The 144,179-nt window shown below is 37.3% G+C and overlaps 3 protein-coding genes across 8 annotated transcripts; 1 reads left to right on the top strand and 2 right to left on the bottom strand.

Moving 5' to 3' along the window:
• The first annotated feature begins 4,041 nt into the window (after positions 1-4,041).
• LOC149787396 (uncharacterized) lies at positions 4,042-23,711 on the top strand. 3 transcript variants are annotated; one of them, XM_089977989.1, is made up of 7 exons: positions 4,042-4,331; positions 7,373-7,512; positions 11,297-11,399; positions 16,429-16,604; positions 18,421-18,620; positions 19,446-19,565; positions 22,803-22,939. In XM_089977989.1, exons 1-4 carry the CDS (start codon positions 4,193-4,195, stop codon positions 16,581-16,583), a joined length of 537 nt encoding a protein of 178 aa, XP_089834115.1. In that variant the 5' UTR covers positions 4,042-4,192; the 3' UTR covers positions 16,584-16,604; positions 18,421-18,620; positions 19,446-19,565; positions 22,803-22,939. The 3 variants fall into 3 exon arrangements, with proteins under 3 accessions (XP_089834115.1, XP_089834116.1, XP_089834114.1); XM_089977990.1 differs by having other exon boundaries at positions 18,416-18,620; XM_089977988.1 differs by lacking the exons at positions 16,429-16,604; positions 18,421-18,620; positions 19,446-19,565 and having other exon boundaries at positions 22,803-23,711.
• A 20,040-nt stretch (positions 23,712-43,751) lies between these two features.
• LOC149787395 (uncharacterized) lies at positions 43,752-84,628 on the bottom strand. Of its 4 annotated transcripts, none has more exons than XM_089977985.1 (4): positions 84,555-84,628; positions 78,357-78,441; positions 76,720-76,836; positions 43,752-49,369 (listed from the first exon to the last, which is right to left on the bottom strand). In XM_089977985.1, exon 4 carries the CDS (start codon positions 49,354-49,356, stop codon positions 47,275-47,277), a length of 2,082 nt encoding a protein of 693 aa, XP_089834111.1. In that variant the 5' UTR covers positions 49,357-49,369; positions 76,720-76,836; positions 78,357-78,441; positions 84,555-84,628; the 3' UTR covers positions 43,752-47,274. The 4 variants fall into 4 exon arrangements, with proteins under 4 accessions (XP_089834111.1, XP_089834112.1, XP_089834109.1 ...); XM_089977986.1 differs by lacking the exon at positions 76,720-76,836 and adding an exon at positions 49,966-50,049; XM_089977983.1 differs by lacking the exon at positions 76,720-76,836.
• Positions 84,629-110,509: 25,881 nt separating this feature from the next.
• Positions 110,510-142,437, bottom strand: LOC149787394 (sperm microtubule inner protein 8-like). Its single transcript, XM_089977982.1, has 7 exons — positions 142,054-142,437; positions 123,243-123,304; positions 120,803-120,861; positions 116,543-116,628; positions 112,903-112,964; positions 112,089-112,153; positions 110,510-111,506 (listed from the first exon to the last, which is right to left on the bottom strand). The coding sequence occupies exons 1-7, from the start codon at positions 142,274-142,276 to the stop codon at positions 111,443-111,445; spliced, it is 621 nt and encodes a 206-aa protein (XP_089834108.1). The 5' UTR covers positions 142,277-142,437; the 3' UTR covers positions 110,510-111,442.
• Positions 142,438-144,179: the final 1,742 nt, after the last annotated feature.

The raw sequence follows: 144,179 nt of genomic DNA, 5'->3' as shown, positions 1-144,179 counted from the left end.
TTTTACACCATTTCGTTAATATTCTCTTTATATATAACAATTCCCAAAAATAGATGTAATAGTAATATAACTAGAGTCACTAACCAGTCGGTGTAATTGGTACATCTGTCTTAGCAATCCATAGAGATCCATAGAGATAGCAATCCATCCGTCACCAACGTCTGGTATATATGAAGTAGGCAGGAACGTCGAGTTGGTAGTAGTGTGCTATCTAAGTGTTGCTCATTTTCCTCAAAGTTCTGAATGTTTGTAGAAAGTAAGAAAGATGTGTGGAGTAAAATCTCTAGTCAGTAATTATTATCTGTACTGTTATGTATTTCTGAGTATTCTAGCATTTCTAAATCGTAAACGATTGTAATAAATTTGGGGTATGTACCATTTGTATATACATCTCCATTTGAAGTATTTATTATATTTTTGTGATTACTTGTTTGATTATGGGAAGTCAGTGTTGGGGAAATATTCCTCAACCGTATTAATTAGCCATTTCCTACGAGAACTTCACCGAGTACAGTGTTGATGAGATTTCATGATGGCATTGTTTAGTTTCGTAGACAGTTCATGTCGGTGCCACATAAGTGGGCCTTTAGCCAAGTAGTTCTTACTAAAATCTAATTGTGTTGATTGATTGTGTATCCCCATTTGAAGCTTTTTAGATAGAGGCTGATAATTTGTACAATGGAATAATTGAGAGGGGATTGTTCCATTATGCGGAAACGCCTTTTATTGTTGCTATGATAGTACATATGGTGTAGAGTTACAGGCGAAACTAGTTTTAAAATCATGATTTGATTGACCTAGGGGTAGAGTAGGATAAATAGCTCCCAGTATTTAGTATTGGAGTTGTATTTATTTTTCCACGGCGTGAAGTACTGGCGCTACATTACGGAAATTTAATTAGGAGAAACCACGCTATATGAGGTTCGCATTCAATTATGAAGCTGTGAATTAAATATGTAGTTGTGATATTTGTGGCCATTCATTGATTAGAGCAAAAAACAATTATGGTCTTAATCCGTTTCAAAATTCGCAGAGTACGAATATTTCTTATAAAATAAGTCGAACATGAGTGCGAATGGTCTCTCTGGTATATATCCTAGTATACGAGTATCCAGGTATTTTAAACGTACTGAATAGAGAACATTGGTCAGATATTGAATAGATTATTGTATAGTATGGATAAGATGTAGAATAATGTATATTACCTTTTCTATTCTATTGAATAGACTATTGTATAGTATGGATAAGATGTAGAATAATGTATATTACCTTTTCTATTATATTGAATAGACTATTGTATAGTATGGATAAGATGTAGAATAATGTATATTACCTTTTCTATTATATTGAATAGATTATTGTATAGTATGGATAAGATGTAGAATAATGTATATTACCTTTTCTATTATATTGAATAGATTATTGTATAGTATGGATAAGATGTAGAATAATGTATATTACCTTTTCTATTATATTGAATAGATTATTGTATAGTATGGATAAGATGTAGAATAATGTATATTACCTTTTCTATTATATTGAATAGATTATTGTATAGTATGGATAAGATGTAGAATAATGTATATTACCTTTTCTATTATATTGAATAGATTATTGTATAGTATGGATAAGATGTAGAATAATGTATATTACCTTTTCTATTATATTGAATAGATTATTGTATAGTATGGATAAGATGTAGAATAATGTATATTACCTTTTCTATTATATTGAATAGATTATTGTATAGTATGGATAAGATGTCGAATAATGTATATTACCTTTTCTATTATATTGAAAAAAGTTGACTGTTACTTCTAATCTGTAGAATGGTGTAGATTGCGTATAAAAAAAATTGTGAAGGTATATAAAAGTACCCTGCTCAAAACTTGGTTTAATTCTAAATTTGTATTGTCCAAGTTGTGTCGAAATCAATGTGGATTCCATTTGGTTTTATTTGATAATAAAAATTCTCTACTCAGCAGCTCATAAATACTACCAACTTACATAACAGTTACTAAGTATAGTTTTCTTCACACATCTTTTCATTCTTACATCATTAGTACTTTTAGTACTTTCAGAATTTTCGAACAAAGTAACATAACGATTACAATAGCACAGTTACCAGCTTGTAAAACTAATTCACACTAGACAAACTCGACTGCCCAGATTATTATATTCAGCGCTTAGAAACACAAAACAATTTGATAACAATTACCAGACTGAGACCTTTCTTTGAACGTAATTATTTCCTTATTCATACATTTCCTACTGTTTGTACTTATGATTGTTTTACAGAGTAACATACCCATGTTGTTGACGTACGAATGGAATATACAGTGACTCAAAGTGAGCACAGTTTCGTAAAATAACATATTAAGTCGCAAGTGCGAGATGACAATTTCTTCCAAATAAGATTCCTCTGAATTCTAATCCTGTGAATTTCACACTAATTATATAGATATACCACTCAGATATACGGTGAAGTCTTACTGAAGATCCGTATGTTTGGGGGAATTCTTAATTTCGGTAGAAGATCATTATTTCTATCCACTTAGACAAGATGATCAACGTATAACCCTGATGTATTTCAAGTATCAAAGAACACGGTTTCGCTATGGTAACATTTACCATATTTATGCCAGACCAATACCGGTACACTTTCGGGTAAAATCTGTTCATGTTGTCTAAATATGGTAGCCAACACATCTTTGTTTAAAAATATACGTTTTATTAGAGCTCTCTCTCTCTCTCTCTCTCTCTCTGGAGATCTCAGCCCATTCCGGAGTCGGCCCATTACGGATTTGGTCCAAACAAATATTTTTATAGAAATAAAGGATGTCAAGATCGACATACTATGGAGTCGACCTATAACAGAGTCGTCCGTTTACAGATTCGGTCCATACAGATTTAATTGTTATTTTAATTTTCTGTCACGATCGGCCCATACTTTCCAATAATGGTTAAGGCAAAATTTTTTAATTTTTTGTTATCCTTATCTTTCATTTTCTTGTAAAAGTTGAGTTTCGATTTTAGTGAAGATACTAAATGCAACTTCCTGAATAAGATGTTTATTCATAATGTGATCGAACGATGAATGAATCTGATACCTAACTCGTGCGATTATTTATTTTCACTTATTTGGTGTCTTTCGACTCTATTGTCTTAAACTATGCAACAGAAAATATACATGTTTTGTAAAACTCAACATATAATTTATTTCCATAGAAAATGAAGAGAAAATGTTTAAAGAATTTAAAGTATTGTAAATTAAATCCCAAACAGTCCTAAAAGTTCTAACACAATTCCAGAAGAATGCAGTTCCAAATTAATGCCGGTGATGATGGTGATACGAATGTATTAAAATGTTGAATGCGTTGATGTACCAAGAGGCCGAATGATGCGATGTGTTAACAGTCCTGATGTATCTGAATGATATAATCCAAAATGTCTTTGAATCAATTCGCAATAAACCCAAAATAGTGATAGTCCAAAAGGTATTATTGAGCACTTTGTAATTCCAGTGAATATTTTTTAAAAACTAATTCCTCTGAAATAAAACTGAGCACAACGATAAGACAGACTGCACATAGGATGTCGAGTTCGGAATGAGTAATTCCATTATAATCATCCATAATATAGAAACCCAAAACACAATTTGAGAACCAGGATGATGAGCAAAATGTAATTTCTAAGTCTTATACAGATCCTCATTGCCTTGTCTTTTTAATGGATATTTTGATCAAACTGTGTTTGTAGAAGGTTCTAAAGTGAGAATCAAGGTTGTACCAACAACTCAAACTTAGTAAACATATTTATCCTTAATGACATTAGACATGTAGGCACAGCTCCTACCCTCAATTAGCGATCAAGGTCAATCACACAATAATACATATATATATATATATATATATATATATATATATATATATATATATATATATATATATATATATATATATATATATATATATGTGTGTGTGTGTGTGTGTGTGTGTGTGTGTGCGTGTGTGTTCTGTAGAGAGTGGGGTCTTTATTTAACACTCTCCCCCTTAACTGGGGTCTCATCACGCAAAGACCCCAGTTACAAAAGACCCCAGTTCTGAAAACCATAAAAATAAAATCTACTATCCCTTTTTTATTATAAAAAATAGTTATTAAAACTGACCCCAATTTCACCTTTTACTTCGCTATGATCTCACACCGAAAAAAAAGCGTACCGTCTTCGGACCACAAAATTGGAAATCCCGTCTTCGCGCATGCGTGTCTTTTGTTTCCGGCACCATGCTATGGGACCTGGCGAGAAGAAAATCTCGGAAAATTTGGTGCAGGTAGGTGCTTCTAAAGACTTTTGTTAATACGCCTTCATTTAAAATGTAATCTAACTATGTCTGCGTTATTTTGTAATCAGGCTGATGCTCATTCAAGCGGAAAAAATTATATTTTGATATTGATTTTGAACGGTTCATACTTTTACCGGCTAAAAACATTTGCAGGGCGCAATATTATTTGAATTTGAATAGATTTCGTCGTTTTCGATCTGAAGAATAATAAAACAATTTTAAAAAATGGTGGGTCAAATATTTATTACTATTGCTTTTGCAGCAAAAGAAATGCCATATTATATGCTGTTCATACAAAGAGAACAGTCATAAATAAATTGTGTTAAACTTTAACTTAAAGTGTGTCTGTTATGTGTTATACTGGTTAGAGACCAATTCTCGCCGCACACCAATTGTTGCCATAGTGATAATAACTCGTAACAGTATGGGAAGTTTTCGTTCCTGTTAAGAAAATAAGAAGATTGATTTAAGCCGACATGTCCGAGAAAAAATAAGCATTCGGTAAAACCATTTAGTAAAGAAAATAACCAAAATCCCCACTTTAGCCCCTTACGCCTCCATTTACTGACGTGGGGAGTTACGTGGTACAATTAGCATACATAGGTCGACAATAACTATATCATAAAGCAATACCTTAATGTAGGCTCCCGCTTTTATAGCAGACGCTGTAAAGGAGAATTACATCATTTCCAAAATAAAGCATCCTCAATTAAGAAGTAGACACTAATGTAACCTTACATGTTACATAATGTGTTAAAAAATCCCAGTTTGTTCAACCGGTGATTAAGTAAAATTTGCTCCATGGCAACCAGTGAAAATTGGAATTGAATCGGGCTTGCGTCAATTCTCCCAAATCTGAGTTTCTTTTGACCCATCCTAGCTACGATACCCTCGGTGAGGCTAAAGGTTATATGTTAGTTCCGCACAGCATAGCGAATGATATCTGCGTCTGTTTCTGATTGAATCTTCACGTCATTGTCCGGCTCGTCTTATTACTCAAATCACTCCAGTATATCCTCCGGTATGTTTCTGAGCCCTAAACAAATCGCGGAATACTTCATAAACGATGTGTGATTAAAAGTTCATTTACACTTTGAAGAATCATTATACCTGTACCAACAGGGCTGAGCACATTTTTTTTTTTACTTCTAGTCCAGGACAAGTGGTTCCAGAAAATTCACTAGTCCCACCTTATTTTTCACTGGTCCCAAAATGGTAATCACTTGCCGAAATTTGATGAGACGTATGTGCTTAATCCATAGAAAAACAAAAATAAAACGATATACAACATAATTATTTCTTAAAAGAATTTAATTTTTCAAAAACATTGGTTGTTATACATTTGGCTTCTTCAGGTTCATGTATATATGTTTTAGCTGATGGATTTGAAAATATGTCCATGTATATGTCTGCCACCTGCACCAGTACTAAGCCAGCAGTTGATAGCTGTGTCTGGGTTAAAGTCCCCAAGCTCTGGTCCATTTGCAGAAATGTTCATTAGCATTTGTAAACTCTTTTGGTTTAAGGAATTTCTTAAAGAAGTCTTGGTTAAGTTCATTGAACTAAATCCTCGTTCACACTCAGAAATAGCTACTGCACATCCGTCTTACGTTTTATCCCTCCATTTTCAAACAAATTTACCTTCGCCGAATCGTCGTTGTTACCTTACTTGTGAAAATAATTTAGCAAACTCATTTTATCCACAGAGTAACTATCAGCATGCTTGACAACTACATGTACTTCTAAAGTGATTATAACATCAATTTTCTCTTTTAAATACGAACTGAAACAGCTCATTAATTAGCGTAATTGTTTTGCTTCAAACACAATATCGCACATAGAAGTTAATCATCTGTATAATCGGTTTTAATTAAAGAATCATTACTGTCATTTAATCAGTTCATAAAGGAAACAAACACTGATGTCGTTAAAGTACCTTTCATTAATTTAATTACACGGACTCGCTGGATTAAAATCATAGTGAGGCATACGTTATGATCTAGACTGAGTAAACTCATTGCAACAAAACCGCTTACAACATTGCTAATTGATCATACTTGCTTTTTTTGTTTGACGTGTTTTGATTTGCCGATAATTTGGTTGCTTAACCCAATATGCAGTCAAGCGGTAATAGGATGTAAATGTATACACGAAGAGGGGTAGAATCAAGTATTTAGGATGTCCAGAGGGCATGATTGGCCAAATAAAGGCATATAGTGATTAAAGCACGAACATAAGGACTAGCTCGACTTTTTTAAAAAGCACTCGTCCCGGACTTGCGACTTGGAAAATTTTACTTGTCCGACTTCAAAAATGACATGTCTGGGACGTCGGGCTATGGGATTTGCTCAGCCCTGTTGGTATATCTAAATTTTAAACTTTTCATTGCTGCAGACATTGTTCTGTGAGTTTATTTATGGGTACCGCATTTTGCTTTCCTTGTTTATAACATCATCTGTTTCTGAGTGGTTGATCACAGCACCACTTGTGGTCATTATTGATATAAGAAATGTACGACCACATGAAATGGCAACAATGGCGATTATTACAATAAATAATCTTAATATGTATCAGTATTTTCTTCTCCTGAACATCGTTGTATTTTTTTTGGCATTTGATACAGATTTGTTTCTAATATTACGTAAATATTAATTTACCAAAATTGAAATAGTTATCTTTTTGAAAATATATTGATTTCAATATATTATATTTATTCAGTACTGGAAATTAGGAAAGAACAAAACAGTGTCATTAAATTCAACAGTGAATTTGATATTTCATTAATGGGCTTCTATAGGATAAACAAAATGTGAAGTCGGCGGAGATAAGAAGTCCCCTTCTTTTATTCATTAGACAGCAACAAACAAGTTGCATCAAGGGTTTCAATTCACTGACATTATAAAAAAGTAAAGATATTTTGAATGGGTATAAAAGTGTAATAGGCAATTTGATTTGTTTTGGTCATTGTTATGCATAATGTATATATTTATGGGATTTAGACAAGCTCAAAGCATTTTCTATACTTGCAGCAAAGTGTGACATAACTGTCAAGGAAACTTACGAAAACTGCATTATCAGCTTAGTGATATCAATGAAATACAATGGCTGCTCCGAAACTGATGTCATGATGATACTCAAAGACACTCATCAAATAAGTCTATCTTTAGAGGTATATTGATACATGTAGACTAGATTTGAATCAGTAATTGTTGGATGTTAACACCTTAAGTCTCCATTTTCTCAGTTGTTGACTGCTCACATAATTTGCATACACTATTAATAACTAAATGCATGAGACATATCTAATTAACAATTCCAATGAACTGGACATGAATTACTCTTAAGTTAATTAAAGTGCATGTCAGCATGGTCATGTAAGCTCATTTACTCTTATTAAATTAAATATTACTTATAATGCTACATATTTAGTACTACTATATTGTAACCAGCTAGGTCTTCTGGGTTGGCTCGAACCAGCCTGAGAATTATGAAATCTTTTTTTGCCTTTATTTAATTTCATGTTGGAGAAATCAGAAAATACATACATTCCAAATAATAACAAAAAGAATCATAGCAGTTTATAACAGTTTATTGATGTGGTTATTGAAAGATCTGGTCACTGCTGTTTGACCTGTGTCAATCATGACAATTTTGTCATGACATTTTTTGTGTCTACAAGTGTTGGGACACTAAAAGTGTTGTTTTTATTTTGGACATGCATGTAAATCTTGGGATGCAGAAAAAATACTTATCTTTTCATGTCTGAAGATTTACAGCCATTATGGTAACCAACCAAAAAAAGTAACATTTTCAGATATATACTTTGGCCCATGTATGAGCTGCCCAACCCTCTCCAGGCTTTTATTTTTTTCCAAAAATTATTCTGCTTATGCACAAGTATATACAGTAGTTTAAATGAACTTTGCACATTATACAGAGTGCTTGTCGTGAGTCATGCTGCCAGTAGAAGTCTTGTGGTTCTTGTCATGACGCTTCATTGTTCTTGACATAAATGGTTCTTAACTAATTTTGATTGACCTTGGAACAATCAATCTCTCATAGTTTGACCTTGCATTCATCAAGGAAGTTTTACAAATGCATGTTTAAATAAAGGCTACCTAGAAAACTGCAAATGGTTCATCTTTATTGGGGAAAAACTGGCTATTGACTGATTTTTCAAGTTTTGAAGTACTTCAGATTATTGGAGAAGTGTTCATGAATGTACCATTTGAGCCTGAAAATGATATTGAATTTGAGTTTAATGTACAAAAAACAGACGGAATACTGGTCAGTCCCCGATTCAGGGTGTCTTGAAATTTACATGTACATGTAATGTTATCAGGTTATGTATATTTGTTTGCTTGCTTTTCTTAATGATTATATATCATTGTATATCTGTATTTTGTACTTGTCCAAAATCAAGTTAATGCTGTACCTGACCAATGACATTTATTTTTTAAACAACATGATACATAGATAATATTTCTCTAAGATCATAGATTAAAATGTTCAGATCATTATCGATGAAGTAGACGTTTTCTTGATTCAGAGTGAAAGACAATAGTTTTTCACTGGGAAATTCCTAAACTTGTGCACAACTTTAAATGTTTTTCTTAAAGGAAACTGGCCTACATCCTGGCTGTATTATTGTCTTAGCTTTTATATATTTTGTTTACTTGAAAAATTGTGCATATTTGCATTAACATCTGAAGCAAAATCGGTCTTATTGCTGTGTTCAGGTTTTAATTTGGTTGGATTTATTTCAAATTATTATTCACTGAAATTAATGCTCAGTAATAATCTTGAACTTCAAAATTAATTTGGAATTGTAGTGAATTCAGAGAACATTTTGGATTATATTACTGTGAAACATCAAAAGACTATTAGCACATCACCACACTCCAAGCCATAATCCAAGTTTTCTCTGACTTGGCACATCAACACATTCAGTATTGGAATTTATTTGGAATACCACTGGAATTGAATTGGAACATCATACATTTGGATTTGTTTTAGATACTGTTTGAGATTTAATTCACAATATTGTAAATTTTAAATTTTTTGTTTAAATTTCACTTTGCATTCTAGGAAAATGAACTATTTGTTGAATTTGACACAACTTGTTGCTATTCACCTCGCTAGGTGCTCAGCATTAAGAAATCAGTGTTAGGACTGGTTGGCTCGATATAATTATGTGACTGGGTAGAACTGAAAAACTGTTAACCCTTTCATCACTAAGTTACTTTGCAGGCATAGAGCCCTAAACATATTAAGAAACTTTGGACCTTTAAAGCAAAATGACCTGTGGATTTTGAAATAACATAACTTTGCCAATTTTAAAGATATCTGGATGGATTAAGTATCAAAATAAAGGTTAAAAGTCAAATTGTATAACTAATTCAATAAAATATGTAGATCTATTGTAACTTAAAATACAGTTGCAAACAGGTAACACAACAGGTAAAATGCAGAAGCAATTTTTTATTTGCCTCATTACATGAACATTATTTTCAAAAACTTCATCTAAATCAAGGATTTGAAAGTATTCAAGAGCTTTTCTGGAGCCATCTAACACTCTGATGGGTCCAACTCTCCCAGAAAGCTGAAATAAATCCAGTTGTTTCGTCCAGAACAAATACGTGGAGTTCACACTTCCTCTGGTTCAAAACCTTCAAAGTCCTCTTCATCGTCATCACTGTCACCCACAAGCACAGTCAAATGCCTGTCCAGATGGTTTCTCTCATTTTCAATCAACTGTATTAGGTCACAACAGCAAAATATTTTGATAATTCATAATTTGACACTTCATTCTCATCTTGCATCGAATTCCACCATTTTGAATATAAATTCACCATTCGGAAAACATGCTCAAAAAGTGTCCTCTTGCCTAAAGATTTCTAGTTGTATTCAACACGAGATAATCCAAATATAATATCTCCATTACAGGAAGGAAGTTATTAGAGGTATCCCAAAATATATATAGTCGTGTACCATAGGGTTTATGGACTTGCTTCCCCATGACCAGAAAACCGGTCTACAGTGATGAAAGGGTTAAAGCTACATTGAAAAACCAAATCACACACACACACACACACTTGTTGCTTTTCACTCTTTTTTTATTGCTTAAAGACAATAGAGCCATAAGGGGCCATCCATTTAGTACGTACGCAAAAATCTGGCAAAGCTTGACCCCTCCCTGTACACATGCATACTTTTTTACCTACCCACCCCTGCGTACATACACTTGATGCAACTGTGACCCCCCCCCCCCCCCCCCCCGATCTATAGAATGGCCTATATTTAGTCCATGCAAAAACAATCAAGGATTAATAATATTAACGTGTTTAATAAATCAGTCCACAGAATATCTGGCTGCATCAAAGAAATAAATGCGTAACTTTAAAACGTTTGTTTAGTGTCGGCTAAAATTCAAACACCGAGTGAACCCTGTCAAACAGGTTACATATTAGACAAATCATTGTTGAGGTTTCAAAACTATCCCACCCCGTTTCCTATGCGTACGTACATTATCAGTGACACCCCCCCCCCCATATGCAGGCATACACATTTGGGTTAACACCCCACCCCCACCATGCGTACGTACTAAATGGACGACCCTAACAGTAGAAAAAGCAGAATACCATGCATAATTAACCCTTTACCTCATATATATGGCTTTGTAGGCAGATAATACACCTTTAGCAAAGTTATACAGTGAAGTATGCTATACATAGAACACCTATTATTTTGTAACCTACTTGACTTCATACACATTTAAAGGGGCTGGGGGCACGTGATTTAAAATAAGTTATAGCCCAATAAGTGCTATAGCCACCAGTTATGAAATCTTTTAGAAATATAGACTAGTCTATTATGCAGATAATTCTGGATTCTGACCGTTAGAAGATTTTAAGTTCAGTTTGACACTTTATTGGACCTTTATTTTGTTTTAGTCTGGCATGAGAAACCTTTCACCCAAAGAATGGGTCCAGTACTGGTGTGAAACGGGGCTGGATCAAGATGGGTTCGAAAAAAGATACATATCCAGTTATGTTGGTGAGTAAGTTTAAATTTACTTTGTATGTGACTAAAGGCAAAATAATATAAAACTCCATGGATCATTTAAGGCCGTGTGTGCTTTCAACACTAATAATGTGTCTTATCCATGTTCATGGTGATTGGGGTTTTGTGCAACTGAGTCACTATTCTGGGGACCCCAGTTTTAAGCATGTGCATACACTATAGGCATTTGGGACCCCAATTTTAAGTGTGTTATGGGACCCCATTTTCAACTTGGTGTGTCTGGGATGATGGGACCCCAGTTTCCAGTTTTAACACTTTTTTTTATACATTTGGATTTGTGATTGAACTTTTAGCACTATTCAGGATTTAAATCACAATATTGTACTTCTTTTTCAATTTTCATTTTGTATTGATGGGAAATAAACTATTTGTGCATACAGTAGTCCCCCTCTTGAACGTACCCCCCTGACCAGTGGCCACCCGCTCCTTTCGGCCAGAATACATTGGAACCTTGCAGAAAACTAATGTCAGAAAGACTCAGATAAACAATATCGTGAAAGATAAGGAAACAATTCTGCAGAAGTTGGAAGGTGAAATGGACGGAGAAGGGAAGATTGTTTCAGCCAGGAGATGTTTGTATCCTGATTTGAATGACAAGAAAAGACAACAATTTTGTCAGTTGATTGGGATATGAGGACTTTACTGCAAGTAACTGATGGTTGCACGGATTTTAAGTGCGACACAATATTACGTGTTCTGTCCTTAGTGGAGAATCAGCAGATCTTAATAATGAAGTTTTCAAAGATTGGAACAAAAGACTAAATGATATATGCAGGGGATATGACAGCAAGGATATTTTTAATTGTGACGAGACTGTTTTTTTTTTTTAGACTGTTACCAACAGAGTGACAGATGATGTGATCTGTAACATAATGAAGACAGTTTTAAAACTATAATAATGGTTATTCATAACATTCTTTTGAAAATGATGAAACAGTTTGTTTTTCATTTATTTCACAACCTGCATGTGATATTTTAATGAAATTATTAAATGTTTTAAAATTAAATGTACTTGTGACTTTCTTCATATGTATTTACTATTCACATTTATCATCCCCCTCTAGAAAGGCCACCCTCATTATAAGGCCACTTCCCTGCTGCAGTAGGGGTGGCCTTATAAGAGGGGGACTACTGTACACGATATGCGTTTGGGACCCCAATTTTAACTGGCATTTATGGGACCCCAGTTTCAGCTTTGATGATGGGACCCCAGTTTCCAGTTTTAACACTTTTTTATACATTTGGATTTGTGATCGAACTTTTAGCACTATTCAGGATTTAAATCACAATATTGTACCATTTTTTCAATTTTCATTTTGTATTCTAGGGAAATAAACTATTTGTGCATACAGTAGTCCCCCTCTTGAACGTCCCCCCTGACCAGCGGGCACCCACTCCTTACAGCCAGAATCCGTTGGCACTGACGAGTTTGTGTTCAAAAGTAAAAAGTACCCCTCATGAAAGGCCACCTGCCTAACGCGACAAGCGGCCAGCATATTAGTGCAATAATATAAAATTTACCCCTCACAAGTGTATGCATTTTATTTGATATGTATCCAGAACCAGTATTTTATTCATAACGTGTGTTAAGTAATCCGATTTCTGTTTCCCGATGTCAGGTTTTCGTTACTGAAAGAAGTGTTGACTAAAGTACATGTACCACTAAGGTTAATATTATATCATTTACGCCTCACAAGGAGCCACATTTATTCCATAAAGCTGAGAAAGACTAAAATTTTAATCCATATGAAAGGGTTAGTACATGCAATCCAAATAGCCTTACAGCTGTGTTATCATAAGATGTCTGGTTTAGTCACTTCGATAATTGTTAAGATTGCAATTATTGAACAGTAATAACAGCTGAGAAGTGGCAGCATTGATGTACAATACACAAGTCAGCAGGAAAATGGTTTGATAGTCTTTATGGCTTCTCTTAGTAAGATGTTCACTTTGATAATTAGTTGCTAATACTACTGACAATAATTGTCAAAATTACATCCTAACGGCCGCGAGGTCAAATCTGCGTGATGTTAAATGGTACATATCGAAGCCATTTTGGCTTCACTCACTTAGTGTGAAGAAATGTATAAAAACAGTAGGGTACCGAACTGCGACTAACAAATCACGTGACAAGATCACTTACTTTAAAAACAAGTGGCAATTTGTTTAAATGCATAAAAAATTGTTTTATCAGTTTTGTAGTTGGCAACATGAATAACTTACTGCAAAAAGATCAACATGTCATCGAGGAAAGAAAAATCAGTTTAAAAGAGAAAGTAATTCAACTGACCAAGAGGTTCGGGGGGGTGTCGAGGAACCTTGCAGAAAACTAACGTTGGAAAGACTCAGATAAACAATATCGTGAAAGATAAGGAAACGATTCTGCAGAAGTTGGAAGGTGAAATGGACGGAGAAGGGAAGATTGTTTCAGCCAGGAGATGTTTGTATCCTGATTTGAATGACAAGAAAAGACAACAATTTTGTCAGTTGAATTGGGATATGAGGACTTTACTGCAAGTAACTGATGGTTGCACGGATTTTAAGTGCGACACAATATTACGTGTTCTGTCCTTAGTGGAGAATCAGCAGATCTTAATAATGAAGTTTTCGAAGATTGGAACAAAAGACTAAATGATATATGCAGGGGATATGACAGCAAGGATATTTTTAATTGTGACGAAACTGTTTTTTTTTTTTTTTAGACTGTTACCAACAGAGTGACAGATGATGTGATCTGTAACATAATTATAAAGACAGTTTTAAAACTATAATAATGGTTATTCATAACATTCTTTTGAAAATGATGAAACAGTTTTTCATTTATTTCACAACCTGCATGTGATATTTTAATGAAATTATTAAATGTTTTAAAATTAAATGTATTTGTGACTTTCTTCATATGTATTTACTATTCACATTTATCATCACCCTCATTATAAGGCCACTACCCTGCTGCAGTAGGGGTGGCCTTATAAGAGGGGGACTACTGTACAGAATATACATTTGGGACTGGCGTTTATGGGACCCCAGTTTCAGCTTTGTGTGTCTGGGATGATGGGACCCCAATTTCCAGTTTTAACACTTTCTTGTACATTTGGATTTGTGATCAGACTTTTAGCACTATTTGGGATTTAAATCACAATATTGTACTTTTTTTTCAATTTTCATTTTGTATTCATGGGAATTAAACTATTTGTGCATACACGATATGCATTTGGGACCCCAATTTTAACTGGCATTTATGGGACCCCGGTTTCAGCTTTGTGTGTCTGGGATGATGGGACCCCAATTTCCAGTTTGAACACTTTTTGTTTTTTCTTTCTTAAATTATTGCTTGTGTTAAAGCAGATACCTATTAAAAATTTCAACAAATGCCCAGGGATGGTGGCTATAAAATAATCACAAGCCCTGACTAAAATTCCACAAGCCTGGATTACAATTAAATGCCTGTCGAGTACAGATAGTTAATCTTTTAAACAATACAAAGCAACTGTTCAAAAAACAAGCATGTGTGTATTATTGTCTGTCAGCCAATCTATTCCACTGATAAAATCATAATGAAAAGAATAGGTCAATTAACTAATTGGAAGGTTGAATTCAATGTGTCGAATATCTTAACATAAAGATGGTCTCCTATTTGATGGTACACACAGAAATGACATCATGAGCCAATAAATTGTTTGCCATACGTGTCCAGAATCAAATCCTCCACCCCCCACCCCTTTTGCTGGCATGCTTCACAAAGAAAACTGTCAAAGAAAGAGTTCTGAAATTTAGTTTTGCTTGCTTTGCTTCCTAAATCACCTTCGAAATTTGAACACTATTCAAGCAACTTTAGTAATCAAGCTTTTCATTTTATGTATATGGGGTAAAATCTGACTTCAAAAGAAAAGTTGTTGCCATTCACGAACTTGTCAGTAATCTATAATACATTGCTTAAGCACCTGTTACCCAAAAATCAGACCCAGCATTGATGTGAAACTGGGTTCGACCAAGATGTGTTCAAAACAAATATATATCTGGTTATGTTGGTGAATAATTTGAATTTATCTTGTAAGTGGTTGAGACAAAACAAAATAATATAAAACTCCAGGAATCATTTAAGGCCTTGTGTTCTTTCAGCACTAGTCATGTGCTTTATCCATTTTCATGGTGATCACGTTTTGTTGCACTTGAGGCATTGCATTCTGGGGACCCCCGTTCTAACTATATATGCATTTGGGACCCCGATTTTAAGTGTTGATGGGACCTCATTTTCAACCTTGTGTGGCTGGGATGATGGGACCCCATTTTCCAGTTGGAACACTTTTTACATGCATCTAGCATCTGTTTGATTTACCTTTTTTAGGTTGTTCCATTTTGTGACCTTTTTTGCCTGTGCAAATTAGCACAGTGGGATCACCCACTAGTCTTCAAATGCACCACATTAGCTATTGTGAGCCAGTTAATCATGCAATAGTGGTTTATACCTGACATTTTTGCCATTTAATTGCCTTATTTAAACTGCCAGAAGGAGCTTTACATCAAATTTAGACATGACTGCTTACCATTTATACATGTTACATGTAATGGGCGTATGCTGAAGTATTTATTTTTGTTCTATTTTCGAAACTTACTTAAAATCATATTTTTTTTAAACATAAAGTGTCAGGGGTTTTGGGAATAGAAATCCTGGTTTTAGCATGACATGCTATGTTATGGCAGGTCAACATCTTAAAAATAAATTTCTACATTTCATCAGCATAATTGGAGCTTTGTCAGGTAAAATTAGATTTTTTCAATAAGCTGGATGAGCTCCTCACTCATCTGAAATTAGAGACGTCCCGGGTGTCAGGTTATCGGATCTTTGAACTATGTATAACATCCTTACAAAATAATGCTTCATTTTATTACACAAGATATATCCTCATAAAATTCTAGTTTTAAGCTTTGGTTATTAGGAACACCTTTGCATGCTTATTTTAATTTTTAATTTATTGCTTTTGCCTTTTGCCCATTATAGGTTATGGTGTCTTTGCAAATGTGGCATTCAACAGAGGTGATTTTCTACTTGAGTATGTAGGGGAAAGGATTGACACAGAGGCTGAGAGAAGGGAGAAAAGATATAGCAGGGAACAACGAAATCATAAATATAACAGATGTTATCTCTGGCTTTAAATATCATCAGAAGACACATTAGTAAGTTTCAGCTAATATAATTATTATATATCTGAGATTTAATACAGTTATCAGGGCTGAAACTGCAAGGATTTGTGGGCTAAAAAGTATACAATTAAAACCTCATGCAGTGAGTACAGAGAGAAATTCAAATAGAAGAAAATTGCTGATAACACCAAAAAATTCTCCATGTGAGAGTAAATTGTTCCTTGAATCAGAACATAGCTTCAACCTTAAAATTGCATGATAATATGAGTGCTATATGTGGGAATATCTTTTTTTATGTATTATTTAGTGTTTAGCATAAAACAGGCCTTTTTTATCTGTTTTAATCTGTTTTATGTTGCAAATGAGAAATGACTCAATGTACAAATTCCAATTTCTGCAATTAGTTTAGTGAAAGTTGTATTGCTAGCTGGAAATTTGAATGGAAACGGAAACTATAATCAGGAATTAAGCTTTGATTCATTAATGTTTGCTATAAACTGCCACAAGCAGACATTGTAGCGATATGACTGAAAAATTGTTAAAGCTACGTTAAAAATCGTCATTAGTGTTTGCTTGCAATGAATACACGTTTTCACCAGCAGAGTTGCTCCATTAACCTGTGCAACCAATCAGGTGAAAGTGGCTTCTTCCCTGCATGCCATTCAAAACATGGTATAGAGTAGAGGTCATATCAGAGACAAAAAACAAATCCTTTCAGCCAAGTAAATTGTTTGGGAATTGTGTACTATTTGTTGTATATAATAGTTGCAATCCTTTAATACAGTCTAAATTAGATTTTTGGGGGCATGTTTAAATTAACTGGCTGTGTGCATGATGTTGAAACACCTTTCAAGTTACACTGAAAGTCTCTTTGTGCAATTTTCTTTTAGCTAAACTTTTATACAATTTATTTATACATAATCCCCAAATTTAGCTGAATAAGAGTTAGTCCTTTTTCACTCCTAGTAGATCTTCAGCACTTAACATTTGGTCATACTGAGTTTGAAAATAAACGGAGAATAGCATCTAGTGGTACATTCATTTGATTTTTAGTCAGAATTCAAAAGAACACTTTTTCAGGATGGCTTTAAATAAGATGACTGAGATCACAGACTGATTTCAGTTTACCAGGGTTGTGGGTGTTGGCAATAATAGACCCCCTTTTCCACCAAATATTAAACTTGGAAGAAGAGATCATGGGCATATTATCGCTGATTGATATTCAGATTTTCTCTAGATACATGCCATAGACTAAGAAAATTTTGTATTCATTCTGCGGTGTAGAAAATTGCCTATTAACACTGGAAAGTATGATAGTGAAGTATTTTTACAGCCCATTCTGCATATATTAGGATTATTTAGGCAAATGCAGATGAAAGTGATTTAAGACTAAATTATAAGGACCATTCAGATGTTCTGAATTCAGTAAACAAACTCACCACCTTGCAGTGGTCCATAGCATCATTGAGGTGTAAAGCCCAACACTCTAAGACTTGCATTGTAAAGACATCTGCACTGAGACATAATTATGCATGTACAAAATTGAACTATTTCAATGCATTAAAGATCAGGCAAAAGGCCACTGGTGTCTTGCAAATCTGTCCCTTAAAATTTGATGTAGACAAGTGGGCATTGTAATTATAATTTAAGAACTTGTTATATGTCATGGGGTGGCTGGTATTCCCATCATCTCCTATTCAGTTCTAGGATCTAGGTTAATGTGACTTGACAGTTTTGTTTTAGGTTTTAGTAGATAGCATGGACAGATCTTTGCTACGATTGTTGATCTATTTAAAGGATTGGAAGATGTAACTTTTTGTAAGTTGCATTTTATTTTACTTAAGTATAGATGCAACATCTACAAGAGGACACATGTGCCAATTTGTGAATGATGCTGCAGACCACACAAAATCGTGCAATGCACAAATGAAATTGGAGGTGTTCAATTCTTACCCAAGGCTTTGTCTCTTTGCAACCAGAAATATTGACAGTGGTGAGGAGTTTAGATATGACTATGGAGATGGAAAGAACTTGTACTGGCGGAATAAGGTAGCGCATTCATATTCATTTTATCCCCATCCCGCAAATCTTTGAGTGATATATATTAGGAAACTTCTTCAAAAGTTCATCATGTCTCTCTATAATTTCTTGATACAATTATGGCATTCCAATGCTGATCTCTTCAGTTATGACCCATGTCCCTGTGGATGAGTTGAGGCAAAGAAATTTAATGGCCTTTGGTGGCAGATAAGTCTTAAAGTTATACTGGATGCCATGTATAGCCTATCTTATGCAGAGAAATAGCATTAAACCCCAAAGCAACAACGCACCTTTACTGATTGACTGACCTAAGTTTTAATTTTGTGTTTGCATGAAACAGGAAACATTTTTTTAGTCTTATGAACATCACAAAAATGAAACCAGATGTTTATAAATTAACATAGCTTCTCGGTGAGTGTTGCAGGTAGAATTCAAATTACAATGATTCCCCAGGGGGCTGAGTGGTCTAAAGTGCTCTCCTTTACTGATCCCAGCCACCACACCTCTGTCTACATGGGATCAAGTATCGACCTTGGCCAATGAGAGTCAGTGAGAAAGCTTTTCATTAGCTTCTCATGGGGTATGTGGTTCTTACAGGGATTTTCCCAAGCTCCTCTTCCACCAATTATACTGGCCGCCATGTATAGTCTATCATGTGCTGAAAATGGCACTCAACCCCCCCAAAAAAACCTCCCAATATCAAGAATGATCCATATTTTTAAGGTCACCGTGGGATATTTTAATTCATATCAATCATAATTTAATAGTAGCAAGAAGAATTAAATAATACAAGTCTGTCATTTGTATCTTATCACATGAAAACTATTTTGTCAGATATTATTGTGCCAGAAGAAGAAAATGGAGATATTGCAAAAGAAGAAATTAAAACAGGAAATGGGCCAACGGAGCAAGGGGAGATCTCAGATGAACTTAAAGAGAATGCAGAAATTCCAGGTAAAATGTGATGATAATATAAAAATATTAAATTGATAATTTTTTAACTCATTGATAAGGATAGAACTTTGTGATGTCATGGTTAAGGGTTTGGCGATAGACTATACTTGAAGATTGATCGGTAAAATCATATGAGCAAATCATGGATTGCAATTTTCATAATCTGTTATAAATGATTGTGGTAATATTGTTCCTTGGGATATACTGTTCAGATTTGCCATTATTTTTCAATGTGTACACGGCACAGAAGTGAAATTCATGTTAATTTTTTGCATTAAAAATGTAATTAAAAATATGTAGCTTCTGTCACTAGAATCAACCAATAGATTTGTTAGATACTGTTGACTGGATAAACTTCAAATATCATTAAAAGCTGATGACTTTAATAATGTGTATAATGTGTTTCTATTTTTGTACACTATTATTTAATGAAATTTCTCCAGGGTATATATGTAGATAAATACTTTCTCCATTTATCAATTTATGTTTATGTATAGTTCAAAGTTACAAAAAGCGGAACAGATTACATATCCAAGAAAACAGCTAGTTTACACTTTATCAGCCCTAATTTCACAATCTGTTTTTAAATAAATATGAACTTATAAAATTATTAGGATTTTTGTAATGTACAGCCATTAACAAAGTCTCTGTACTGAGAAGACGTTTTGTGAAATGTCACATGCCTCTAATGCATGTATTGTTTTGGTAATGAGGATTGTTTTGCTTCCATTCTATTGTACAGTTGTTGTTTTGGGTCTGATGCCAATTTTCAATGCATGATATTCTATACATGGCAGTCATTATAACTGCTTGAGGAAGATCCCCAAAAACCCCTGGTAAGAACCACCAACTCACTGGAAGCAACTAACATTGGCTGGACTCAAACCCACTCAGAGGTGAGATGGCAGTGATTGGTAAATTTGAGTGCTTTAGACCCCAGGCCCCACTTTCATCCTGCATTTTGTTACTTAAAATAGAGAAGCTGCCAGGGTGCATGAGTGTGCAAATTGTGCAAAAAGTTTTGTGAATTTGAGCCCTTAGAAAGCAGTGAAGCGCAAGAACTCCCACAAATTAGCTCAAGGATCATGTGTATACTCAGCATAGTATAGAATTTTATTCATCTTTTAACCCTTGAGGCATTCCACAAAACATAAGTTGTGCTGCTGGTCAAGATCTTGTATGCTTACTGCAATGTTGTTTTTCAGGTAGGGAACTATTACATCTGGGTACTTCAGCTTGACATGAAGGGTGTTAAGCTTAATTGAATAGGTACATTGGGCTTTGGAACAAGCATTTTGCTATAGTTTTAACTTTGCATTCATCAAGGCAGTTATACAAATTCTTGTTTAAAATATGTGCCACCTAGACAACCCCACATGGCGGACTATCAACATGGTTCATCATTAGGTGATGATTTCCTTTTTGCAAATAGTGGCTGAAGTTGGTGATGATGACAATAATTTGAAAGTTTGAAGTATTTCATTACAGAGAATGTGTTACTGGAAATGATGTTGAATACAAGACAAATGTACATTTGGTTTGGTGTTGTTGGTTTTAACACCATTTCTAGCATATGATACATGGCAGTCAGTATATTTGGTGGAAGAAGAACCACCAACCCATGGAAAGCTACTGCCAAGCTTTGTTACACACTCATGTTGGTCAAGCCAAAAGTTGAACCCATGCGGACAGATGTGGGAGAGCTGTAAAGAGGAGCATTTAGGTCACTGAGCCATCTGGAGCTCCCAAGTCCATTGTACATGCTGGATGGTCAAAAACAGGTTGAATAATGGCCATTCCCACCTATACCACAGTAATTGAAATTAAATATAGAAATGAATAATACCAAGCCTAGTTAAAATAAGGCAATTTAAAAGTAATGCACAATTTTCATTTCTTTTCTCAAGCAATTCAGCACTAAGTGATCTTGTGCTACATAAATATATAACACTTTAACCTTTTACCTCATATAATGTATGGCTTTGTAGGCAGTTGATACCTGATTTATACAGTGCAGTTTACTATAAATAGAACATCTGTTACCTATTTGACTCCATACGTTCAACATCAATTTTAACCATTTTCCAGTTTTGGTATACATCTATTATGTATAGAAAGATTTAAGAGTAAAATCTGATCGTTATAGTTGTATAATTATTTTTCACAGAATAATTTTTTATGTGCTTTTAGAGAACTCATTTACTGTCAAGCATTTGAAGCTATATAACAAACCATAGCTGCCATTTCTCACACTCTAAATTTATCAGTTCTTTGTCTATGTCTCCATGACTAAATCACCTGAAGCTGATAAATTATAAATACTCACTGATGCGTACATAAACATCAGTGCCCTTACCTGTGTTATTGAAGCTTCAATAGTCGTGATTCTGATCATGCAAACTCCAGAAAGTACTGAACAAAATCCGCAGCTTCGTTTTTGGAGAGTTGAAAATCTGAGCCAGTTACTTTAAATATCAGATTAGGACTAGAGCTTAAAATTGACCGTGTGATCTGACATAATGATCATTCACATCAATGAATGTTGTATCTAACGGGGTGTTTTCCATGAAGGTGGCACTCTGAAAACCAGCCCAAAATGGCTGCTGTTTACAGCAGGCAACCAAATGTGCTTCCATGAGAATGGTGTAGAGGTATCAAAACAGGTCCATGTTAGTTGTTGTTTTACTTAATGGTATTTTAAAACTCCTATCCAGTATTAATTTAATATTACCTTTTTGAGCTGATTTTGATGGTTAAAGTTAAAATAAATTAGTTTGTCCATGTAGTTAACTTGCCCCCCCCCCCCCCATTATCTTCTGCAGATATTTGTTGTGGCATGTGTGGCACCAATTGTAAAGAATATGAATTTTAGTTGCTGTTTCCTCTGGTTAGTAGAGACTTAAAAAATGGTACTAACATCTGCCTCGCTTGGCGTTCAGCATTAAGAGGTTAGTGTTAGGAATGGTCGGCCTGGTGTCAGGATAATGTAACTGGGTGGGACATCATGCTACATGCCTGTGGCATGATGCCTCAGTGCTAGACATCACTATAAGCTACCACATTGCAGACATCGTAGCAATATGACTGAAAAATTGCTAAAGCTACGTTAAAAATCAAAATTATATGATCCTCTGGTTAATAGAGCATCAGTCCCTTGTTTGAATTTTGTTTAAAGTTTTTCTTTAGTCTTATCAACATAATTATTTTGTTATCTCAGAAATCATTTATATTTTTCAGGTCTTGAATCTAGAAAGATATGTACCAGCACTATACCAGTTGCAGTATCAACAAAGAGACATGAAAGCACCAAATCTAAAACTTGGCGAAGACCTTGGACAAGTCAAGAAAGGAATGCTGTGCTCCAGCACTTGGGTTGTTTCATCAGGATGCTCAAAGTACCTAGGCAAAAAGATGTACTTAATGTTCTTGCAAAAGAACCCTGCCTTGGATCAAGATCATGGCGAAATATTAAGGACTTTGTTTACTATCAGATACAAAGGGTCAGAATAAATATGAAGTTGTAATGTCATTTGCACAACAAGTAATTATTTGTCTTTTAAGTTAAAAATGGCATTGTGCTTAGTTTTCAACATGTACACACATAGAAACTTTTTTCTTTTTAGCTTTACTTGAGTTTGCCTCAGGTCCAGTATGAAATTGTACCATACATCCTGTCTTCAAAAGCATTTGCCAAAGCACAATTACTATTTAGCTCAGTATTATTTAATTAATTTATACCATACAAATTTCAAACTTAACCTTGTTCTATCGGCACAAAAAGTTTCAATTTGGAAACTTAAAGTCATCAACAGCAAGTGCAGTGTTAAAAAAGATGACTTTTTTAGTAGATGGAGTTGCATGCATGATTTTGATATGGATGCTAGCATAATAACAAAGTTGGCACATACAAGATACCAGCTGCTATATCCAGTAAAATTAAGAAAATGGGTATGAGAAAACAGTAAAGGAATTATCTGAATCATAAAAATGTAGTGCAGGTAGAATATAGCATTTAGCATGTTTTTTACATGCCGAACGTTCCAAATTAGTGCAGTTTGAACAAAAAAATGCTTTGTAATATTTGTTTAAAATTCATAATTGTCATTTAAAATATCCATGCCTTGACTACATTTAATAGAGCAAGCAATTTAGATATTAGTATCATCATCATCATTAGTATTACTATAGAAAAGATTGTGGGGGTGTGTGGTGGTTGTCTAGGGGTGGGGTTCTTCTTATAGACTTTAACGAATTATGAGAAGTTCCCCTGGTCCTTATTCAGAAGGTTAATTCTGGACACTATATTATTTATTGACTAAATATATTTATAGCTACGAGCCCCCAGTCAGCAATGCCGACAGTTAAATTAAAAGAAATACAAAGATGAAATTTAAACAATAACAATTTAATAAATGAAATTTAAAAGAATTTAAAGTAATCAATGTCTCTCTTTCACCCAATGATCCCTTTGATCATCATTTGAGTTCACAGTGTGAGGAGATTTTTCCCTTCTTGAGTGCTACTCATCTAAATCTCTTCGTTCCCTTGTCTTTCTCTCCTTTCGTGATCTCCACTTCCGCTTCCTCTTCTATAATCCTTGTTCCTTGCCGTTATCTTGACTTCCGGTTCCTCTTCTAGTATCCGGAACCCTTGACGATATCCCTTGAGGTCACCCGAAATTCACTCGGTATCTCTCACCGTCACCCGAAATTCTCTGAACTTCTCTCGTCCCCCGAAATTCTCTGAGATTCTTTCGTCCCCCGAAATTCTCTGAAATTCTTTCGTCCCCCGAAAGCTTCCTGTTGAAAGGTATAATGCATTAGCATAGGGTTATAAAAATCTTCCCTCACACTACGTCACTGAACTGAACCATCAGTTTAAGGCGGGACATTTGGGTCGCGCATGCGCACACATCGAAATTCCCATACACTTCCGCCGCTTACAAAAATGGCGCCATAACACAATCACACAAAGGATTCAAATATCTACATACTGAGCCCTATCAGTATATACATACAAAATATTTCAAATATGATTGTACTAAAATATTACTACGATTAGTAATATGACTATCTATATATTTATATATATTTATATATTTCCTACACAAGCGTACCAAATCCACAATATTCACATTCAAATGGTGATAAACGGCAATCCGTTACTCAATGGCAAAATCTATCATTACGTAAACAAATTTCTTGTCTACCAAAATATAACTACGCAAAGAAATATTAATTCTTATAGCGGCTAGCGAGCAATACAATTCTTCACAAATACAAATCGTCCTTTCAAAAGGGCGTAAACGTAATAATCCACGAAATAATATGCACACATATTACTAGCGAAAGAAGAGAACATTTTCGCCTCACAAATAAGGTGTACATAGTAACATTATGAATAATGATGCAACGAATCAACATCGTAATCAATCGTAAACAAAAGTACTAGCTAAAGTCATGAAAAAAATGCAAAATATTAAGGTCATAATTAACTATTCATACTTCAATACAAGTAAAATGTATACATACGACAAATTCTCTTCAATTAACAGCAGTCGTATCAAGCAGAATCAACGTAACATCAAACTTACCTGATCGAAGCTATTTCATGAATTTCCTAAATTCCGCCAATTTTTACGAATGGCTAACGGAGTGTGTGTCACTGCGACTCTTAAACACCAACTGACGAATTTCAGGCTTGTACAAATCTTATGTCAATTTCTCGAATCAAGTCCCACCTACAACGCATCCCGATTGGATGGCGACGGACTCTGGTCATTTGATCGAACTGTCAATCATAAAAATGTCAGTCTGTGTGTCCCCATGTACTGTCCAGCCTACCATTGTCGGCTTCCGGCTCTTTGAAGTTGTCTACGTCACGTGTTCCCATGTACAAAGATTCCCGCCAGATTTCCACTCAAGAGCTCAAACAAAGACGGGGTTACGTAAGAGGATTAGCCAACTTAGGCACTTGGAAAAACAAAGCTTACCTGGCTCCACTTACAGACTTATAAATACATGTATAATACAAGGGGTTGGGGTAAAACATCACATCCCCCCACGCTTGAGAATAAAATCAGGATTTTATTCACTCAAACTAAAAAAGCAAAAGTGTTACACGATATAAAGAACAAAATCAGCAAAATGAACTAAATGCTAAACTGAGTATGAACACGAAAATATAACAAATGATCTATATCATTTCGGCGCTTCTACTCATGAAATCTGCGCCTACGTTTTCAGATCCTTTCACGTATCTGATCTGCATCTGGTACTGCTGTAAAAACAGCGACCATCGCATCAATCGACCATTGGACAACTTTGCCTGCGCCAGATAGGCGAGTGGTGGGTGGTCGGTCTCCAATATGAACTTACGTCCATATAGGTATCGCTCGAACCGTGATATGCCGAACACGATTCCGAGACATTCCCTCTCCGATACTGAGTAATTCTTCTCGGCAGCAGACAACTTCCGGCTGCCGTATGCGACAGGAAAAAGCGTCTTGTCATGCTCCTGGAGCAGTACTGCTCCCAGTCCCGTGTCGCATGCATCGGTGCGCAGAACGAATTCTTTATCCAAGTCCGGTAGACGAACAACTGCGTCGGATGTAAGTCTATCCTTTAGCGTTTGGAATGCGTGCTCACACGCATCTGTCCAAACGAACTTACTCGGGGTCCGTTTCTTGGTTAGGTCAGACAACGGGCCCGCAATCGCGCTGAAATTAGCGACATACCTCCGGTAATATCCGGCCAGTCCCAGGAATGACCTCACTTCCGTTTTCGTGGTGGGGCGTGCGGCGTTTCTCAACTGCTCCACCTTCGACTTCTCTGGAGACAGCGTGCCTTGGCTCAGGGTATGTCCTAAATAGTCTAATGTCCTGAAACCAAGGTGACATTTGGAAGGGCGGGCTGTCAAGCCCTCCTGACGTAGCCGCTCCAAAACGTCAGCTAACAGAGCGAGGTGTTCACCCCATGTCTCTGTAGCTAACAAGAGGTCATCCATGAAGTTGTGGACACCCCTATCGCGCAAGGGCTCCAACAACTTCCGCATCATTCTGGTAAAGACGCTGGGCGCGTTTTGTACCCCGAACGGCATCACCAACCATTGGTATGTCCCGTCGGGAGTAGCAAAAGCAAGCTTCGGTCGGTCTTCTTTCCTTACCGGAATTTGCCAATACCCCTTGGACAAATCCAGTTTGGAAAAATATTTCGCTTTCGAGACCGAAGCGAAGATATGTTCGGGGTCAGGTAGCATTTCAACTTGAAATTCTGTCACCTGATTCAGCTTCCGGTAGTCGACGCAGAACCGATGGGTGCCGTCCTTCTTCTGCACTAAGACTACTGGTGAGCTGTACGGAGAGTCGGCAGGTTCGATTACTCCCAGAGCAATCATCTGCTCGATTTCTTCCCTTACAACTTGTCGTTTCGCGTGGGGCAAGGGGTAGGGTTTACGCTGAACTGGTCGGTCGTCCACCATCTTTAACCCGAACTCGACAAGCGTCGTCCTCCCGGGTTTCTCTGTTAGCACGTCGGAATATCCGGCCAGCAAGGTCTCTATCTCGTTCCGCTGCCCTTCAGTTAACATGGGGTCACACTCCACGTCCGACGGAGTCTCGGCCCTCGTTAATGGACAGCTCGGGACAGTGTTAGCACCTTCCGTATCGCCTTCGATATCCTCGGTGACTATCGCTGCGACAACAAAATCGCTGGCGGTCTCCCTTTCCCGGTACCTCTTGAGCAAATTGGCATGGTACAATTTCTCTTTCGTCGGTAGCTGTATCCGGTAGGTTTGACCTCCGACCTTCTTGGTGACGACGACTTGCTTGAAGTGTTCGTTGTGTTTCATGGCGTGGCGATACAAGATTCCCTTCTTGTAGACAAACTTCACCGCGCCGTTCGGAGTTTCCCTTTCTGTTCCCGCTTCTGCGTGTTTGTGCAACTGCGCCAGAGTTGCGTCCTCCTGTTGCAGCTTCCTTAACTCCGCTGGAATAACATTACTAACCGGTGTCGATGTAACTTGGATTGGCTTTTGTTTCGGCTGTCGACTCATGGCCCTGGTTTCAACAGCACTCACTGGCATAGGTGTGCAGGTTTCGGGGTTCGGTTGGGGTAACACATAACGGCAACCCAATATGACGTCATGTGATAGCCCCTCCAAGCAAGCAGCTCCAATTTTCCCCTTCACGTATGGTGAATCGAGGTCAATGACAGCTACTGGTAATGAGTCACGCGCGCAGTTCGCGTACTGAACTTCTATTACCTCCCCTGTATAGTCCTCCGGCTTGACATATTTCTTGTCGACAAGCGCGGGGACGCTGCACCCAGTGTCATACAAGATGGTGGCGCCTTCACCATTGACAGTTGCGGCCGCAAGGTTGGCTGGGTTGCGACTCGCTTCCGGCACACATTCCTTCTTAGCTACGACATTCACCTGGGTCTGCCTGCCCTTGGGACAGTTCCTGGCAAAATGCCCCAGGCGCTTGCAATTAAAACATGTCGGCGGCCCTCGCCGACTTGCAAGTCCTGGTTTCGTGGGTGAGGCCTGTCCAGGTCGATAGGCGGCAGCCCTACCTGTAGGTGCCCCTCCGACCTTCCCGTCGCCCTGACGGTTACGGACAGCCGGCTCAACCTCCCCCATACGACGCGACTCAGAGGGTCGGGGTCGGTCAGCAACCCCGGAACCTCCACTCTTCGAGTGCGCCTGCTCGTATCGCTCCGCCATGTTAGCGATCTCTTCGAGCGTCCGGTGTTCTCTTTCTGCTAAGAAAACTGTCAACTCGCGACGGTAAGTACCCAGGACATGTTCCTTGAGTATTACCTCGCGTAGCCCTTCGTACGTGCGTTCGACTTCGGCCATTTTCATCCACTTCTCAAATAAACCTCGAACACGGTTGTGGAATTGAGAGTGGGTCTCTGTTACCTTTTTCACCGAGTCCCGGAAAAGTTTCCGGTAAGTCTCGGCGGTCAGCCGATAATGGCAGAGAAGCGCCTTCTTGAGGGCAGTGTAGTCATCAGCCTCTTCTGCAGTTAAGCCGTGGTAGACTTCCCGAGCTGCACCTTGCAAAAAGGCTGAGACATTAATGGCCCAGTGCTGTTCAGGGACCTGATGAGCGCGTGCGAGTTTCTCAAACTGGACGAGAAAATCGTCAATAGCCTCCTCCCTATCATTGAAGCGTGACATGTTGATCTGGACTATCCGGTGGTCGATGAAAGGTCGGCCGGTTGTTCCAGAGCTTGTACTGGCGTCGTCCCGTCCGTTGGTCCTAACTTCAACTCTGACCTTTTCCATCTCCAGAGTGTGAGCGAGTCTGGCTAGCTCCAGCTCTTTCTGGGCGTCTCGGTCCGCTGCTTCTCGGTCCGCGGCTATCTTGGCTTGATCCGCTGCGATCTTGGCTAACTCTTGGTCCGCTGCTATCTTGGCTAGTTCTCTCTGGGCTTCTCTTTCCGCTGCTTTTTCGGCCTTCCATTCCTTGATCCTTTCTTCTATAAAGGTTGCCAGGCGATCTCCCTCGTATCCAAGATCTTCCGACCCCATGGCGCGGTATTCCTTTATCATTTGTCGTTCGGTAGCCATTATACTAATGTAAAGTGATACCTTGTCTCAAAATTCAAACAGTATACAGATATTTGTAATACCAGTTTAAATACTTACCTGTCGACAACAACTAGTTTCGTTCAGGTAAGATATTTGTTCGATATCTGCTTCACACGTACTGCTATGAATGGAAGATCTACAAAGCCTGCACATATGACAATAAAAATACAAGATGAGAAAATCACAAAATTTCAGATACAAAGAATGGAAAATATCTCACACTGTTCACTAATACTTCTACCAATAACTTTAAGTCCCAAAATAATATATATGTCTAATTCATATCCCGGACGAAGCGCCCACTGTGGGGGTGTGTGGTGGTTGTCTAGGGGTGGGGTTCTTCTTATAGACTTTAACGAATTATGAGAAGTTCCCCTGGTCCTTATTCAGAAGGTTAATTCTGGACACTATATTATTTATTGACTAAATATATTTATAGCTACGAGCCCCCAGTCAGCAATGCCGACAGTTAAATTAAAAGAAATACAAAGATGAAATTTAAACAATAACAATTTAATAAATGAAATTTAAAAGAATTTAAAGTAATCAATGTCTCTCTTTCACCCAATGATCCCTTTGATCATCATTTGAGTTCACAGTGTGAGGAGATTTTTCCCTTCTTGAGTGCTACTCATCTAAATCTCTTCGTTCCCTTGTCTTTCTCTCCTTTCGTGATCTCCACTTCCGCTTCCTCTTCTATAATCCTTGTTCCTTGCCGTTATCTTGACTTCCGGTTCCTCTTCTAGTATCCGGAACCCTTGACGATATCCCTTGAGGTCACCCGAAATTCACTCGGTATCTCTCACCGTCACCCGAAATTCTCTGAACTTCTCTCGTCCCCCGAAATTCTCTGAGATTCTTTCGTCCCCCGAAATTCTCTGAAATTCTTTCGTCCCCCGAAAGCTTCCTGTTGAAAGGTATAATGCATTAGCATAGGGTTATAAAAATCTTCCCTCACACTACGTCACTGAACTGAACCATCAGTTTAAGGCGGGACATTTGGGTCGCGCATGCGCACACATCGAAATTCCCATACACTTCCGCCGCTTACAAAAATGGCGCCATAACACAATCACACAAAGGATTCAAATATCTACATACTGAGCCCTATCAGTATATACATACAAAATATTTCAAATATGATTGTACTAAAATATTACTACGATTAGTAATATGACTATCTATATATTTATATATATTTATATATTTCCTACACAAGCGTACCAAATCCACAATATTCACATTCAAATGGTGATAAACGGCAATCCGTTACTCAATGGCAAAATCTATCATTACGTAAACAAATTTCTTGTCTACCAAAATATAACTACGCAAAGAAATATTAATTCTTATAGCGGCTAGCGAGCAATACAATTCTTCACAAATACAAATCGTCCTTTCAAAAGGGCGTAAACGTAATAATCCACGAAATAATATGCACACATATTACTAGCGAAAGAAGAGAACATTTTCGCCTCACAAATAAGGTGTACATAGTAACATTATGAATAATGATGCAACGAATCAACATCGTAATCAATCGTAAACAAAAGTACTAGCTAAAGTCATGAAAAAAATGCAAAATATTAAGGTCATAATTAACTATTCATACTTCAATACAAGTAAAATGTATACATACGACAAATTCTCTTCAATTAACAGCAGTCGTATCAAGCAGAATCAACGTAACATCAAACTTACCTGATCGAAGCTATTTCATGAATTTCCTAAATTCCGCCAATTTTTACGAATGGCTAACGGAGTGTGTGTCACTGCGACTCTTAAACACCAACTGACGAATTTCAGGCTTGTACAAATCTTATGTCAATTTCTCGAATCAAGTCCCACCTACAACGCATCCCGATTGGATGGCGACGGACTCTGGTCATTTGATCGAACTGTCAATCATAAAAATGTCAGTCTGTGTGTCCCCATGTACTGTCCAGCCTACCATTGTCGGCTTCCGGCTCTTTGAAGTTGTCTACGTCACGTGTTCCCATGTACAAAGATTCCCGCCAGATTTCCACTCAAGAGCTCAAACAAAGACGGGGTTACGTAAGAGGATTAGCCAACTTAGGCACTTGGAAAAACAAAGCTTACCTGGCTCCACTTACAGACTTATAAATACATGTATAATACAAGGGGTTGGGGTAAAACATCACAAAGATGAAGAACAATATGTATATGCTTGCAAAAAAAAATTCAAAGTATTAATTAAAATATGAAGATTGCAGTAAAATCAATATTAATATCAGTGATGAATACAAAATAAAAATGGAAATAATAGTGTAAAACAATGGCTGATATGTTTATCACAATTTTTAAATCAAGATACTTAATCAGATTTTTTAAAATATAGAAATGTTAAGAATTTGTTTATCAGACATTTACACTTGTATTTAGGAATTTGTATTTGCAACAAAAATTATAACAATAATGTCTACATTATCATCAGGAACTCAGATGAGTTTGATAATGAGCAAAATCCACACATATTAATTAGGTAATCTTCCATCTGATTTACTAAACTATTTCTTATCTGGCCTTGATCAAACTTGAGACATTATTTTATATCATAAAGATGTCTGATGTTGATAATGAGCGAGATGTATGCAACTTAATGAAGGGATTTACATTTGATTGGCTAACCTTGTTGCCATGATGGATGTCATATTTCTGCTCTATGTTTGATCCAACTTTGAAGATAAAATTATAGCAATAAGACCTCAAACAAGTTCAGTAAGTTCAATGCATATTATTGAGGAAGCATCTTGCATCTGATTAGTCAGGCTTGTTGTTATTCTAGCAACCATATTTCTGGTCCTGTTTTGAACAAACTTGAAATTTCAGCTTATATCATGCAGATCTTTGATGAAGATCAAAAGCTTGAACTGTACAGTACTAAGCGAGATCTATGCATATTTATGAGGCAGTCTTGTGTGTGATTGGCTGAGATTGTTACCGTTCTGGAGACCATAACTTTCATCGTAACTAGAATAATGGGTTTACATTGTCAAGATCTGCCGAATTTTTTAAAATAAGATCCAAGCATTGATGGATTTTTTTATCAGATTGCACTTGTGAAGCCATAGTTATGACCTGTTTGGTTTATTATCATCAAGGTCTAAATGACTTTGTTTATGAGAAAGAGACTATCAGTACATATAAATTGTGCCTTTATGTTTTGAAATAACCTCTGAGGATATCATACATTAGGTAAAATCAACATGATAGAAGTTTGGGAGACAGCTTAGATTGAATTTGTTCTCATATTACTACATAAACTTGATTGGTGAAATAGTTGCATAAGCCAGACGAGCTACAACAGGCCCACTTGAGCCTTTTGTTAAATCTTGGTATATGCTATCTTAATAAAAAAAATAAAGGTAGTAACTAACTTTTTATGTTAGGATTATTTTCACCAGCTTTTGCAGCATAAGCAAGTGATTATTTAGATGTAATGCATTAATTTTTGCTGGGTTTTTTTTCTGCTTTATTCCCTTTTATGAGTTGTCTGGTGCAATTTCAATATATCATTTTCAGGTGTATGAATTGAAATGAGTTTGTTTAACATTATTCCTTTAAAGCTACTTAAAAGCAATGTAATGTAATATTATGGTAATAAAGGGGTATACATTTTTTTCTCATATTTATCTATCCATACATAATAGAAAACAGCAACATCTAGATAGCTTATATGAAAGTGCCTTGTCCAAAAATCTTTATTTGCTACTTGTCTTGCTCCAAGTCTGGGTCCTTGTGGTCTCTTTGCACAGTCCGTGATTTTATATCACCTGTGCAACATACAGAATAGCTTAGTGGTATAGTAACCCTGGTATCGGAAGCAACATTTACAGGCAGGTTAACCAAATTGTAAGAATTTTGTTTTCCTCCCATCCTATCAAGATCTATGCTTTTGAGTCTTCATGAACTCTGGTCAGTCTTATAATTGTAAGATTCTGACCCTTCCAAAGTTAAAATAGATTACAGTGATCAACATTTTTGCAATTATTACTTTGTTGCTTCAAGGTTTTGCTGAGATTTTGTGACCTGGATTAGTAGCTGCATATGTGGATATGATACTACCTGGGAACTCAGTCAAGGGGTACCTTGCATCAGACAAAACCTCACCAGAACATGATCACAGTGACCTATTTTTCTTGGTTAACCTGTGCATTATAGTTGAATGGCATAATTTGGGTTGCATACATGATACCTTCATGTTAATGAATTGGGAACAGTGTTCCTCACATTATTAAAAACTAATGCAGGGGAGAGTAAGTCACATTCACATTTATTTAAAAACCTATTTGTTGCTGCATTTTAACTTGACTCTAAAAAAAAATGTGGAAATCTTGTATATAATTAGACATCATTTTAGGGTTTAATGATATGTGAGCTTTTTGAGAATTTGGCAGCAGTTTTGAATGAGTTTTGTTACTGACATTTTTATATCAGTTCGCAATCAAAATAAAATCACTGGAAATGGATCAAAAACTTGTTTATCCATCTTGAAAAGTAATTGCACCACCATCACTGCAATGATGTACCCAGCAGCTGAAGCAAAAGTTTCAGTTTTGACATAATCTAAGGTGGTTCCCATGATGATGAAGACGTAAGCCATTACATAATATGTATGGCAAACATGACAACGCTGTGGATCAAAACACATATACATACATATAATCAGATTTTGGGGATTTTTTTCATGCTGTTCATTTTAATTTTGTCAGTGGGAGATGGGATGTCCAGCACAACCATATTAATGTTTCTGCAACTGTGCAGCTGTGTGTATTTGAAATCATTAAAATCTATGTTGGAAATTAAACATTTAGAAAATTAATCCATAAACAACAAGATGAAATATTTGTATTTATACTAAGTAGTTTGTATATATTTATAATACATATACAGGTATTTAGATTTTAGCTATACTAGTCGTAGACCAAAAGAGCTAACTAGATGGTCTGTTATCTTCTGTCTGTCTGTTAAGCACAAGTTTGTCAATAAGATTCCTAAACGTGTAATAACCATGAAACATTACATGCAGTCATCCCAAAGTCTAGTTGGTCCTAAATGAAAATGGTACTGCTGAGGCATGACCATCTTGAAAATCTTGTTGCAACTTAACCCGAATGGATGGTAATATCAATACGGGGTTTTCACAAAAAAACCTCACGTCCTGAATGAAAATCATGCTGTCCCATGTGGCAGTCATCTTGAAAATCTTGTTGCTACACAAGGAACGAAAATTGACATAAACTTTTGACAAAAAGAACTTGTATGATGTCAGGTGGTCCTACCTAAACACAGTTCTGTTTCTTTTTATTGCTACTTCTGAACATCACCATGGTTTTTTTTACTATAGGACATTGTATGATGTTGACTTGGTCCTAAATCTAAATTGCGTCGAACTGACATCCAATTTAGTCACAACATGAGCCATCTTTAGTCGTATCAACATGGTATTTTCACAAAAGGAATTGTTTTGGTATCTAGTTGCATTGTTAAGAAAATTTTGAAGATCTGACATAAACTATGCCTACCACAGTGGCCAGTTTGAAAATATTTGTGTCCCTATAACACCTTGATGCAAAGCCATGCAAACATTTGGTTATGACCAGGTCATTTTGTATATGGTGCTAAATGAAAATGGTGCATATCTGTTATCACTATCTTGTTATCGCGACTCCTCCGTAAATAGAAAGTCATTTTGACCGGGGGTGTGTGTGTGTGTGACAAGATTAATTATGATATCTATTTGTCTGTATTAAAAATGTGCTGATCTGGCTTAAAATATGGCCATCATGATAGCCATCTTGAAAATCTTATCCTTACTCTTCCTAAATGAAATCTCTTATGGGGTTTCTCATCAGAAGAAATCTTATAAAATTTAGTTAGGCCTGAATATAAATTATGTCGGTATGATATCAATATGAAAACCAATGTGTCAACTTTGGAAATACTATTATCACTACTACAGAAGAATTTATATCCACATAGGGTTTTCATCAAAAAACTTCTTACGATATCCATACATGCCAACCATTACATCTTATGCTTGCTTGTATATGGGTTATGCTTTTTATGTACATTAGAAAATAAAATAAAAGTAAAGCAATAAAAAGTTGTTTTTATCATTTTTATTATCCTCTTTATAATTCCACTCATATATTATTTGGAATTTGTCACGATGGCACAAAGCAGTCTCAGTAGAATAAGTAAACTGTACTAGGTGACAATCAACGATAAAACTATTAGAATAGCCGAGTTTTAAATTGTGCTAGTCAAAATGGAAAACCATCAGCTCCGAGCATACACACGGAACCGGGGCATTAGCGACCAAAAACAAGTACAATGCTTTTAAATGGCTGTACTGAAGCTCCTTTTAAGAATTTCACTTACAAGGCTACACTCGTATAGTTGTGGGATTTGGAAAAATAATCATCAATTGTATGGTTTCGTAATTGTTTGTTTGGTTACTGAATTAGGTTAATGTCTTCCCTCCCACACGACTTAGCATGGGGGCCTCATGGTAACGTTGCTTTGCGGGCTTGCACACACTCCTGTAAATCATGCAATCGAGCGTGATTCGAGGGTAAAGTTGTGGGATACAGAAGACTTTGACCTATATCAGTAACAAAGGTTCAAAAGCTGCATAATGATGCAACTCACTCAATCTTATGGGTGGTTTAGAACTAGTGCTTGACAAGAGAAAAGGTACATTATTGATAGGCATTGTGAAGTATCTTCATATTTTGCCTTGTCTGACCCTTTGTCGATCATAGGAACAAAAGTGTTGCATTTTGCATCTGTTTCGGCTTTTGGGGAAGGTATATATTCATTACATCTCCTATGGTCCACAAGTCCTGACTTTAACACAAATTGTACACCTTTGATTACAGAAGTATTCTTTGACTCGTGCTTGTGAAATAGTGTGCAAAAGATCACTTCAGTGTTTTCTCACTATATCTGAGCGATCAGAACAGATTCGATCATATACAGTTGAAATATTTTTATATCTTCAGGTTCAACTTTTCATCCCAATCACATTTCTTTCCCATATCCATGATGGTTAGTGCTGTTTTGGATGTTATTAATTGCTAAATAGTTAATCAGTCACGATTTACAACTATCAAATTTATTTTATTGGACTTTTTTGTTCGTTTGTTTTACTACTGAATAATAAATGAACAAACTCGTGTGTTTTGGTTACTTGACTGAATTTTACATTCTTATTGTTCTATCCGTAAATACTTTCTATTTTAATCAAAGCCGCAATGGTATTTATTGTTATAACTATATAATATAAAGCTAGATATGCGTCATCAATCGATTTAGTTGATAAAAGACGATTGATGACGTTTGGCTAGGTAGGATATGCCAGCAGTTTAAAACAGAGACTCTGATGCCTGAAATAGTTTGTATGAGTGTAGATGGGATCATTTGGGCATGGCAGTGTAATCTTTAACCAAGTGTCATGATGGAAGGACTAAACTAGGATTAGAGTGTTTTGTTGTTGAGGGTTTAACGCCATTTTTCAGCACAAGATAGGCAGCACATGGCATTCAGTATAACTTAGTATAAGTAGTGGTGGAAAGCCCGGTAAAAACCAACAACCTACGGGAAGCTACTGGCAAGCTTTCTCACAGAACACGACTGAGACAAACCCACAAGAATGGAGATGAGATGAACAAACTGCAAAAGGTGAGCCCTTTAGACAAATCGTCCACCTAGAGCCCCGATTAGAGTGCAGTTATGGCGGACAGTCAAGACAGTCTGACACCTGTGATACGAACATTTGCTTTAACATGCTTGTTTTGCTAGACAAATGGTTTGAAATTATTTGATTTTACAGTTGTGAAGTTAAAAATAACCAGAGGAATAATTTATGTATTTTGCAGTTGGTTAAAATAATAAATATCTTCAAATCACAAAATGACTAAATAACTTTAGACACATGAATCCGATTATGTATCATTAAAATATTTAAATATGTTTTAATTGCCACAAACAAACTAACAAACTGGAGAAAACGAGAAAAGAAGCAAAAATACAATCACATCAAAAGAAAACAAAAAGTGAGTACATTATTAGCACAAACAGCTAAAGCAAAAAATTAAAAACATTGAATTATAATTTTTATAGAAATGTATTGAAACTGGGTAAGACAGTATATTTAAAAAAAAGAAAAAAACTTAAGTAAATTCATTGAAGAATGTTGGTGCAGACTTAAAAATAATTTGTTGAGATATTGAAAAGATCTTAAAAGCCTCTGATTAATATTTGAAAAACCTATAAATGTTGCCATATTTGGCTGTCTCTTGTAATCCCATGTAGCACTGATATTTAAGTAGAAAGTGAAATTCATTATCGTATTACAAAAATGCCAGGTTCAATTTTCTAATTGTATTGCACGCATCTTCCTGTTTCGACATGGCGTATACGAGATGATGCTCTGAATTTAGTTCACAGGCTTACCCAGAAATAAAATGGGTGGTGGGTGGGGTTATAAATACAAGTAGGCAAACTCACTGGGACAGAACCCTCACATTCTGATGGATTTTAGGGCATAATTTGAACCATCTAATTGTAATGAAAACCTGTTCTTCGGGACGAAAGGCACATAGGCTCTGCCCCGCATCTGGTTCTTGTTGCATGTTCCGCGTTATTTACTATAAGATGTAGTATTTTAGGCCTTGTTAACAGATAAGGATCCTGAGCAGAACTGATCGTAACTAGGAAGCCGACTTTTGTACCGCAGGTTGTCTAGTGAGTCTCTGCTCGCAATTTTAAACTTTATTTTTATTGGTTGGTTGATTTAGTAGCAATATTAACACATTATGGCAGCCAAGTGCAGCCGACTTTTGATATTGGAAACAGCCAACCTTTGGATTATAAATATGACGTTCTACCAGCTGATCTGCCGATAAATATTTGTATTATGTGTGAGTGAGCATGGGCATCTTTAGGGGCTCTACAGTAACGTATGTAATTGTGATAGACACAAAAACTTCTTACTATGGCACATAACCTTCATTTGTAGCTATGACTATTAATCTAGAAGTAATGGGTTTGGTTTGTGACATGTAGCCTAGAGGTAATACATTTCTGGGTAAACTTTCAAAAATCTTTATCATTTCAAAACTTGGACACAAAATATATAAAACCACAAGTTGTGAAAAAATGTGCTTGGATAAGTGATAGTGACTGTAGCTGTATGCCAAACAATCGTATTAGGTAACGAATAAAACATGAGATTTTTATACAGTTTCTAGATGTCTGTCAACGTTTTCGGCTTAAATATGGACACAAAATTTCCACCTGAGAGAGAGAGAGAGCAAGGTTCTTCTTTTCTTTTTTCCATGATAGTTCTATACTCTAATGTGTCATACAATTGGAACCTCATGTACATTTTTTTCGTGTTTGGTGTTATATTGGATATGTGAAAAAGACATGTATTTGTATTATTCTATTATGTAATGTAGGTATAATAGTTAAAATTTAAAAACAAAATACATTCTTGGCACTTATGACGCTTTAAAATACTGTTAAACAGTCGGTTGAAATGACACACGCTATCGCGGACTGATCGCTGTGTTCTGGTATGAATTTTTCCGAAACAAGGCTTGAAACTTGGTTATTTTATCAATATGTTATGACCTTCATTCAAAAACGGCAAGAAAAAGGTCAGCCCCTCTTTTTAACACGAAATATACAAATGGATGAGAAAAAAAAGAAGAAAAAAACAACAACTGACATTTACAACCGTCAGCAAAGTGGTTAACATTTTAGCTAGTCCGATAAATCAACCCCACCCCCAATCTGCTGATACTGATGGACAATATTTTGGTCTGATTTCACCTGGTCATTAAAATGTGCAAACATGCATACACTTTAGACACATACCAATAACTGGTAACAACCATATTCCATATCTAGTGCGAAGTTCAAAATGGACAGAGGGTTGTGCTATTGCACATGAATTTACAAGTCACCAAACATAAGATTTGCTCCGGAAATATCATGTACATGTCACCAAAAGAACTCTTCAGCCGACGGTAGTTCCACAGCCATGAGAAATGCCGACAAGTCTAGGTTGCAGGTTTTAAAGAATAGCCTATATCAGCCTCTAAACCACCAATCGTTATCATCAAGGGTGAGGGGCTGATTTATCGGTGTACATTTCAGTGTGGCCCTTATTAAGGTAATACATATATAAGAACGAAACAGTTAAATCATCTTTCATTTCATTCTACACTATAAATTGATTATTTATTGCATTATATTGTTGTTTTCTAAGTTGATTTGCTTCATGACCCCAGTTTCAAGTGAGTGTTTTCGGACCCCATTTCGGGTGCGAGAGTATATCACGTGATTAGTGACTTCCGGGTCCCCAATTTCCAGGACTACTGTCAAAATTGTCAAGAGCCGTTATTTAAAAAAAACAAATAATATCTTTAAATTTAAATGTGTGTCTAATTTCAGAAGGCCAGGTTTTTGTTATTTTTGACGGTATTTAGAAGATACGACAATAAGAAACATGGGACCCCAGTTTCAGAGATATCTGTTAAAGACCCCACTTTGACGTTAAAACATGTATGTGTGTGTGTGTGTGTGTGTGTGTGTGCTGTGACCGAGGAACTAGTGGCCAAATTTATAGCAATATTTGACATACCTGATAGCCCTTATTGACACTGCTGCACATTGTAATGTCGAATTGCTTCAGTCGGACATGTTGTTTTTTTTCCTGACGGAATGAATTCCTGGCACAAGCAAGTGGATGTGTTCTCAAGAGCCGTTGACAAACATTACGGGTCGTTGTAATCCGACTGTATCCGATGGATGCCATGGTCGGTTAAAATGGGTTACGTTTCTTTAATAAAACTTGTCTATCTAATCGGTTTTGTTAAAATTATTGGGCATTTTGCAGGTAAGATCAGTCATTACATTAAACCACACATGTAATTATGAAATACATCAGCTGTAAACATAGAATAGGCACGGATTATAATAACTCAGTTACATGACTCAAGTAAACATACACACACACACACATTATTCGCACACATCAAAAACACGCCCAATAGTTATACAATTCTTGCACGTATGTCACTGTTCATCATTTACATTTCTCCATTTTACATTTTTGTCTTTCGAGAATGTAATGCCCGCCATTTTCAGAACTGCACTGATTTACAAAAAAATTGGAGCACACAATTTTTGCGACTTTGTACTCTAATGAGTATAAGGGATCGAACATTGCATTCCTGCGCGGTGAGGAGAATATAAAATATTTTATTATTAAGGTAGATACCTCAGATTTTCCATCTAATTTGGACGGTCGGTTATCTAAAGGCTACTGACACATATTCCTTATGGTTTTCTGTTCGGCATCTTGACATTGACATAAATGTAGAATAGGAATGTCCGTATAACTTTCATGCTATCCGAGGCGACATCCTGTTTCGTTACCTCAGCAGCCAGCATCGGTGCACATGTCGTCCTATAATTGAGTGTCAGTACTTGTCTGATTCACGATACCGATTAAACAGGAAACGAAAATGAAACTCTCAAGTTATGCTGCTGGTAATCTCATATCAACGAAAGTAAAAATGTCATCCGTTGTGTATATATATCGTCATACATTCCAGTTTCCGTACTTTGTCAAAGTCACTATACGGACTCAACAGGAAACGAAACTAAAACCCACAGGTTATGATGCTGACAATCTTATATCAACGGTAGCAAAAATATGCAAACAGTCTCAGAAATACTTAGTGAAATGTAAAATGTCAACGCATCTTGTAGTTTGTACTTAGAATGTATGAGTTAGTTAATTGTGAATTTATTGTATTTTTTAATTTGGCCATGTCATTGCATCCTAGTGCAATCGAAATTTATTGTACTGTATTATTTCTTAATCTTAACCATATGTGAATAAATCAAAATCATTCAACCGAGCTCCCGTCTTTTTTTCATTTTCAAAGTTTAATTTTGTCCTTGACTTGTGCTTTTAGAAAGACATTAAGTGGAGATACTTGTTTCATATTACCACATTGCCTGTACGGAATACCATCTTATCACATTGAACCAAAATCTGGGCGGTTTCAGTTTCCTTTCCTAGGTTAATGTGATAACTGCTTGCATCATCTAAATGTGCCAAGTCACTTAAGGGCAGAAACTCGGCAAGATATGTCAAAATCGTGCCTGATCTAGCAATTATACAACATATTACTCTAATCAAAACGTACTGTCCCAGTACTATATCGGTAATCCCGTTAAACGTCGATCATGACCCATTACTTAAAACAGTACGCTAATCTCAAAGATTAAAATGCCTGATTGTTACCACATAAATCGAATGCTTATTTTTAGAAAATGTAGCCATTAACTCGAAAAGCATGGTTACAATTGATTGAATATCAAATTTATTTAAATCTAAAGCCTTGCGCCGATTTGGGTGCAATAAAAGAACAAAACAAAATGTCACCATTTTTCAAATGTTCACAAATCATAGGTTGATTAAATGCTGATGAAGTGCATAACTACAGAAAATGAAAGGTCAGTGTGTTCTCGATTTCCTTCCTTGGGCTGCAGCAATGTACCGAATATATTTCATTAGAAATAAAGATGAACTTGGCTGATCCAAGCATGAAGCATATTTAGTTTGCTTGACGGAACTAGCATTCGATAATGATAGTATCTCTTTGACTTTTGTGTATATCTGCATGCTTTTCGGCATGTGTCTGTATGTATTTATCGAACGTTACTTTCTTAATTTGTATTGTATGTATACTTATATGACTTCCTGAGATCTTTGTTAAACTGTTGTAAGTATTTGCATGCATCCATTGGAAAGATTGTATTATTGATAGGTGTGACTGCTGCCATAACCGATCCTTCTATATATCAAAAACTCATTGGGAAATCGTTTCTAGAAACCCAGGCTCAATTTAGTACGAAGACACTTATCTAATTTGTAAGATGACTCTTATATAATTGAACTCACAGCATATTAATATTGATGTTTGTATCAGAATAACAAGTGATTGTATTCAAAAGTGCCAAGTCTATTTCCTGTGAGTGCACCTGATTTGTTAATCGTATCTCTTTACTCCACTTGCCAACTGTTTAGAGCACTGTCTGTTCATCTGAGGTTTAAGTTTAGGTAGCATTGAGAAATTGGGACCTTTAACAGGGCATAAATATATATTTGCATGTTGGGGTACCTGTTCAACAAAATCTAACGAGTTTCCAAGAGACTAAAGGTATATTCAGAGTGATTGCGCGGCACGTGAGCTCCCTTTCTGTTTAAAGACATTGGAACGAACAACATAACGAAATAAGTGAAGGCATATTGTTTACTATTTGGTGTTTCTTGTGTCTCTTCAAGCTTACTATTTGGTGTTTCTTGTGTCTCTTCAAGCATCTCTGCCAAAAAGACCGTTCTTCTGTGAACTACTGTGTTTGCCCAAGAGTGTGCAAAGGCACCACAAATTACGAAAGCTTTCCCACTTCAGCTTTGTCATTGTTAATGTAACAAGCTTTCTTTGATATTGCAATAAACAGTATAAACATCTCAATACCAGGATGAATATTCATGAGGACATATTGGTTATTGTTTATCAGAGTTTTCTATGGAGTAGCTTGTCGATTAAATCTTCAGTCGTAAGTATATATTGTCCATTTCTGCTGACAACACACACACACATACGCACACACACACAGACATACATATACATCTATAAATACATGTACTGTGTTACGTGTTCAGGCTCTTCCAAACAGTAACGAGAAAAGAGGGAAGACAACAAGCTTCGTAAATTTAACAAATAATTCTTTTCCTAAGAAAAACAATTTAAAAATTAAAAAAAAAGATCTTACGAGTCAAATCCAAGAATAATCCTAGAATTATAAAATAGAAATCCTAGTAATAAAACGTCCTAATGAAACTGAGTTCGAATTCCGATGAAATCCAAAATTTAAGGCGATGACGTAGGTTGTGGTCAGTGTCGTACAGATGTGTCAATTTTTTTTTGTTGAATCACGGAAAATAATATTCCAGTTTTTTTAACTCTGTGTGAATTTCAGTAAAAGTGTTTGTCCGAGAATTCTGTATGAGCACTTATATATTTCCAGGGAAAATATTCACCTGTATTCCAAACAAATGAAGTTTCAACTCAAACTGGTCACAACAAAACACCTTTAAGTGTCAATGGTTTAGAGCACGAATGGCTAATTCTTATAATAAGATGAGTTATACGACTCAATAAACAGATTCCAGGATGAGGGTCAATCCTCATGTCAAACCTAATTGATACATGTTATTTGACACGTAGGCCATATATGACACTGACTGAAATTAAGATTTCATAGATTGGGAATGAATAAATAAGTTGAAAAAGTTGTTTACCAGAAACTGTCACTGTTTCTGGATCAAGGACATGAAAAAGGTCATACTTAGATATAATATCTCTATAAAGTTGTTTACGTCAAAAATAAATGTACGAAAATTCTGAACTCAATTTTAAACAACATTACAACAGCATGTAATGGGATAATAAATTTAAACTAACAAACAAACAATTAACTTAATAAAATATAAATTTAATGAAATATACATAACAACTGTCATTAACTCTCCTAGTTCGTTTTACACCAAATAAATATGTAAAATATTAATATCAATACTCAAAAAAACAAACGAGGCATGAAACAGACAAAAATCAAAAGACTAAACAAAATTTGAACAATAAAATCAATGCTTAAATAAAAAAGAGGCAAATCAAAACAGATAATTGTATCTAAACTCTATGGTCTTAAACTAAGCAACATAAAAGCAAACAATCAATCACGTGTTGTAAAATTCTACAAATAATTTAATTCTCTAATTTATACAACAAAATTTTAAGGGAACTTGCAGTGCTGTGTATTAAATCCCAACTAATCCTAAAGTTATATCATAAGTCCAAAGGTATAGATTATTCCAAAATAATTCCATGTCTTCAATGTGCTGATGAGCCCGTGGTATTGAAGGTGCCGACGTACAATAATCTTGCTGTATCACAATGATATAGTCAGAACATCCTTGAATGAATTCATGCTAGTACCAAAGAGTGTTTTAGTCTAGCCTCATTGAGCACTTTGTAATTTTAATAAATAATTTACATAAATAATTCCTCTCAAGTTATGACTCAACACAACTTAAATTGATTCCACAAAGTCTGATCCTACGATAGGAATGAATAATTTTGATATACACATGTTTATATAAAACAAACTAAGAAACAATAAGATGACATGGATGTGGGTTCTTCCCATTAAATTTGTAACCAAGTTCCCTTTCTAGAACATTCTAAATTTTGTACATTAGGATCGACAATACAATTTCCAAACACGATAGTCAAATGATCCACTTCACGAAAAGAATGAAGGTGAGATAACCATTTACTGAGTCAACAGTGCAATCGTTTGAACATGGCGGAACAGGTGAGACAAAATTATATAACTAACACTCAAAGACTGTTACATCAAGCAGACAATATGTTATCACTCGCCATAAAGAGCAATACAAGTGAATTCGTTGCTGTCGCTGCCCACTCAAATAAACCATTGCCATCGACAGTCCACTCAAATAACCCATTGCCATTGACAGCATCAAGATCAACCTCAACATTATCAGCATTAAGGTCAACAATAGGAAACATCATCAACCACTGTTCTTTCGAAGAGTGTCCAGTATAAGTAGGGTTATTTTGTTCTGAAATGTTCATTGTCAATGAATTAATTTCAATTCATTAGAACCTCGTCAAACAATCAAAGAGTGTGTAGAGGAAAATGTATGGTGTTTTAGGTGTGATCTCATTAAATCTAAACCTTTCTTTACAGAGAGAGAGCGACTATCACTGGATTATAGTTTTGCCCAACATACTAGCCGTAAGGATAATTTTTGCCAACAAATCAACATTTCCTTATAACTTAAATCTTTGAGGTTGGGATGGGGTATACACACTGAAATGATTTGATTTTCTTGTTTCACAGAATACTTAGAGACATTGACAATATTGCTGTTCAATTAGCAACCCCATATCCCTACGGTATTAAACGTATGGAAATCTAGAGAGCCATAATTTAAATTGATCGATTCGTCAAACATGTTTTTATCACTGCCGTCAAAACTGTAGCATCGTGTCTACAAAGTTTAATGTCTTCGTTGCTTGCGAAGAATGATGACCTGCGATATGAAATTTCCGCACAGCCATCCGCTGTTCTGGTTGGTGGGTTATAAAAGGAATGTAGCCATTTGATATTTAGAAAGGTAAGCAAGGAAACAATGTAATAATTTTCATAAAATATGATATTTTTCATAACTTCCTCAGCGACTTTTGGAAGAATAAAGTAAAATCCTTTTTCACACTATAGTTGACAATTCAGATTTGCTGCCAGTAAAGCATAGATACGATCTTATTCGGAATTTCAGTATTTAGTAGTTAATCAATATCAACCAAAATACGTGTTGCTTAAAACAAGAAAATAAAAAGATCAATGAAGACGTCTGTAAAAAGAGTTTGGCAAGCAAGATCTCAGGAAAAAGATCATTTACTTTGCACAGTTACTTCTACCTGTCATGCACAAGGTACAGTGAGGTCTTATGTGACTAATGAAACAAGAACATAGCGAAGGAGGCGGCGATGACGTGTATTAACTGTTACATTTTTAGATGCGTTGATTATTTGGTTTTTAACCTGGTAAGTAACTAGTAAATTTTGCTTATTCGTAAAAATAATTTTAGAAAAACCCACGCAAGAGAATAATAATAATAATAATAATAATAGCAATACTGCAATACCGGCACAGATTAAGGAGCCTGAGCAGCTTATACACTTTTGACGACTTCATGCTGTCATACTGTGTGCAGGTGACGTCACGTGGCACTATATATATACACAGAGACAGACAGAGATACAAACAGACAGAGAGAGATAGAAAGAAACATAGATTTTGCAATGGGACGCGTGCGCTTCGTTACTCTGTGCAAATGTACTGAACCTATCTTGTGTTGAATATATATTGGCCTTTTATAAGTGAGGCTCATTTTTTGTGCATACAATTAAGAGTTTAACGTTGTATTTTCTGAGTTTATCGATGTATAAACTGTCAGTTGCCGACTCGCAGAGCAAATAACGCCCGAAAGCGCTATGTGAGCTGTGTGAGCTGTGTGGGTCGGCAACTGACAGTTATTAACATAATAAACTCAGAAAAAAGCAACGTTAAACTCTTATAATTGAAATTTCAGTTATTCGTTATGTTACTTTGTTTGCATCATTAAAAAACAGAAACCTTAAATGAGCGTAGTAATACATGTTTGGGGTGTTCTGTTACGTAGCTATTTATAGCACTTGGGATTGTCCTGCTTGATCGTAATCGTCATAATACCGGTCCTTCAACCAATGGAAGCCAAATTGATTCAATTTTTTACAGACATAAACACAACTCATTTTGATCACGTGGTAACATTCTGACCAATGGAAAAGTTACTTTCATTTACCAGCTACTGGCATTGCAAGTATTATATTATTAATTACTTCCATGATGTTTGCCAGGTTTGCAAACCTGTATGCAATATTCATATTTTTTACCTGCAACAATAGTATCTATAGTGATTTAACCCAAAAGGTGTCATTTTAAGAGAATACCTTGCCACATAAATCAGACTCGGAACACAAAATATATCATAAAATGTTAGTGTATACTGAGGAAGTAGAATTAGTCTTACAAAACCGTACATTTCATAAATGCATTACAGAATATCGGTGTCTTGATAGAGCCATACTGATGATACGCTCAATGACCTTAGCAAAATAATCTAAACATTTCACGTTGACATATTAATAATAACACATAGTGAGGATATTCGTTATATCTAGTACACGTATTAATTTGAATACATTTTCTTTGTTTCTAGAATGGAAATACGTTATGAAACGTGAAATGTTGTCTAGATTCTTTGAAAGCCAAATGCTAGTAGGTATATCATTGATTTTGGTATGTTTTTTTTATATTTAGTGTTTGGAACTACATTTCCATGTAACGAAATGAAAATATTTGATCAGGGGGACACCACAATGTAACGTCTGCCACCCGGACATCTGAAAGCAGCGTTAATAAGTGAACATATCTGCCACTTGGCTGCGTTGTGGTGATTCTTCAGCTTCATTGACCTGGAGAGAACTTTGTAGGCTTGCACTAGTAACCCCTCCTTCTTCAGACAGTAGGCCAGCAGGTTGAGGGCGGTGTCCATGTACGCCAGCCGCTCGTATCGTATGACCCAGATCATGTTGTCCAAAGCAGCCATCTTCTGGGGGATTTTGGATTGCTGGTGATAACACTGATGCTCTAGAAAATGAAGATAAAATTTAGGATCCACCACTGCCCATGACTGCCATTTGTCGATATCACGATTTAGAGAACGTTGGTATGATCCTGTCGAGCGGAACATCTCTGGGATAAGTGCTGCGGGTGTGCCATGAATTTCTGAGTGGAGATAAGGCACTGGAAATGCAGAGTAAAATCGTACTAACTCTGTGGTTGAAAGATTCTCATTCTCAATTGTATGCAGGATGAGATCATTTGTTGTCTCTGTTCCTACACTCGAAACAAGGAATGTGTAATTCTTTTCAATATTTTGGAGAATATTTTCTGCCACTATGACATTGTTCTGCATGAGGTAGAATGCTGCAAGCTTTAGTTTTCCGGAGGCGACATCAGAGGATGACCCCGACAGGAGCAACTCGTGAGCAAAATCTAGAGCTTCTTGGGCTATGGCATCCTCTACTTCCCAGCATAGTGAGGCCAGATTGGAACCAAGACTGGAGTGACAAAATGAGGTAAGTAAAGTGATAATCTCATGTCGTTCCACATCAGTTGAAGTTGCCCTTTCTAATATCTGGGGATTTATTTGAACACCATCAGCCAAAAGAATAAACCAAGCAGATAGAAGTAAACGCAGTAGATAGCTAACTGTAAAAGATGTGGAATTAAAATGTTTCTCTTCATGGTAAATTTCTGTAACAGGACACTGACAGGCTCTGATCAGATTTTGTCCGATTTTGTCATAGGGTATCCCAGTGAGATACTTTCCCTTTTGTCTAATTAGATCGCGTAAAACATTAACCAGGTAACTTTGAATGTGACCGTAAACTTTACCCAGAAACATATTTTCAGCCGGTATGAAATAATTCGGACAGTTGCTTTCCTCCACCCATGTACACAACGTTCTCAAACACTGCTCGATGCAGATCAGTACATTCTGAGGCTGCCACAAAGTTGCAGGTGTGCTCTCGATCAAATAGAACATACAAGTCTTACAGTGGTAACTAGTCAACACATTTTCTCCAACCTTCGGTTTGATGAAGTATTTGTTGATCATTTTTAGTAAGACGTAACATTTGTACTGAGACGAACTGAACTGCCAAACTAGTATTCTTTCCCCATACGATAAGGATATTCTAAATTCAAGGTGTCTCTCGGGGCTTAGTTTTTGCCCTACTGGCACAAGTAGTGTCTCGGACTGTTGAATGACGGCAACCGTTTCTTGTGATGGCCAGTTGTGATTTCTGTTTCGTGTTATCCACCCCAAGGCCATATCAGGCCATGATAAGGCTCGGTATGCGAACACAACGTCGTGGGAAATACCTGGATTGTTATACAATGTATTGGCAGGTCCATGACATGTTAGATTCACAGCTTTAACATCCCTGTGCACACTGTGTATAACAGATCGACCATGCGCATCTAAATTTAGTCCCTCTGTCTGTAGATTCCAAATAGGAATTGGTGTATTATCGTACAAACCTTGTAACTTGACATATCCTGGCGGTGTGGTGCTATCTGTAATCATTAAAAATATGTCAAAACCAGGCTTCCAGGACCGCAGATCCTGCAGCACTGTAACTGAGTGGCATAATGCAACAATATCAACATCTGAATTGAACCCGTGTGCAGTCGCCTCAGCTTGACTTCCGAAAACATGATTGTTAAAGACAGAAGGAAAACATTGGACTTTGAGAAGTTTCTCATTCTGTCTCCACATTGCAATTCTCTTCCACCGAGCTTGCTCTCCATATCCTGATGTGTCCAGTACTGTCATTAGTCTAACAGACACCTCCTCATAATAATCAGGAATTTCCATGTTGATCGACAGTCTGAAATATATTGAAACCTATAGTGACCTCAAACTTCGTTTATACTTGTTAAAATATCCACAGTTTATAATCAAACTCACAAACAATGACTCACGTCAGGTTCCTTTTCAGAATTTGGACACAGGTATCCCATTGCAAACAAATAAGTAACTAATAATAATTTATAATAATACCAGGAAGAAAGAGGATAACTATAATAATTACAATTATGATATAGATGGCTTATGAAGATTGGAGTTTGATAATAACGTGTCTTTCTTTGCAGATGTAGCAGATATTTTCCCTCTTTCTGACGATTTTGGTCAACTAGTTGTAAGCGCAGAAATAATATTTGTGGTAAAAATATTGATATATTTCTATCAATCTATATATTTCTATCTATATATTTCTATATTTCTATCAATATACACAGGTTAAACCAAATAAAATATTATCATAATACTGACCTCCAATTAGTATTTAATAAATCAATCAATCAAACAAACAAACAATCAATCAATCGATCAATTAATCAAGAGACTTCACTTGTCCTTGTGAAAAGTTTACAATCGGTGGAACATATTTTTCTCATAACGGTTTTATTTCCAAATTTCAACCTGTCTCGAAGTCACTAAGGTAGCATCAGTATTTCACTCCTTATCTAAACTTACAGTAGGTCATCTATATTGTTAAAGTCAGGCCTGTGGAAGAGAATAATATGTTACAATCAAGTTTGATTAAGTTTCAGAAACGATGGAGTACAAAACTAAGCACAAAACGACTAATATACAAACTTAAACATTAAACGACTGCCATATAAAACTGTAAAGCCATTTACCTTACAAAAAATTATTAAAAACTTACAAATGACTATTGTGTCAGTTCGCCGTATTCGACTATGTCTGATTTTTAAGAAAATTCTTTGCTTGGAGTTTTATGCATATGCGTATTTTCTGGGTATACAATTAGATTTTGTTATGGCTTCTTAAAAACAACTCTTAATGAAGTAACGAAATCTGTTTTGTAATTCGTTCAGCTATATAATTGTCTTTCTGTTTTCTTCTATTTAGTCCTTATTTCCTTTATCTCCTATTTTTCTTCTATCTTCTTCCGCAGTTTCGCTTTATTTATTTCATCACTTTCTTAATTGCATCTGTTGATCTTAATCACTAATTGGAGATCATTCGATGAACAACAGTCATCAACTGATCAGCCTTAAGTTATATCTGGTACTGACTACATTAACATAGTTCTTGTAATAATGATCAATATATGTCTTTTTAAAATAATGTAATGCAGTTTAGGATTTTAAAAATAAAGTCACTGTCTATATTAAGATTATACTCACGTTCAACAAAGAACTTTTTACAGACATAAGAAGGTCGAGGAAATTGTTCAGAATTTAACAAACGTATGTCTCTCCATTGCTTGCTTAGTTTCGTAAATATTATCTGTACAGATACCAATTACATTTCACATTCTGGGCCAAATATTCTTTCATGGTGACTTAAAATAAAATCATGATCTCTCCTTTCATTTTCCCATAATATATATCTTCTTCTGCAGTTCAGAAACAGCTGCTCTCGTTCAAAATTTTGCAATTAGAAAATGACCTGCTCACGTGCAAAATCCCCATCGTGATAAGAGCACCGCCCAGCAAGAGACATATGATGAAGTTCTGTTGGTAGAAGGAGCATATATCGAAGGATGTTTGCAGATGAGCAAAGTTACAGACTGACAAAGAAAAGAAATCAGTAACCTTCACCTTTCTCACGATGACATGTAAAATTGAAATTATTGCCTGTATTGTTCAAAAGTCAAATACGATCGTAAAATAGTTTCAACAATTTCTCTACCTACTGAAGACAAAACAGTAAACATCAGTTACGTTATTTAATACACACGTTATTTGAAACAAATCCACGTTATTTAAAATAAATCCACGTGCTAAAGCACGGAAAGCAACAATCAAGTTAGAACAGATGAATTAAGTAACGAAATTAAAATGAAATTGTGCATTCTTTTTTTCCTTGATGCCTTCTCCTTTTCAAATCGGTAGGGGGGTACAAACAAACGGGATGGTGAGAGCATGCTACAGCTACCAACGTTTATACATGTCAGAAAGTAGGGAACTATAGAGATTTTTGTTTTTCATTTCGCGAATTCATGTAAGAGGGTTGCGGTCAATGAATTCAATGACCGAAGAAGTAGCAAAGTCAATATGCACTTTAACGTGTTGCTAAGCCAAGATCAAAGTTATACATTTCTTCTGGATTGTCCAAAAAGTTCCCTGATGCTAATTTTCTTTAGAAAAATAGCACACCATCACCCTCATCAATTGCATCAACGGAGACTTTAAACAAATGACTAATATTTGCAGCTAAGTGAACTGTTGCACTCTTATGTATGACATTTAATATGGCGAAAGCCTCCTAACATTTCTGAGTCCAACGAAATTTACATTTCTTGCTCAAAAATTGGTCAAGTTCTCTGAAATGTTAAAATGTTGTCCGGTAATATCCAGCCACATTCAAAGATCGCATTTCCTTCTTATCATTGATCGGCACTAGGAATTCAGAGATAACCTTGACCTTACATTCTAGCGATTTAACGTTACCGTGCCCCATACTATATCCTTTAAATGAAAAACAAGACGTAATGGTCGAATTTGCATCATTGAGTCGATTAAAGAATTTCCGATTGATTTATAAGTGATCTTTCCATGTGTCGTTCAGATGACGACGTCATCGATGTAAGCGTGACGATTATCTAGACAAGATGTTATCATGTTCATTCAAGGATGGAATGTTGACGGAGATTTCTTCATGCCAGTTACTTTTACTTGCTTCTACGAAACTATTCTCTAGCAAATAGTGAATTCCCTTTTTCAAACATGCCTGCTTGATAGGATTTATTCTGTGAGGATGCTGTTTAACAGAGTTGTAATCTACAATTTCAAAGTCATGGTCGATTGTATTTGTTCGTGTTTCAACATCAGAAAACAAGTGCTAATATTAGAATAAGAGTTGTTTTAATTCACTCTTTCCTGTAGATGTGAAAGCTTCTGGTCTAGATTGTTTAATATTTCTAAATTCTAAACATTGCCTAAGCCAAAGTCACTAAAGTCAGATTGGATTTTATCGTTTACATTCACACCGTGAGGGACAGGTAAAACTAAATGTTTTGAAAGATTAGCAGGGTTATCTCTTCCAAAATACTCCTTTAAAATACTTTATATGATACTTTTGTTTAGGTTTCCTCTTCCCAGTAGTGTCAGTTATATAATTTAAGTCAGTAATTTTCTTTTCAGTAGGATAAGGATTATAACATATTGCCAAAAGAGGATTTTCAGGTATGGGCAAAAGAGCCAGAACTCTATCACCAGGCCAAAATTTCCTTTCAGTTTCAGTTCCGTAAAACTTTAATTTCATTTTTAGTGAGTAGAGTGACGATTAGATTAGACATCACTTACGAACCACAACTTGATAACACACTGACAACTCATAGCCAGAGAGTAATTCAGGTGACCGAAATTTCTCACAAAATAACAAACTGGAACATTTGAGGCATCAGTTTCGCGACCAGCCGTCTTAAGAAGATTTGGAGATCCCATGATCTTGCTCCTGTTTGGTTATAAATGATTCTCTTTTGTTACCCTGATTAGAATTAAAATGTAAATTTATTCACTAGGGATAATTCTTTTCAGAAAATTGTTTGACCTTGACTGTTAGTGGTGTTGATCTAAATTTTGACCTAGCTTCAGAACGTGTAGCTACTTACATAAACAGTTCTATTTTATCTTAAAATGATTGGTTGTTGTCAAGCTCATAATGGGCTTTGGGTTTAAGATGTAAACAGCTTTTTTTAGAAAATTATTTCTTAGAGAAAATGTTTAGTTTTCGTCAGGGTCATTCTTGGTGTACGTGACATAAACACGATCACGTGACCCCCTTTTGATTTCGCGATTCTTTCTTTCCATAACTACCCACTTGTTAGTTTCAATAGAGATGTGTAGAGAGAGATTTCTCAGTTTTTGGGCTTTTACACTTGGTATCAAGTTGTTTATTTTGTTGTTGCCAGATTTTTAAGTTAATTATCTTCAGACCATTTTGATCTCAAAAGGATAAATTCTTTATATTCTGGAAATATTTTGAGGAGTGCCCACACAAAGGTTTTGGAAGGACATTGCTTACAAATTTATTATGATTTCCAACACAGGAGTGTTATTTATAAGGAACTGTAAACGACAACGTTGTATAGGATACGCCTTACGTCATCGCCTTCATTCTTGAATTCTTCATCGGGACTCGAACTTTAATTCAGTAGAACATTTTATTATTAGGACTTTCGCAGTTTAATTTGTGAATTGTTCTTGGATTAATTTTTTATTTGATTCTTTAAACCGTAAGTTCTTATTTTATTTTATTTTTTCATTTTTACAGAATTTTTCCCGGTAAATAAATAATTTGTTAAATGTTAAAAAGCTTGTTGTTTTCACACGTTCTGTGTTACTGTTTATTCGAGCTTCTTGTCTAAATAAAGGTACCACTTCAATCGATGACATCATCATCTTCAACCACATCTAGAAAGATCACTTAGAAGCCATTTCGAAATTCTTTCATCGATTCAGTGATGTAAATTTGAGAATTGATTTACATAAGATTGGGTTTTGCCGTTCTTGTGTTATATTGTAAGACATGTTGCAGGACACGGTCACGATAAACCTGTTGAAGTTAAAGTCAAGGGTATCTCTGGTGGCCTAGTGGTTAAAGCTTCCGCCTCGGCCACGGGAGGTAGTGGGTTCGATTCCCGACCGAGTCATACCAAAGACTTACAAAACTGGTACTAACAGTTGTCTCGCGTGTCGCTCAGCATTTAGAGGTTAGCGCTATGACTGGTCGGCCTGGTATCAGGATAATGTGACTGGATGGGACATGTCTGCGACATAATCCCAACAGTGCTAGGCATAACTATAAACTGCCACACTGCAGACATCGTAGCGATATGACTGAAAAATTGTTAAAGCTACGTTAAAAATCCAAATCACACACACACACATCTCTAAATATAAAGTGCCTACCAGTAAGATGCAGCTGATGAAATGCTTGGATATGGTCAGATATTATCGGGAAGTTAGTTCAAAGTGTTTTATAATTGCCAAACCCCTGAAACGTTTATTTGGCAAGAAACGCATTTTTCAATGGTCTCAGAAATGTTATGTTGTTTATGATAACATAAGGGTCATACAGTGCTGCAATTCTTTCAGCTCCAAATTTCAATCAATCACTTAAAGTGAATGTTGATGCAAGTCATGGTGAAGTATTGATTCAAAATGACAAAATGATGTGGATCATGCAGTGCGCCATTTTTCTAAAAATACTAAATAAGCATCAGCGAAAATATTCCACGGTCCAGAAGGAATGTGTTACTTTAATAGTGATCTTTCGCAAAGTGAAACACAAAGTCAGAGATAGACGGAGTGTGCAGGAATACGCTGTTAAATTTATGAAGCTTGTACTGTCTGGAAAAAATTCCTTTTCAGTATTTTAATAATTGCTAAAGATAGTGTAATTTGAACTAATTAAAGGGGTTTGAACACAAGGGAGCAGTCATTTTACTTACCGGTAGATCGTGTGAAATTACTATAAGTACGATATCCTAAGTAATGCCATCCACATTACATGAAATTTGTATAAAGGTTTACAAATATTCTTTCATGTTGCAAATGCAAGCAACTTCACTTCACACACGCCACTCTCTCTCTCTCTCTCTCTCTCTCTCTCTCTCTCTCTCTCTCTCTCTCTATATATATATATATATATATATATATATATATATATATGGGTGTATCTTGATTGCAGAAGAGTACATTACGTGTTCAATCCTGTGTGTGGGAATTATGAATTTCTTATACTCCAACTTTGTGAATCAGAGTAAAAGACATAGGTCAGGAATTACTTAATCTAAACAGTATTCGCGAAATGTAAATGAGGAATAGTAGCATATATGCATTCTTTATAACAATTGCGTGTGTTTTTGCTCAGTGCGAAATAATGCGTGTTGGTATGTCTGTATATGTGTAAATATTCTTAGTCATTTATCAAAGCTATTAAAATCAGTACCACAAACCCAGTAGGTCATACTGTATGTTGCCGTTGAATAGTATAATACAAATGATCGAAAGCTCTATCAACATTGCCGAAAATGACAATAAACCAATGGGTCTACTCTATTGCTGGGGCGCTGAGAAAGATGCGACGATATGCTACATTTGCAGCTTATGTATTTCATCATTTGTTCGGTTTGAAACGTTCTGGGACCTTTCACAAGATTTGTATTCTTTTTATTTGTTATCATTTTCGTTGATTTCCGTTTATCCTGACTTATTTTTTCCAATAATGCATGCACCCTCAATTGCTTTCTGTCATTTGCTACCAGAATTGTTTATTTCCTGAATACAGTATACTGACATTTCTAAGCTAATGGACTAGCATGCTGAATTTTGTATATAAAAATTAGCAGAGCTTACTGTATTAGTTGTACAATATCGAACAGAGAACAGAAAATACTGGAATGTCTAAATTATCGAATAGAAAATACTGCTTGGTCTAAGTTATCGAATTGAGAATACTGGCATTTCTAACTTATCGAATATATATATATATATATATATATATATAGTTTGTACTGTCTGCTTGACCTTTATCCGTAATTGATTTTTGTAATGTTGTTTGCTAAAAGTTACGTTACATGCCTAACATTGTTTACAACGCAAAATGTTCTGGAGAGAAACATTAACTAATAAAACTCTTTTGGAAATATTTGAATTCATTCCAAGAATTTGTGAATTATATCATTGTGATACATCAGGACTGATGAATAATCATCCTATTCAAGGCTATTGGTAAATCGACACATCAAATATTTAAATTATTTTGGAACACTCGATACTTTTGGATTTGTGAAAGAACCTTTAACTAATTTCCAGACATCAAACACCAGCTAAAAAACACCATCATCCCAATCATTTTTTTGTATCAAAGCAATAAGACAGAATCATATTCTTCAACGTCTGATGAAATCTTTCTAAATGCCCTTGACTTTCAGGTTGATAGGTTGATGATTTATATTGTTGGATGCCTAATTCATGCATAACTTGTTGGAAACTTACAGACTTAAAATTTGACCCTTCATCAGACTGGACATATTTGAGAAGGCTAAAGAGTGTAAAAAATAAATAAAAAATTACAGTCTTTTTTTATGGTTTTAGCTTTAACATCATGCAGACATCATAGCGATATGACTAAAATTGTTAAAGTTACATTGAAAATCCATAACACATGTTGTTAATAGTATTTTAGTAGTAGTAGCAGTACTGGCAATAGTAATAGTAGTATTTATAAACTGTTTTTAATATATGTTTGTGCGTGTGTGTGATTTGGATTTTTAACATAGCTTTAAAACAAATGTCAGTTATATCGCTACGATGTCTGCGGTGTGACAGTTTATAGTGATGTCTAGCACTGGGGCATCATGCTATAGACATGTAGCATAATGCCCCACCCAGTCATACTATCTGGACACCAGGCCAACCAGTCCTAACACTAACCTTTTAATGTTGACAGCCAAGCAAGGGAGCTGTTAGTACCATATTTGTGAGTCTTTGGTACGAATCGGCCAGGGATTAATGAAAGAAGGAGAATGGGAAAGGCTTGGTATGATTGCATTACAATCGAATGGGATAGCATTATCCAATCATATTATCCAATTCAAATACTGCTTTTATTAATTCACCTGAAAATATATAAAATATTATTTTGCGAAACGTAGCATGAACAGATCCGTTTGAATTTATGGTATGCAGCTTTAAATAAACATATTTTTTTCACACATTGCAAGAATTTGTAAGCCGTTGAGAAGCATATTTGGATGATCTACAAGGGTAAACATTTTTAAGTTTTGTTAGCTTCATATTTTCTCTAATTTCCTTTCTTGAAATTATTTGACGAGAAAGCCTGAGGAGGAAGCTTGTTTAAACTCTAGTTATATTAGTTGTCAATTTAGTAATAAGATCAAAAGAAAAATTGTTGTTTGATGCAATTCATGAAATTTGAACATATACAACAATATCAATGAAAGATATTCTTATCAAGGAAGATTTGTTAAAGTGCTGCTGAACAAATTCAGGGTACCCTTTAAAATGGAAAAGTAAACGTACGCAAGTCAGTCCTCTCTTGAATTGTAGCAGACATACTAGTGTAGATCTATACAACATATACGCATGGCAATGGAACAGTCTCTAGAAGCAGCATTTTTTATCATGCAGTAGAAAAACGATTTTTTAAGCAATAAATGCTTCTGAAAAAATTTAACTAAATTGTGCTCGCAAGAGATCCATGACAGTTATATAATACAATTCTGAAAGCATGTGCATGTTTTTTTCTTAGCAAATAGGTTAGAATTATAAGTAGTAAGGTGGGATACATTAGCGACAATGGGAATTAGCATTACAGAGACCCCTGGGTCAGATTAGCGACAATGGAAATTTAACATGGCGAAAAATCGTGGGTCAGATTAGCGACAAGGGAAATTAACATGGGGAATAAATCGTGGGTCACTCTAGCGACAAGGGGAATTTAACATGGAACTATAGTGTGGGTCTGTCTAGCGACAAAGGGAAATTAACATGGGGAATAGAGTTTGGGATTTTTGGATTTTTTTTTTTTTTTTTTTTTTAATTTTTTTAAAAAAGGGGTAGGCAATTGAAAGGCTATCTCTTTTCGAGAAATATGGCTGGCCCTGAAAAGGGCCTTTGGGTTTATATTAATATTAATATTAACATAGATGGCATCTGTCACATCTTCTTCTTCTTCTTCTTACACTCCTTCTAACTGCCGGTCCATACACAAGTACCCTCTTGAGACATCCTTGTCTTTCTATGTAAACTCTCCTCATCCATTGACTAGTATCTGTCCTATCAACAACAGTCCACTTGGACCTGACATACATGAGCATGTCCGTCCTAAACATCATGGAAGACACAAGGGTGGATGACTCAACTGTGGTCCACATCCTGAAGCGACGAGAATAGGTGAATCAATGCAGTGAACTGCGCTTATTTATAGGTGCAGGAAGGATTGAAACGGATTGAATTCATTCACCAATCCGAACACGCGTTACAAAATTCAGTCAGCTCGCATCCAATCCGAAGAGAGCAGTCTGTGACGTCACGTGGTCTATATAGATTCGTTAGCGCTTGTGTGCAGTCAATCTATGCGACAGTGATTCAACATGACGGAAACTCAGAAAACGATCCATTGGGGTGCACCAGCAGGGGAGACTGCCCAAGGGAACCCGGACTTACTTTCAGAAGAGGTACATTGGGATTTTGTGGATTTTCTTACCTCGCAAGAATTTGTTCCGGAACCTTCGTTACCTTCTTCATTACCGCAAGTGGAGAATTTTAGACAGAGACAGAAAGAAGAATTGGAGAAATTTATGCAACGACAAAAGGAAGCGGAACAAGCTTTTCTCCTACAGCAACAGCAACAGCAACAAGAAGAGGTAAGAAAAAAACAACAACAAGAAGAAGTAGCAGCAAAGAAACAAGAGGGTGAAAATCAAACGGCTACGGTACTGTTGGACATTTTAGCGGAGTTAAGAAGTCTGAAACAAATGTATCAGACTTCTTTATCACAACCGAAGAGAATACGACCTTCCCGAGCTAAACACGCCAACCCTGTGACTAAGCCTATCGTACCACCCTTAGTGATTTCAACATAATCATCAGAAGTAGGCCTTGGCCGTGGCAAAGGCTTAAGGCAGTTAAAGTTGATTGGTTAAACTCACCCCTACACCAAAATAAAAAGGCCCTTTTCAGGGCCACTCACATTTCTCGAAAAGAAATACAATTTCAATTGCCAATAACTCAAAAAAAAAACAACAAATAAACAACCCATTTTACCCTTATAGTACGTGTCTGTGTATGAGTGCGTGAGTGTAGCTTCTTATTTTAAAATCAAAACTCAAAGACACTTACCTTATATCATTCATGTATTCTTTTATCCATTTTTTACAATCCAATTCACAATTCACCACAGAACACTTTAATTAAAAGTTCATTGACTTCTTCTTTCTCCTTGTTTAGTCTCTCTGTTTTTTGAATTTCTTCACCGTTTTTTTCCTCATTTTCTTCCCTTCTTCTTTTCTTCTCCTGTTTCTTTGCTCCTTTTAAATAGAATTGTCTTCTTTCTTCCTCTTCTTCCTCTGAAGAATCCCTCTCTTCTTTCGAAGAATCCCTCTCTTCTTCCGAAGAATCCCTCTCTTCTTCTGAAGAATCCTTCTTTTCTTCTGACTCCTCTTGTTTCTTTTTTGGGCAATCTGGAGACCAATTTCCTTTTTCTTTACAATAATAACAGGCATCTTGACTTTTGTCTTTTTTAGTCCCTGTTTTTTTTTCTTTTTTGACGGTCTGGACACTCTGAAGACCAATGCCCTTTCTTCTGACAGATATAGCAAGTATCTTGACTTTTATCTCGAAAGGAAGGAGAGTAGTCCGTCGGCTGGTCTGAAGAGAATTTTCTAATGACCCCTCGCAAAGCTCTGACGAAATGTTCCATCTGGGTAGTCTCTTCCATCGTTGTGCTCGGCTTGAGAGTGAAATGAATAGTGAAAGGACAAGACACACACCCTTTTTATATACGCTGGTTTGCCATGACTATAAATTAGTCTATGGTGTTTAAATTTGAGTCATTTGACGTTTTGCACTCAAGATGAAACGATCCCATTCATTCGAGAAGAAAGAAGAAGAAGAAAGTAAGAGGCAGAAACGTGACCTATCGCCTCGTACCAGGGCTGAAATCTTGGCACAAATTCATGCCAGTGATTTTGAAGAGGACATGAGTGAACCAGAATTTGAAACCTCTAAACCAAGTTCACCACCCTTAGTCAACCCTGAAAAGTACTATTCCATTCGAGAGACGGAAAAGCGCTCCTCTAGAAAATTTAGAACCACGGCTTACACCTACACGGTGAAGTTTAAAGATTTCAAGTCCGACGTACCCTTGGAGAAAGCAGAAGGGTTTATCACCGAGATGTGGGATTCTTTGCTCACCGCACTCAAGCGACAATGTCAAGCCAAAGAAGACGATCGCTTGACACTATCCATACAACACGATGGTTTGAAGTCCCCTGTTTGGATCGAGTTTAGCAGACCCGCAGAACTGACCCCTTCCAAAGTCATGGACAAGATACAACAGGTGCAACAATCTAATGACCAGTTTGACATCACCGATGGTAAAGCCACACTGAAAATGGCCCACGTCTCTCCTCCTCAAGGAACTGGATGCAAAAAGATGTTATTGGTGGACGACCTTCGCAACACCAAAAAGAGTCTCGTCCGAATTAACAACCCTCAAGACCAGATGTGTTTAGCCCGTGCCATCGTGGTGGGACGAACCTATGCCAACAAGAACGACACGGTAGAATGGAAAAGAACCTGGTAAACTATTCAACGATGCGATCGAGCCAAACAATGAAACGAAGCAGAACTCCTGTTACAACAAGCCGGACTGTCCAAAAACACACCCTGTGGCATTCCTGAGATGCAAAAATTGCAAGATGCCCTAGCTCCACGATACACCTTGAAAGTGCACCCTCAAGATATGCGTGGAACTCTGTTGTTTCGAGGCCAAGATTTTAAGGACGGAAAATACATTCACCTTTATCATCACGATGAATATTTCGATACCATTACCAGTATCACTGGATTCCTGGGATACGGTTATTATTGTGAGAAATGTGACTATGGTTATAACAATCGAGAGCAACACAAGCATTGTGGAATGAAATGCCCAGGATGTTTGGCCTCTCCACCCTGTCTGAGCGAAGGACCAGTGCCTTGTTCGACTTGTTTGCGCACGTTTGTCAGTCCTACCTGTTACCAACAACATTTGAAAACACAAGGTTCACAGAAGAAATGTGCTTGTCAACTCCTGAGATTGTGCCCTACCTGTGGACAAGGCATACTTACCAATAATGCCAAGGCACACGTATGTCGAGGAAAGAAAAAATGTCACATTTGTCACCACATCGTGGACTTGGAACACCAATGTTACGTGCAAAAATACCAACCCCACCAGAGAAAGAGGACGGTCACAAGAAGAAAGGCAATTTCATCTTTTTCGATTTCGAATGCATGCAAGAGACCGGCATTCACATTCCTAATTTCTGCGTGGCTCATCGAGCGTGCGAGAAGTGCATTCAAGAACCTATCTTCAGTCATTGCTCTCACTGCAGCAAGATTCCTGGAGGACGTGAAAAAATCTTTCGGGGACCGAACACGTTAGCCGATTTTGCCCAATGGGTCTCAGACCCCATCGACAAGACGTGGAGCCAAGAGGACATCGAACGTTACGGAGATTGTCATCGTCATGCCACAGTGATGGCTCACAATTTCTCCGGATACGATGGACAGTTTCTTTTGAGGTACTATACGGAACAAGGCACCGAACGTCCTAAAGTCACTTTGAACGGAGCCAAAATCATTTTCATGCAAGTGGGACAAGTGCAGTTTAAAGATTCGATGAGTTACTTGGCCATGCCTTTGAGCCGAATGCCTAAAACGTTTGGAATGACAGAAATGGCTAAAGGGTACTTTCCACACTTTTTCAATACGGAAGCCAATCAACATGCCGTTCTACCCCATTTGCCTGAGGCTCACTATTACGACCCCGACAACATGCGTACCGAACAACGAGAAGCTTTCTACGCTTGGTACCAGGCTCATGCCTCTGACCCCTTCGACTTTCAGGAAGAAATGCTAAAGTATTGTCGTTCCGACGTGGACATTTTACGACGTTGCTGTGGAAAATTTCGAGAACTGTTCATGGAACACGGAGGGGTCGATCCTTTAAAAGAAGCTTGCATCATTGCCAAAGCATGTTCCTTAGTGTACCGCCAACGATTCATGCCTGAAAACACCGTGGCTGTCATCAGTCCTCAAACGACCCACTTTGTCAAACGTCAATACTCGGTCAAAGCCCTACGCTGGTTACATTACTTGTGCGACAAGGAAGACAAATGGATTCAGCATGCCCGCAACGGAGGAGGCGAAAAGACCATCGGAACGTATTCGGTCGATGGCTGGGACTTAGAAAACCCCAAGATCGTGTACGAGTTTAACGGTTGCTTATTTCATGGATGTCCCGTCTGTTACCCTGACCGTGACACTAAAAATCAGTTTTTGCAACGAACCATGGAAGACTTGTACCAGGACACTTGTCAGCGACGCCTAAAGTTAGAACAGCAAGGATACCAAGTGGTGGAAATGTGGAAACACTAGTACGATCACCGTTTGAAAACCGATCCCGAGTTTAAACGCCTCGTGGAAAGTTACCAGTTCATGGACCCCCTGAACCCGAGGGATAGTTTGTACGGAGGAAGGACCAATGCCACCTGTTTGCTGTACCAAGCCGACGAAGAGAAAGGAGAAGAAATCAAATACTTGGACGTGTGTTCGCTGTATCCCGACGTGTGCAAATATTGTCGCTTTCCTGTAGGGCACCCGCAATTGCTGACGGAACACATCGACCTGAAAAACATTCGACAATACGAAGGCTTGATCAAGTGTAAAGTTTTGCCTCCCACGAACCTATACCATCCCGTCTTACCTCACCATTGTCAAGGCAAACTGATGTTTCCCTTGTGCCGTACTTGTGCCGAAACGTGCAACCAGGACCAACCTTGCCATCACAGCCAGGAAGAACGGGCCTTGACGGGAACCTGGGTCAGCGTGGAATTGTTCAAAGCTCTGGACATGGGATACCAACTGTTAGAAGTGTACGAAATTTGCCACTTTCCGAAGACACAACAGTACCACAAGGGTGACCCTACTCAGAAAGGCATTTTCGCCGACTACGTGGATGCCTTTTTGAAACTGAAACAAGAAGCCAGCGGCTATCCTTCCTGGTGTCACACTCCCGAAGACCAAATACAATTCAAAGAGAAATACTACGAACAAGAAGGCATCTCTTTAGACCACATCGAAAAAAGCGAAGGCAGGCGATCGTTTGCCAAAGTGATGTTAAATTGCTTGTGGGGTAAAATGGCACAACGACCGTGTTTACCCAAGACGGAATATTTGACAGAACCTTCCCGCTACTTTCAGATGATTCACGACAAAACCAAATACATGAAACACGTGGACGTCGTTGGAGAGGATTTGATCTTGGTCAATTACGAAGAAGATCTGGACTTTGCACAAGACGACCCTTTTGGAAATGTCATCATTGCGGCTTACGTGACAGCTCATGCTCGCTTAAAATTGTACGAAGCTTTAGAACTGTTAGAAGAACGCGTCCTGTACTTTGACACGGACAGTTGCATTTACATCCATCACCCGATTCAACATCACCCTGACATCGAAGGAGACCGTTTAGGAGCCTGGACAGACGAGCATCCCGACGACAAGATTCTAAGTTTCGTCAGTGGCGGCCCCAAACATTACGGCTACGAATACCGGGACAAACAAGGAGAAGTGCACACGACGTGCAAAGTGAAAGGACTGACTCTGAATCATCGTACCAGTCGAGTGGTCAACTTTGGGATATTGAAAGAAGCCTTGCAATCGGGAGAGGATGGAAACTTTAAAGTGACCACCTATCAACCGAACAAGATTGTACATTTACCCACTCACCACATCGTCAGTCGACCCTTGGCAAAAGTCATCAAATTGTATACCAGAAGCGAGTGCGACTTACCAATCACTTTACGTTGCCGTACGGTCACGTCGGTATTGGTCTGTATATAAAAAGGAACCCTAGGCAAGATCGATGGTTCATTGTTCATTGAAGTAACTTACCATGTCGTTGACGAAGAAGAAACCAGATTGGTTTGGCTTGGACCCAAGAGGTGGCCCAGTATGCACGAGAGTTATTCAAGGAAAAAAGTTACTTTTCAACCCGTGTTAGTGACGGTGCCAGAAGAACCCGTCACCCAGGACGGGACTGTCGTGGACAGGCCTGAAAGACCCTTTCGGGAGGACACTTGTGTGACCTTACCCCCTACTATAGAACTGGTTAGAACTTTACCCAAAACATGTTGTACAGACACTTGTGTTTATTCCACGTTCATGGTTATCATGTGCCTTTTATTCTTGTACTTAAGCCTTTGGGTTTTATGTATTTTTGTCTTTCGTATTCATGTTTGAAAAAAAACATTCAATAAACGTGTTCTGAAAAAAAGTATATAAACTCTTGTCTTGTTTGTTTTCGTGTCACAAGTGACATTTCTCACACTATGGCTACCTCTGCTGTCTCTGTTCCCTCTTCCTCTACTGTCAAAGTCATCGACGAACACTTAGATCGTGCCAGTTGGGAGGCTTTGTATCTTCGACATCCCTTTAACATGCTCATTGCTGGACCTAGCGGTTCAGGCAAAACCGAATTCGTCAAACGTTTCATCGAACATAAACATCATTTGATCGATCGACCCCCTCAACGAATCGTGTGGTGTTACAAAGAGTGGCAATCGGCGTACAGCCTCTTGCGAGAAAGTCAAGGCGATTCCATCGTGTTTGTGGAAGGCATTCCTAAAGAAGACGACGGCATCGTCTCTGACTCCCGTCAAACCCATTTGGTCAATTTTGACATGTTAGGAGAAGTCGAAGAAGAAATTAAACTGTGGTTTACGCGCAAAGGGCATCATCGTAATGCCAGTGTCGTTTACATCACCCAAAATTTGTTTCAATAAAGTAAAGCCCATCGCACCATCAGTCTCAATGCGCATTACGTGGTCTTGTTTAAAAGCCCTCGAGATAAATCGCAAGTGCAAGTCTTAGCCAAACAGTTAGGAACGCCTTGGCTGACTCAGGCGTACGACGATGCCACTCAAACTCCACACGCCTATTTACTCGTCGATTTGAAACCTACGACTCCCGAGGATTTGCGATTTCGTACCCACTTGTTTCACCACTGGTGCCAAGACGGAGGGCCTGTCCTGTACACGTCTCCGTCCTCGACTCCATTTCACTCCACATAAAAAAATCTATAAAAACCTCAGACCCTTTTTCGTCTGTCTCACTCTCAGTGCGAACACGACGTCCCTTCAGTCGCATCTTCCCGTCAAATTGATTCGTGCCTTGTATGGCATCAGTCGAGAAAAAGATCCACAAACACGAGCTCGTGTCTTAGAAGCTAGTCTCAAAGAAGTCTTACGATGGTTCACGGTGACGGCACGTCAATTACTCCAAGGAATCATTCAGATTCCTCATCAAACCAAACGCTTTTTTGATCGAAACAAAGTCGCTTTGGTCCAACTGGCCCATCCCCGCATCGACACTCAAACAAAAAAACAAATCATTTTGAAACCTGGAGGGAGCGGTACTCCAGGAGGGGTCATCATTCGCTCACTCTTAAGATGGGATCCTAATGCCCCCAAAGTTATACCCAAGACAAAAGTCCAACGAAGCCCCAAGAAGAAAAAGACCAGGTCCCCAAGGAGAACTTCTCCAGTGGCAGGACCCTCCTCTGACCAGACACCACCACCCCTGAAAAAGAAAAGAAGCCCCCAAAAAAAGAAACAGAGAAAAAGTCCCCAGAAAAAGAAAAGTCCACAGAAAACTAGTCGCAAGAGAGGCACTTCGGCCAGGAAGCAACCTTACACTCGCAAACCACGACCTGCAACGAAGGTGACTGCGTCTCCGGCAGCCTCACGTTTGTCCACTTCTCCGTTAATGACACCCAGAACTGAAGAGTACTTGGAGACGTTGATCACACCAAGAACTTCTCCGTTGATGACCCCCAAAAGAACTTCCCCAGTGGCAGGACTTTCCATTTTAGTGGCAGTGGCTGCTTCTCACAAAGTACCTTCTCCCAAAATCAAAGTTCAAGAAAGATCGGGCATGTTACAAAGTTTACTGGATTTGTCCAAGCAAGAACTGGCTCGATTTAGTCCGTTACGTACCCCTGCACGACGTGTCATGCCTGTCCTCAAACTAATACGACGTCAAGACAATCAGTGACGACGCGTTCCAGTATAAAAAAGGCCTGTGACCAAGTCGGGGTATCAGTGTTTTTTGGTGCTCCTGAAGACTCAAAGATGTCACCCTCCAGAAAACCCCAAGGAAAGAAAAGGAAAGGACTGCCACCACGTTTAGCCAAACATGGGGACATGTTATCTGTCCTGTCCAAAGCTTCTCCACCCCTACGAAAAAAACTCATTCAAACGGCCTCCAAAGAGGTCATCGATACCGTGTGCGAATGTTGTTTGAACGTTTTGAAAGGCACGATCCCTTTGTCCAAACGCCAGAAACAATGCTTAGGCAAACATCGTCACGTTCTTCGCCAAATGGTTCAAAAGAAAATTCCCATTCGTCAAAAAAAGAAGATGTTAGTGCAACGTGGAGGTATTTTACCTCTCTTGTAAGGCCCCATACTGAAAGGAGTCTTGGGAACCATGTTGGGAGGACTGGTGGGAGCAAGATAAAAAGGCCTCGGAAGTTCCAAGATCTCAGAATCGACCCCTGACAACCCCATGGAAGGACGAAAACTAGCTTTAGTGCCTTACAAACGATGGATGGAATACCATCGGTGGCAAGAACAACACACCCCGCATTTACCTCCCAATCCCAATTTGAGCGAGATGTCCCAGTTACGACACGAATTGCAGTCCTTGATGGATCGCCAAGATTTGTCCGAAACAGAAAAATCGCAAAAGTACGGTCAACTCTTGCAACGACTGCAACTCTTTCACCAGAAAGCTTTAGACGAAACAGCTCTAGCCACTCTGAAAGATTTTAAGACCTTGATGAAAAGTCCAGCACCATCACCAGTACCAGTACCAGTACCAGTGACCAAGACAGAAAAAGGAAAAGAAGAAGAAGAAGAAGGGTTTCAAACTCCACCAGAAAAAGTACGCAAGTTAACAACACCACCTACCTACAGAATTGGATGGATTAAAAAGATTATGGCCACCCCTTCTTCATCACAAGAGAAAAAGAAAGTGAAGACAGAAGTGAAGACAGAAGTGAAACAAGAACCGATATCCCCCGCTCAGACATCCTCCTCCTCTTCAACACCTATTGCCGGTCGCACACGCAAAGTATTGCAATCCAAGAAAATACCCCAAGAGAAAAAGAGTAGCATCCTCCAAGAGTGGGTGCCTTATTAACACACCAACCAACACAAAAAATGGAAAAAGTCTTAGCCAGCATGTACTACGATCCCTCCCATCCTGCAGGTTACGCAGGAGTTCAAAAATTGTATCGTGCTGCCAAAACGCGACTGAAAAGTCTCCGTTTACCTCAAGTGCAACGATGGTTACAAGAACAAGCTACCTACACTTTACACAAACCCATTCGACGCAAGTTTGCCAGAAGTCGCACCCGAGTGGAAGGCATCGATCATCAATGGCAAGCCGATTCATTTTTTTACCACCGAGAATCCCGAAACCAAAGCCAGCATCGTGGAACGTTTTCAACGCACTTTGAAAGAACGCATGTGGAAATATTTTACGCATCACCACACTCTGAAGTACATCGACATCTTACCGCACCTGGTGCAAGCGTACAACCAATCTTACCATCGAAGCATCGGACGTGCCCCGCAAGACGTGACTCCCGAGAACGAAGTGTTGGTGTTTGAGCGCCTGTTTGGTACGTCCCCGACGAGGGCTGTCCCCAAGAAAAGTGGAATGCTGGCCGTAGGAGATTGGGTGCGCATTGGCAAAACCAAACGCACTTTCGACAAAGGTTACTTACCTAACTGGACGACCGAATTGTTTCGCGTCACTGGAAGAGTGCATGGCCGTCATCCTGCCGTCTATAAATTGGAAGACATGAACGGAGAAGTGCTCAAAGGAACGTTTTATTTGCCCGAGTTACAACGTGTCACCAAAAAAGAAGACGACGCGTACGACATCGAAAGCATTCTCGAACGCAGAACCCGTAAAGTGGGCAAACGACGTGTCAAAGAAGTCAAAGTACGTTGGAAAGGATATCCACCCAGTTTTGATTCTTGGATCGACGCTTCGCAAGTCATCGACTATAAAAAGAAGTGACCATCATGCCTTTTCACACAGACGCAGCTACGTCGACCACTCCTCCTTCACCTAGTTCTTCTGTGCAAGATTTACAAAAACAACCCTTGTGGGTGTGGTGTGGAGAACGTGTGCCTAAAACGCAAATCGTCTTTTTCTGCCAAATCTTCGTGGTGTATTGTGTCATCGGGGCAGTCATCGCCAATTTGAGTTTGCAACAAGGAGACAAACAATTGTGGACCATTTTATTGAGCAGTTGCATCGGTTACCTGCTTCCTAATCCCTCCCTGAAATTCACCTCGAACTGGAACCCCGGGAACCTTGTGTCCAGTGCCAGTGCCAGTCACCACTTCAACCACAACCAGAACCCCATTTTAGACGGAGACACGCCTCTGACGTCCACTAACCCCTCGGACAGCGACAGAACTCTGGAATTATGAGTCACCAAAGCCAATTTTACTTAACTTTACCCAGTGACAGTTCCATGGAGGTGTTTCCCAAGAACACGTTGTGCTGTTACACGGCCAAATTACCTCAGGCCATCCAGTTAGATCACGAAGCCCATTGGGAAGTGGCTTTAGTAGAAATCATTCACCCGACCCAAGTCCTCAATGTCCTTCCCAATCAAAATTTTTTTGATGTGGAAGTTCACGACGAGCAAATGCAACAGTGGATGGATAGCAATGTCAAATATGACAAGAAAACCCGTACACAAAAGTACACCACCTATCACTTGTTCATTCCCCCAGGCTATTATTTTAGTGGTCAACATTTGGTCAGCACCATAGCCTCCAGGTTTAATGTCGTGTTTCTGAAAGCTTTGGAGCATGTCAACAAAAGTGTCACCATGGAGTACCACAAAGCAGCTCGTCGCTTCTTGATGAAATTTGAACGAAGTAAAATCATGTCCATTTTATTTTGTCCTGAATTGTTTGACATGTTGGGCGGAGACATGGACATGAGAAAGGCCATGCTCAAGAAAAACGAATTATCAATCGTTTACGACAACGAGTCTTTTAGCAAGTTATTTCGTGCCCCGGTAGAACTGAACCAAGGACTGAATTTGATGTTTGTGTATTCCGATGTGGTGGAGTACAACGTGGTGGGACACACCTCCGTACCGTTACTGGGTGTCATTCCTTTCAAAGTGGATTCTGCCACGGGCGCTGACGAGGAAGGTGGAAACACTTACCACGTCCGCCGCGAATTTGTCCATCCTCACTATTTGCCTGTCAGTAAGTCGTATTTGGACACGGTCAACATTGCTATAAAAGGAGATATGGGACAAAATATTCCATTCACCAAAGGAAAAGTCACGGTGAAACTCCATTTTCGAAAACGGTTCTCTCACGACTCGTAAGTAAGTCATGTATCCAGTGTACCGAGGGGTTGCTCGACAGCGAGGACACGGCTTAGGAGACATGTTAAAATCGGCCTTTCGTTCGGTGGCCCCGGTGTTGAAACCGATGGTGACACGCGGATTGCACGCCTTGAAAGATGCGGCACTGACGCAAGGCAAAGAATTTCTCCAAAATGTCATCATCGACAAACAAAACCCTAAAGAAGCCTTCATGAGGGTAGGCAAAAATGTCTTGCTGCAAACGGGCAAAGACATTTTAGGCCAACGAGAGACACCTATAAATGCCCTGCACGCTACCGAGTCAGGCATTCAGCAAGGACAAGGCAGAAAGAGACGACGAAGAAAACACCCTTTCACCAGACTTCAAGCGAGAAAGGCCAAGAAAAGAAGAACCGTTCGAGACTTAGACGTTTTCGATTATTGAGAAAAGAGACCAAAAAAAATGATGCACCGAGAATCTTGCGCTTGTTCCAAGACGGAACTGGACCTGTTTGCCATGCCCCCCACGATGATGACGATGCAAGAATCCCAGTGGGTGGAATTTCACCCCGTCTCCTCACTGACCGATTCCGCTCCCATCGAGTTTGAAATCAAAGGACAGCCCGAAGATTACATCGATCTGAATAGCAGTTACTTGTACCTGAAAGTCAAAATTCTAGATAAGACTGGAGGTGCTATAGACGATGAAGCAGTAGCTCCCGTCAACAATTTCATGCATTCCTTGTTCAGTGGAGTGGACTTGTACTTGAATAACAAACTGGTCAGTAGCAGCATGGATACTTACCCTTATCGTGCCTACCTGGAAAATCTCTTGACGTACGGAATAGATGCCAAGAACACTCATCTCAATGCCTGTGTGGTATGGGAAGCTGACGAACCTACCAAGTTTGAAATATTGGAAACTGATGAAAAGAAAGACAACAATGATGGATTTCTAGAACGAAGAAAGAGAATCACGGGAGCCGACACAAGTTTAGAACTGATGGATCGTTTGCATTTGGACATGTGGTTGCAAGAAAAGTATTTGCTGAACGGGGTGGATGTCCGCCTGAGACTGAATCGTAGCAGTACCGCTTTCCATTTATTGGCTGATAGTAACGGTTACAAAACCAAAATCCAAGAAGCCAGACTCTACATACGCCGTGTGGAAGTGTTACCTAAAGTGGGAAACGACATCAGTCAGACGTTGAGCAGAACGACCGCCAAGTATCCCATACGACGCGTGGAAGTGAAAACCTTCACCATTCCCAAGGGACAGCGATCCATGATCGAAGATCATCTGTTCCAAGGACAGTTACCCAAACGTTTGATCGTTGGTATCGTCCAGAATACAGCTTCAACGGAGCTGCCGAAAAAAATCCTTTCTACTTTCAACACTTTGGTGTGTCCAGAATCGAAGTCAGTCGCGATGGCAAGACCTTGTGTACCCGACCTTTCGAACCTGACTTTACCAAGAAGAATTACTTGAGATCGTACTTGTCCCTGTACGAAGCCACCGGACAGTTAGGAACCAATACCAGTCACGGTATTACGTACGAGGATTATGCAGGAGGCTACGCTTTGTGGGCTTTTGATTTCACTCCAGACCAAGGCAGCGACGAGGGACATTTCCACCCTATAAAATCCGGCCAGATTCGTGTGGAAATTCAGTTTAAAGACCGAGACCCTGATGAAACGGTGAACGTCATCCTGTATACAGAATTCGATAATACCATAGAAATCAACAGTTTGAGAGAAGTCATCCTAGATTACTAGAAACCATGGAAGACTGTTATCCCTCTTTACCTAGTGGAGAAACTTTTAGTGTTGGATTATTGTTAAAAAATGTTAGAGTTGTTGTTGTTTAGTGTTAAGTGATTTTTGAATAAAAAATGTTGTGTTTTGAAAAAAATGCCTTTGTCTTTTGTTTAGCTATAAGAATGTTGGATTGATGCTCTTTCATTTCTTACTATCCCTCTTATGACACTCACTAAACGTTGCGACTCAAAAACCGTGTGGGGGATGTTTTCCTTCACGTCCGCGTTTTGACTTTAAGAACCGGGGTTGTTTCCAGTCTAACCATCCATTGTCGACTCATCCTCCTACGAAGATGTGCTCCAAACTAGCTAAGCTCAATGAAGCCTACGTGAGTTTGCATAGGGTCAGACACAGTCTGATACCGAAGCCAGAAGAAATAGAGAATGTGAGAATGTTAAAAATCACTGAAGACCTGATAGAAGAGCTCTTCAGAGAAGAAATGAACAGGGAAAAAGAAGAATGGACAGAGAAGTACAGACTTCAGAGACAGCAGCAACAGCAGCAACAACAACAACAGCAGCAGCAACCTGAAGCTGACAGAGGCTTTGTCGATTGTCGTATCGACACCAAAGAGTTCTTCTTCTCTTTTCGAAGAAGCAGACCTATCGCCAGAAAGTCTATCCTCAGAGGACATCGCATTCTTAGAAACTAAAAAAGAATGCCATAGCAAACAAAACAAAAACAGCCCTTTTTAGGGCTACCCCAATACTCTAGAAAAGAAATAACGATCGATTTGCCAATGTGTGTAGGTAGAGTAGTGTGAAAATAAACACTAACTCTTTTTTTAAAAATGTGAGGGTATGTGTTTGTGTGTTTGTGTTTGTAAGTGCTTAAGTAAGTTGGTATGGATAGTAGATTAAAATGATGTCTTTTTTTGGTGTTTGAGGTGTATATTTGGAGTTAGACTGGATTGCTTTGCGTATGTGGATAGTCTATTGAAGTGATTTATAAAAAATTTTAAAATAGTGATGGGTAGCATAAAAAAGTGAGTGAGTGTTTCTTTTAGGTCCGCGCGTTGTTTCTTTTGGTCATGATCTAGGTAAGATCAATTTTATGTTTTTTAGGGGGGATGTTTTCCTTCACGTCCGCGCTTTCACTATAAATTGAAACTCGCTGGGCAGTCTAGTTACCCTTGTTGATTGATCAACACCAAAAATGAACACGAGACTGTCTAAACTGTTGGAACTTCATGTGCATCTGGAATATGCCAGGCGCCTGTTGAATGAACTGGCCGCGGAAGCCATTGTGGAAGACGGAAGGATGAGAGAGGAGGAGGAAAGAAGAAATAAAGAAGAGGAGGAGAGAAGATATAAAGAAGAAGAGGAAAGAAGATACAAAGAGGAGGAGAGAAGATACAAAGAAGAGGAGGAGGAAAAGGAGAGAAGAAGAAAAAATTTCAGAATCCCAGAAACCGAAAATTGGGATTCTGAAGCCACATATCCTGCCTCTGCTCTCTCCCCCAAAAAGGTAAAAAGTAACTGGGGGACAAGATGTGTACGTGGCGCCAGGCCTGGAAGGTGTCACCATTAACCAGGTGTCCATGAAGTTCCAAAAAAAAATAGCCCTTTTCAGGGCTACCCAATACTCTAGAAAAGAAATAACGATCGATTTGCCAATGTGTGTAGGTAGAGTAGTGTGAATATAAACACTAACTCTTTTTGAAAAAAATGTGAGGGTATGTGTTTGTGTGATGGTGTTTGTAAGAGCTAAGGTATGGTTGTGTGAATAGTAGATTATGGGTTTCTTTATTGTTTATTTTGTGTGTTTGTGTTTGTGTTTGTGTTTGTAACTGCTCACGTAAGTTTGTGTAAATAGTAGATTATGGGTTTGTTTATTGTTTCTTAGCGTATGTGGAGAGTATAGTTTTGGTTTTATTATATGAAATGAGAAAGTAGGGGGATGTTTTCCTTCACGTCCGCGTGTTGTTTGGTCATGATCTAGGTAAGATCAATTTTATGTTTTTTAGGGGATGTTTTCCATCACGTCCGCGCTTTCACTATAAGAACCCACAAAGTTTGATGTTGGAACCATTCTAAGGAATAACTGAGACAAAAATGACTCAAGTATCAGTTCTATTTAATTTATTGAGAGACATCTATTTCTGGATAATGGATGTAGAATATGTTTTAGGAAGAATAGAAGAGGAATGGAGGCATGGAGATATGAAAGACTTTGTAACGAGTCAAGTTCAAGGCCTAAAGACAGCAAGAGATATCATAGCAGTGATGATTGAAGAAGAAGTCAGTAAGTCAAGAGGCTTCATTAACCCACCTTACTTCAGAGTGGGAAGTTTGAAGGAAGCACTGGATCATGTCATCCAAGTCCGGTGCTTCCTAGAAAAAATATTGTACTGGACAGAGTGGAGAAATGTAAAATGGGGATTGGAAAAGGTGAAGAAAGGGGAAGATCTGATGAGAAAAGTAATGGAGGAAGAAGTAAAGAAGATTAAAGTGAAATAGAGGGAAGAAAGAAAAGATGTGGAAAGCAAAAAGAAACAGACAGAGTTTGAGATGATGAATGAGAATTGGATCAAAGTCCAGGAAAAGTTTAGAGCCTTGGGCCATCCAGACTGGATGCCAGAGGAGAAAAAGAAGAAGAAAGGAATAATGGAAAAAGTGAGGACTTGGTGGAAGAAGTTAAGGAGTTAGAAGAAGAAGAAGAAGAAGAAACCCAAAGGCCCTTTTCAGGGCCAGCCATATTTCTCGAAAAGAGATAGCCTTTCAATTGCCTACCCCTTTTTAAAAAAAAATTTAAAAAAAAAAAAAAAAATCCCAAAAGCCCAAACTCTATTCCCCATGTTAATTTCCCCTTGTCGCTAGACAGACCCACACTATAGTTCCATGTTAAATTCCCCTTGTCGCTAGAGTGACCCACGATTTATTCCCCATGTTAATTTCCCTTGTCGCTAATCTGACCCACGATTTTTCGCCATGTTAAATTTCCATTGTCGCTAATCTGACCCAGGGGTCTCTGTAATGCTAATTCCCATTGTCGCTAATGTATCCCACCTTACTACTATTATATGTATCACATAAACGAAAAAATCGTCATAAACACATCCATCCTCATGAAAGAAGTTTCTTTTTCAAAGGACCCAGTTTTACGTTTCCAGTTTAGCGAACTACTACGTTCGCATCATGAAGAAAGTTGAAGAGGCGGAGAATGTTCCTGCTTTTAACAAGGAGAGAAATCAAACGAATCACCAAATGGAACATAGTAAGCCATACATTTTTGGTTTTATATACACTAATTTACTAAGTTCGTAATGAAGAGAGAGTGAGGAAATATTGTTTCTCACCCATGCTCCAGAGACATCTAACTTTTTCTGCTAACGTTTCGTTTCTTATCTCAATCTGATTATCTAAGATATGTCGTCTCTGTCATGGTGTATACGCTGTAGGAACTATTTTTGAAAAGAAATTTTTTATATCTTTTGCGGAATTGTTATAAAATCGAACAACAAAAATAAACATATAATAAAAAGAAATTCGCAACTTAAGGCATCTGCAATTTTGATAACATCATACAAAATATTTTGACACACAGACACACACAAACACACACAAGTCGAATTGGTTTAATACAGTCCTAGACACATGGGCAATACGCATCATTGGCCACACAAAACCAAACTCTCTCAAGTACAACTGTAAAGCCGGCAAAACCCATCAATGTGTTATGTCAAACAGATTTCTTCCAACTTTGTCAAACAGCCACAATCCACCCCAGTTGGATCAAATATAATAATGTAATTGCAATTAGAAAGTCTTGCACTTACCAACTAATGGTTCATTCATCCGTCCACCTCCCAACTCGGAATAGCTAAACAAATAATATCACCCCTTATTTCGGTCCGAACCCCAAGATAGATTATATTAATCTTGATCAATGTATAGATGGCATTTTATTTCAAAAAGATGCTATAATACTGAAATAATACACAATTATTGACATGAAACAAAGTATGCAACTAAGAATTTTGCATAAGTGGTTTTCTTGCTCTACTATTTGATCACACGTGTTCTTCGAATGAATTTTGCCAAGTTACATATAATGCAACTGAGTTATGAACACTGCAAGTGAAATACAGGTAAGTTGTTGAACGTTCACATCGATATTTTTATTGTTAATTTAGTCAGTGAATGCCATTTCAGTCAAGTACAAAAACATTTCAAATATTACACATAACACATTTTACATTCAACATGAAGCATAACATATCTGATTATTCTGTTTAGTTACAAAGACACTGAGTGAGATAACCAGCGTAATTACCAGTTATTTCTACAAATGACAAGTAAATATTTGTACAGTAACGCCACATTATCAGATCATGTTTATACTTTTGTTCAAATGACTTTAAGTACTACATTTAGTGCGGACCATAAAATAGTTACACCATTCATTTAAATTTAGCCGTCTACCTATGTAGCAGGTTATTCAAATGAAGATTTTAGAGATTAGATTACATTAGATCTTCTACCTTGCCGACACCTTTTGGTCAGCTTTTGCAGAACAGCAGAACATTGTTTCATTACTAACAAAAGTATATATAATAGCCTTTGCTGTACGGTAAGTACCTTTACTAATGTTTACGTCATGTTCATTTATTGTTGTTAAAAGTAGGGACATCAGAGTAACTACAGTACAATCTAATCCAGTGCAGTAGGGACGCCAAGAATTAACTCTACTGCCAAAACAACTACGAGACTGAATTACATTAAAGTCCTAATGAATACATAACCAAATCGTAATGGATATATAACTTTGTGAATACTTTCCATAAAGAAAAAGAGAAAGAAGACATTATTTCCAAAATATCACAAGAACTTGAATCATCAAAACGTCTGTGCTTAAAACCACTTCAAGATATTCATCAAAGAAGAAAAGGGAAAACCTTTCTTGATGGCAGAGTGGAAAAAGATGTACATTTTGGAGGAAATAAACCCCAAGCTAAAGAAATAATAGAAGACATATAAAAGAACTAAAATAGAAGACATTCAACTACTTAGCCTGTGCAATGGAGTTTATATTCTATATCCTAAAGGGAGTAGCAAACTTCTCCTAACCAATAAAATAAATATAAAAGGGACAAAAATGAACAGTGAATTCCAAACCATTCTTACGGAAGCACATAACATAACATCCGACGATACTGAAGTACATATAACGGACATACCTTACGAGATTCCTTTGGAGGTCACGCAACAGGGTTTCGAGCCGAAGTGCAAAAGGGAAAAATTGCAAACTGTCTAAATACAAAGGATAGAATGGTATGCAGACACGAGTGAGACCTCTGGAAATATAAAGGAAGATGCATAATAAATTACCAGCGTTCTCATACATACATGGTTGAAAAATAATAATATGGCATAAAGGTTGTATACACCATAGGAAATGTAACAGGTGTGGCAACGTAGGTGACTAGAAAGTGCAGACCGAAAGAAAAAGAGCAAGCCCTAGAAGCAAAGCAATAAAACATATAGAACAGTACAACGAAATGGAAGTACGAGATAACGAAACAGCCATGGTAGTAATAAAAAGACTAGTACAAGAACATGAGAGTATAAAAAACAAATAAGAAAGGAAATGAAAAAAATACACCAATTTCAAGGAATTTTCAATATGTAATACATAAATACATAATAAAATTTTCTAAAACAAAAACTAGAACTAATGTAAAACCTTTAGTACATCTATATCATGGAATCACTGCGGGATAATGCTTTCAATCACGTCCGCGCTTACAACCTCTTAAACAAATGACATACTTTTCACGAAAAAGTGCATCTAAGCTTTTCATACATGTACTCTAACAGGACACATAGACATAATTTCCTATGAATAGATTTACCATAACATCAGCATCCCATATTTATGTTTCATACAACAAAACCTATTTAGACCAATACATAATCATCTAATCCTTCTTCGTAATCAAAATTCAAAATTTATAAGCATAACTCATAATTTAAAAGGCATACATGCACGCACCAACCAATGATACCAACATTTACACACCTTATTTATTTATTTCCCTATTTATTTATTTTAATAAAGAATAACTTTCAAAATTGCCAAAATTTTCTTCAAAATTGCCTAAGTTTTCTGTCTGGTGTAAATTTACAAATTTCTAATATACTTTCATAAAGATAATTATCCCGACCTTTTATGACTTAATTTAATCATATACAAAATGAATATCAAAAACATAGGTAGATGACAACAATATATCTGATCTAGACAGTTCCGGTCCTCATAGCGAAAAGAGGCGCACAGTCAACATTTGCAAGCACAAACTCACTAAATGAGGAAAAACAAACTGTCTGGCGAAAATCACTGCTTTAAACATAGTACTAAATAATAGGGGTAAGGGCAAGAATTCCGGCTCATTGGATCCATACTCAAAGAGAGGGGAGAACAAACCCAAGCAAGCAGGCATGAGTCAAGGTAAAGAAACCGACCCATTCACTGGCCGCTGTGAGAAGAGAGTACCTGCCCTGACCCAAGCATGCAATGGATAAAGAAACTAGTATAATATGACCGAACATAGTGAAGAACAACCATGATAAAATTCACATGCAAAACTTAATATACATTATTATTTTCTTATACACAAGAAAACGTGAGATAGGAAGGACAGGGAAAAACACAAAACCCAACTATTAACTTTAGAAAAACGGGATGTCACCTCTAACTCCAAACTAGCTAATGCTGAGGTGGAGCCATGGAGTGTCAACATAACAAAGTAACTAGAGGGTGTCTCAGATCTCCTCCATTCGACAATAAATACAGTTACGATGATAATGATTTTACCTTTATAGGAAGCAAAAACTCTCCAACGCAGAAACTCTTTTTGCTGGAGGTTCGAAAGGTATAGTTGTAGATCTTTTGAAATCATCTAGAAAAAAGAAAACATTGTTAGATTCTGATGATACCAAACAACGTTTAATACAAGAAAGGTAAGTAACAAGGCTATGAAAGGGAAAAACAATGCCACATGATTATGGTTGAGGTTACATCGTCGGTAGAATTTCAAACTGATTGTCGCTAATTACAATATTAATCCAGAGTTTATCCTCTAAACCAGAAGACGTGCTCAGTTTTGCAAAGTTCTAAATTTAGAGTCATTCAAATATCCACATCATTTTTTTCTTTATCCTGCACATTTCTAATCATCCTGCTTTCAAGTTACAAAAAGTGATGAAAATTTAGCGGCAATGATTTACTGAGAGAATGGGTTCTCTTGCAAGCGTTAATAAATATAAAAAATTTGTAAAGTTTGGAGTTTGACCAGATGAAAAGTAAGTCGCTGTTTTGTAGGAATGTGCAACAGGAAATAAACAAGTAGCTACAAGCATGGGTGCCTGTTCAATAAATCTAATGCATTGAAAATTATTCTAGACGCACTATTTTCCCTTGTGATTATGAAATGAACACAAGAACAAAGTAAGTGAAGACAAACGGCAACACAGATTGCGTTTGTTTATTCTCTCGAAAATCTCCACCAAAACAGTTTTCTGTAAGAATTTTATAAAAGTGACACATCTTTGTGTATTGTTACGTATATTTGACTTAATTTATATTTGATTTAAGTTGTATTTTATTTGATTTGATTGTTTGTGGGTTTTGGAGTCTTTTATTTTCTTGACATGTCATTGTAATGTAATTTTGTTTACTAGGAATTTGATATTTTCCAGAAAATTCAGTTTGACCTGAGTTTTTCCTTAGATACATAAGAATAGAAACACTTGTTTCTATTTTTGACTTAGTTCCTAGCCTTGATTGAGGGTCAAGTAAACAACTTTTGCTAGGAGTAAAATGATTGGTTCTTTTCAAGGACATGCAGGAGCTACGTGGCTTTTACATGCAAACACGATCACGTGATCCTCTATTTCTCAATTAGGCATTTCCGAAATTGCTAAATACTTAGTATTAAAAGTGATGTTTAGAGATAGAGAGAGAGAGGGATCTAAGAGTCCGGGCTTTTAAACACTTGATGTCAGGTTGTTTTCTTCTGTTGTGACCAGTATTGAAATTTTGAGTTTTTGAATTATTTGATAATTTTCTTCAGATTATTTGGACTCTAAAAGATTAATTCGTTTCTCTGAAAATATTATTGTATTCATACAGAACTCTTGAACAAGGACATTTCTTGAAAATTTTATTTGTATTTCCAAGACCGGAGGATTAATTTTTGTGGTACTACAAGGAACTGTAGACTTCAACACAGTACAGGCTACAGCATACGTCATCGCCTTCCATCTTTGATTCTTTGTCGGGACTCGAACTTAAAATCATTAGAACATTTCCATAATAGGACTTCGAAAACTTTACTCGTGGATTATTTTTGGATTATTTTTGGATTTGATTCTGAAAATTGCAAGTTCATATATTTTCATTTTTTTTACAGAATTTGTCCAGGGAAATACATTATTAGTCCCTGCCTATTATTATAACATTTATTTATTTCTAATTTTGGTGCTGACACAATAAGTATATTTAGACATTCTTGCTTTTGATTTAAAGGTAATTATTTATTATTTAGAATTGGAGCATTTTAATGTTGTGGTCTGTGTATACTTCGTTGAATAATAAGGCGTTGATGATGATGCGGAAGAAAAATAATTGACCCGTTGCACGTTTCTTTGTATACAGTCCAGCCTCTCAAAATAATGTCGGGTAACCTATGACCAAAGAACTTCACGTTGAATTCGTCTTTGAAGCTATTTTATAATAAGATATGATTTATCATGATTTGGACACAGTGGAAAATTCAGTACTGAGAAACAAATGTAGAGACTAGACTATATAGGAAAACAACTTGTGATCTGAGTCCATTAAGAACTACTGAGTAGAGTATGATATGTATTAGATAACGCCAGATGCAATATAAATACTTTTGGACACAACTTGATAAAACCAAGTTACTACCAAGGCACTTTTAAATCTCGTCCTAATTTATTTATAACTGATCTTGATAGCAACTTTTTTATATTTACGTTTGTATTTAAACATTGTAAAAGTTAATAAAAGAAACAGATGGAATTACCCTTACACCAATTCATTGTTCTAACTTCCTGTCTAATTTCGACAATCAAGGATACCTTAAAATGGCACCGAATTATTTCTTACTCAGAGACTTTACAGTCTCATAATTTGAATACAACAGCTTTTCGAAACTAAACATACTTTATAAATACTCACAAGTGTACTCTGTTGTACAATTTAGGCGTGCTAAAATGACCTCTATAAATACATACAGTATAGAGGGTGGTAATTATCATCTAGAGCCTCTGGACACCTATTTCCGTCCTACTTTCTGCGTACTTTTCGTATCGTTCGTACTCTTCTTACTCTTATGTATTGTATCCAGCTAAACATACTCTATATATGCAAATCAGCATACTCTAAATTACGGCATATGAACAATAAGAAGATTCAATGAATACACATATGTACCAGTATAGATGCATAAATACTAGACTTACCTCCTCATGTATTTTTGCATGTACTTTTAGTACCTCGCGTTTGTTGTGGACACAGCGAATATCACGTTCATTCGTTTGTTTGTTTGAAAGTTATATTTGTGACTCAGTAAACTTGACCACATCTTTAACTTTATCATCTCTACCTTCAATTGGAGGAAACAGCTTGTTTAGATAATTCACAAAGAAACATAATTATCCAAAAGTTAAAGAATCTACTATATGAGCGTACATGGTTTATTTACAAAGCAGTTGTCTATGCACGATACTAATGTTATAAACGTGTCGTGCAGTGTATGAAATCGCTCAGTATTCAAACGTACTGCAAAATTCTGACGATTTAAATTCAGTGATAAAAAAGGAGTATATAATAAATTAACATTTCTAGTCATGTTAATTTTATAATAGGTTCTTTAGGAAAGGTCCTTGTTTTTGAAGTGATACCCGGCTGCATTTGCCTGAGGACAGGCGCTCAAGAGTGCGACAGATTTCTACCCCAGCATGATGCCGTCTTATTCGTGGCTTCTTGTGGCCGACTGAGTCGCCGACTGACTACTGATTCGTTGACTGGGTGTCTTGTGGTCGCCGACTGTGTCGACGACTGAGTCGCTGGTCGTCGATTAGGTCTTTGAGTCGCCGAGTGGGTCGCTAAGTAGCCGAATGGGCTCTAACGTGGTCGCAGATTCGCCGACTTGGTCACAAAGTCATCGATTGTGTCGCTGACTTGGTCGCAGAGTCGTCGACTGGGTCGCTGTAGCCGACTGTTACAGACTTGGTCTCAGAGTTGCTGGCTGAGTCGCAGAGTCTTCGGCGAACTGCGACCAAATGTGCTTGCTCCTGCAGGTGGTTATGCTGCTTCACGTGAAAGGGGACGCCTACACACAATACCGCTTTTTAACACACCACCACTGCAGCCACAGTTGGCAAGTATATATGCCCGGGCGGAACCAAGTGACCCAAAAGCTAATACGCTAAACGGTGCTACAAAGCCCGTAAATATTCTGGGTATGCTAAAGTCACAAGCTGCCGTATAGCCTAGACTTGATATAACTCGGTCTGGGACGGTGGTGCAAAATTCTGTTTCAGAGCTTCAAGCAATTCGGTATAAAACATTTCTCAGGTATTGCCAACAATTGCTCAGTGCAACGCCTAAATACGGTCTCTTTTCTTCTTCTGTCCAAGAATTTAGGGTTAAACACATCTCGAAGTGAACGATGAAATCTATCAACATTGGAATAAAGACCAACCTTTTTAAAGTTCTTCGCGTTAGATCAGACGCCGCACCACTTCCTTCTGAAACGGGTCGTTTGCTTTCAGACTTCGATCTGTCTGTAAACTCTGCCTGTCCTGCATTCCTTGTGCATGTGGTATCGGCTATCTTGACCTTTGGCGACGCCGAGGGGGTCGACATCGCCTGTCCACTAAAGTAAATCTGTAGTCTGGGGGCGATTCTTTCTCTCTACGACACCCGTCTTCCTGGTTGAGTCCGTATTCCTATCCACAGTCCCCTTCCTCGAAGTTAGTCTTTTGTCCAAATCCTCGCATTCCTTCATTAAGCGTTGAAACTCATCTTCGAAAGGAATTGCTGTCTTTGTTTCTGTTTTGAGATTAAACATCCATTCACCGAATTTCAACCCTTCGTAAGCCATCTTGATTTTGTTTCCCCTCTACGACCTATCCCACTGCTGCCCATAAATTTGTAGCAGAAGCTGCCTCGGCTACACTACCCCATGTCTCGCTATCTCGTGTTGTTTAGGATAGGTATTTGTACTTTGAGTGATCTCCCGCTGAATCTGCCTGAGGACTGGCGCTCCAAAGTGCGACAGATTTCTACCTCATTTGGATACCGTCTTATTCCTGGCTTTTTGTCGTCGATTGAGTCGCTGGGTCGCTGAGTCATCGACTAAGTGTATTGTGGTCGCCGACTGTGTAGTTGACTGAGTCGTTGAGTCGTCGACTAGGTCGCTGAATCTCTGACTGGGTCGCTGAGTCGCCGACTTTGTCGTTAACTTGGTCGCTGTGTCGCCGATTGGGTCGCTGACTATGTCGCGCGTCTTTACTCAAGAGAGAGAAAGAAAGAGACATATGACAGAGAGAGACAGAGAAAGAGACAGAGAGAGGGGGACAGTGCGAAATGATGAGAGAAGTGATATCATGTGTTAAAATGTGTATTGTCGCAAGAATTTCGCGTTTCTTGGACTAGCCTTGTAGCCTTTATATCCTGGTCGACGAAAGACATTGTCGCTACACTTTTAAATTCCCCGGCCTTGTTAACTACGCACAAATGTGCTTGCTCCAGCGAGTGTTTATACAGCTTCACTGGACGTCTTTGCATAGTACTGATTCATAACACACCACCTTTGCAGCCACACTTGGCATATATATATATATATATATATATATATATATATATATATATATATATATATATATATATATCCAAGCAGAATCACGTTACCCCAAACACAATAACGCTAGACGGTACTACCGAGCCCACTAACATTTAAAATCAAACATAAACTTTAACGAAATGAAAATCAGCTGATACGAAATGAAAATTGCTGTCCGTTGGTTTTTCTCATTGCAATAGCAATGTTGGGGTATTTTTATACTTAGATTCTATTCTATCCTGCTTTAGTCATTCACTCTTTCAAAATGCTCCAGTTCATCGCCTTGTGTAAGTTTTAAAAAATTTAGAATAGGACTTGGTGTAGTCAATATTTTTCCTTCTTCACAAACAATTACAAGTACATGTGGCTGGAGCAGTCTTTTGCATCTGCAGGACGTAAAATGTAAAAGACATTGGTATTTATCCTTATTCCCACGCCCGAATTTGTTCTAGATGAGATTTTATTTGCACGAAGAAATTTGATTATTTCTTTTGTTTAAAAGATTACGTCGTAATGTCTTCCAAGTTTAAATGAGACACGAAACTGGTAGTAAGAATGTTTTCAAATCATTCATGTTGGACAAAATAAAGGGAGCTAAACAGAGCCACCATTAACTGACCTAAAACGTTGGATAAAACTCACTGCAACCAACAAGTAGTCTGTTAGAAAGTATTGTTGTTATATTTTCATCAATGAGAATTGCATATAAATATATGAAACTATATTTATAACTGTAGTCTGCATAATAGGATCAGAATGTCAATATACATCAACGGGCACCACCTACTTTCCAAATATGGAAAGACCATCAAGTTCATATGTGTATCGATGTGTATTGTATCGTATGGTGCGTGTCGTGAATCTTGTCGATACGCGGCACAGGTGTATCGTTTCACCCCTAGTTAATATACATAATAAAGTCCACTGAACATCGGTCAAGCTTGCCGTACAAGATTTACCTCTCAGGGATACTAATCGGTAAGGTTTATGTTTCAGCTATACTGTTTTCTACGATTCAAGTCTGAGCTGTACAAATCCTTATTTAAATGTCTGTGTATGGGAATGAAACTTTACTTTAGACTGCACTGTCCGTGTACTTGTTAATGATTAACTGAAAACATTTGTAATCAACCTACCTTAATAAATACTTTTGACTTGCTTCTCTCAGAAAATTATCCGGTGGAACCTTTCTGAACAAAATGGAGGCATAATATCAACCCGGATGTTTAAAATGACTTTTATATATTTATATGGAAGAGTAGTCATCCTGTACAAGTAGGTCAGGTTGGATATTCACTGGAGTATTTGTGAATTAAATTGTGTAAGACAGATAGTCAGGGCAAAAATAAGAACACTGTCATTATTATTATTAGTAGTAGTAGTAGTAGTAGTTGTATTAGTATTAGTATTATTAGTAGTATTAGTATTAGTATAAGTATTGATTATTTTTAATGTTTGTGTAAGATTTTAAAAATTTAATAAAATTATTGTATATATTAGCTAAAGCAGAAGAAAGAAAATCGGTATGATAGCAGTGCAAGTTCAAGAAGCATTATTGTCCAATCAATAATTTCCAATTCAAATATTGCTTGTATTATTTTCACCCAAAAATAACTAAAACTTATTATGCAAAATCTGCTATGAAGATATCCGTTTGTGTGTAGGGTAGTTACCTCTAAATAAACTTATTATTACCATTCCAGACAGGACTCATTAAGACTTTAGATGAGCTGATTACGAAATGTATCTAGATGATCTACGAGGACAGAGACCTTTTAGATGCTTATTTTTCTCCACTTTCCTTATTTCTACCTAATTGATGAGAAAAATATATGGAGTAATTTTTGCATATACTATTATTTTCTAAACTTCAAAAAAGCCTACGCCCACCTAGGTTTTTCCCTTTTTAAATTCTAGTCATACCTAATGTCATTATAACTAGTAAAGGTATATATTTATACAAATAGTTACAAGGTGCAGTTGATGCCATTTCCACATATTCAGGACTATACAAAAATAGTTTTGTATTATAATAATTAAAATAATGCTTGTCTGCAAGGTTTCTTAAAATAATGCTGAATAAATGCATGGTACATTTTACACTGGAAAGATAAACATTTCAATGAATGCAATTTTCGTGTATTTCTCAAACTTTCTACTCGTATTTTACTAATTAGAAACATATCGCTGAAGAGGCAGTGACGCTGTGAAAGAAAGAGAAAAAAGAACAAAGTTAATACTAATTTCTTAATCGACCATATTATCAGATTGTTAATAATCTTTCAGTATTTGTACATGTTTTAAATGGTGCTGAAAGACAGGCACACATTGTTAAGATCAACTATATTTGAAAAGGGTGATTCCACCGAAATTTAGTAGACAAAGTCACTCGAAAAAGCCTTCTTTTGATTTGTACTTGACAGTAGATATGTACTACATATATGCACGATGTTGTAGTGATCTTTATAAATAGTATTGGGGGTGGGGGGATTCAAGTGTGCATTTCCAGATATCTTCATCACGGTTACTTCCTCATTATTTGATTTTCTCTTAGATTCAAATGTTTAATCATTTAGATTGTGTTTTACTGTACAACCATACAAACTATCATTCAGAGGTGTTACTAGGAGTAGTGAATGGGGATACTAGAGCCTCAATGGGAATTATCATTACAGAGACCCCTGGGACACTCTAGCCTCAATGGAAATTTAACATGGAGAAAAATCGTGGGACACTCTAGCCTCAAGAGGAATTTAACATGGGAAAAAGTCTTGGGTCACTCTAGCCTCAAGGGGAATTGAACATGGTGAAAAAATCGTGGGTCACTCTACGTACAAGGGGGAATTTAACATGGGGGAATAGAGTTTGGGTTTGTCTAGGGACAAGGGGAATTGAATATGGGATTTTTTTTTAAATTTAAATTTAAATTTAAATTTAAATTTAAATTTAAAAAAGGGGTAGGCAATGGAAAGGCTATCTCTTTTCGAGAAATATGGCTGGCCCTGAAAAGGGCCTTTGGGTTTCTTCTTCTTCTTCTTCTAACTCCTTAACTTCTTCCACCAAGTCCTCACTTTTTCCATTATTCCTTTCTTCTTCTTTTTCTCCTCTGGCATCCAGTCTGGATGGCCCAAGGCTCTAAACTTTTCCTGGACTTTGATCCAATTCTCATTCATCCTCTCAAACTCTGTCTGTTTCTTTTTGCTTTCCAAATCTTTTCTTTCTTCCCTCCATTTCACTTTAATCTTCTCTACTTCTTCCTCCATTACTTTTCTCATCAGATCTTCCCCTTTCTTCACCTTTTCCAATCCCCATTTTACATTTCTCCACTCTGTCCAGTACAATATTTTTTCTAGGAAGCACCGGACTTGAATGACATGATCCAGTGCTTCCTTCAAACTGCCCACTCTGAAGTAAGGTGGGTTAATGAAGCCTCTTGACTTACTGACTTCTTCTTCAATCATCCCTGCTATGATATCTCTTGCTGTCTTTAGGCCTTGAACTTGACTCGTTACAAAGTCTTTCATATCTCCATGCCTCCATTCCTCTTCTATTCTTCCTAAAACATATTTTACATCCATTATCCAGAAATAGATGTCTCTCAATAAATTAAATAGAACTGATACTTGAGTCATTTTTGTCTCAGTTATTCCTTAGAATGGTTCCAACATCAAACTTTGTAGGTTCTTATAGTGAAAGCGCGGACGTGATGGAAAACATCCCCTGAAAAACATAAAATTGATCTTACCTAGATCATGACCAAACAACGCGCGGACGTGAAGGAAAACATCCCCTACTTTCTCATTTCATATAATAAAACCAAAACTATACTCTCCACATACGCTAAGAAACAATAAACAAACCCATAATCTACTATTTACACAAACTTACGTGAGCAGTTACAAACACAAACACGAACACAAACACACAAAATAAGCAATAAAGAAACCCATAATCTACTATTCACACAACCATACCTTAGCTCTTACAAACACCATCACACAAACACATACACTCCCACTATTAATAAAGAGTTAGTGTTTATATTCACACTACTCTACCTACACACATTGGCAAATCGATCGTTATTTCTTTTCTAGAGTATTGGGTAGCCCTGAAAAGGGCTGTTTTTTTTGGAACTTCATATACACCTGGTTAATGGTGACACCTTCCAGGCCTGGCGCCACATACACATCTTGTCCCCCAGTTACTTTTTACCTTTTTGGAGGAGAGAGCAGAGGCAGGATATGTGGCTTCAGAATCCCAATTTTCGGTTTCTGGGATTCTGAAATTTTTTCTTCTTCTCTCCTTTTCCTCCTCCTCTTCTTTGTATCTTCTCTCCTCCTCTTTGTATCTTCTTTCCTCTTCTTCTTTATATCTTCTCTCCTCTTCTTTATTTCTTCTTTCCTCCTCCTCTCTCATCCTTCCATCTTCCACAATGGCTTCCGCGGCCAGTTCATTCAACAGGCGCCTGGCATATTCCAGATGCACATGAAGTTCCAACAGTTTCTCCAGTCTCGTGTTCATTTTTGGTGTTGATCAATCAACAAGGGTAGTTGGACTGCCGAACGATTTTCAATTTATAGTGAAAGCGCGGACGTGAAGGAAAACATCCCCTAAAAACATAAAATTGATCTTACCTACATCATGACCAAAAACAACAACGCGCGGACCTAAAAGAAACACTCACTCACTTTTTATGCTACCCATCACTATTTTAAAATTTTTTATAAATCACTTCAATAGACTATCCACATACGCAAAGCAATCCAATCTAACCCCAAATTTACACCTCAAACACCAAAAAAAAAGACATCATTTTAATCTACTATCCATACCAACTTACTTAACCACTTACAAACACAAACACACAAACACATACCCTCACATTTTTTAAAAAAAGAGTTAGTGTTTATTTTCACACTACTCTACCTACACACATTGGCAAATGGATTGTTATTTCTTTTCTAGAGTATTGCGTAGCCCTGAACAACTTAACATCAAAACTAATTGAACTCTCACAATTTGCTGATGATAGTGGATTATGGAGAGCAGGAAACCCCTCCAACCACAAAGTAATCAGCGATATTCAAACAAGTTTAAACAAAATAGGGAAATGGGCTGATAAATGGGGTTTCAAAATATCCCATGAAAAAACCATAGCAGTATTATTCACCACCAAACGTAAATTACAAAATCAGTTTCCCAAACTCACCATCCAAAATCAAGAAATTAAATTCGTAAATGTAGCACGATTTTTAGGAATGCATTATGACTCCAAGCTAAACTGGGGACACCACATAAACGAACTAGTCAAAAGGTGTAATAAAGACCTTAACCTCCTTACAACCCTTAAAGGAACCACCTGGGGATCCAATCAAGAAACCTTACTAGCTTTATATAACTCGTTAATTAGATCTAAACTAGATTATGGATGCCAAATTTACAACTCGGCACCGCAAAATAACCTCAAAAAACTAGATAGCATACAAAGAAAGGCCCTAATTATTTGCACTGGTGCACTACCATCCACATCACTAGTGGAACTTCAAATCTTAACTGGAGAACTGCCGCTCCACCTTAGAAGACAAGAACTCACCCTCAGATATGCAGCCAGGCTAACAACACACCCCGACACACACCCCACCCGGCTAGCTATAAATAAATGCAACATACCTTTTAGAACTAAATTATCACAAAACATACCAGCAGGGAAATTAGTCCATCAATTAGTTGAACAACTTCCTATAGACAAACTCCAAGCAGAAATTGCAAATCACTATGACAAAGAACCATGGATAAATATCAACCCCACAGTTAACACCCTCATTACGAAATATGGCAATAAAAACGAACAGGAACTCAAACTAAACACAATCTGTACAGAAGAAATCAACTCAAAATATTGCAACTACATTAAGATTTACACTGATGGATCCAAAATTACAGAACCACCCAGAACAGCAGCAGCTTACGTAATCCCCGAACTTAACATTAAAGTAGGACGAAGACTACCTAACCTCTGCTCTATATACACAGCTGAATTCTGGGCCATACTTTTGAAGCACTCAAATGGATCAAAGAGAACAAAATACCCCAAGCGGTAATAATAAGTGACTCGCTAAGCGTCATAAACTCAATACTTAATAACAACACCAAATCAAGAGAAAACTATCTTAGGCAAACCAATTTATTTTTAAAAATACTGAACAATAATAACTTACAAGTAGAATTTATGTGGATACCATCCCATATTAACATACCAGGTAACGATATGGCAGATATAACAGCTAAACAAAAACTAAACGAAACCACTCACATCAACCTAGATTATAGCATATGCGAACTCAATAGCATATCTAAAACCCTCATTGATAATAAATGGCAGGAATTATGGAACACAAGCACTCAAGGCAGGAAACTAAAAACCATCATTAAAGAAGTATGTAGAAATAGGAAACTACCCAAAACAAAAGGCAGTGAACAAAAATTCATAAATAGAATACTCACGGGCAAAACCAAGCTGGCTAACAGCTTCGGACAGTACATAGGACCACAACCACATAACCCTAACTGCTACCACTGCAGGGTCCCAGAAGACATAGAGCATATTTTTAACAACTGCCATACACTTGAAAAAGAAAGGGCTAAGTTTAAAGTTAAACAGCATAAAATTGGATCCCCTACAACATACCCAGAATTCTTGATGAACACAAACCCCAATATTAATCTAACATTCAAAAATATCATAAGTTTTATACACGAATCCAATCTACTCAAAAAAATCTAAGAAAGTAAATCAAAGACCAGTTAAAAATATAACAAATCACTGTTTGGGAATTATGACGGCCGGCTCGGTCTCGTGGGTTCACAGACTGACACAGCCGTTCATAGCCCGAATAATAAAAACCAGTTAAGGACGAATATTACAAAATCACTGTTTGGGAATTATGACGGCCTGCTAGGTCTCGTAGGTTCACAAACTGACACAGCCGTTCATACCCCGAATAATAAAAACCAATTAAGGCCACAAAAAATTAAAATAGGAAAATAGGAATTAATTAAAACAGGACTCCATAATAACATACAAACAACCATAAAACAAGTTTTCATTCCAAACCAATAAGATAGGGAATCAAAATAAATAAGGAATTCATGAATTAAAAAAAAAAAGAAAACGAAAAAAAAAAAAAAAAAAATACTCCTAACCGTCTCCTTGTCTCTTAAACAACATCTGGCTGAACTTTTAAATCAAGCTTCCACAGCTATTTCTACTAACATACTCAGCCAAATCCAGGCAATGTTGGCAGACGACACTGAAGAATTTGAAACTTCCACGCTGGCAGCGGCCCTGGAAGTATCATCATCCAGCGGCGATGAAGCTGATGAACCTGCACCACCTAAACAGAGTGGAAAAAAGGAAGGCTCTGTCTACCGGAATATCGGACTGGGAAAGGCAATTGATGATATCAAAAAAGCGGGCCACTTCGTCAATGCCACAAGACCGGGTGTCCTAATGTGACGTCATCGCTGCCGACCAATCGTGGCTGGAGTCACATACTGCTTGGTTTGACACCTGGGGCATTTCAATCCAACTAAGAAACACGACTGTGTGGTGTGACTATTCCCACTCATGTCTATTAGCCTTTCAGTCAGGTTGTTAAGGACTAGTTAGTCCTACACCTGAGTGGCTAAATTAAAAAGTACTCTTTGAGTACATAAAAGCCTGGGGGATGAGGCGCCTTTTCCTTCCCCCAGGAGTAATTAAAAATCACGCAGTGCGTGAATAAAAAAGTGGTACATGTTCAAAAGAACGAAAACCACTATAATCCAACTAACTAACTAACTAAGGGCTGCTTTTTTGTTTGCTATGGCATTCTTTTTTAGTTTCTAAGAATGCGATGTCCTCTGAGGATAGACTTTCTGGCGATAGGTCTGCTTCTTCGAAAAGAGAAGAAGAACTCTTTGGTGTCGATACGACAATCGACAAAGCCTCTGTCAGCTTCAGGTTGCTGCTGCTGTTGTTGTTGTTGCTGCTGTTGCTGCTGTCTCTGAAGTCTGTACTTCTCTGTCCATTCTTCTTTTTCCCTGTTCATTTCTTCTCTGAAGAGCTCTTCTATCAGGTCTTCAGTGATTTTTAACATTCTCACATTCTCTATTTCTTCTGGCTTCGGTATCAGATTGTGTCTGACCCTATGCAAATTCACGTAGGCTTCGTTGAGCTTAGCTAGTTTGGAGCACATCTACGTAAGACGATGAGTCGACAATGGATGGTTAGACTGGAAACAACCCCGGTTCTTAAAGTCAAAGCGCGGACGTGAAGGAAAACATCCCCCACACGGTGTTTGAGTCGCAACGTTTAGTGAGTGTCATGAGAGGGATAGTAAGAAATGAAAGAGCATCAATCCAACATTCTTATAGCTAAACAAAAGACAAAGGCATTTTTTTCAAAACACAACATTTTTTATTCAAAAATCACTTAACACTAAACAACAACTCTAACATTTTTAACAATAATCCAACAATATAACATCAAACAATTTTTTCAAAACACAACATTTTTTTATTCAAAAATCACTTAACACTAAACAACAACAACTCTAACATTTTTTAACAATAATCCAACACTAAAAGTTTCTCCACTAGGTAAAGAGGGATAACAGTCTTCCATGGTTTCTAGTAATCTAGGATGACTTCTCTCAAACTGTTGATTTCTATGGTATTATCGAATTCTGCATACAGGATGACGTTCACCGTTTCATCAGGGTCTCGGTCTTTAAACTGAATTTCCACACGAATCTGGCCGGATTTTATAGGGTGGAAATGTCCTCCGTCGCTGCCTTGGTCTGGAGTGAAATCGAAAGCCCACAAAGCGTAGCCTCCTGCATAATCCTCGTACGTAATACCGTGACTGGTATTGGTTCCTAACTGTCCGGTGGCTTCGTACAGGGACAAGTACGATCTCAAGTAATTCTTCTTGGTAAAGTCAGGTTCGAAAGGTCGGGTACACAAGGTCTTGCCATCGCGACTGACTTCGATTTTGGACACGCCAAAGTGTTGAAAGTAGAAAGGATTTTTTTCGGCAGCTCCGTTGAAGGCTGTATTCTCGACGATACAAACGATCAAACGTTTGGGTAACTGTCCTTGGAACAGATGATCTTCGATCATGGATCGCTGTCCCTTGGGAATGGTGAAGGTTTTCACTTCCACGCGTCGTATGGGATACTTGGCGGTCGTTCTGCTCAACGTCTGACTGATGTCGTTTCCCACTTTAGGTAACACTTCCACACGGCGTACGTAGAGTCTGGCTTCTTGGATTTTGGTTTTGTAACCGTCACTATCAGCAAATAAATGGAAAGCGGTACTCCTACGATTCAGTCTCAGGCGGACATCCACCCCGTTCAGCAAATACTTTTCTTGCAACCACATGTCCAAATGCAAACGATCCATCAGTTCTAAACTTGTGTCGGCTCCCGTGATTCTCTTTCTTCGTTCTAGAAATCCATCATTGTTGTCTTTCTTTTCATCAGTTTCCAATATTTCAAACTTGGTAGGTTCGTCAGCTTCCCATACCACACAGGCATTGAGATGAGTGTTCTTGGCATCTATTCCGTACGTCAAGAGATTTTCCAGGTAGGCACGATAAGGGTAAGTATCCATGCTGCTACTGACCAGTTTGTTATTCAAGTACAAGTCCACTCCACTGAACAAGGAATGCATGAAATTGTTGACGGGAGCTACTGCTTCATCGTCTATAGCACCTCCAGTCTTATCTAGAATTTTGACTTTCAGGTACAAGTAACTGCTATTCAGATCGATGTAATCTTCGGGCTGTCCTTTGATTTCAAACTCGATGGGAGCGGAATCGGTCAGTGAGGAGACGGGGTGAAATTCCACCCACTGGGATTCTTGCATCGTCATCATCGTGGGGGGCATGGCAAACAGGTCCAGTTCCGTCTTGGAACAAGCGCAAGATTCTCGGTGCATAATTTTTTTTTTGTCTCTTTTCTCAATAATCGAAAACGTCTAAGTCTCGAACGGTTCTTCTTTTCTTGGCCTTTCTCGCTTGAAGTCTGGTGAAAGGGTGTTTTCTTCGTCGTCTCTTTCTGCCTTGTCCTTGCTGAATGCCTGACTCGGTAGCGTGCAGGGCATTTATAAGTGTTTCTCGTTGGCCTAAAATGTCTTTGCCCGTTTGCAGCAAGACATTTTTGCCTGCCCTCATGAAGGCTTCTTTAGGGTTTTGTTTGTCGATGATGACATTTTGGAGAAATTCTTTGCCTTGCGTCAGTGCCGCATCTTTCAAGGCGTGCAATCCGCGTGTCACCATCGGTTTCAACACCGGGGCCACCGAACGAAAGGCCGATTTTAACATATCTCCTAAGCCGTGTCCTCGCTGTCGAGCAACCCCTCGGTACACTGGATACATGACTTACTTACGAGTCGTGAGAGAACCGTTTTCGAAAATGGAGTTTCACCGTGACTTTTCCTTTGGTGAATGGAATATTTTGCCCCAGATCTCCTTTTATAGCAATGTTGACCGTGCCCAAATACGACTTACTGACAGGCAAATAGTGAGGATGGACAAATTCGCGGTGGACGTGGTAAGTGTTTCCACCTTCCTCGTCAGTGTTCGTGGCAGAATCCACTTTGAAAGGAATGACACACAGTAACGGTACGGAGGTGTGTCCCACCACGTTGTACTCCACCACATCGGAATACACGAACATCAAATTCAGTCCTTGGTTCAGTTCTACCGGGGCACGAAATAACTTGCTAAAAGACTCGTTGTCGTAAACGATGGGTAATTCGTTTTTCTTGAGCATGGCCTTTCTCAGGTCCATGTCTCCGCCCAACATGTCAAACAATTCAGGACAAAATAAAATGGACATGATTTTACTTCGTTCAAATTTCATCAAGAAGCGACGAGCTGCTTTGTGGTACTCCATGGTGACACTTTTGTTGACATGCTCCAAAGCTTTCAGAAACACGACATTAAACCTGGAGGCTATGGTGCTGACCAAATGTTGACCACTAAAATAATAGCCTGGGGGAATGAACAAGTGATAGGTGGTGTACTTTTGTGTACGGGTTTTCTTGTCATATTTGACATTGCTATCCATCCACTGTTGCATTTGCTCGTCATGAACTTCCACATCAAAAAAATTTTGATTGGGAAGGACATTGAGGACTTGGGTCGGGTGAATCATTTCTACTAAAGCCACTTCCCAATGGGCTTCGTGATCTAAGGGGATGGCCTGAGGTAATTTGGCAGTGTAACAGCACAACGTGTTCTTGGGAAACACCTCCATGGAACTGTCACTGGGTAAAGTTAAGTAAAATTGGCTTTGGTGACTCATAATTCCAGAGTTCTGTGGCTGTCCGAGGGGTTAGTGGACGTCAGAGGCGTGTCTCCGTCTAAAATGGGGTTCTGGTTGTGGTTGAAGTGGTGACTGGCACTGGCACTGGACACAAGGTTCCCGGGGTTCCCGTTCGAGGTGAATTTCAGGGAGGGATTAGGAAGCAGGTAACCGATGGAACTGCTCAATAAAATGGTCCACAATTGTTTGTCTCCTTGTTGCAAACTCAAATTGGCGATGGCTGCCCCGATGACACAATACACCACGAAGATTTGGCAGAAAAAGACGATTTGCGTTTTAGGCACACGTTCTCCACACCACACCCACAAGGGTTGTTTTTGTAAATCTTGCACAGAAGAACTGGGTGAAGGAGGAGTGGTCGACGTAGCTGCGTCTGTGTGAAAAGGCATGATGGTCACTTCTTTTTATAGTCGATGACTTGCGAAGCGTCGATCCAAGAATCAAAACTGGGCGGATATCCTTTCCAAAGTACTTTGACTTCTTTGACACGTCGTTTGCCCACTTTACGGGTTCTGCGTTCGAGAATGCTTTCGATGTCGTACACGTCGTCTTCTTTTTTGGTGACACGTTGTAACTCGGGTAAATAAAACGTTCCTTTGAGCACTTCTCCGTTCATGTCTTCCAATTTATAGACGGCAGGATGACGGCCATGCACTCGTCCAGTGACGCGAAACAGTTCGGTCGTCCAGTTAGGTAAGTAACCTTTGTCAAAAGTGCGTTTGGTTTTGCCAATGCGCACCCAATCTCCTACGGCCAACTCTCCACTTTTCTTGGGGACAGCCCTCGTCGGGGACGTACCAAACAGACGCTCAAACACCAGCACTTCGTTGTCGGGAGTCACGTCTTGCGGGGCACGTCCGATGCTTCGATGGTAAGATTGGTTGTACGCTTGCACCAGGTGTGGTAAGATGTCGATGTACTTCAGAGTGTGGTGATGCGTAAAATATTTCCACATGCGTTCTTTCAAAGTGCGTTGAAAACGTTCCACGATGCTGGCTTTGGTTTCCGGATTATCGGTGGTAAAAAAATGAATGTCACGTTTCTTTAATTCTTTTTGGAAAGCTTGGTTCAGAAATTCGGTACCTTTGTCCGTTTGCCATCGAAGAGGGTGACGACCGCTTTGTTTCAACACTCTTTGCAGGGCTCGCACTAACTCGCTGCTCGATTTGGAAGTCAAGGGCACGACCCAGGCAAATTTGGAAAAGACGTCGATGACACAAAACAAATATTTGTAGCCACGATTGTAGCTGGCCAAATGAGAGACATCGGCTAAATCGGCTTGCCATTGATGATCGATGCCTTCCACTCGGGTGCGACTTCTGGCAAACTTGCGTCGAATGGGTTTGTGTAAAGTGTAGGTAGCTTGTTCTTGTAACCATCGTTGCACTTGAGGTAAACGGAGACTTTTCAGTCGCGTTTTGGCAGCACGATACAATTTTTGAACTCCTGCGTAACCTGCAGGATGGGAGGGATCGTAGTAAATGCTGGCTAAGACTTTTTCCATTTTTTTGTGTTGGTTGGTGTGTTAATAAGGCACCCACTCTTGGAGGATGCTACTCTTTTTCTCTTGGGGTATTTTCTTGGATTGCAATACTTTGCGTGTGCGACCGGCAATAGGTGTTGAAGAGGAGGAGGATGTCTGAGCGGGGGATATCGGTTCTTGTTTCACTTCTGTCTTCACTTCTGTCTTCACTTTCTTTTTCTCTTGTGATGAAGAAGGGGTGGCCATCATCTTTTTAATCCATCCAATTCTGGAGGTAGGTGGTGTTGTTAACTTGCGTACTTTTTCTGGTGGAGTTTGAAACCCTTCTTCTTCTTCTTCTTTTCCTTTTTCTGTCTTGGTCACTGGTACTGGTACTGGTACTGGTGATGGTGCTGGACTTTTCATCAAGGTCTTAGAATCTTTCAGAGTGGGTAGAGCTGTTTCGTCTAAAGCTTTCTGGTGAATGAGTTTCAGTCGTTGCAAGAGTTGACCGTACTTTTGCGATTTTTCTGTTTCGGACAAATCTTGGCGATCCATCAAGGACTGCAATTCGTGTTGTAACTGGGACATCTCGCTCAAATGGGGATTGGGAGGTAAATGCGGGGTGCGTTGTTCTTGCCAACGATGGTATTCCATCCATCGTTTGTAAGGCACTAAAGCTAGTTTTCGTCCTTCCATGGGGTTGTCAGGGGTCGATTATGAGATCTTGGGACTTCCAAGGGCCTTTTTATCTTGCTCCCACCAGTCCTCCCAACATGGTTCCCAAGACTCCTTTCAGTATGGGGCCTAACAAGAGAGGCAAAATGCCTCCATGTTGGACCAACATCTTCTTTTTTTGACGAATGGGAATTTTCTTTCGAACCATTTGGCGAAGAACGTGACGATGTTTGCTTAAGCATTGTTTCTGGTATTTGGACAAAGGGATCGTGCCTTTCAAAACGTTCAAACAACATTCGCACACGGTATCGATGACCTCTTTGGAGGCCGTTTGAATGAGTTTTTTTCGTAGGGGTGGAGAAGCTTTGGACAGGACAGATAACATGTCCCCATGTTTGGCTAAACGTGGTGGCAGTCCTTTCCTTTTCTTTCCTTGGGGTTTTCTGGAGGGTGACATCTTTGAGTCTTCAGGAGCACCAAAAAAACACTGACACCCTACTCGGTCATAGGCCTTTTTTATACTGGAACGCGTCGCCACTGATTGTCTTTACGTCGTATCAGTTTGAGGACAGGCATGACACGTCGTGCAGGGGTACGCAACGGACTAAATCGAGCCAGTTCTTGTTTGGACAAATCCAGTAAACTTTGTAACATGCCCGATCTATCATGGACTTTGATTTTGGGAGAAGGTACTTTGTGAGCAGCAGCCACTGCCACTAAATTGGAGGGTCCTGCCACTGGGGAAGTTCTTTTGGGGGTCATCAACGGAGAAGTTCTTGGTGTGATCAACGTCTCCAAGTACTCTTCAGTTCTGGGTGTCATTAACGGAGAAGTGGATGAACGTGAGGATGCCGAAGACGCAGTCACCGCCGCGGCAGATCGTGGTTTGCGAGTGTAAGGTTGCGTCCTGGCCGAAGTGCCTCTCTTGCGACTAGTTTTCTTCTGTGGGCTTTTCTTTTTCTGGGGACTTTTTCTCTGTTTCTTTTTCTGGGGGCTTCTTTTCTTTTTCCGGGTGGTGGTGTCTGGTCAGAGGAGGGTCCTGCCACTGGAGAAGTTCTTCTCTTTGGGGACCTGGTCTTTTTCTTCTTCTTGGGACTTCGTTGGACTTTTGTCTTTGGGATAACTTTGGGGGCATTAGGATCCCATCTTAAAAGTGAGCGAATGATGACCCCTCCTAGAGTACCGCTCCCTCCAGGTTTCAAAATGATTTGTTTTTTGGTTTGAGTGTCGATGCGGGGATCGGCCAGTTGGACCAAAGCGACTTTGTATCGATCGAAAAAGCGTTGGGTTTGATGAGGAATCTGAATGATTCCTTGGAGTAATTGACGTGCCGTCACCGTGAACCATCGTAAGGCTTCTTTGAGACTAGCTTCTAAGACACGAGCTCGTGTTTGTGGATCTTTTTCTCGACTGATGCCATACAAGGCACGAATCAATTTGACGGGAAGATGCGACTGAAGGGACGTCATGTTCGCACTGAGAGTGAGACAGACGAAAAAGGGTCTGAGGTTTTTATAGATTTTTTTTATGTGGAGTGAAATGAAGTCGAGGACGGAGACGTGTACAGGACAGGCCCTCCGTCTTGGCACCAGTGGTGAAACAAGTGGGTACGAAATCGCAAATCCTCGGGAGTCGTAGGTTTCAAATCGACGAGTAAATAGGCGTGTGGAGTTTGAGTGGCATCGTCGTACGCCTGAGTCAGCCAAGGCGTTCCTAACTGTTTGGCTAAGACTTGCACTTGCGATTTATCTCGATGGCTTTTAAACAAGACCACGTAATGCGCATTGAGACTGATGGTGCGATGGGCTTTACTTTGTTGAAACAAATTTTGGGTGATGTAAATGACACTGGCATTACGATGATGCCCTTTGCGCGTGAACCACAGTTTAATTTCTTCTTCGTCTTCTCCTAACATGTCGTCAAAAATCACCAAATGGGTTTGACGGGAGTCAGAGACGATGCCGTCGTCTTCTTTAGGAATGCCTTCCACAAACACGATGGAATCGCCTTGACTTTCTCGCAAGAGGCTGTACGCCGATTGCCACTCTTTGTAACACCACATGATTCGTTGAGGTGGTCGATCGATCAAATGATGTTTATGTTCGATCAAACGTTTGACGAATTCGGTTTTGCCAGAACCGCTAGGTCCAGAAATGAGCATGTTAAAGGGATGGCGAAGATACAAAGCCTCCCAACTGGCACGATCTAAGTGTTCGTCGATGACTTCGTATTGTCGAATGTTTTTCAGGTCGATGTGTTCCGTCAGCAATTGCGGGTGCCCTACAGGAAAGCGACAATATTTGCACACGTAGGGATACAGCGAACACACGTCCAAGTATTTGATTTCTTCTCCTTTCTCTTCGTCGGCTTGGTACAGCAAACAGGTGGCATTGGTCCTTCCTCCGTACAAACTATCCCTCGGGTTCAGCGGGTCCATGAACTGGTAACTTTCCACGAGGCGTTTAAACTCGGGATCGGTTTTCATACGGTGATCGTACTCGTGTTCCCACATTTCCACCACTTGGTATCCTTCCTGTTCTAACTTTAGGCGTCGCTGACAAGTGTCCTGGTACAGGTCTTCCATGGTCCGTTGTAAAAACTGATTTTTAGTGTCACGGTCAGCGTAGCAGACGGGACATCCGTGAAATAAGCAACCGTTAAACTCGTACACGATCTTGGGGTTTTCTAAGTCCCAGCCATCGACCGAATACGTTCCGATGGTCTTTTCGCCTCCTCCGTTGCGGGCATGCTGAATCCATTTATCTTCTTTGTCGCACAAGTAATGTAACCAACGTAGGGCTTTGACCGAGTATTGACGCTTGACATAGTGGGTCGTTTGAGGACTGATGACAGCCACGGTGTTTTCAGGCATGAATCGTTGGCGGTACACTAAGGAACACGCTTTGGCAATGGTGCAAGCTTCTTTCAAAGGATCGACCCCTCCGTGTTCCATGAACAGTTCTCGAAATTTTCCACAGCAACGTCGTGAAATGTCCACGTCGGAACGACAATACTTTAACATTTCTTCCTGAAAGTCGAAGGGGTCCGAGGCGTGAGCCTGGTACCAAGCGTAGAAAGCTTCTCGTTGTTCGGTACGCATGTTGTCGGGGTCGTAATAGTGAGCCTCAGGCAAATGGGGTAGAACGGCGTGTTGATTGGCTTCCGTATTGAAAAAGTGTGGAAAGTACCCTTTAGCCATTTCTGTCATTCCAAACGTTTTAGGCATTCGACTCAAAGGCATGGCCAAGTAACTCATCGAATCTTTAAACTGCACTTGTCCCACTTGCATGAAAATGATTTTGGCTCCGTTCAAAGTCACTTTAGGACGCTCGCTGCCTTGTTCCGTATAGTACCTCAAAAGAAACTGTCCATCGTATCCGGAGAAATTGTGAGCCATCACCGTGGCATGACGATGACAATCTCCGTAACGTTCGATGTCCTCTTGGCTCCACGTCTTGTCGATGGGGTCTAAGACCCATCGGGCAAAGTCGGCTAACGTGTTCGGTCCCCGAAAGATTTTTTCACGCCCTCCAGGAATCTTGCTGCAGTGAGGGCAATGACTTAAGATAGGTTCTTGAATGCACTTCTCGCACGCTCGATGAGCCACGCAGAAATTAGGAATGTGAATGCCAGTCTCTTGCATGCATTTGAAATCGAAAAAGATGAAATTGCCTTTCTTCTTGTGACCGTCCTCTTTCTCTAGTGGGGGTTGGTATTTTTGCACGTAGCATTGGTGTTCCAAGTCCACGATGTGGTGACAAATGTGACATTTTTTCTTTCCTCGACATGTGTGTGCCTTGGTACTATTGGTACGTATGTCTTGTCCACAGGTAGGGCACAATCTCAGGAGTTGACAAGCACATTTCTTCTGTGAACCTTGCGTCTTCAAATGTTGTTGGTAACAGGTAGGGCTGACAAACGTGCGCAAACAAGTTGAACAAGGCACTGGTTCTTCGCTCAGACAGGGTGGAGAGGCCAAACATCCTGGGCATTTCCATCCGCAATGTTTGTGTTGCTCTCGATTGTTATAACCATAGTCACATTTCTCACAATAATAACCGTATCGCAGGAATGCAATGATACTGGTAATGGTATCGAAATGGTCATCGTGATGATAAAGGTGAATGTATTTTCCGTCCTTAAAGTCTTGGCCTCGAAACAACAGAGACCCACGCACTTCTTTAGCGTGCACTTTCAAGAGGTAGCGTGGAGCTAGGGCATCTTGCAATTTTTGCATCTCAGGAATGCCACAGGGTGTGTCTTTGGACAGACCAGCTTGTTGCAACAGGAGTTCTGCTTCGTTTCGTTGTTTGGCTCGGTCCGATTGTCGAATAGTTTTCCAGGCTCTTTTCCATTCTGCCGTGTCGTTCTTGTTGGCATAGGTTCGTCCCACCACGATGGCTCGAGCTAAACACATCTGGTCTTGAGGATTGTGAATTTGGACAAGGCTACGCTTAATGCTGCGAAACTCGTTCACCAATAACATCTTTTTGCGTCCAGTCCCTTGAGGAGGAGAGACGTGGGCCATTTTCAGTGTGGCTTTACCATCGGTGATGTCAAACTGATCATTAGATTGTTGTACGTGTTGAATCTTGTCCATGACTTTGGAAGGGGTTAGTTCTGCGGGTCTGCTAAACTCGATCCAAACAGGGGATTTCAAACCGTCGTGATCTATGGATAGTGTCAAGCGATCGTCTTCTTTGGGTTGACATTGTCGCTTGAGTGCAGTGAGCAAAGAATCCCACATCTCGGTGATAAACCCTTCTGCTTTCTTCAAGGGTACGTCGGCCTTGAAATCTTTAAACTTCACCGTGTTTGGTGTAAGCCGTGGTTCTAAACTTTCTAGAGGAGCGCTTTTCCGTCTCTCGAATGTGATAGTACTTTTCAGGGTTGACTAAGGGTGGTGAACTTGGTTTAGAGGGTTCAAATTCTGGTTCACTCATGTCCTCTTCAAAATCACTGGCATGAATTTGTGCCAAGATTTCAGCCCTGGTACGAGGCGATAGATCACGTTTCTGCCTCTTACTTTCTTCTTCTTTCTTCTCGAATGAATAGGATCGTTTCATCTTGAGTGCAAAACGTCAAATGACTCAAGTTTAAACACCATAGACTAATTTATAGTCATGGCAGACCAGCGTATATAAAAGAGTGTGTGTCTTGTCCTTTCACTATTCATTTCACTCTCAAGCCGAGCACAACGATGGAAGAGACTAACCAAATCGAAAGTTTCGTCAGAGCTTTGCGAGGGGTCATTAGAAAATTCTCTTCAGACTAGCCTACGGACTACTCTCCTTCCTTTCGAGATAAAAGTAAGGATATTTGCTATATCTGTCAGAAGAAAGGGCATTGGTCTTCAGAGTGTCCAGACCGTCAAAAAAAAAAAAAAAACAGGGGCTAAAAAAGACAAAAGTCAAGATACCTGTCATTATTGTAAAGAAAAAGGACACTGGTCTCCAGATTGCCCAAAAAAGAAACAAGAGGAGTCAGAAGAAAAGAAGGATTCTTCAGAAGAAGAGAGGGATTCTTCGGAAGAAGAGAGGGATTCTTCAGAGGAAGAAGAGGAAGAAAGAAGACAATTCTATTTACAAGAGGCAAAGAAACAGGAGAAGAAAAGAAGAAGGGAAGAAAATGAGGAAAAAACGGTGAAGAAATTCAAAAAACAGAGAGACTAAACAAGGAGAAAGAAGAAGTCAATGAACTTTTAATTAAAGTGTTCTGTGGTGAATTGTGAATTGGATTGTAACTATGGAGAAAAGAATACATGAATGATATAAGGTAAGTGTCTTTGAGTTTTGATTTTAAAATAAGAAGCTACACTCACGCACTCATACACAGACACGTACTATAAGGGTAAAATGGTTTGTATTTTTTTGTTGATTTTTGAGTTATTGGCAAATTGAAAGGCTATCTCTTTTCGAGAGAAGTGGGTGGCCCTGAAAAGGGCCTTTTTATTTTGGTGTAGGGGTGAGTTTAACCAATCAACTTTAACTGCCTTAAGCCTTTGCCACGGCCGAGGCCTACTTCTGATGATTGGGTTGAAATCACTAAGGGTGGTACGATAGGCTTAGTCACAGGGTTGGCGTGTTTAGCTCGGGAAGGTCGTATTCTCTTCGGTCGTGATAAAGAAGTCTGATACATTTGTTTCAGACTTCTTAACTCCGCTAAAATGTCCAACAGTACCGTAGCCGTTTGATTTTCACCCTCTTGTTTCTTTGCTGCTACTTCTTCTTGTTGTTGTTTTTTTCTTACCTCTTCTTGTTGCTGTTGCTGTTGCTGTAGGAGAAAAGCTTGTTCCGCTTCCTTTTGTCGTTGCATAAATTTCTCCAATTCTTCTTTCTGTCTCTGTCTAAAATTCTCCATTTGCGGTAATGAAGAAGGTAACGAAGGTTCCGGAACAAATTCTTGCGAGGTAAGAAAATCCACAAAATCCCAATGTACCTCTTCTGAAAGTAAGTCCGGGTTCCCTTGGGCAGTCTCCCCTGCTGGTGCACCCCAATGGATCGTTTTCTGAGTTTCCGTCATGTTGAATCACTGTCGCATAGATTGACTGCACACAAGCGCTAACGAATCTATATAGACCACGTGACGTCACAGACTGCTCTCTTCGGATTGGATGCGAGCTGACTGAATTTTGTAACGCGTGTTCGGATTGGTGAATGAATTCAATCCGTTTCAATCCTTCCTGTACCTATAAATAAGCGCAGTTCACTGCATTGATTCACCTATTCTCGTCGCTTCAAGATGTGGACCACAGTTGAGTCATCCACCCTTGTGTCTTCCATGATGTTTAGGACGGACATGCTCATGTATGTCAGGTCCAAGTGGACTGTTGTTGATAGGACAGATACTAGTCAATGGATGAGGAGAGTTTACATAGAAAGACAAGGATGTCTCAAGAGGGTACCTGTGTATGGACCGGCAGTTAGAAGGAGTTTAAGAAGAAGAAGAAGATGTGACAGATGCCATCTATGTTAATATTAATATTAACATAAACCCAAAGGCCCTTTTCAGGGTCAGCCATATTTCTCGAAAAGAGATAGCCTTTCCATTGCCTACCCCTTCTTTTTAATTTAAATTTAAATTTAAATTTTAAAAAAAAAATCCCATATTCAATTCCCCTTGTCCCTAGACAAACCCAAACTCTTTTCCCCTATGTTAAATTCCCCCTTGTACGTAGAGTGACCCACGATTTTTTCACCATGTTCAATTCCCCTTGAGGCTAGAGTGACCCAAGACTTTTTCCCATGTTAAATTCCCCTTGAGGTTAGAGTGTCCAACGATTTTTCTCCATGTTAAATTTCCATTGAGGCTAGAGTGTCCCAGGGGTCTCTGTAATGATAATCCCCATTGAGGCTCTAGTATCCCCATTCACTACTACTAGGCTTGGTGTCATCCAGTGCGGTAACTCATGGTTTCACCCCAAAGGACCTCCTTCATGTACAAAATTTCAAATATTTTATAGACAGTCATTTTGGTGTCACCCCCTTTGATGGTGTCACCTGGTGCTGTCAATACCCCGCACCCCTCTTTTGATGACACTGCTATAATTTGAATAATTCTACAGTATTTGCATGTGCTTTGTCTCTTCTGTTGTCTTGTTTGTCAGGTATGTATCTGAAAATATCCTTGTACAAAGTGTATGGTAGACAGCTTTAATTAAACGTTCCTTTTCCATTCCAGATATAATTCCTTAAGCCATTGGATATGCTGGGTGAGAAATACATTCAGAGGATTTACAATGGCAGCCATCTTGTAGCTTTATGAAATGCATATTTTCCCTGATTAAACGTAATTATTTCAAAGTAGTCCATGAGAAGAATCTATGGAGTAATTTTTGCTGAGATAATCATATATAAAGTATATAAAATTCAAAACGTTTATACACGCCTGAGCGTTTTCTTGTTTAAATTCTAGTCATATCTACGGCCAGTAGTAAAAAGATAAGAGAAAAGTGTTTATTAGATTAAATGAAGTTACACGATCGTATCTAGCTTTCTTAAGATAAATGAAAACAATGTTCTCTCTCTCCGGGTGATTACAATTTAAATAGATCACGACTCTCGTATCTATGATGCCGATTTATGAAGGACGATACAGTTGACTGTTACTAATTGTCTGATACATTCCTGGATTTTTAATAGTAATTAAGGGTATATTTTTGATTCATGTACACCAATTAAGAAAAATGTTCATAATAAAGATATATGGAAGGTAAGTATCTTACGCAGGACCACGTGCCGTGGTATAATATGAATCTGTGTATTATCCAAACAAAAGCTATGACATAAGCTTTAAAAACAAAAAACATCCTATAGCTAAAATTATTAGGTGTAGATTGTTTTAAAAAAAAATACCATAGAGTAAGGAATAAAACTTTGCTTGGATTGAAGTCTGCTTTTTAACTCAAAATGATTTGTGGCACTGCTGGACGATGTTAAAATTATTTTGAATGTTATTTTTGTTTCAACTAATATTCTTCAGCAGCCAGCATGGAACCCATGGAGGATGACAAAAGACTCTAAAGAAGAATGTTGTCAACAAAGTGATTGACAACATCGCGACGTACCGCCTTGCAAAACTATCTGGTGGTGCACACTTCGCTACTACTCACGCATTTCATCTAGAATAGACCAATAACCACCCCGTAAATTTACGCAAAGAATTATAACAATCTCTCACTTTCCTTAATTAGAATCCTGTCTAGTTCTTCCATGTATTAGATTTCTATGATTGGACACTAAATGAAGGAGCCTGAGGTATAAAAATGGAGATACAAAATGAGTTGTTATCGTTGGAAAAGTATCTGAAGAAAAATTATCCGGATACGTCGTATTGGCGGGGGGGGGTGGGGGGTGGGGGTGGGCGTGTAGTAAAAAGTGTCTATCAAACACAAGTATCGGCATTGTCAGCACTTTTACAGGACGAGTTAATGCCTGTCAAAAATGATATATAATATCGCAATATGCATGTAGGAATCTGCTTTAGCTAATATTGGAATGTTTTGCTCCATGTACCATTTCTGTGTGTTTCTCTTTAATTTTAAGTACAAATGATTTTGAGGCGTTTGTTTCAACATCCAAGCGAAGCATATTTTAGTGTCCAGATATACATCTGTCATGGAAACAGACTGGTTACGATAATTTAACCAAGTTGTTCAATGATTAATGAACTTAACCGTTGTTTATTATGTATTTGTATTCGTCGTAGCATTCGGGTGCGCACAATGATAAAGTGCTTCATTTTCACAGGATTGAAAGTACATATGTGAGATGTAGTGTTTTTCAGAAAGTAGTAGAAATAATTACATTTCTATGTAGAGTCACCATTTGTTTTCACAAAGAGCTATTGTACTATTCCTGCTCTATTAATTCAAAATCTACACCATGAAGAAGACAGAAAGTCCCCATGTAGTGGTATTTCAGTTAATTTAATGTCCTCTTGTAGTGGTATTTCAATAAACAAACTGTGCCCGTGTAGTGGTAATTCAATAACCAAAATGTCCCCGTGTAGTGGTATTTCAAAAAACATAATGCCCAAATGTAGTTGTAGTTCGGTTAATTTAATGTCCTCTTGTAGTGGTATTTCAATAAACAAACTGTCCCCGTGTAGTGGTAATTCAATAACCAAAATGTCCCCGTGTAGTGGTATTTCAAAAAACATAATGCCCAAATGTAGTTGTAGTTCGGTTAATTTAATGTCCTCTTGTAGTGGTATTTCAATAAACAAACTGTCCCCGTGTAGTGGTATTTCAATAGCAAAAATGTCCCGGTGTAGTGGTATTTCAATAACAAAAATGTCTCCGTGTAGTGGTATTTCAGTAACAAAAATGTCTCCGTGTAGTGGTATTTCAATAACAAAAATGTCCCCGTGTAGTGGTATTACAATAACAAAAATGTCTCCGTGTAGTGGTATTTCAATAACAAAAATGTCCCCGTGTAGTGGTATTTCAATAACAAAAATGTCTCCGTGTAGTGGTATTTCAATAACAAAAATGTCCCCGTGTAGTGGTATTACAATAACAAAAATGTCTCCGTGTAGTGGTATTTCAATAACAAAAATGTCCCCGTGTAGTGGTATTTCAATAACAAAAATGTCTCCGTGTAGTGGTATTTCAATAACAAAAATGTCTCCGTGTAGTGGTATTTCAATAACAAAAATGTCTCCGTGTAGTGGTATTTCAATAACAAAAATGTCCCCGTGTAGTGGTATTTCAATAACAAAAATGTCTCCGTGTAGTGGTATTTCAATAACAAAAATGTCCCCGTGTAGTGGTATTACAATAACAAAAATGTCTCCGTGTAGTGGTATTTCAATAACAAAAATGTCTCCGTGTAGTGGTATTTCAATAACAAAAATGTCTCCGTGTAGTGGTATTTCAATAACAAAAATGTCCCCGTGTAGTGGTATTTCAATAACAAAAATGTCCCCGTGTAGTGGTATTTCAATACAAAAATGTCTCCGTGTAGTGGTATTTCAATAAACAGAATGTCCAAATGTAGAGGTAGTTTAGTAAACAGAATGTAGTGGCAATTCAGCAGCAACAGCAAGCAGACTCTTCTGTTCTTATAACAGTTGTGAATAGTTTTGAATTTTTGTAACGTTTCTAAAGCGCGCAGTGTTTACCACGTTGGCATCGACTGCAATCCGATTAAAATATGGATCTACGTATATATAATATGTAGATCAAACAGATATACAAAGATTAATGTTGTGGTGACCTTTATAGTTCCCAGCCCACTAAGTTTCATTAGACTAATGCATTGTACTTCTTATTAGTCATCTTCGCTAGCCAAGATTCCGATATGTAAATCCTATCTACATCTTGGCGACTTGATCAGATAATTCGGTGCTTCGGATCTGTGTATTTCAGATTTGAACACTGCTCGTACATGATCGATACAAGGGTAGAACAAAGTTGGAATGGACTGATAAATAAGCATTTTTCCACTGCTGGTCCTTTTTGTATAAATGCAGACTTTCCCTCAAATACACCTATAATGGTTTCTCTCTGGCACGTCGTCATTCTTTTGATGTTAAACTTACAAAGTATCATTTGAAGTCAATTGCCTACACCATTTTCGGCCGATGTACAAAGTAACAATGCACCCATACTATGGGAGACAACTCATGAAATCCTATATATTTCGCTATGACAAAACATTCGGATATCTAATTGATCCGCCGAGGTGTAGATAGGTTTAACACATCGGAGCCTTGGCTAGCGAAGACACGTGTTAATAAGAGTTGTTAGATAATGCTCTATTCCGAATGACCATTAGCACTCATGTGTGTAAGCCGTAGTTTAATTTTTGAATCGAAAGGTCAGCATAACATTAACTCTTATCCGTGTCCGTGATATTAGGCGGGTATTGAATTTGAGACCTTTAGACTCCGAGTCAGACGTTACATCAACCCATCTACCGCGTCTCCCTTGTTGTTGTTGTTGAGTTTAATTATAGTGGCGTGCGCACAATTGTGCATGTGCCACTTTTTTCTGACTGCAAACGCAGCCTGCTAGTTGTTACTGGGGAAGGGAATGGTACCACCTCCCCCAGGCTTTTATGGGTTCAAGGAACCCTGATAGTTTGACCTCAATATGTGGGTCCATAAAGGTCCCTTACAGTTGAATGGTTGGCTGTCATTAGTGGGAAGGAGAGCTCGGGAACGGTCCTGCTTGCTTTACATCGCTGGTTTCTTGTTGCATTTGCCTGGTGTTTCTATTTCTTCTTTTTTTCTTTTGTCAAAATGTTCTAAAAAGGGGTGTGTGTTCTATGCTGTTTATAGAGGTTGTTAGTAGAAATCATGTATGAAGAGAGATTTTCAAGGTTATTATGGTATTGCTAGTCGAGGTGTTTAGGGTGTGCTTCCTACGTTATATTATTTATAAGTTTTTAGATATTGCCTCTTTAAGTTATTTATTTATTATTGTTTTTAGAGATTGAATGTTATTTATACTTTATTTAGCAGGAGACCGGAATCCTAGCCGATTACACGGTTCGTTACGGACATATAGGACCGGAGTCCTAGCTGATTACTCGGTTCGTTAAGGACATCTAGGACATCCGATTTTGCGGTTTCCTTAGTTTGTCATAGGTGCTTCGTAAGTGAATTATTTATTAATATTTTTATAAAATTGAATGACACATTATGGGTTTTTATGTGGAGGCTTCTAAATTTATTTAGCTAGTTACTGGGTCTTTTGGTTTTGTGGGGATAGTAATTATATTTTGTTCCTAAGTCCTGCTGAGTCTATGAACTTATTTACATTTTTATATGCTGATTGTTTATTTTTATTAGAGTCCATAAGTAACTCATTAAAAAGGTCATTGTTCCCGAAGATGTGTATGAGTATTTTATTCATGGTTCTACTCTAGTTTATTAATTGTTTGCATCCAACTACCATGTTACTACACTGGGTAGAGCATCGATCTCAAAACGTAACGGTCCGGGGTTCAATATCAGTGAGTATGGCTGTTTAGTGCGTTCTTTTGGAAAGAACATAGATCCCATTTCATCAGCACAATATAGACAGTGTGTTGCAACTAAAGTGAAAACAGCAAACAATCCACCAACATATATTTTTGTGTTGGCCTTTCTTGATTGAAAAGTTGAAAAGACGCATACAGATCGTAACAATTCGAACATGTACTAGGCCGTAGTGCACTTTTTAATATGGAAATGTGATATTCGTGTAAACTGTATACTGATCTGTCGCCAAGAACTCGTCCAGATTTAGCACAATAACATATGCGCATTGCTGTCGGTTAGATTGTTTGTGAGATAGAGACAGAAGAATAGGAAATCGCAATGACTGATAAATCAAAATTGTGGGTGGAGTCCGAGTCTGCGAACGTTTTGTAATCTTTGGAGCTGGTCCTTAGTCTTTACAAAAGTAATGATACTTTTCGAAGGGCTCCGCGTGATGGATATTATTCTCATTAACAGGAGTTTTGGATGATCTCTAGTACATATGATACGCTGGATACACTTGTGTGTTTATATAATATGTTCCGTTGTAAAAGGTAAATAAATATATATAATGCTTACGATGATATAATCTTTAAAAGGAATGACAAACCTAAGAAGTAAACTTTTAGACCACGGATAAAAAAGTCTTTAAAGAGAAAATCCCAAATCTTCATTACGTTGTTCACACAACTTGCATGTCAAATAGCATCAAAGTATGGTGCATGGATAAAGAGCTGTACAAGAAACATGAAATGACAGATTGGAGAATGATGATGTTATTATTAATGGCCCTATTCCTCTCAGATACTGCGGCAAACGTGTTTATTCGTTTTAACGCATATCTGTTGGGCTGTTTGCATACCAAAGGCCTTTACAGCATACTGAAGGTTTAGTGACTTAAGCTGGTTAAAAGAAACTGCAGTCACGAGGTTTCGAATGAATCTAAAAGGGACACAGTTCAAAATATATTACAAAGTCAGTATGTCATGCCAGTCACAAATTGTGGATGAAGTGAGAGCAGGGACGGAAAGATGACGGGAGATTACTTTAAGGCCTACAAGTTCAAAAGTTTGACATACACACAAAAAAGGAAGACACCAGTCGTTCAAAATGTGCAGTAACATTTATTAAGAACACCACACGTATTCTGTATTGCAATTATGTATCAAAAGTATAAAAAAAAAGTTAATTGATATAGATGACAAGTTTATAAAATATAGGAAAGGACTTTAATTTCTGATTTCGAATCACAATAAATTCCCCAATAGTCATCCTGTACAAATGGTCATCACACCATTAATTGTACACGAAAACAAAAAGAGTCTACTAAATAAAAATTTGATATTCCTTTCCTTTCCTTCATAAAACAAAGACCTTAATCGGCCGCTGCATTAAACGCCTGCAGGTAAGAGTCCATAATAGTGTCTCTACTGTTTAGGCCTAGCAAACAATATAGACCTGCAGCATGATCCGCCGACAGGTCTTGGTTTCTGTTGTTTGTTCTACTGATTAGGCCTAGCGAACTGCATACACGCAGACCTGCCAGCGCATTACCGAAAGACACAGAATTCTGCACAGTGTCAATTAGATTTTTACTGTATAAAAGGTTGCTACCTACGAATCCACTTGAGTAATGCTGTAACGTATGCGTCATATAATACTGCTGGTAAATAATAATACAAAATTGAAAAATAGTTTGAAAAATACAAATATTTAGATATACAAATTCAAAAATAAACTATCACAGATAAAAATGTGCACAAATGTAATAATACTGATGTGAAAGTTTGATAACAAAACTGTTTATGACTTGATTGGCTGGATTTTTCCTAACCTTTACAACAAAAACAAAGCACAAAAACACAATTTAGGTGACTATACAGAGCAAACCAAGGTTTACAAACCTTCTCGTAATACTGTTTGTGAGAATAAATAACGTTTTCATACATCTATGATATATACATTAAAAGGGTCATTTGTGTGACCGGACAAAGACCTTATCCAGCGTGCTTAGTAAGTCAGCATTGTGACCGTTGCTATGTTACCGCCAAGCCTCCAGAGCTATGTTACGGCTGTATTGAGGATAGGTATCCCGATACCGAGCGCTGAAAAAAAAAAAATATTATACAATTAAAATTCATTTATTGTCGAATTTTTTTTTCAAAATATAATACATGTCTTTATCAGCTATCTGGACACTTAAAGGAGAGTATGTTTTCATAAAGATACTTTCCTTTAGATAATTCATATTTTACCGTATAAAGACGGAATTACAAAGGTTGGAATAACTGATCAGAAAACCAGAATTTCCTTATATCTTATACGGTATGATACTTGTAAAGAAGTAGAAATGTATAAATATTTGCAATCTTTTGGTAACCTTTCAAATTCACCTTTGGCTGGTACATGTAAATCATTCTGAGTTTCTCTCAAATAACATAACTTATTACCTTGGCAATGCTTGCATAATGATAAAAAATTAAGGAACAATTGGTCCTCCCTTGCAAAGTAAGTCCAGTGTAACTTGTCCAAGAAGAAAAGTTCCCAACAAGGGCACGTCCTTAAAAAGACATTTCAGAACACCTTTTTATTTCACTCACGCATGTAACCTGTATACAACGCATGAGTGTCCATAGAATTCAAAATCTGATGACCCCTTTGCTCCATGGTATAATATGTCTACTCACAAAACATTAGCTGGCATAGGACGCTGTCCGTGCTGGTCTAACGTAGGCTCTTGTCTCAAGGTGTACTGCAACGAAAAACAAACAGGAACATTTGATAGACAAGTGTTGAATTTAATAAGGAAGATCAAGTTGATGCTTTTTAAAATATAATGGATGCCCTTTACTCCTCTCTGTAACCAGAATTCCAAATAAAATATTCTGATACATATTTTCTTTCAAATTATTTTAAAAAGTTCCATATCGTCTTACTATGACCATACTAAAGTAGACAGATATAATTTTGCCTTGTGCATAGTGCTTTGCAATTAATTCAACAAAGTATTTTCAAAGTAAATCGAGGAATATTAAGGAATAATTGCTAACAACTAGACAGACAGAAAGCCGATTAAACGCTGTACACCTCCTGCCACACCTACGTCAGAACAAATTTAGATCCAAGCACACTATTTGCACGTTTAATATACTTTTTCTCTACCCAATGCTCTAGTCAGCTCATTGTCTGCATCAAGGAACCAAAGTTTTCCTATACTGAAACTACTTTTAAATACGTAAAAATTATGCATGTTGAAATAATGCAGGCTCCAGGGACCAATAAACTAATTACATTTAATATTACCTGCAGTGGGATCATTTAAACACCTTCATCGTGCATGTTGTTTTAATGCCGCTTCCATTTAAAACGTAAAAATCGCAAATGTTATTTGGGTCATATTTTTCAAAATTATTTATATCTCACAATAATTTCTTTTTATTCATAGTATTTTACAACTATCTTTTCTTTTTCCTATTGATATAGAGAACACATTCAACTCACCCTCCAAGAACGGGTAACTTCCGGTCTGAGATAGCGAACACTATATCCAACGAAATGCTGATCTAAAATAATTGAGAAGACATGAATGGTAAGTTTAAACTTCAACAATTTGATATTCCTGAGCTAGACTCGACTGATTCATGGACAGATATACTTAGACATAACAATAATCAGGATGCCACGTTAGTTTGAGGGTAAAAATAACCATGCAAGCGGATAATATGTTGTAATTTTATACCAACAGAGCGACCAATCCTAACAATGTCAGCCTTTTCTTTCAAACTATAAAAATATCTCGAACGTACGAGGCAGATTGACTTCTGCCTTCGTATTGGAGAAAATAAAAATATAAGGAAATAAACTGTACAAAATACTTAGGCAACAAAGCATTGCGCGGTCGAACATCTGTTTTCTTAATGAAAATAAAATAAACAGCAAATCGTTTAAATATATCCTAAAAAAAAGAAATCTATTGCTAATTGATAGTAAAGTTTGAATGTTATTTGTCAACGAATCAGTACTTCAAGTTTATGCCCACACCTATAATATAACAGTTCCAGTTTCCCGCATCCACCCCCTTCCCACATCCACCCATTACCTGATTCACCCCTTTCCTACATCCACCCCTTACTTTCACCCATGCTCTCCCACATCCACCTCTAACCTGCATCCACCCCTTTCCCACATCCACCCTTTAACCTCACCCACCCCTTTCCCACACCCACCCGTTTCCCGCAGCCACCCCTTTCTCACATCTATTCCTTACCCATACCCATCCCTTTCCCGAAGCCACAACTTTCCAACACCCACCCCTTTCCCACACACGCCCCTTTCCCATACCCACCCCTTTCCAATACTCACCCATTTCCCACATCCATTCCTTACCCACAGCCACCCCTTTCCCATACACACCCCTTTCCTACATTCATTCCTTACCCACACTCACCCCTTTCCCATACCCACCCCTTTCCCAAAGCCAACCCTTTCCCATAGCCACACCTTTCCCACACCCAACCCTTTCCCATACCCACCCCTTTCCCACATCCATGCCTTACCCTCACCCACCCCTTTCCCATACCCACACCTTTCCCACAAGAAAAGGAGCATTCACAAGAATTTGTCTTACACTGCGTGTAGGTGTGAGGGGAGATAACACTAAGAGTCTAACAAAAATTGCTGTGAATTGTATACATTATTGCTATGACCGGCACATAGTTTTATAGGATTCCACTGAAAACTGAGACTAATGGCATGTACTGGAAATATGCATACTATATATATATATATATATATATATATATATATATATATATATATATATATATATATATATATATAGAGAGAGAGAGAGAGAGAGAGAGAGAGAGAGAGAGAGAGAGAGACAATACACAGAGTTATTGCCCTCTTTAGTTGACAGCTGACTGCAATGTATGACGGAAACTTGTGAAAGCAAATAATCTCACAGATTTCAATTGGTCGCCCTGAAGTTTGGGAACTGTTATAATCAACATCTTAAGATTTGAATATCCACAAATCACTTTGCTGATGCAGGTTTTATATTTTTAAGATTTCCGATCTGGGATTTTTTTACTTGAAGCTTGATATTAAATTTAACAGGATCTTGTTCATTTGAGCACATTTCAACTTACATTTAAGAATCTTGAGGTATAGAGGGGAGAGGAAAGATAGGAAAAAACATGAAGTGTATGATCCAGACTGTTTCGTTTACACTTATCAGTTTTAATTTGCCTTGAAAAAAGTTAGATCTAGATCTAGGAATACTGAACACAGCCCTGACTCTTCATAAATTCGTACTCTTTGCTTGACATAAGGACCAAAACACTGAACACAGCCCTGGCTCTTCATAAATTCGTACTATTTGCTACACATAAGTACCATAACACTGAACAAAGCCCTGGCTCTTCATAAATTCGTACTCTTTGCTGGACATAAGTACCAGAACACTGAACACAATCCAGACTATTCATAAATTCGTACTCTTTGCTGGACTTACGTACCAGAACAGTGAACACAACCATGACTCTTCATAAAGTCGTACTCTTTGCTAGACTGAAGTAATATAACACTGAACACAACCATGACTCTTCATAAATTCGTACTCTTTGCTAGACATAAGTACCAGAACACTGAACACAATCCTGACTCTTCATAAATTCGTACTCTTTGCTAGACTGAAGTAATATAACACTGAACACAACCATGACTCTTCATAAATTCGTACTCTTTGCTGGACATAAGTACCAGAACACTGAACACAACCATGACTCTTCATAAATTCATACTCTTTGCTAGACTGAAGTAAAATAACACTGAATACAACCTGGACTCTTCAAAACTTCGTACTCTTTGCTAGACATAAGTACCAGAACACTGAACACAACCCTGACTCTTCATAAAGTCGTACTCTTTGCTATACATAAGTACCAGAACACTGAACACAACCCTGACTCTTCATAAAGTCGTACTCTTTGCTAGACATAAGTACCAGAAGACTGAACACAGACCTGACTCTTCATAAATTTGTAATCTTTGCTAGACGTAAGTACCAGAACAATAAAAATACATAATGGAATTGACAATGTCTTCCAAACTAAATTTAGAATGCTTCGAAATTCCGTCTCGATAAATTTATTTTGTCATTTCAAAACAAAACATGCCAGCGATGCATCAATATTTTAACTATTACTAGCTGTGAGATAATTAAATACATTGATATTTGTAATAATTAAATACATTGATATTTGTAATAATTAAATACATTGATATTTGTGATAATTAAATACATTGATATTTTTAATTCTTAGATACATTGATATTTATGATAATTAAATACATTGATATTTGTGATAATTAAACACATTGATATTTGTAATACTTATAAACACTGATATTTATGATAATTAAATACATTAATATTTGTGATAATTAAATACATTGATATTTGTAATACTTATAAACACTGATATTTATGATAATTAAATACATTGATAATTAAAGGCATTTATATTTGTAATACTTAAATGCACTGATATTTGTAATACTTAGATACATTGATATTTGTAATAATTAAATACATTGATATTTGTGATAATTAAATACATTGATATTGGTAATATTTACATACACTAATATTTGTAATACTTGGATACATTGATATTTGTAATAATTAAATACATTGATATTTGTGATAATTAAATATATTGATATTTGTGATAATTAAAGGCATTGATATTTGTGATAATTTAAAACATTAATATTTGTTCTTTGGAAAAATAAATTAAAGCATTTCGTGTCTTTTATAGTTCGTCAATAAGTTGTAATACTGAAAGAAACAATCAATGGATTGGTTAAGGGGTTTAACTCATTGATTACATCTGACCGTCGTAGCAGATACACATGAAAATGACATCAATTTGATTCAACTTTATTTTACGCATGATGTTTTCCTAATTTCCAATAAGGTCCATTAAAGAGAGTTACAATAATCTGAATTTGTACATGTTGCATAGTGAAACCTTAATAGATGTCTCACCATCAGTGAATCTGCTGTCCATTAAAATTTTAAACAAACAAGGACTGACTATGTGAGCGTATCATGGACATTCGTAAATTAACATACCTTTCTGTCCCAGAAGTTCGGGGATTTTGATTTGGAATCTTTCTGGGGATCTGTTCAGGAAATCAGACCACTGTTCTCTTGCTTTCCTGTGATGAATGAAAGAACTTATATTAAAATGAATAATTTCAAAAGGACTGCCTACATTGCCGCTGGTCGCCAATGTGATGGGCTGGGCCACGTGCCATCTTGATATGTTTGTTCAAGATGGCCGCCATTGCTTAACTGGCTTGAAGAAGCTGTTCCATTTTTTGTGCCGTTTTCATGATATTTATGCTCGTTGCCTGTCGTCGTCTACTCTGTTGTGTTCATTATGTATTTGCTGTTCAGATCGTATGTGTTTCTTCATCTTCTTGTTTTGGAAACGAGAACAATTAGACTTTTTCTTAGCTGTCTTGCTCCACTGCTACAACTTCACTTGTTTTCGAACAAACCGCCATCACGTGATACTCGCAAGTCAACCCGTTTATGCTATGACGGACCCTCATTAATTGCTTTAAATGGCCACTCCTTGGCTCTCCACACTACATTATGCACTAGACTAAACGAACTGGGACTACATTCATCATTACGTAAATGTAAACAGAAGCGAAAAAAGAAACGTTGTTTCAAAGCTGGCCGGCGTAGAACAGGAAGAAGAATTCCAGTTATCTCCCTTATGCCCTTTCAACAATTTAAAAACGACCGTTAATTTAGATAACATAATTCAAATCTCTTTTAATTCGTCAACCTTTGTGTCAATCCAAGAGATACCTCTGCGTAGTGCATTATTCAATGCCCAATCAGTAGGACCACCGGAAACGTGCACAGAAATAGTTAATTTTATCAACGACCAGAATATCGACGTCTTTTTCCTGATAGAAACATGGCTAAAAACATCATGCGATGAACCCAAGTGCGCGGATCTAACACCCACTGGTTACGCCATCAAATCGTTCCCCCGTAACTCTCCCAGAGGTGGAATTGTGTCATCACAAAGAACTCCATGATCAAACATCTTAACCACACCACAACATTCAAGGTCTACCACACATCGTCTGAACTAGTCCAAACCACACTCACACTGGAACAAAGTTCAGTCCATTTTTTCTGCCTATACAGCCCTCATCCTAGTAGAAAAAACAAGTTGACTGAATCTCTTTTTTTGAAGCAGTTTCCGAATCTCATGGAGTATGGAAATTCAATAGGTAGCAACCTGATTATTCTTGGAGATTTCAACTTTCACCTTGACCGTCCCGGAAACCCAAACACATCAACACTCCTAGATTCCATTAGCGTTTTTAACCTCAAATAGTCGGTTAACCAACCCACCCATAAACAATGTCACATTTTAGACTGGATTCTTCATAGACCTGATGACAACATTCTACGGTCCTCCCTGGTATCCCATGAACGTGCATCAGATCACCTCTGCATTATATGCCATCTTGATGTATCAGTCCCTAACCCTCCACCTTTATCTGCTACTAAGAGAAACCTCCGTATGATAAATAGAACCAAACTAATGCACGACATCCAAACAAACCTAACAACTTGCTTACCTCCTACAGCAGAACAACTCGATAACTGCCTGCGTTCATTACTCGACAAACATGCCCCAGCTACCAAGTGCAGAGTATCAATTCAAAAGTGTTCTCCATAGTATAGCAGTGTTAGGGACCAGTTTCGCACTGCTAAAAGAGACCGCCGAAAGCTGAGGGGCTTTGGCATTCCACCAGACTCACTATTCATAAGCAAATCTATGAAGCCGCTAAGAAGAATGTCACAAATATAGTCCATGTAGCGAAATCAGCCCACTACAATACTAAGATCATGGAAAGTTCCAGCTGCAAAGAGCTCTTCGAGATTACTAACAAGCTAATGTCAAGGAACAAATCTACACCACTTCAAACTACCTTCTCTCCAGTCGATCTTCCGGACATGTTTGCAAATTTCTTCCATAACAAAGTGCAAACCATTAGAGATAAGCTTGACACCACAATTTCAATTGACTCGTCGTCACCATACAGTTGGGATATAGAATTTGAGCGGCAACCATTAGCAGCATTTGAACCTGTCTCTGTGGGTTTCGTACGTACAATCCTGATGTAGAGTGCACCAAAGTCATGTGAACGTGATCCAATGCCACCATCACTGCTGCTTGAGTGTTTAGATCCATCATTGCCTTCACAAACTGATGTTATTATACCTCTCTCTCTCATCAGGGGAATTCCCATCATTTTTCATAACTGCCGTTGTAAAGCCTCTGCTGAAGAAACCAACACTAGACATTAACGATTTAAAGAACTACCGCCCAGTTTCTAATTTCCCATTCATATAAAAATCTCAGAAAAGGTTGTTCTATCCCAGCTTGTATCTCATCTGAATTCAAACAGTTTTGTTTAGCATTGTATAATCTGCATATCGCCCTTGCCACAGTACTGAAACTACTCTTCTAAAAGTAGTTAATGACATTCTCTCTGATTTTGATAGCGGAAAGATTACAGTCCTCACCCTCCTTGAATTGTCTGCAGCATTTGACACAATAGACCATGATATATTACTTCACCGTCTCCAGCATGTATTTGGCATTCATAATACAGCCTTACTGTGGTTCAAGTTCTTAGACCAGTACTCTTCATTCTCTACACTCAGCCGCTTTCAAGTCTCATATATCATTCAGCGTCTACCAATTGTATGCTAGTGACACCCAAATATACAAATCTAGCCACCCAACTGAAGTTGATGCTACCATCCAAGGTGTAGAGAGGTGCATTTCTGATGAGAAATCATGGATGACATGTAACAAGCTGCAGATGAATGATGATAAAACTGAGGCCATTCTGATCACAACAAAGACTGTCTCATTCACATCCTTTACCTCAAACAATAAATAGCAGCAACACCAACATTAAATTCACACAATCAGTACGAAACTTAGGTGTTACTCTGGACAGTACTCTCACATTGCACCAACATGCCATGAACATATGCAAGGCTGCATATCTTGAGCTGAGACGCATCAGCTCCATTCGCAAATCTTTCAGTTGACGCCACTAAAACAATTGTGTGTTCATTAGTACTTTCAAGACTGGACTATTGTAACTCAATTATGTATGGTACATCTCAATATCAACTCCAAAAACTTCAAAAAGTTCAAAACAAAGCTGGTCGGATCATATTTAGACTACCACGATCAGAGCACACCTCCCCGCTGCTCTGTACCCTACACTGGCTATCCATTCGATCCACAATCGAACACAAAATTGTTCTCTGTGTTAAGTTTTACTGACGGACTCCAGTCCAACATACCTATCCGTCTCACCCTTGTGTACACACCAGCTCTGATATTTACGCTCCTCTTCTGACAATCGTATACTCATTATTCCCACTGTGAAAACAAAGTCATATGGACAGCGTTCTTTTGCATACCAGGGCCCATCTGCGTGTAATGAATTGCCATCTGAACTTAGATACAAAGACACAGTGATCCCATTCAAGAGTGCTCTCAAAACTCACTTATTTCGACTGCAAGAACTAACTTAAAGACCTAATAATGTTTCCTACCTTAAATATTCTCAGCATGTTTTTTATATTTTCTAATGTTATGGTGTATGTTTTTGTAATCATATCATTATATGTTTCTTGTCTTATAGGTGATGTCTAATGTTGTAAAGAGCTTATAGCTTCTAAAGATTAGGCGCTATACAAAGTCCTCATTATTATTATGTTACTCGCGGGCCGTAGGTTGGACACGTCTGCTTTAGATGCTATTAGATTTAGGGCGACAAAATATTGCATGTCGATCATGTATTTTAAAATGCACTGCCCACCATACATATGTTGTTTTGTTTTATAACTGCATCATCACCCCAGTTGTTACGCAAGTGAACGATGACTTTATTTCTTCGTATATTAAATTTTGGCCTGAAATTAGACATGCCATGACTATTAAATATTAGCTATTTAAAAGATAATAGTCCTGTGTTTGAATCTACGAGGATGCTACTGTTGTTTTACTGACGTAAAGTGAGTATTACCCTCGACGTCCCAATGAAGCCCCTTTAATAGTTACAGGCTACAGCAAATCCACCACTGACGCCATCGATTATTATTACAATTTTGCAGCATTTCATAAAATTTCATCGAGAGCTCTTTTAATATAAATCTATGTTGCGTGATGTTGCATCAAAAGTCTAATCAGAGGTGAATAGTGTATGTTACTGCTGAAAAATCTGACATTAAATAGCTTGGAATACACGCTACATTTAGGTAAATACTTACTTGAGTTCTTCTGGCGTTGTATAATACCTGTGCAATTGTTTTCCAGTTTCTGTAATTGTCTGAAACATAATATACGTCGTTAGTAGAATATCTTTCGCACTGTGTATTTTCCGTCTACCACCAGCATTTACTATTTTCAACATCTATTCAATCCTTTGCCCATCTTTATCCGTTTATACAATGAACCAGATATATACCAAAATTTAAAATGACTTGTATCAAGTTTAACAGAAAACGTTATAACATTAATTTTTTTTAAATTCTAAACATTTTCCATCAAACTATGGTCGCCATTACTACTGGAGAAAAAAAACCTTAACCCATTTTTAAAAGCAGGTAACTTCGTTTTTCCTGTTATGTATATTTGATTTAATTATAGCTGATTTAATTGTTTGTAAGTTTTAAAATCTTTTTATTTTTTAAAATTTCATTATATGTCAAAATAATGTAGTTATGTTTGTTAGGAACTTAATACTTCTTTTTTTAGAATATTGAGTTTGACCATTACTATTCGTTGTAGTAAACACCAGGTGTTCACCTAGATCCTGACCTTGATTCAAAATTGGTAGCAACCACGTAAAGTTTTATTTTTATTTTAAAATAATTGGTTGTTGTCGAGGTCATGATGGGACTTCGTGATTTAAGATGTGAACATTTTTTTTTTATTTCTTAGAGTAAAACGATTGGTTTTCGTCAGGGTCATGCTAAGCGTACGTCGTATAAACACGATCACGTGACCATCCCCTTTTTCCGATTTCGCAGTTTGGGGATTTTCGAAACTGCGTTTTAGAATACGATATAACCATTGTTTAGGGACAATGAGTTGTGCTTTTCTTTACACTGGAATGTGTTTTGTCGTTTGGAATTATTTCAAATAACTTGGATTCAAAAGGATTAATTATTTTTATCCTGGAAAATACGTGTGTTCATGTGAGATTCTTGAACAAAGACAGCTCTTATAAAAAACTTTATTAAGATTTCCAAAACCGGAGTGATATTTTTTGTTTCTACAAGGAACTGTAGACTTCAACACTACATATTACAGCATACGTCATCGTCTTCCATCTTGGATTCTTCGTCGGGATTCAAACATGAAATCATTAGAACATTTTATTATTAAGACTTCTAAAAATTGTATTCGTCGATTATTCTTGGATTATTTTTGAATTTGACTCCTAAAACATTAAGTTCATACTTTTTCATTTTTCCAGGGAAATAAATTATTGTATTTTTCAAAACTTGTTGTTTTCACTCTTTCTTGTGTTACTGTTTAATCGAGCCTAAACACGTTGTATAAGATTCCAGATACTTTAGAATGTTTATTGCCATTTTACGTATTTCGAATGACTTTGATTCGTAACTTAATCGAATTTTAACTATGGCTCCACAGACGAAAGTCAATTCAATATCATGCCAATATCCTCGATCAGCGATCAAACGTGGCCGTGTTACCATAATAAAGACAACTTTGTACTATTTAATATTCTGAATTATTTAGGTAAATTGTTTAAAAGCACTTTTTTATTTTTAAAATCTAAGAAAAAGATGTCAAGCTGTCATCTCATATTAATACCTGTGATAAATATATTACAAAAAGTGCTTGACTACTTTAAACCATGTTTGAACATAAGATCTTTCAACCCAGACCCATTGGTACTAAAACTGGATTTTGCTCTCTCTCTCTCTCTCTCTCTCTCTCTCTCTCTCTCTCTCTCTATATATATATATATATATATATATATATATATATATATATATATATATATATATTAATATATATATACAACACTTGCATAAGTAACATTTTAACATTCACCGAGATGTATAGTTTATATCTGAAGATTTTTCTTTGTGTACACAGAAACTGAAAAAGAAGCTCTGTTAGTATACCAAAATTTCAGTTATTTACATAATTGATAGGTATCTACCTACACAATAAACGCTACGTTATCAGAACAGGTGTCACACTTGAGTTTCGGAAGGTAAATACCCGTGAAAGTGGTCTGCTGGTTAAATATTGTTGCTTAAAATGACTGTAAATATGGTACTTAATGCGAACCATAATACTGCTATACCTGTTATTTAAAATCAATCGTGTACCTGTGTAACATATTAATTTATTTAAACTCTGAAAGATAAACTGAGATAAGATTGTTACGTTATTCTTCAAATTCAATCACCTATCTGGCCGACAGCTCTTGTGCTAAGTGTGCGCGGTACGGTTCCAATTACTGACAGCAATGCATGTATAATAGCCGTTTCTGCATGGATCGTCAATTTGCTAAGGTATGCGTCATAGCAATGTATTGTTCTTCAAAGTAGGGATAGCAAACAAAAGACAGACTATCTCCAATTTCATCCATTCAACGACAAATACAATTTCGATGACAAAGTTTATTTGCTTATTGTTGGGTTTTCGCAGGGAGAAAAAAATACTCACCAAAGCGGGGACTCTTTTTGCTGGAGGTTCAAACAGTGTAGTTGTAGCTCTTTTGAAATCGTCTAGAGAAGAAAAAAAGAAGATACATGGATAAATTCCGATGGTCCAGCGCGACTTTTAGTAGAAGATAAAAGATGAGTAACTGCTCTGACAAGAAAAACATAAAATGTCGCAGAAAATCGTTGATAGAAATTTTAAAATTAATTTCAGCTCTTAGAAAGATAGATTGAGGGTTTTTCTCTAGTCGGCAGACGAGCTGACTGTTGATCACTCTTGAATTATTGTTTCTTCAGTTTATAAGAAAAAAATGTTGAGACAGATGTTTTATATGTTTTTGAATTTATATGTTAGAAATATGTCATTCTTTTCTCAACCATAAACTTGTTTGGGCTTCATACATACTACTTTTTCAGCTTAACCATGCACTACATACACCAGAGTTTGTCGATTACATTAAATATGCTCTTTAATTTTAGATACTTACCAGTTTTCAAGATTTGCACTATATCTTAATCAATTGGCGAATCGAATAATTTAAAATTATCAAGTTCACATTTAAACCAGCTATGTGGATAGTTTGTAATTTAGATTTCAATGTAATCAAAATTTACATTCAAAACTTGTCTGATAGTCTTTTGCTGGAAAAAAAAACCTTACATTCGATAACATATTTTGCTGCAGTTGCTGAACATATACGTAAATGAATGACGAACTGAACTATCCTGAAAGATCCTTGATTTTCATACCTCTTTCAATCAGTTCTGCAAAAGTAATGAAATAGGCGTCGTAAAAGCCTTATTTATTATTGCAAATCCAGCGGAACCTTAGCGTTTGGGGTTTAACATTACTGCTATATGTTTGTCTTGAAGAAACACTATGTGTATGCAGCAACTGATAAATGTCAGTTTCACGGGTCGGGTTCGAGGAAATGACACGAAGACTGACTGCGCCTCCACTCGCCAAAACCATATAAATTAGGCCAAGACAACCGGAACGTTTCGTATAATAATTTTCCTTATAGTTAGATGTAGTGGCGTGCTCATAGGGATAGACGAAGCGGTTGCTCCAGGTGCTAGACGTCTTGGGTGCTAAAACAGCTCATACAAATTAAATTGCAGCAAAATCGTTTGTGGACCATTGTCGTCGCCGTGGCGCCATTTACCCTTAGTACGCCGCTAGTTAGATGTTAAAATTAGGTCATGTAAACACTTCAAATGCAAGAGCTTCTGAAATTTCAGCCCCTGATCTCCCTCCACCATCCTGGGGATTTATCCTACAGATCCCTTGCGTACTTACTTATACTGGCCCACCTCACCCCCTCAAACGATATTCCTAGATATAACATCTGGTGTTCTCCCTTTGTGTTGTAGACTATGCCATCTAAAAACTTCTAACTATACTGATTAAAGTTTTAATTTGTATCTATTGATGGATGGTGGATACTCATCAAACTAAGAAACCCTCTTAATTTGTCTATCGAATGAGTCAAAAATGAGGACAGTCTCTTGGTTTTTCTATCAGATGTGGACAATCTCAGTTTTTTCTATCAAATGAGTCAAAACGAGGACAATATTCTCTATAGACCTAATATATACAAGGGTAGATTCTTGGCCCTATCAAACACTTACTTCCCCAACTCAGCTATATGTTTGTTTAAGCTGTAACAAAACGTATCTCCATAGTTATATTGTTTTGATTGTTTTGGTTCATTTTCATTTCTTTGATATTCTAACAACGCTGGTGAGCATCTAGCTCTTTTGAGATCATGTGGATAGATAGATAGATAGATAGATAGATTTATTTTCATGTTGTTATGGGGTTTAACGCCATTTTTCATCACAAAAAATAAGGCTTTATATAGCGAGCAGTATAACTGGTGGAGGAAGAACCAGGGAAAACCCCGAAAAGAATCGCAGACCCGCGGGAAGCAAATGGCAAGCTTTCTCAATTGTCCATATTGGCCGAGCCCGAGACTCGAACCCACGCAGACAGAGGTGATACTACAGTGGTCCGTAACGCTGAGCACTTTAGACCACTCGTCCACTCGGGGCCCCGATAGCTAGAGAGATAGATTACCGAAAGCTATTAAAATTAGCATAAATATTAATTCGTGAATGTTAAAATCTATTTAGGAGTATTTTGTGGAAGGAAGTACACCTATGAATCTGAGGCTAACAGTTTGTAGCAGGAAGGAAGTACACCTATGAAACTGAGGCTGACTGACTTTTTGTAGTAGGCCCTAAAATTATCGATATCCTGAAGATGCAACGTAAATTACAGTTGACTCTGAAGCGTGACGATTTTCATATAGTGTATGATTACAGATGACTCTGAAGCGTGACGATTTTCACATAGTGTATAATTACAGTTGACTCTGAAGCGTGACGATTTTCACATAGTGTATAATTACAGCTGACTCTGAAGCGTGACGATTTTCATATAGTGTATAATTACAGTTGACTCTGAAGCGTGACGATTTTCACATAGTGTATAATTACAGTTGACTCTGAAGCGTGACGATTTTCATAAAGTGTATAATTAAAAACGATTTGTCAGAAAGGTCTAATTCTGTTATAAGATGACAAGATTGTTTGGATGTACATCGAGGATTGTATGCAGGATACCACTAACTGTATACACGAGACAGGATATTAATCAATTACACACACGCACATACATATGAACGGACGTAAAGAGGAGTATGAGGCGTCAGTAAAAGATCATAAAGGGGTTTGAACGGGATGGATAAGCTGAGAACTAGTGATAATATTGCGGGCGCGGCCCGTGTGTGTGTAGGTGGGTGGAGGGGGTGTGGGGAGGGGTGAAGGACAATCTATTAACACAAGTCAGTTCCGAAGTTATCTCAACGTGTGGTCTACAGAATGAAAATTATAGTAAAATGAAAGTCCGATAAACTAGTTTGTACAAGTTTTGGTTCAAGGTTTTTATAAAGTAAACATAAGTCTGGTTTAACATTGGAAAAAGATAGGACATCATTTAATCGGTACAAACACGGAACAATTTTAATATAAAAACCTGTTTTGTCCGGTTTTTTTTATATTATCGAGTACAAATCAAATAAGGTAGGTAGTGACCTTAATAGGGCAGACTTAAACAGGATAATAATCCGAGTGGTTTGTCAAAAGTTGGTATATTCACGTTGGTAATGTCTGCTCCATTAAAAACAAATATCAGTGCATATCGAATTTCTTCCCTGTAATTGAATGAATGCTATATCAATCTCATGGACCCGAATCAGACACAACATTTTGTGAGGAACGTCTCAGAAACCCGTCAATTTACACGACTCGCTGGAGTATTAAATCATGTTGACTTAACAAAAGGCTGAAAAGAAATATAAATAAAATAAATCACTGATGTCCCGCTGAATTATCTAATTATCTAATAATTAGCAGGTTGACTATCCTTCAAGGGGATAAGAGTAGTAGATGATATTACTCAAGTTTCATGGTTTGTTTTTTCAACAAAAAGCGTAAATTTGACTCCTCGACGAATTTTCGATCTAATGTATAGGCATGAGACACTAAGGGGGTGGGGTATTTGCGCAAAATATTAGGTACTAGGACTTCTACGGTGGGTCGAGTACTCAGCTGCTAATTTAGTCAATGTCCGCTGCAATGAAACAGTCTCTTAATGGAATTTACTAGTTAAATCTTGAAATTTATATCAGTCTTTCGTCACGTAAATGCCCAGTTGTTTATTTGACCCTTTATGAAAGAGAGCAATGATTTGATGTGGTGGAACGCTTAGTCATGTCTGTTAGGGTAGTCACGAGTTTGAACGAAGAATCAAGTCCTCTTCGCAAACGGTACATAGACACCTGTCTATAAAGGACATTATATTAATCAATAAGCCTTGAATGTCAAAGATAGGTTTTACATGGTTAGTAACTGTACCTTGATACCCACGGAGAGGTCATACAGAGTAAGTAACTGCCTTAATACCAATCGATAAGTTAGTTATACATGTGTAGCGTACAATTTTCTTCAGTTGACAGAATGTGTCTCTTGTTCTCGTGCAAATTAAGATTAAAACTAACTTAAGCGTCAAATGGTCACGTTAATAAACTGGATAGGGATTGTAGTCTATCTATTTGGTATATCGAAATTTAATTATATATACCAACAAGACACATAATAAATAGACAAAATGAATCAAGATACACAGTAATTTACGACACAGTAATGTAGTATTAACGAGACGTAAAAATAAAACGATTTGAATGACTCTCATTGGGTCTCCATTTTACACGCATATGGAGAAACAACTACCGAAAACTTACATCGCAAAATTAAAATATCAGAATATCAAAGAATAATATGTCTCGAAGACAGTTTCATCTAAATCTAAAAAGAATGTTCAAGGAAACAATTAGCATTAGGCTATATTTCTCATCCATTAACATACTCAATATGATTAAGAAAATGGATATATACCAAGACTTATACCCAATGTGATTAAGAAAATGGGTATATACCAAGACTCATACTCAGTATGATTAAGAACTCAGTATGATTAAGAAAATGTACATATACCAAGACTCATACTCAGTGTGACTAAAAAAATGGATATATACCAAGTCTCATACTCAGTATGATTAAGAAAATGGATATATACCAAGACTCATACTCAATGTGATTAAGAAAATGGATATATACCAAGACTCATACTCAATGTGATTAAGAAAATGGATATATACCAAGTCTCATACTCAGTATGATTAAGAAAATGGATATATACCAAGACTCATACTCAGTATGATTAAGAAAATGGATATATACCAAGACTCATACTCAATGTGATTAAGAAAATGGATATATACCAAGACTCATACCCAATGTGATTAAGAAAATGGATATATACCAAGTCTCATACTCAGTATGATTAAGAAAATGGATATATACCAAGACTCATACTCAATGTGATTAAGAAAATGGATATATACCAAGACTCATACTCAGTGTGACTAAGAAAATGGATATATACCAAGACTTATACTCAGTGTGATTAAGAAAATGGATATATACCAAGACTTATACTCAGTGTGATCAAGAAAATGGATATATACCAAGTCTTATACTCAGTGTGATTAAGAAAATGGATATATACCAAGACTCATACTATTTGTGACTAAGAAAATGGATATATACCAAGACTTATACCCAATGTGATTAAGAAAATGGATATATACCAAGTCTCATACTCAATGTTATTAAGAAAATGGATATATACCAAGTCTTACACCCAATGTGATTAAGAAAATGGATATATACCAAGACTTATACTCAGTGTGATTAAGAAAATGGATATATACCAAGACTTATACCCAATGTGATTAAGAAAATGGATATATACCAAGACTTATGCTCAGTGTGATTAAGAAAATGGATATATACCAAGTCTTATACCCAATGTGATTAAGAAAATGGATATATACCAAGACTCATACTCAGTGTGATTAAGAAAATGGATATATACCAAGACTTATACCCAATGTGATTAAGAAAATGGATATATACCAAGACTTATACTCAGTGTGATTAAGAAAATGGATATATACCAAGACTCATACTCAGTGTGATTAAGAAAACGGATATATACCAAGTCTCATACTCAATATGATTAAGAAAATGGATATATACCAAGACTCATACCCAATGTGATTAAGAAAATGGATATATACCAAGATTCATACCCAATGTGATTAAGAAAATGGATATATACCAAGTCTCATACTCAGTATGATTAAGAAAATGGATATATACCAAGACTCATACACAATGTGATTAAGAAAATGGATATATACCAAGACTCATACTCAATGTGATTAAGAAAATGGATATATACCAAGTCTCATACTCAGTATGATTAAGAAAATGGATATATACCAAGACTCATACTCAGTATGATTAAGAAAATGGATATATACCAAGACTCATACTCAATGTGATTAAGAAAATGGATATATACCAAGACTCATACCCAATGTGATTAAGAAAATGGATATATACCAAGTCTCATACTCAGTATGATTAAGAAAATGGATATATACCAAGACTCATACTCAATGTGACTAAGAAAATGGATATATACCAAGACTCATACTCAATGTGATTAAGAAAATGGATATATACCAAGACTCATACTCAATGTGATTAAGAAAATGGATATATACCAAGACTCATACTCAGTGTGACTAAGAAAATGGATATATACCAAGACTTATACCCAATGTGATTAAGAAAATGGATATATACCAAGACTTATACTCAGTGTGATTAAGAAAATGGATATATACCAAGACTCATACTCAATGTGATTAAGAAAATGGATATATACCAAGTCTCATACTCAATGTGATTAAGAAAATGGATATATACCAAGTCTTATACTCAGTGTGATTAAGAAAATGGAAATATACCAAGACTTATACCCAATGTGATTAAGAAAATGGATATACCCAATGTGATTAAGAAAATGGATATATACCAAGTCTCATACTCAGTATGATTAAGAAAATGGATATATACCAAGACTCATACTCAATGTGATTAAGAAAATGGATATATACCAAGACTCATACTCAGTGTGACTAAGAAAATGGATATATACCAAGACTCATACTCAGCATGATTAAGAAAATGGATATATACCAAGACTCATACTCAATGTGATTAAGAAAATGGATATATACCAAGTCTCATACTCAATGTGATTAAGAAAATGGATATATACCAAGTCTTATACCCAATCTGATTAAGAAAATGGATATACCCAATGTGATTAAGAAAATGGATATATACCAAGTCTCATACTCAGTATGATTAAGAAAATGGATATATACCAAGACTCTAACTCAATGTGATTAAGAAAATGGATATATACCAAGACTCATACCCAATGTGATTAAGAAAATGGATATATACCAAGTCTCATACTCAATATGATTAAGAAAATGGATATATACCAAGACTCATACTCAATGTGATTAAGAAAATGGATATATACCAAGACTCATACTCAATGTGATTAAGAAAATGGATATATACCAAGACTCATACTCAGTGTGACTAAGAAAATGGATATATACCAAGACTCATACTCAATGTGATTAAGAAAATGGATATATACCAAGACTCATACTCAATGTGATTAAGAAAATGGATATATACCAAAACTCATACTCAATGTGATTAAGAAAATGGATATATACCAAGACTCATACTCAATATGATTAAGAAAATGGATATATACCAAGACTTATACCCAATGTGATTAAGAAAATGGATATATACCAAGACTTATACTCAGTGTGATTAAGAAAATGGATATATACCAAGTCTCATACTCAGTATGATTAAGAAAATGGATATATACCAAGACTCATACTCAGTATGATTAAGAAAATGGATATATACCAAGACTCATACTCAATGTGATTAAGAGAATGGATATATACCAAGACTCATACTCAGTGTGACTAAGAAAATGGATATATACCAAGACTTATACTCAGTGTGATTAAGAAAATGGGTATATACCAAGACTCATACTCAGTATGATTAAGAACTCAGTATGATTAAGAAAATGTACATATACCAAGACTCATACTCAGTGTGACTAAAAAAATGGATATATACCAAGTCTTATACTCAGTATGATTAAGAAAATGGATATATACCAAGACTCATACTCAATGTGATTAAGAAAATGGATATATACCAAGACTCATACTCAATGTGATTAAGAAAATGGATATATACCAAGTCTCATACTCAGTATGATTAAGAAAATGGATATATACCAAGACTCATACTCAGTATGATTAAGAAAATGGATATATACCAAGACTCATACTCAATGTGATTAAGAAAATGGATATATACCAAGACTCATACTCAGTGTGATTAAGAAAACGGATATATACCAAGTCTCATACTCAATATGATTAAGAAAATGGATATATACCAAGACTCATACCCAATGTGATTAAGAAAATGGATATATACCAAGATTCATACCCAATGTGATTAAGAAAATGGATATATACCAAGTCTCATACTCAGTATGATTAAGAAAATGGATATATACCAAGACTCATACACAATGTGATTAAGAAAATGGATATATACCAAGACTCATACTCAATGTGATTAAGAAAATGGATATATACCAAGTCTCATACTCAGTATGATTAAGAAAATGGATATATACCAAGACTCATACTCAGTATGATTAAGAAAATGGATATATACCAAGACTCATACTCAATGTGATTAAGAAAATGGATATATACCAAGACTCATACCCAATGTGATTAAGAAAATGGATATATACCAAGTCTCATACTCAGTATGATTAAGAAAATGGATATATACCAAGACTCATACTCAATGTGACTAAGAAAATGGATATATACCAAGACTCATACTCAATGTGATTAAGAAAATGGATATATACCAAGACTCATACTCAATGTGATTAAGAAAATGGATATATACCAAGACTCATACTCAGTGTGACTAAGAAAATGGATATATACCAAGACTTATACCCAATGTGATTAAGAAAATGGATATATACCAAGACTTATACTCAGTGTGATTAAGAAAATGGATATATACCAAGACTCATACTCAATGTGATTAAGAAAATGGATATATACCAAGTCTCATACTCAATGTGATTAAGAAAATGGATATATACCAAGTCTTATACTCAGTGTGATTAAGAAAATGGAAATATACCAAGACTTATACCCAATGTGATTAAGAAAATGGATATACCCAATGTGATTAAGAAAATGGATATATACCAAGTCTCATACTCAGTATGATTAAGAAAATGGATATATACCAAGACTCATACTCAATGTGATTAAGAAAATGGATATATACCAAGACTCATACTCAGTGTGACTAAGAAAATGGATATATACCAAGACTCATACTCAGCATGATTAAGAAAATGGATATATACCAAGACTCATACTCAATGTGATTAAGAAAATGGATATATACCAAGTCTCATACTCAATGTGATTAAGAAAATGGATATATACCAAGTCTTATACCCAATCTGATTAAGAAAATGGATATACCCAATGTGATTAAGAAAATGGATATATACCAAGTCTCATACTCAGTATGATTAAGAAAATGGATATATACCAAGACTCTAACTCAATGTGATTAAGAAAATGGATATATACCAAGACTCATACCCAATGTGATTAAGAAAATGGATATATACCAAGTCTCATACTCAATATGATTAAGAAAATGGATATATACCAAGACTCATACTCAATGTGATTAAGAAAATGGATATATACCAAGACTCATACTCAATGTGATTAAGAAAATGGATATATACCAAGACTCATACTCAGTGTGACTAAGAAAATGGATATATACCAAGACTCATACTCAATGTGATTAAGAAAATGGATATATACCAAGACTCATACTCAATGTGATTAAGAAAATGGATATATACCAAAACTCATACTCAATGTGATTAAGAAAATGGATATATACCAAGACTCATACTCAATATGATTAAGAAAATGGATATATACCAAGACTTATACCCAATGTGATTAAGAAAATGGATATATACCAAGACTTATACTCAGTGTGATTAAGAAAATGGATATATACCAAGTCTCATACTCAGTATGATTAAGAAAATGGATATATACCAAGACTCATACTCAGTATGATTAAGAAAATGGATATATACCAAGACTCATACTCAATGTGATTAAGAGAATGGATATATACCAAGACTCATACTCAGTGTGACTAAGAAAATGGATATATACCAAGACTTATACTCAGTGTGATTAAGAAAATGGGTATATACCAAGACTCATACTCAGTATGATTAAGAACTCAGTATGATTAAGAAAATGTACATATACCAAGACTCATACTCAGTGTGACTAAAAAAATGGATATATACCAAGTCTTATACTCAGTATGATTAAGAAAATGGATATATACCAAGACTCATACTCAATGTGATTAAGAAAATGGATATATACCAAGACTCATACTCAATGTGATTAAGAAAATGGATATATACCAAGTCTCATACTCAGTATGATTAAGAAAATGGATATATACCAAGACTCATACTCAGTATGATTAAGAAAATGGATATATACCAAGACTCATACTCAATGTGATTAAGAAAATGGATATATACCAAGACTCATACCCAATGTGATTAAGAAAATGGATATATACCAAGTCTCATACTCAGTATGATTAAGAAAATGGATATATACCAAGACTCATACTCAATGTGATTAAGAAAATGGATATATACCAAGACTCATACTCAGTGTGACTAAGAAAATGGATATATACCAAGACTTATACTCAGTGTGATTAAGAAAATGAATATATACCAAGACTTATACTCAGTGTGATCAAGAAAATGGATATATACCAAGTCTTATACTCAGTGTGATTAAGAAAATGGATATATACCAAGACTCATACTATTTGTGACTAAGAAAATGGATATATACCAAGACTTATACCCAATGTGATTAAGAAAATGGATATATACCAAGTCTCATACTCAATGTAATTAAGAAAATGGATATATACCAAGTCTTACACCCAATGTGATTAAGAAAATGGATATATACCAAGACTTATACTCAGTGTGATTAAGAAAATGGATATATACCAAGACTTATACCCAATGTGATTAAGAAAATGGATATATACCAAGACTTATGCTCAGTGTGATTAAGAAAATGGATATATACCAAGTCTTATACCCAATGTGATTAAGAAAATGGATATATACCAAGACTCATACTCAGTGTGATTAAGAAAATGGATATATACCAAGACTTATACCCAATGTGATTAAGAAAATGGATATATACCAAGACTTATACTCAGTGTGATTAAGAAAATGGATATATACCAAGACTCATACTCAGTGTGACTAAGAAAATGGATATATACCAAGTCTCATACTCAATATGATTAAGAAAATGGATATATACCAAGACTCATACCCAATGTGATTAAGAAAATGGATATATACCAAGACTCATACCCAATGTGATTAAGAAAATGGATATATACCAAGTCTCATACTCAGTATGATTAAGAAAATGGATATATACCAAGACTCATACACAATGTGATTAAGAAAATGGATATATACCAAGACTCATACTCAATGTGATTAAGAAAATGGATATATACCAAGTCTCATACTCAGTATGATTAAGAAAATGGATATATACCAAGTCTCATACTCAGTATGATTAAGAAAATGGATATATACCAAGACTCATACCCAATGTGATTAAGAAAATGGATATATACCAAGACTCATACCCAATGTGATTAAGAAAATGGATATATACCAAGTCTCATACTCAGTATGATTAAGAAAATGGATATATACCAAGACTCATACACAATGTGATTAAGAAAATGGATATATACCAAGACTCATACTCAATGTGATTAAGAAAATGGATATATACCAAGTCTCATACTCAGTATGATTAAGAAAATGGATATATACCAAGACTCATACTCAGTATGATTAAGAAAATGGATATATACCAAGACTCATACTCAATGTGATTAAGAAAATGGATATATACCAAGACTCATACCCAATGTGATTAAGAAAATGGATATATACCAAGTCTCATACTCAGTATGATTAAGAAAATGGATATATACCAAGACTCATACTCAATGTGACTAAGAAAATGGATATATACCAAGACTCATACTCAATGTGATTAAGAAAATGGATATATACCAAGACTCATACTCAATGTGATTAAGAAAATGGATATATACCAAGACTCATACTCAGTGTGACTAAGAAAATGGATATATACCAAGACTTATACCCAATGTGATTAAGAAAATGGATATATACCAAGACTTATACTCAGTGTGATTAAGAAAATGGATATATACCAAGACTCATACTCAATGTGATTAAGAAAATGGATATATACCAAGTCTCATACTCAATGTGATTAAGAAAATGGATATATACCAAGTCTTATACTCAGTGTGATTAAGAAAATGGAAATATACCAAGACTTATACCCAATGTGATTAAGAAAATGGATATACCCAATGTGATTAAGAAAATGGATATATACCAAGTCTCATACTCAGTATGATTAAGAAAATGGATATATACCAAGACTCATACTCAATGTGATTAAGAAAATGGATATATACCAAGACTCATACTCAGTGTGACTAAGAAAATGGATATATACCAAGACTCATACTCAATGTGATTAAGAAAATGGATATACCAAGACTCATACTCAATGTGATTAAGAAAATGGATATATACCAAGACTCATACTCAGTATGATTAAGAAAATGGATATATACCAAGACTCATACTCAATGTGATTAAGAAAATGGAGATATACCAAGACTCATACTCAATGTGATTAAGAAAATGGATATATACCAAGACTCATACTCAGTATGATTAAGAAAATGGATATATACCAAGACTCATACTCAGCATGAGTAAGAAAATGGATATATACCAAGACTCATACTCAGTATGAGTAAGAAAATGGATATATACCAAGACTCATACTCAATGTGATTAAGAAAATGGATATATACCAAGACTCATACTCAATATGATTAAGAAAATGGGTATATACCAAGACTCATACTCAGTATGATTAAGAAAATGGATATATACCAAGACTCATACTCAATGTGATTAAGAAAATGGATATATACCAAGACAAGATAACATTAAATTTAGGATTTTTTTAGGTCAACAAATGTTGATAGCATTCCGTTATTTTTCTACTCATAAACCGAGAATTAATCAATATGTGGTACAGTCGATAAATTACTGCATCAAGATAAATACAAACATATAATTGATAATATTTATAATATGTTGGTCCGTATATGTTGCATAATAGCAGTGATCACATTCAAGAGGGCTCTCAAAACTCACTTATTGCGACTGCAAGAACAAACTTAAAGACCTAATAATGTTTCCTACCTGAAATATTCTTAGCATGTTTTTTATTTTTTAATGTTTTTCTAATTTCATGGTGTTTGTTTTTGTAATAATATTATTATGTTTTTTATCTTATAGGTGTTGCCTAATGTTGTAAAGCGCTTAGAGCTTCTAAAGATTAGGCGCTATACAAAGTCCTCATTATTATTATTATTATTATTATTATAACACAATACATCACCAACAATGAGAATACATACAAATAATATTACATGAAAGCCCTCTTTTATTACAAGGGCAAATACCCTTCCTAACTAACATGCCTGAATTTTATTATCTATAATATTATCTTTCTCGGGTAATGATATTACATCGTGTGTTACCCATATAAAAGAAACTACACATGTAAAAATGGGTCTCGTGGATGAATTGAGAAGTAATAATACAGAAAACGTATGATATTAATGAATTGATTATAAATATTACCCTATTACAATGTCAGAAATTGCCCGGGAACACAATATATTTAGGATGGTATTTCACCATTTAAAAGACCAACTATCCCAGAAAATAGCAGTATAACCTAAATAATGTGTCTACCTGAAAAAGATACAAATAAATGTAGAATGGCTTTACGCCACTTAAGAGACCAGAGTTCCCTTTTACCAATGATTTCCATGTTCTCTGTATTTCAAGGATCTTTTCCCCCTCCTGTTCCAAAGTGATTATTTATATGTCTGGCTTTGTGTACAATATAATCCTCATTTTGTGTATAAAGTATTTCTTTACAAGAATAAAAGCAACTCTGCAACTCTGACAGAAATCTAATGATAATATTTAGTTTTCATAGGGTTATAAATATTCTTCAGTATAATGCGTACATAATTCGTTGTTTATTCTTGTATACATAAGAACGTTTAGGATCGAGATTAAATTGTTCAGAGATAAACAATGAAGGAATGTGCAAAGGGAATTTAACTTAACGCCTGCATGACGTTTTGTCAATTAACCAATCGGAAAGCGTCTCGCGCGATAGGTTGTAAACAATATGACGGTGCCCATGATGGACTAAACGTTATAATCTTTTTGACAACGTTTAGCTATATACTGATAATGAATAACCGATATTAGGTAAATTAACAGTAATTCAAATTCTTCGGTGTACCTGCATCTATTGTAACTTAATAACAGATGTGTAAGAATGTTAATCTTTATGTTAAAATACTACTTATGACTGGCGCCTTTTCTCAGTTTACAACGCTTGGTTAGTAGCTGCACTTTGATACTCATAGAGATGTTATACATCGTTAGTAACTGTACTTTGATACCCATGGAGAGGTTATACATGGTTAGTAGCTGTACTTTGATACCATGGTGAGGTTATACATGGTTAGTAGCTGCACTTTAATACCAGTGGGGAGGTTATAAATGGTTAGTGGGGCCCCGAGTGGCCGAGTGGTCTAAAGCGCTCTCCGTTACGGATCATTGCCATTTCACCTCTGTCTGCGTGGGTTCGAGTCTCGGATTCAGCCAATGTGGGTATGTGAGAAAACTTGCCAGTAGCTTCTCGTGGGTCGGTGGTTCTTTCCGGGGTTTTCCCGGGTTCTTCCTCCACCATTAATACTGGCCGCCATGTATAGCCTATCGTGTGCTGAAAAATGGCGTTAAAACCCTACAACAATAACAACAACAACAACATAAATGGTTAGTAGCTGTACTCTGATACCCATAGAGAGGTTATACATGGTTAGTATGTGTACTCTGATACCCATAGAGAGGTTGTACATGGTTAGTAGCTGTACTTTGATACCATGGTGAGGTTATATTTGGTTAGTAGCTGCACTTTAATACAAATTGGGAGGTTATAAATGGTTAGTAGCTGTACTCTGATATCCATAGAGAGGTTATACATGGTTAGTAGCTGTACTCTGATACCCATAGAGAGGTTATACATGTTAGTAGCTGTACTTGATACCCACATAGAGGTTATACATGGTTAGTAGCTGTAATTTGATACCCATGGAGAGGTTATACATGTTAGTAGCTGTACTTTGATACCCATGGAGAGGTTAAACATGGTTAGTAGCTGTACTTTATGCCCACAGAGAGGTTATACATGGCTAGTAGCTGTACTTTGATACCCATGGAGAGGTTGGTTATACATGTTAGTAGCTGTACTTTGATACTCATGGAGAGGTTATACATGTTAGTAGCTGTAATTTGATACCCATGGAGAGGTTATACATGGCTAGTAGCTGTACTTTGATACCCATGGAGAGGTTGGTTATACATGTTAGTAGCTGTACTTTGATACTCATGGAGAGGTTATACATGTTAGTAGCTGTAATTTGATACCCATGGAGAGGTTATACATGGCTAGTAGCTGTACTTTAATACCAATTGGGAGGTTATAAATGGTTAGTAGCTGTACTCTGATACCCATGGATGGAGAGGTTATACATGTTAGTAGCTGTACTTTGATACCCATGGAGAGGTTATACATGTTAGTAGCTGTACTTTGATACCCATGGAGAGGTTATACATGTTAGTAGCTGTACTTTGATACCCATGGAGAGGTTATACATGTTAGTAGCTGTAATTTGATACCCATGGAGAGGTTATACATGTTAGTAGCTGTACTTTGATACCCATGGAGAGGTTATACATGTTAGTAGCTGTACTTTGATACCCATGGAGAGGTTATACATGTTAGTAGCTGTAATTTGATACCCATGGAGAGGTTATACATGTTAGTAGCTGTACTTTGATACCCATGGAGAGGTTATACATGTTAGCAGCTGTACTTTGATACCCATGGAGAGGTTATACATGGCTAGTAGCTGTACTTTGATACCCATGGAGAGGTTATACATGTTAGCAGCTGTACTTTGATACCCATGGAGAGGTTATACATGGCTAGTAGCTGTACTTTGATACCCATGGAGAGGTTATACATGTTAGTAGCTGTAATTTGATACCCATGGAGAGGTTATACATGTTAGTAGCTGTACTTTGATACCCATGGAGAGGTTATACATGGCTAGTAGCTGTACTTTTATAGCCATGGAGAGGTTATACGTGGTTAGTAGCTGTACTTTTTGTTACCCATGGAGAGCTTATACCGACTTAGTAACTATGCATTGATATCCTGATTAAATTATATTGCGGTTGCTACAAATCCCTCATAGTAAATTTGTTCTGCCAGACGAATTATATAGTTAATTCACTCCAGGTTTTATCAGTATTAGATGTCTTTCGTAAAGATTTGGTTATTTGTTGAAAACGTAAGTTGTATTATATGCAATTTCTTCTTTAATCATTATAAACGGTATGCCTTCTACGTTAGTTGATACAAAGTGCATGTGTAACCTCGTATCCTAGCATTATCATTAGATGATATGTTGAAGAACGGCCATGTAAAGGACATCCGCATGCAAGAAGAAACATCACGATACAAGGAAACAGTAATAAAAGAATCGCCACGAGTTAAGATTTCTTGCAAACCTTTTGTACATTGCTTGATAGTTTATGCTACAATAGCGGCAATCAAAACTGATTAACCATGTCAAAGTAGTTTTTGGGTATGCTTTGTGAACAGGCTCGCTGAGGGTAATGAATTAATAAACTGTCATATCCTTTTAACTGAGTGTTATATTTTATGAATGACCCTTTTCTGTTGTACAACTACAGCTGTATCGATCGGTTTTCAGTGCGTTACAGGGTATATGGTTTACAACAGTTAGAAGGAGGAATTAATTAATCTCCGGCCATGATAACGTCAATCACAATTCACATTGATAAGATAACCCACTGCTAATACAGTGTTCTATTCATACAATATTTTCAAGACATTAGCTGTGCAAAATTGCATCGTTTTCGAAAAACCTGGTTTTTTTCCCCTTCAAATTACCCCATTTGTTCGAGGCAGGATATTATATATAAGCCAAACGCAAGACTAAATTCCGCAATAAAGAAACGCGTTTCCGTTGTAATGTTGTGATTGTATGTTATCGTCTGTATTCATTTTATTTTTTTATGTATATTTGCAAATAAGTTATAGTCGGTTGTAACAGCTCGTAAGAGCTTATGTTACTGATTATATATGTACCTATCTTAAATAAAATGTACGTTACCTTGCTTTACGCCCTATTTTTTTTTAAATTTATGGCATGATCTCAACAACAACAATGATTACGTTACCTCCGTCCTACAATCCTATCCAATAGCTTTTCAATACACCGTCCCACGACCACGTACAACAGTAGTACCCTAACCCCCACCCCATGATCTGAACTTCAATCACAAGTGCAATGCAATACATTTATGTGCTAAAGTGTCACATCTCCAGTTGTCTGAACATGCACAATACGCGTGGGAGAATTAGAATTTAGAGAAAACAAAAACAACATGATCGTTATATATGGCCGTTGACATTATTTTACAGCCGATATTTCAGAAATGTATATACCCCGCAGCTTATTAATTTATTAACTGAGTTTTTTAGGCGTCATGATTTTATGAAATTTTGATTTCACACTACGACGAAACAGCAAATATATTTTCAAACGTTTTGCTCAGTTGACATGGCTATTATGAAACTAGTTGAATAATACAATATGAACCTCGCTAGAAGAGACTCGTGGTATAAAAATATTATTTAACTTTCGCACTAAGTTTCAGTTGAAATAAACACTCGTCTAAGATCTATATTGTGTGCCTAGTAGAAACGTGTTCAACACTCGTCTAAGATCTATGATGTGTGCCTAGTAGAAACGTGTTCAACACTCGTTAAATATCTATCTTGTGTGTCTAGTAGAAACGTGTTTAACACTCGTCTAAGATCTATGTTGTTTGCCTAGTAGAAACGTGTTCAACACTCGTTAAATATCTATATTGTGTGCCTAGCAGAAACGTGTTTAACACTTGTCTAAGATGTATATTGTGTGCCTAGTAGAATAGCGTTGAACACTCGTCAAAGATCTATGTTGTGTGCCTAGTAGAAACGTGTTGAACACTCGTCTCAGATCTATATTGTGTGCCTAGTAGAAAAGTATTGAGCATTCGTCAAAGATCTCTGTTGTGTGGCTAGTAGAAACGTGTTAAAAAGGTGTCTAAGATTTATATTGTGTGCCTAGTAGAAAAGTGTCGAACACTCGTCTAAGATCTATGTGGTGCACGTAGTAGAAACATGTTCTTTAAGTTTCACATGAAGTAAACAATCGTCTAAGATCTATTTAGTGTTCCTAATAGGAACGTCTAAGATATATGTGGAGCACCTAGTAGAAACGTGTTATTTAAGGTTCACATGAAGTAAATGCTCGACTATGATGTAACTACTAAAAACGTATTTTTTTACGTTTGAAGAATTCAGATACGGGTTAGGAGAAAACAAAACGCGTAAGCTAATTACAGTGTCCAGTCAATTATTTTTTCGTCCACGCTTTTCTCACTAAACCGCAATATTAATGCAACTTGGTAACGTTATAAAAAAATTGTACATGATGCTATATGGAGACAAAAAATTATCCATTGATAATGAGAAGCTATATAATTAAAAGTAAACATAAAACTTATTTGTTATCCAGTCTAGCAGTCACCCTTTATCAGCTGTGATACGTTACACTCAAACAAGTTGGAAAGATTGGAAAGAGACAAGAAGGAAAGCCTTTAAAAAAATGTCTTGTCGGGTTAAACAACAATAACAACGACGACGACATCATCATCATCATGATGACAATACTAATACAAATAATAATAATAATAATAATTTAATTTGTACCTGGGCCACATGTGGTAGTTGTTCTACAGTGTTCGTCCGGGAGCTTGTGTCCGGCTGTATCCATATCCATTCGCCTGAAGGAGGGTAGGTGGGGGTGAAACAGCCCCTCCTTGACCGATGCCAGCTGGACCCTACTGAAGGAGGGATACTGGTAAGAATAGCTGGGGATCTTCATTGGGTTCACCCGTTCTGTGGGTCCGGGATCCACTCCGACCGTGGTCATTTTTCTAGGTTTACAACAAATGCAGCAGCGACAATTGCTAATAAAACTTAAAAGTCTGGGTAAATGAGTAATTTAACCCCACCAGACACCAAAGAGTTTTCTAATCCCCGGTAAACAGTTTTGCTACACGCAATGAAAAGACTTGATCAATGCCTCCCCCAGGTAGATATATGTACTTCAGCGCCTTATCGACAGGTAGACAACGCAGTTCCACAATACATAGTTCCTAGCAACGGTCAACAAAAGAGCGACGTCATGATATGGAAACTGAATGCGTATACCATTTTATTCTAATTATGTAATGCTTATAGGTATCCGTTATGTCACTGCTTTGAATAATAATAATAATAATAATAAGAAGAAGAAGAAGAAGAAGAAGAAGAAGAATATACATATATAACATATAATAATAATAAGAAGAAGGGTGTGTGTGTGATTAGGATTTTTAACGTAGCTTTAACAGTTGTTCAGTCATATCTCTACGATATCTGCAGTGTGGCAGATTTTGTGATGTCAAACACTGGGGCTTCATGCGCAGACATGTAGCATGATGTCCCACCCAGACACATTGTTAAGACATCAGGCCGACCAATCCTAACAATATGACCTCTTAATGTTGGGCGCCTAGCGAGGCAGCTGTTAGTACCATTTTTGTAAGTATTGGTTATGACTCGGCCGGGGATCGATCCCACGACTCCTGCTTCCGAGGAGGACGCTCTATCCACTAGGCCACCTGAGCGGTTAAAGAAGAAGACGAAGAACAAGAATTATTATTATTATTATTATTATTATTATTATTATCGATGGACTTGTTGCTGTTGTTGGTGATGCTGCTTTTGCTCTGCTCTTGTCATCGTCTAAGTAGTAAATGGAGGGGAGAAAAGGAAAAGTAAAAGAAGGATAAAAAATATCTCATTTGAACATTGAAAAAACAAAAACTATTTACTCCATTGTAAAACTTTGGAGTGTTCTTGTTCTGATTGTGTACATTCATATTTCCCTTTGCCCTTTATTTCCACCACATACTATGCCAGCAGGTGATGGTTTGTGTTGTTTGTTGTACTGATTACTTCTAAAGAAATGCAGACCCAGCTCTGCTGGCTCATTATGCGATGGAAATCCAAGTAACCATGAGGTTTGCAGTTAGATTCAATTCAGTACCTGAGTATATAGTATACAATCGACAAAAAAAATGTAAAACTTTGTGTATATGCATACTAAACTATACAGAATTGTATCAAACCATACTGTCTTTTTAAAATACGGATGCTTCCACTACAGACAAAAAGGTCCAAATCCTGCATAGAAACAAGCATTCCAACCATCATTTGTCTATATAGTGAGTGTTTCCGGTGTAGTAATGAAAGCAAAGTTGTATGAAATAAGTGAAGTTCAAAATGCAATATATATCTTAATAAAAAGATGAGTGTGTTAAATATTCTAAAACAATGAAAATCTAATCAGATACTTATCTACACAAAAATTACTTCTGTTTACGCCACATGGACTTTGCTTTATCGTGCATGCCAGGTTTGCACTGAAAAAGTCTCAGTCCAAAAACCTGTATAAAGTTAAAAAACCATTCAGGTATCATAAAAATCTAATTCATCATCATATGGATAAAATCAAGACTTGTCAATGTCAGGTGGTTTTTGTGTTATCATGGTGACAAGCTTCCTGTCAATGTCAATGTGGCTTTTGTGTTATCAGGAGGACAAGCTTCCTGTCAATGTCAGGTGCTTTTTGTGTTATCACGATGACAAGCTTCCTGTCAAAGTCAATGTGGCTTTTGTGTTATCATGAGGACAAACTTCCTGTCAATGTCAGGTGGTTTTGTGTTATCACGCTGACAAGCTTCCTGTCAATGTCAATGTGGCTTTTGTGTTATCTCGATGACAAGCTT

This window comes from Sinohyriopsis cumingii, chromosome 12, assembly GCF_028554795.1.
Source record: "Sinohyriopsis cumingii isolate HCF-2022 chromosome 12, ASM2855479v2, whole genome shotgun sequence".
In the NCBI taxonomy this organism is placed as follows: domain Eukaryota; kingdom Metazoa; phylum Mollusca; class Bivalvia; order Unionida; family Unionidae; genus Sinohyriopsis; species Sinohyriopsis cumingii.
This window is presented reverse-complemented; position numbering and strand designations above follow the sequence as displayed.

What these genes read in the sequence shown, in the direction of transcription:
- LOC149787396 (XM_089977988.1), top strand. Translation starts at nt 4,193, where the DNA reads ATGATCTCACACCGAAAAAAAAGCGTACCGTCTTCGGACCACAAAATT. An exon ending in TCTCGGAAAATTTGGTGCAG is followed by an intron (nt 4,332 to 7,372) that starts GTAGGTGCTTCT and finishes CTATACTTGCAG; the next exon opens with CAAAGTGTGACATAACTGTC. An exon ending in AAATAAGTCTATCTTTAGAG is followed by an intron (nt 7,513 to 11,296) that starts GTATATTGATAC and finishes ATTTTGTTTTAG; the next exon opens with TCTGGCATGAGAAACCTTTC.
- LOC149787395 (XM_089977985.1), bottom strand. Translation starts at nt 49,356, where the DNA reads ATGGAAATTCCTGATTATTATGAGGAGGTGTCTGTTAGACTAATGACA.
- LOC149787394 (XM_089977982.1), bottom strand. Translation starts at nt 142,276, where the DNA reads ATGACCACGGTCGGAGTGGATCCCGGACCCACAGAACGGGTGAACCCA. An exon ending in ACAACGCCAGAAGAACTCAA is followed by an intron (nt 116,629 to 120,802) that starts GTAAGTATTTAC and finishes CATTCATCACAG; the next exon opens with GAAAGCAAGAGAACAGTGGT. An exon ending in CCTATGCCAGCTAATGTTTT is followed by an intron (nt 111,507 to 112,088) that starts GTGAGTAGACAT and finishes TTTTTTTTTCAG; the next exon opens with CGCTCGGTATCGGGATACCT.